At 44.4% G+C, this 140,017-nt stretch overlaps 2 protein-coding genes, 1 long non-coding RNA gene and 1 other non-coding gene across 17 annotated transcripts; 2 read left to right on the top strand and 2 right to left on the bottom strand.

Moving 5' to 3' along the window:
* Positions 1 to 23,704: 23,704 nt before the first annotated feature.
* LOC144333761 (uncharacterized) lies at positions 23,705 to 27,864 on the bottom strand. The gene is made up of 2 exons (XR_013402754.1): positions 27,615 to 27,864; positions 23,705 to 27,319 (listed from the first exon to the last, which is right to left on the bottom strand). It is a non-coding gene; the product is annotated as an uncharacterized LOC144333761 (long non-coding RNA).
* A 234-nt stretch (positions 27,865 to 28,098) lies between these two features.
* On the top strand, positions 28,099 to 58,270 carry CEP68 (centrosomal protein 68). 12 transcript variants are annotated; one of them, XM_077959496.1, is made up of 8 exons: positions 28,099 to 28,212; positions 40,922 to 41,075; positions 41,198 to 41,328; positions 42,984 to 44,506; positions 45,804 to 45,926; positions 49,408 to 49,504; positions 54,133 to 54,306; positions 55,241 to 58,270. In XM_077959496.1, the coding sequence occupies exons 2-7, from the start codon at positions 41,029 to 41,031 to the stop codon at positions 54,300 to 54,302; spliced, it is 2,091 nt and encodes a 696-aa protein (XP_077815622.1). In that variant the 5' UTR covers positions 28,099 to 28,212; positions 40,922 to 41,028; the 3' UTR covers positions 54,303 to 54,306; positions 55,241 to 58,270. The 12 variants fall into 12 exon arrangements, with proteins under 12 accessions (XP_077815622.1, XP_077815621.1, XP_077815625.1 ...); XM_077959495.1 differs by having other exon boundaries at positions 28,099 to 28,216; XM_077959499.1 differs by lacking the exon at positions 41,198 to 41,328 and having other exon boundaries at positions 42,980 to 44,506.
* RAB1A (RAB1A, member RAS oncogene family) lies at positions 58,113 to 105,295 on the bottom strand. 3 transcript variants are annotated; one of them, NM_001257272.1, is given in 6 exon segments: positions 58,586 to 59,953; positions 60,213 to 60,344; positions 62,570 to 62,665; positions 71,265 to 71,360; positions 78,056 to 78,128; positions 105,082 to 105,285. In NM_001257272.1, coding segments are annotated over 6 exon segments (618 nt in total). In that variant the 5' UTR covers positions 105,105 to 105,285; the 3' UTR covers positions 58,586 to 59,755.
* Positions 105,296 to 139,421: 34,126 nt separating this feature from the next.
* LOC114672008 (small nucleolar RNA SNORA74) lies at positions 139,422 to 139,618 on the top strand. The gene has a single exon (XR_003722211.1). It is a non-coding gene; the product is annotated as a small nucleolar RNA SNORA74 (small nucleolar RNA).
* Positions 139,619 to 140,017: the final 399 nt, after the last annotated feature.

The raw sequence follows: 140,017 nt of genomic DNA, 5'->3' as shown, positions 1-140,017 counted from the left end.
TTTCCCCCCAAACGCATCTGCAATTAATCTTTTCACCCAGAGAGGCAGAAAGGAACACCAGGCCAAAATCTGCCAAATTTCTCCTCAGAATGGCCAGTTGGCCTTCCAGGCTAGAATCATTAAGCCAAAGTGTATGCCTGGACCAGCATCACCTAGAAACCTGTTAGAAATGTAAATTTTTCTGGAGGTAAGGCCCAGCCATCTGAGTTTCAACAAGCCCTGCAGATGATTCTGATACTAGGTAAAGTCTGAGAACCACGGGTTTACACTAGTTGGTAAAAAAGCATCTCTCTGGGTGGGGCTAGCATATAGCTGGTACTAACTGTAATTGATTATAATTATTATAAAATTCATTCATTTAGCAACCATTGTATTCCATTCATACAAGAAATATTTATTTATTTATTTAATTTTTTTTTTTTTTTTTGAGACAGAGTTTTGCTCTTGTCACCTAGGCTAGAGTGCAATGGTGCGATCTTGGCTCACTGCAACCTCTGCCTCCCGAGTTCAAGCGATTCTCCTGCCTCAGCCTCCCGAGTAGCTGGGATTACAGGCACCAGCCACCATGCCCAGCCAATTTTTGTATTTTTAATAGAGACGGGGTTTCACCACGTTGACCAGGCTGGTCTCGAACTCCTAACCTCAGGTGATCCACCTGCTTCAACCTCCCAAAATGCTGGGATTACAGGCATGAGCCACCACACCCAGCCAAGAAATATTTCTTGTGTGTTTAAAGAGCAGAAAGAAGGCTTATGTGACGGGCAGAGTGGCTGAGGGGAGCATGCAGGAATAAGTCCTGAGAGGTAGCAAGGGCCAGAGGGCATGATGAGGACTTGGGTATCACAAGAGCCACTGGAAGATACTGAGCAGGAAGAGACGTGATGAGACTGTCTTCCTATAAACAGTTGCTCCAGCTACTGGATACAGAACAGTGATGGAAGCAGGAGATCAGATAAGAGGCTAACAAAAAGAGAGTGATGACTTGGATTGGGGCGTAGCAGTGGAAGTACGGAGATGGCTGCATTCTGGATGGATTTTGAAGGTAGAGCTAACAGGATTTACAGATGGACAAGATGTGAGATGAGGCCCAGAGGAACCCAGGATGACTCCAAGGTTTTGTGCCTGAGCAAAACTCTATTCAGTGAGAAATAATTAACTGCCTACTAAGGATGCACTTAAGATATATCTCATAGTTCAACTTCAGTAGTTTTTGTAACATAGTTAAAATGTGTAAGAAAGACCAATAAAATTAAGATTATGGGTCAATTTTGCTTCCACCCAATTTATCTGTTTCTGTGTTTTAGTTTAAATATGTTGCCTTCTTTTTTTTTTTTTTTTTTTTTTTTTTTTTTTTGAGACGGAGTCTCGCTCTGCCGCCCAGGCTGGAGTGCAGTGGCCGGATCTCAGCTCACTGCAAGCTCCGCCTCCCGGGTTCACGCCATTCTCCTGCCTCAGCCTCCCGAGTAGCTGGGACTACAGGCGCCCGCCACCTCGCCCGGCTAGTTTTTTTTTTTGTATATTTTAGTAGAGACGGGGTTTCACCATGTTAGCCAGGATGGTCTCGATCTCCTGACCTCGTGATCCGCCCGTCTCGGCCTCCCAAAGTGCTGGGATTACAGGCTTGAGCCACCGCGCCCGGCCATGTTGCCTTCTTTTATAAAAATGTGCTTGTAGTTCAGCAAGTAGCTTTGCATTTCATAGACAATCCCTTTTTTTTTTTTTTTTTTTTTTTTTTTTTTTTTTTTTTGGAATAGAGTCTTGCTGTCACCCAAGCTGGAGTACAGTGGCGCAGTCTCGGCTCACTGCAACCTCTGCCTCCCAGATTCAAGCAATTCTCCTACCTCAGCCTCCCAAGTAGCTGAGATTACAGGTGTGCACCACCATGCCTGGCTAGATTTTGTACTTTTAGTAGAGACGGGGTTTGCCATTGTTGGCCAGGCTGCTCTAAAACTCCTGACCTCAGGTGATGCACTCACGCCCCTCACCTCGGCCTCCCAAAGTGCTAGGATTACAGGTGTGGGCCACTGTACCTGGCCTCGACAATACTTTTATGTCCTGGTATACTACAGTGAAGGTAGGGGTTATACTTAAGATAATCAAGGGCTACTGTCTTTTAAATTGATATATAATAGTTGTACATGTATGGGGGGTACATAGTCTTCATTATAGAAGTAGAAATAGGTCTTCCTTATCAATTTGCTACTTTTATTCTTCCTGTGGTACAAATAAGCAGCAATTATGTGTGCCTTCAAAGACACATTTTCATGTATAATAGAGCCATACACCCCGCTTAATTCAGCAGCCAAGATCCCTGACAACCTCAACCATTTGGAACTCAGGTATGAATTCTCAAACTACACTCAGGAGCTTAAGGAATGTGTCTTAAAATTAAGGTTAATGAGTTAACAAGCTTAATTATTTTGTTTCCTCTGGCAAACTTCCAGTCTTCCTGGGTTTAACTCAATTGAAGAAACGGTTATTGAGTGCCTACTTGTACAGGCACCCTGTTAGGCTGTGAGACGGGTACAGGGAGAGCTGAGAACAGATTACAATTCCATGGGAAGGGAGGAAGCAGACATGCTGACCGCAGCAAAATGGGAGGAAACAGAATGATTGCCAGCTAGAAAAGAATAAAAGCCTCTAAGCTCTCGAATTAGCACTAACAACACCAGAAAATTAAATAGCCCCCAAGGCTGGAGTCCAGCCACGACAGTGCCTGGGGTTTCATAATAATGACTGAGTCGTAAAATTAAAAGAACAGAAAAAGTTAAGATGTAACTAACTCAATTTCCTATGGCACAGAATAAGATATTTTAGAAAAAAAGTCTAATCAAAACAATTAGAATTTAGTTTCAAGGGGTCATTTTAAATTGTCTGAATAATTAATTAAATCCAGACTATCCTTTTTTTTTTTTCTTTTTGAGACAAAGCCTCACTCTTGTCCCCAAGTCTGGAGTACAATGGCGCAATCTTGGCTCACTGAAACCTCTGCCTCCTGGGTTCAAGCGATTCTCCTGCCTCAGCCTCCTGAGTAGCTGGGATTACAGGTGCACACCACTACGCCCAGCTAATTTTTTGTATTTTAAGTAGAGACAGGGTTTTACCATGTTGGCCAGGCTGGTCTCGAACTCCTGACCTCAGGTGATGCGCCTGCCTCAGCCTCCCAAAGTGCTGGGATTACAGGCATGAGCCACAGCGCCTGGCCCAGACGATCTCATTTTTGTAGGAATTAATAGGATAGGCCGGGCGTGGTGGCTCATGACTGTAATCCCAGCACTTTGGGAGATTGAGGCGGGCGGATCAGGAGGTCAGGAGATCAAGACCATCTCGGCCAACATGGTGAAACCCTGCCTCTTCTAAAAAAAATACAAAAAATTAGCCGGTGTGGTGGCGCATTCCTGTAATCCCAGCTACTTGGGAGGCTGAGGCAGGGGAATCGCTTGAACCCAGGAGGAGAAGGTTGCAGTGAGCTGAGATCGCACCACTACACTTTAGCCTGGCGACACAGCAAGACTCCATCTCAAAAAAAAGAAAAAAGAAAAAAGGAATTAATAGGATGTTACTATAAAGGAAGAATTTGAAAATGGAATCTTGACTGACCAAATAGTCTAGCCTTTGGATGTTTTTACATTAATGGGCTGCCTTGGAGATGAGGGTTTGGGAATAGAGGGAATAATTGCTAGCTTTAACTTTATTTTATTTGCTCCCTAGAATTTTTTCTTCCTTTTTAAAAATCTTTATTAGAGAAATTTAAAAATGTAAAAGTAAGCAAATAGCATAAAGAACATTTTGTACAGTATTCATCACCCACTACTGAATCCCACTTCATCTAAACCCATCCAAATCCTCCTCCTGCATTATTTTGAAGCAAATCCTAGATATCATATAATTTTATGCATAAATATTTCACTGTGTATCTCTTAACAGTCAAGGGGTCTTTCTTTAAAATCCTCAAAATTCCATTATCCTAACCAAAAACATCAATGGTGATTATTTAATATAATCAAATATCTACTCCAAGTTCAAATTCCCAATTGCTTTATAAAGTTATACTTTTTTTTTTAAGAGACAAGGTCTCACTATGTTGCCCAGGTTGGTCTCCAACTCTTGGGTTCAAGTGATCCTCCTGTCTCAGCCTCCCAAGTAGCTGGGATTACAGATGCATGCCACCGCACTCAGCTAAAGTGATAACTTTTAAAGAGTTTATTTGAATTAGGATCTGCAACTGATTGATGTTATCTCTTAGTCTGTACGTTCCCCCAACCCCATTCAAAATTTTTTCATTGAAATTAATTTTTTGAGTCCAGCAGGACATTTGGCCTGGAGAGTTTCCCACGATCTGGTTTTGGCTGATTACAACTCTGTGGTGGCATCACTGAATGTGTTCCTCTGTCCTCCCCTTTGAGTTCCTATAAATTGGTTGTTGGAAAGAGAGGCTCATTTAGATTCGGGTTCCATGTTTTTGCAAGACTACTTCATGGGCAGTGATGTGCACTAGCAGAAGGCTCCTCATGTCTGTTTGTCTCTCTTTTTTTTTTTGTTTTATGACGACAACAATTCATGCATGATAGCTAGAGCCTTTACTACATTAAGGGTTGTCAAATGATGAGAGACTAATTCCACAGGTCCTTATATAGCAAGCTCCTTATACTTAAAAGAGAAAACACCCTTCATCTTCTATTTTGTTCCCCAGTGGTACAGTTCACACAGAAGAATAAGATAAACGCTTGAATTTTTTATTTACCAGTATTCAGAATGAGTTACTTTCCTAGCATCCTCCAACAGAAAAAAACACATTTCTTTTTAGCAATATTATTAACTCATAGCTTTAAATATATTTGATGTGTTTTAATCCCTTGCAGTTTTTATCCATGTTGATGTTGAAATCACCCCATCTTTGGTCAGTCAAGTCAGCTCCCGAATCCTTTTAGCATGACCTCAGTTTTCATTGAAAGCTTCGGAGTGCTTTGGTATGACAAGTTCTTCCAGGTTCACCTCAGATGTTTCCTGCCCAAGACCTGGACCCAGTGATTTCTCCAAATAGTCCTGGTTCCTTTTAGTGGGAAATGGTCATGTGAGACCACAGTCTAGAGGCTAGGGGTGCTCATTATTACAGGGTTGGTCACTGTTTCTAGGTCTTTTCCATGGACAATGTCAAGAAATACATTCTGAATTCATACTGATGGTTCCTATTCAAAATCGGGACAATTTCAGCTTTGTTACAGGTGTAAAGAAAAAAGTTAATAATAATAATATTAAAATCAGGATAACAGCATTTTTACTTAACCCCTTCTGTCTTACATCTACATGCCCTTTCTCCCACACTGAGAATTCTGGTATTCATTGACTCTGAGAATGACAGAATTATAAGGTCACACATTGTACTGCTTTATCATACCACAATAAATACTCAACAATCACTGAGTAACAATTCTGAGTAACAATTCTGCTGGCAAAAATATGATTGCTATAAATAGCTTGATACATCATTATTGTTTTAAAATATGTATGTGTGTTTTTATATCTTTTAAAAATATAGTTGCACATTCTATATACTTTTTTCTACCTTGTTTTTTGTGGGGTTTTTTTGAGACAAGGTCTCACTCTGTTGTCCAGGCTGGAGTACAATGGCGTGATCATGGCTCACTGCAGCCTCAACCTCCTAAGCTCAAGGGATCCTCCCACCTTAGCCTCCCTAGTAGCTGGGACCACAGGTGCCTGCCACCATGCCTGGCTAATTTTTTGATTTTTTAGAGATGGGGGGTCTCACTTTGTTTCCCAGGCTGGTCTCAAACTCCTGGGCTCAAGCAATCTTTGCCTCAGCCTCCAAGAGTGCTGGGATTACAGGGGTGAACAACTGCAACTTGCCCTACTTTGCTTTTTTCACTTCACACTGTATCTTGAAGATCACTCCTTGGTAGTATTCAGAGATCGTTTTCATGCTTGGTTTACCATGTGCCATGTACTGTGCTAAGTGGTTGTATTAGGCCATTCTTGCATTCCTATAAAAACCTGAAAGACTGGGTAATTTATAAAGAAAAGAGGTTTTGGCTGGGCACGGTGGCTCACACCTGTAATCCCAGCACTTTGGGAGTTCGAGGCGGGTGGATCACGAGGTCAGGAGATCAAGACCATCCTGGCCAACATGGTGAAACCCTGTCTCTACAAAAATTAGCTGGACATGGTGGTATGTGCCTGTAATCCCAGTTACTTGGGAGGCTGAGGCAGGAGAATCGCTTGAACCAGGGCAGTGAGCCAAGATCATGCCACAGCACTCCAGCCTGGCAACAGAGTAAGACTCAGTCTCAAAAAAAAAAAAAAAAGAGGTTGAATTGGCTTACAGTGCTGCAGCCTGTACGGGAAGCATGGCCCCAGTATCTGCTCTGGAGAGGCCTCAGGAAGGTTTTACTCATGGTGGATGGTGAAGCAGAGCAGGCACTTCACATGACGAAAGCAGGAGCAAGGTGGGTGGGGTGGGGAGAGGTGCCACGCACTTTTAAATGACCAGATCTTGCAAGGACTCACTATCATGAAGACAGCACCAAGCCATGAGGGATCCGCCCCCATGATCCACACACCTCCCACCAGGCCCCGCCTACACCATTGCGGATTACATTTCAACATGAGATTTCAGTGGAGACAAATATCTAAGCTATATCAGTGGTTTATACAGATTATCCCATTTAATCCTCAGAATGATCCAGTGAGGTTGGCACTGTTATAATTGCCATTTCATAAATGAAATTTGAGTTTCACTGGAAACTCAACATGAAACTCAATTTCATTTGAAACACGAGAAATTGAAAGTTAAGTAATTTGTCCAAGGTCATCAAGCTGAGAAGCAGTGAATAATCTTTAGCGAATAATCTTTTTCTTTTTGTTTTTTTTTGTTTTTTTTTTGTTTTGAGATGGAGTCTTACTCTGTCACCCAGGCTGCAGTGCAGTGTTGCAATCTTGGCTCACTGCATCCTCTGCCTCCCGGGTTCAAGTGATTCTCCTGCCTCAGCCTCCCGAGTAGCTGGGATTATAGGTACTCACCATCACACCTGGCTAATTTTTTTGTATTTTTAGTAGAGACGGGGTTTCACCATGTTGGCCAGGCTGGTCTCAAACTCCTGACCTCAAGTGATCCGCCCGCCTCAGCCTCCCAAAGTGCTGGGATTACAGGTATAAGCCACCATGCCCAGCCCAATGAATAATCTTTTAAGATAGACGGAGAAAACTGATAAATTTTATATATTCATTATTCATATATATATATATCTATATCTATAGTTAGCATAGAAGCAGATAAATAATTTACACCAGTAAACTAGTAGACATCAGTATCCCAGAATATTCACAGCCCTGTCTGGTTCATAAAAAAGGATTTGTGGAGAAATTTCCAAGGATGCAGAGGGCTTATCAAGTAGGCAAAAAACTTAAATACACATAAAGTAACTCTAATACCAAATTTTTTTTTTTTTTTTTTTTTGAGATGGAGTCTCTGTCACCCAGGCTGGAGTGCAGTGGTACGATCTCTGCTCACTCTAACCTCCTGGGTTCAAGTGATTCTCCTGCTTCAGCCTCCCAAGTAGCTGGGATTACAGGCACGTGCCACCATGCCCAGCTAATTTTTGTATTTGTAGTAGAGGTGGGGTTTTACCATGTTGGCCAGGCTGGTTTCGATCTCCTAACCTCAAATGATCCACCCACCTCAGCCTCCCAAAATGCTGGGATTACAAGCAAGAGCCACAGTACCCAGCCTTGAAAACCATTTTTAAAAGCTATCTAATACGTGGGAGGAGAAAACTGTATAGATTAACAACATAAATGATGAGATAACTTGGAATAAATGAGAAATCAAAGCAGGCATATCACAAAACTCATTTGGGGGCTATAAATTCTTTGGGCACAGAACCATACTCCATCTTTGCCCATTTGTTGCTGTTCTTTCTTTTATGTGTATGGTGTTTTATAGCAGAATCTCTTTCTGCCTGCCATCTACTGCGGCTGGTCCCTACCCTGGGGTGGGTGGAACAGGTTCTAGAGAAAGGGAAATGACTGGGGGGCTGGGATGGCACCCCAGAAGGCATCTGCCCCAGGCCTTATAATTCTTTGGATTCTAGTTATTCACATGCTTCTTTTCTCCTTTCTTGTAGGCTGCTAACAAGTTTAGGCAGGTCCTAGCACACTCATCCCTGTGTGCTCCCCCAACCTGAGCCTAGCTAATGAACCAGGTAAGCGTCTGACTCAAAGGAAGCCAATTAAACTCCTGTTGGAATTTGCCTTTTGGACTCAGAGATGCTGTGTGGCTTCTGGCCACTGACCTCCTGATTGCCATCCCTCCCCCATCACCACAACTCAATAATCAAACCAGCAACTGAGGAGTTACTCTACACTCTTCTCCTTTACCTCCCAACCACCCCGTTTCAGCCGCTAGTCATCACGCTGATTCCACCTGTAAAATACAGCTCGATTTGTTTGGTTTTCTCCGTCTCCACAACTGGCACTCTTTCCACATCTCTGCTATCTGTCACCTAGACAACACAGCACCTTCCAAATGAGTGCCCCTATTTCCAGAGTGACCTTAAAACAGAAATCAGATGTTCATCCCTGCTGAATATCCTTCAGGGACTGCTCTCAGAACCCAGCTGGAATCCAAACACTGGTCCAGGAAGCCCCGCCTGCCTCTCCTGCCTCATCCAGGTGGCTCTACCCTTTGCCCCCCTCGCTTAGCCACCGTGGCCTCATCTAAGTGCCTCCACATTTAGTATCTATTCATTCTCTAGCCAGTGTACCTCAGAATGCCTGGAATTCGGCCGGGCACGGTGGCCCACTCCTGTAATTCCAGCACTTTGTGAGGCCAAGGCAGGTGGATCACTTGAGGTCAGGAGTTCGAGACCAGCCTGGCCAACATGGTGAACCCCCGACTCTACCAAAAATACAAAAATTAACTGGCCATAGTGGTGTGTGCCTGTAATCCCAGCCACTCTGGAGGCCAAGGTAGGAGAATTGCTTGAACCCGGAGGTGGAGGTTGCAGTGAACCAAGACTGTGCCACTGCACTCCAGCCTGGGCAACACAGCAAGACAAATAAAAAGAATGCCTGGAATTCCTGTCCTTTCCCATCACTTGTCTCTTTCTCATCTTTCCAGCCTCAGCTTAAATGTCACCTCCTCAGGGAGCCTTCCCTGGTCACATGATCTGAAATAGGTCATCCATGTTTTTCTTCCCTCAGCACCTCACATTTGTTTCCTTCCTAGTACTTAATGTAATAGATCATTATTCTTTATTTTTGTATTTAATTGTCACCCTACAGTGGGTGCAGTGGCTCATGCCTGTAATCCCAGTACTTTGGGAGGCTGAGGCGGAAGGATCACTTGTGTCCAGGAGTTCAAGACCAGCCTGGGCAACATAGTGAGACCCCGTCTCTATAAAAAAATTAAAAATTAGCCAAGTGTCGTCGTGCAGACCTGTAGTCCCAGCTACTCGGGAGGCTAAGGTGGGAGGATCACTTGGGCCTGGGAGGTCGAGGCTAAAGTGAGCTGAGATGGTGCCACTGAACTTCAGCTTGGGTGACAGAGTAAGACCCTGTCTAAAAAAAAAAAAAAAAAGTTAAATTAAATAACTGTTTCCCCAACTACACTATAATCTCCATCTTGGGAACTACACCATCTTGTTGGCCATCATGTTGTATCGTCTTGGGGGAACAAAGACAAGCTTCAAAGAAGGAGATGGCACTTAGAAAGAATGTGCTGAATTTTCTCCTCCTTCCATTTAGCACTGCTGCATCTTTGATTCTGTTCTGGGAGAACAACGCTTTGTCTATTTCAGTCATGGGGTTTGGCTTGAAATGACCCAACCTTCGCACCAGGAAAGTCTCTTATTAGTTTAGGCAGATTACAACTGAGGCCAAAAATAATCAAGATGTTTGCTGGCGCCAGGGACAGTGGCTCACGTCTGTAATCCCAGCACTTTGGGAGGCAGAGGCGGGCAGATTACTTGAGGTCAGGAGTTCAAAACCAGCCTGGTCAACATGGTGAAACCCCGTCTCTACGAATAATAGAAAAAAATTAGCCAGGCATGGTGGCATGCACCCGTAATCCCAGCTACTGGGAGACTGAGGCAGGAGAATGGCTTGAACCTGGAGGGGGAGGTTGCAGAGAGCTGAGATCGCGCCACTACACTCCAGCCTGGATGACAGAGCAAGGCTCCGTCTCAAAAAATAAAAATAAAAAAGAATTAAAAATATGTTTGCCAGGCAAGAAGTTCACTCTCTCTCTTTCCTGTTAAAATGGCCAAAAGAGAACCTCTTTCTCCCACCTTTCTCCCACTGAGCAGTGTAGTGTGAAGATGTGTGATTGGGGATTGCTATATCAGTCAAGATCCCAGCAGGAAGCAGATGGCACACTCAAACTGGACAATTTGAGGAGCAATTAGTAAGTGGACTGTTGGTGGTGCACACCCGTAATCCCAGCTACTTAGGAGGCTGAGGCGGGAGAATCTCTTGAACCCAGGAGTTCAAGGCCACAGTGAGATATGATCTCCAGCCTGGGTGACAGAGTGAGACCCTATCTCTATTTTTTTAAAAAAAACAGGGACTGTTCGCAAAAGTGTGAGCATGCGTAGTGAAAACTTAAGGAATAATGAAGTATCTTAGGGCCATTACCACCCTACGCCTACAGAGGGTGGTTGCCGTAACACAGAGATATAGAGAGAGATGGAGACTGTCACCTCATAGATGAGGGATGAAGGCAGCCTGTGCTGTGCACCACGGAGGACAGAGACTTAATTAATACCCCAGCCATCCATGGAGCCCATGCTGGTGGTCCTCACTGGCCAAAACCAAGTGGAAGACAGAAGGCAGGGAAGCCCATGAATCTAAGCCAGATCATCCTCCAAGGGCACTGAGCAGGGGAGGAGAAGAATAAAGATGTGAAGAGGCAGAAGGAAGATACGGAGAACACATACCTGCTAGGGGAGGACTGAAAGAGTCACTGGGGGTTCTGAACGCAAGCCAACACGGCAAAAGGTAGAAGAGGAAAATGGAGTAAAACCAAGTCACCTGCGGTGCTGTCCAAGCTGCGGAACAGACGTCACCTGAAGCTAACTAAATACCTCGGTATTTCTCAGTATAGGAGCCAAGAGTTTCCCTCTATTGTCTGGGTGTTACTTGAAACATAAAGAGCCCTCACAGATGTAACGAGTTCTTCGAGTATGACTGAGGTTTCAGTAAGCAGAAATGGAGAAATAACTTTCCAGAAACAGGGAAAAGAATAAGCAAAGGCCAAGGTGAAAATGAGGGGCATGTTTGGGGATCCGTGAGTAGGCAGTTGACTGGAGCCTATGGGCCAAGTAGAAAAGTATTAGGAGAAGATTCCAGAAAGGTAAGTGGGGTCTCATAGACTGGAAGTCCTAGAACTGCCAGGTCAAGGAGTTGGGAACTCATGCAACTGGTAATGGAGAACCACCAAAAGGTGAACTGTTGTGATTGTAATTATTTTGTTCACGGTTTCTTTGGGGTCCTGGGAGTGTGTGGTGGCTGGTATGTGTAATTGTGATTAACTTTATATCATGAAAAGTCAGTCACCAAAAGGCAGAAGAGGCTAGATGGGACTCACCTGTAGAACTGGACGGAGGGTTCTGCGACTGCCACCGAATCTGCTCCAGGATCCTGCCGCGTCCCCTTCCACCCAGAGTAAACCATTTCCACTTACTACGGACTCCACCTTGTGGTCATGCTTGAGAACTGCACCACTGCCTCCGCGGTTCTACCCACAAGGGCAACAGGATCACCACCCTCTTTCCTTGTCCCTCTCATACCTTTAGGTCTCTTAAAAAAATGAAAGCAACAGTGTACAGAAAGAAGTATAAAGCAAAAATTATTTCAAAATTAAAATTTAAAGCAAAATTAAAATAAAAAACAAAAGTATACGAAGATAAAGTCTATTTTGTGAGATTTCATGCATCTTAAACAAATGGGTCTCAAACCAAATATATTCTTTAACCCTCTGTACATCCTCTTCTATTAGTGTTATCTGTTTTCATTAATTTCTTCAAAGCCCCAATGGGCCAGGCGGTTAAAGACATTTTCACACTTATGGCCGGGCACTGTGGGAGGCCAAGGGGGGAGGATCGCTTGAGGCCAGGAGTTGGAGACCAGCATGGTCAATATGGTGAAACCCCGTCTCTACTAAAAATTCAGAAAACATCTGGGCGTGGCGGTGCGTTCCTGTAGTGCCAGCTACTTGAGAGGCTGAGCTAAGTTGAGATTCAAGTGAGTAGGGGAATCACTTGAATCCGGGAGGTGGAGGCTGCAGTGAGCCGAAATCATGCAACTGCACTCCAGCCTAGGCGACAGAGTGAGACTGTCTCAAAAAAAAAAAAAAAAGTCACATTTAATCCTTACAGTAGTTTGGTAGGCATAAATGCTACTATCCTCATTTCACAAATAAGGAAATCTAGGCATATGGGCTCAGAGAGTTTTAACAACCTGCCCAAGGCCACACAGCTGATTAGTTGGGACAGTTGGAATTTGAATTTGGTCAGTTACCTCCAAAACACAGGCATTTCCCACCAAACCACATTGCCTCTTAGTTGATAGGATTTTCATCTACTCGATTTTCAACTGGAAATTAGTAAGGAGATCTTGATTGTTGCCTCTCCCTCACTTCTTCACCCATATGCAGATATGGGTTATTGATAGCACCTCCTGAATGATACGGGATGTTGTCCCTTTCTCTCTCCCCATGCCATAATCTCAGATAATCTCAGTCTGGCCCTTCCTCGCATTTCATACGAAATATTGCAATTGCTTCCTACGAGGTTTCCAGTGTTTCCCCCATCCCACCCTACTGAAGAGAGGGTTCTAGTTTTAAAATCCAAATCTGAAAAGCCTCAATCCATTTAGGCCACACATGTGGCATTTAAGCCACATGTATCAAGATGCTTAAAAATGTCTATATCCTTTCAATCAGTAATTCTACTTCTGTGAATCTATCTTTTAAAAAAATTCCTGTGTATAAAAAAGTTATATGTACAAAGATGGTCAGGCAGTATTATTGATGTAGTATACCTCTTCCTTACAAAATTTTTAAATTTCCTTTATGAGGCTGGGAATGGTGGCTCCCATCTGTAATCCCAGGGCTATGGGAGGCCAAGGAGGGAGGATTGCTTGAGGCCAGGAGTCTAAGATCAGCCTGGGCAACATAATAAGAACCCATATTTACAAAAAAAAATTTTAATTAAACTATAACAGCCAGGCATGGTGGCATGCACCTGTAGTCCTAAGCTAAGGCAGGAGGATCATTTGAGCCCAGGAATTTGAAGCTGCAGTGAGCTATCATCATGCCACTGCACTCCAGCCTGGGATAGAGCAAGACCCCCTCTCTAAACAAAACAAATAATAAGGCTGGGCATGGTGGTTCACGCCTGTAATCCCAGCACTTTGGGAGGCCGAGGCGGGTGGATCACGAGGTCAGGAGATTAAGACCATCCTGACTAACATGGTGAAACCCCGTCTCTACTAAAAACACAAAAAATTAACCAGGCATGGTGGCAGGTACCTGTAGTCCCAGCTACTCAGGAGGCTGAGGCAGGAGAAAGTCATGAACCCAGGAGGCGGAGCTTGCAGTGAGTGGAGATCACGCCACTGCACTCCAGCCTGGGCAACAGAGCGAGACTCCATCTCAAAAAAAAAAAGAATTAGCCGGGCATGGTAGCGCACACCTGTAATCCCAGCTACTCAGGAGGCTGATGCAGGAGAATTGCTTGAATCCAGGAGTGGGAGGCTGAAGTGAGCAGAGATCGTGCCACTGCACTCCAGCCTAGGCAACAGAGTAAGACTCTGTCTCAAAAAAAAAAAAAAAAAAAAAAAAGGAGGGGAAAGAAAAACAAATAATAATAATAATAATAATAATAAATTTAAACCAACTTAATTTCTACTCCAAACCCAATAGGATTTTCTACTTCAGGCCATCCTTCAAGGTCCTAGGAAGACCCTCTAGTTATAGATCATTACTGGTCACTGCCAAGGCCACCAGGGCCCAACTTATCTGGTTCCCTCAGTTCTAACAGCCCACTAGCTTTCACGCCACCCTTGGGACACATGGATATTTGGTGAGGCTGGGAGCCCTGTAACTGTTCCTCTCTGAGGTCTGGCCACTTCCCTGGGTGTTGTCAGAGGGCAGGGCACAAGTCCCAGCTGTTGCAGGACCCTGGACCCCTCCCCTGGCTTGGAGCAATCTTTTACCCTGGGGGAAATCCACCACTGTCTGCTCAGGTTTCCCTCAGAGCCACTTCCTGTCTCCTCTCCCTCCAGTACGCTGTACACTCAGACACTTCAGGGGGCTTAGGCTTTTGAAAACAAAGCCAGGAAAGGAAGTGTTTTGCAGGCAATTTCTGCCTTCATCCTGCCAGCCCCTGAGGAAAGTAAAACAAAGCCTGCCTGAGGAGGAAAAGCGGGGAAATACAAGGGGAAATTCCACATTTGTAGCTCAAAAAGTTATCCTACCTCAAGATGCTTAACGATGAGACAATGTCATAAGATGTAAATGTTGGACATGAAGTCTGTGGGTTGTACATAGATGTTGATGCAGCCTGAACCATACAGTTGGCAAAACTAATTCACTTCACCTACTCATTCCAGATGCAAATTTCCAAAGTTCTGGTGAAAATGGTTGAAGGAATAGTGTTACAGCAACTGCCCTTGGCTTTTCCAGCTTTACACTCTCTTCCATGCCTATGGAAATCTCTTCCCTGTCTGTAGCTTTAAGCATTACATCTATATGATCGACCATCCCATCTTCATCTCCATCCATGACTTCCTAACTTGAGCTCCGTGTCTCCAACAAAACAAAAGGCAGGGCGGGGTGTGGTGGCTCATGCCTGTAATCCCAGCACTTTGGGAGGCCACGGTGGGCAGATCACAAGGTCCGGAGATCGAGACCATCCTGGCTAACACAGTGAAATACAGTCTCTACTAAAAATACAAAAAATTAGCTGGGTGTGGTGGTGCTAGCCTGTAGTCTCAGCTACTCAGGAGGCTGAGGCAGGAGAATCGCTTGAAACCTGTAGGCAGAGGTTGCAGTGAGCCGAGATTGTGCCACTGCTCTCCAGCCTCGGCGACAGAGCAAGACTCCATCTCAAAACATTAAAAATTAAAAAAAAAAAAAAAGACAAAAGGCGGCACCACCTGGGAATCTCACTTTCACTTTCATGCCCCAAATCAACTCATTGTCTTTACCCCAAGTCAGCTTCCTCTACACATGTCTCATTCCATTAATGAAACAGGAGGGTAAGGTCTCAGCAAAGTTCTTTCCTCTACAGTGCTGTTAGAAACGCTTGTTCCCTGGTGCCACGAAGAAATAGCACTAGAACATAAATTTAATTTTCTCAGCAAGGCAATTTTTACTTCTATAGAAGGGTGCAACTAGCAAATGGAGTAATGGCAAGAGCACACCTGGACAGGGAAGGGGAAGGAGTTCTTATTCCTGAGGCAGGTAGCCCCTACTGCTGTGTTGTTCCCCTATTGGCTAGGGTTGGACCACACAGTCTAAGCTAATTCCAACTGGCTATTTTAAAGAGAGCAGGGGTATGAGCCAGAGTAGCAGGGTGAGTAGTGTGGCAGGACAGACGGTTAGGAACAGGTAATTGAAGGTGACTTAGGTCACAGCAGGTGACCAGGGGTGACTCAGGTCAAAGCAGGTGACTGGGAGGAGTCAGGGTGGAGCAGGTGACCAGGGGAACAGATGTGAACTACTGATTAGGACTGGTGGGAAAGTTGTTTACTGAAACCAGAAGCAAAGGGGTGAAGAGCACCAGGAAGTTAAACTTTAAAATGGAGAATCAAAGAATAAGAGAGCTGAACATACTGACATACTGATTCTTTGAAGAGAAACTTGGGGTTCACTATATTTAACAATCCCCCATCTTGAAATTTTACAGTTCTTTCTCTTCAAACTTCCTTAACATGTCTTGGCTTAGTTGTTCTGCTTGATTCTCTAAAAGAAAAAGCTTCTCTGAATAAGGTAGAGGAGAATTAAGGGAGGTTTTAGTAAGTGCTGCCTCTGTGAGTCTGTACACCAGCCCATGGATGCATAGTATGACACAACACCCAACAAGAAAGCATACACTGGCCAAGCGTGGTGGCTCACGCCTGTAATCCCAGCACTTTGGGAGGCCGAGGTGGGCAGATCACGAGGTCAGGAGATCAAGAGCATCCTGGCTAACACGGTGAAACCCCGTCTCTACTAAAAATACAAAAAATTAGCTGGGCGTGGTGGTGGGCACCTGTAGTCCCAGCCACTCGGGAGGCTGAGGCAGGAGAATGGTGTGAACCTGGGAAGTGGAGTTTGCAGTAAGCCGAGATCGCGCCACTACACTCCAGCCTGGGAGACAGCAAAAACTCCAATTCAGAAAAAAAAAAAAGAAAAGAAAGAAAGAAAGAAAGCGTATAGCTACTATGGCTGCAAGAGAAGTAAGAATTGAGGCTATGATTCCTTTCCATTTACCAAACCATTTTTCTAGCCACCTTGTAAAGGGGTCATTTACCCCTGGGTTTTTGGCTAACTCACTGGACAGAGAAGTTAGACCTTGCAATGCCTTTGTTATACTTCCATCAGGGGTGATGTTGTTTGGGATGAAGGTACAACCTTGAGTTTTAATCACGATGCAAACTCCTCCTCTCTCTGCTAATATCATGTCTAAGCCTATTCTATTTTCCCAAGCCATCTGGCTAGTAGCCCCTAATTGCTCAGCTATTCCTTTAACAGCATCTCTAATGTAGTTAATAAACCACTGTTGATTGTAATAAATGTAATTTATCTAATCTATGTTCTAATTAATTGTCACCCATCAAAATATTGACTTAAATCCTGCAGCTATTTGATCTTGGGCTTTAAATTCATCTGGTACTCCTCATGGAGCTCTAATAGCGTTTATATAAACATGGGGGTCAAAGGACCCATGTGAGGCACTTCTTCTTTTTAACGCTTTTCTTTTTTTTTTTCTCTGTGTTGACAGAATGCTAGGGTAAAAGGGATGACCAATTGGACTAGGGCACAAGTGCTGCTCTAATTACTTGGCAGAGCAGAGTACCCAGCAATAGTCCCATGCAATACCACCACACATCTGCTTGGAGATGAACCAGGGCAGACTGATTGGTAAGCTCTTCAAAAGGCTTGGTTTCACTGCACCCTGTTAAGTCTTCAAGGAATGCTAACTCTCCCCCGCTCCCACCCCGCCACCCGCCCCTTGGCAGTGAAAGGCACAAGGTGAAGGTGAAGTTAACATCAGGGGCCGCATGGCCCTTGGGGGCTGACTCACAGGGCTCTTAACCTCAGGGAACAGCAGTGAAAGAGTCTTGCATGACTCATCGCCCCAGGCTGTGGGGTTCTGGAAGAAGAGAGCTACCGTACAGTTCATGCTCGGTCCACGAGAGGACCACCCAACTGGAAAGGGGACAATCTGGGTCTCTGGTCTGCCTGTCGCACAAGCCTAACATCACTTTGTTTAATGTGTGAACAGAATATTTAATCCATTCCAGCCAAGCATTTGTGTCCTGATACCATTTCAATTGCTATAGTTTGTTTTAAATATTTAACCTCTACAACAACTACTTTGGTTTTATCATTGGGTAGATAACATGAAAAGGTTTGGTTAGCAGAGAAGTTAGGAGAGGGAGAAGGGGGTGCAGGAGGTGGCGAGGCAATGAACAGCATTTCAAAGCATCCTGAGACTTCTGCTCCTATGCCATGGAACTCTGGGGAGCAGAGATGGTAATCTGTCTCAATTACATTGGTCTACCTGACAATGGGCAGGGGTAACTCCTTTAGTCAAATGAATATATGGTTTTAAGAAACTGCAAGTACTAGTTGGGGCAGCCCATCCTTGTTCTTTAATATTTTATACAGTATTGGACCGACTTTGGCAGAGAAGATCTGCTCTAGGAGGACAAGATTTCCAGTTTACACTGGAATCTTCGTCAAACTCTTCTCAAATTAATTTATCCCAGTTAACAGATTTTTAGTCTGAAAAGAGCTAGGAAGGATAAAGCTACTTTTCTGAAGTGGAGAGTTGCCTCTGACTTGGCAAGTCTCCACAGGGTATAACAAGGCAAGCATCAAATGTAATAGTTTGAGGCAAAATCGACTTGGTTACATTAATAACTAGGTGGTCAGCAATACAGTGAGAAAAGAGGAAGGAGTAATCAAATAGATAAAAGAGAGTTAAATTTTTCTCAGCTTTAGTTTGGTAGGGTTTTCCCCCGGGACCATGGCCCATGACTCTGGAGGGAGTGGCACTTTCCTGACTCTGGTGTGATGGCTCCATTCTTTTTCTGCTGCCCAGACTGCAGTTTCAGTAGTTAGGAGCACTAGGTAAGGTCCTTCCCAGGCCGGTTCGAGTTTTTACTTCTCTCCAACTCTAGTGCTATTTCTTTGCAGCATTGGGGAACAAGCATTTCTAACACTGCCCCCTTATAAAAGCCTCAAAATGCCTGTACAAGTCCATGACTTAGGGGACTTAGGGGCTCCTTTGTGGAAGTTGCTCTGTTTGTTACCACCCTGCAGGCAAATAAATGGATTGGATGGAGACTGGTCCCAAGGGCATCTAAGCTATTGGTCAATCCAGACCTTCTGAAGTAGCCTGGAGTGAAAATCCAGATCAACAAGAACACCCTCTGTTAAACAGTGACCAGCCAAGCCATCAGATCATCTCTCTTGGGGCTTTAAAGAGACACAGACAGAGGGGGTTGTTACTGGCAGGAGAGTAAAAACGGAAACAGAAAGAGTCAGTAGCTGAGCTACCCTAATGAGCCTCCAAGCATGTAAACTAGATCATCAGGAACTCTGCTGATATGATTCTCTCCTACAGCAGGGGTGCACTCTGGGCAGTTGGGAGTAGAGGAGTAGAAGAAAGTATAGCAGATGTTTCTCTTCTTTTCACTTTCTCCTCCCTCTTTTCCTTCTTTTTCTTTTCTTATCCATCCCCGCCCCTTTTTGTTTTTGTTTTTTCCATCTACTCAGTGTCTGAATACTTCCCTATTTGAGAGACAGGGCCACAATTCTCACTATGGAAGCTGTGAGGGTCAGGTACTTTCTGACCTCACACCTTGGAAGCTGGAGCTTGGGTACATGATCCTGCTAGTGAACCAGAGACTCAGGGTCAGTTGAGAAATAACTTACTGCTGCAGCATCAAATGTTAGCCTGACAGCATGTAGTATGCAGTGGCTATGGTGCCAACAGCAGTGTGTTCACCTGTCAGCACATAAAACTGCAGATCTACAGAAAAGTTGAAAGATTACAATGGATATACCCTTTACCTAGTGAATTAGTTATCTGTTGCTGCAAAACAAGTTACTCTAAAACATAGCTTCCTGGGAAGAAACATTTATCACACCACAGCTGCCATGGGTCAGGAGTGCAGGCACTGCTTACCTGGCTCCTCTGGCTTGGGGTCTGTCACAAGGCTACAAATCAAAGTGTCAAATGGGCTGCAGTCTCACATGAAGGCTTCACTGGGGAAGGACCTGCTTCCAAGCTCATTCATATGGTTGTCAGCAGGTTTCAGTTCCTCACAGGCTGTTGAACTGAGGGTCTCAGTTCTTCACTGGCTGTTTTCTGGAGGCCTCCCTCAGTTGCTCACATGTGAGTCTCTTCCCCATGAGGCAGCTCACAACATGGCAGCCCATTTCCATCTGAGCAACTGAAGGAGAGAGAATTCAATTATGGAAGGAACCTCCCACATGCTATTTGCTAGAAGCCAGTCTCTAAATCCAGCCCCTACTCAAGGGAAAGGGATTACGCAAGGTGTGAATTCCAGGAGGGAAGGTCAGAATTCACCGAGTGCCACCTTAGAGTCTGTCAACCACAGATTCATCAATTACTAACATTTTATCACATTTGCATGTGCTCCCCTTTAGACAGATAGCTACAAATACAGATATACAGTTTTGTTTGTTAAACAACCAAAATTAAGTTAAAGATTGATATGGTTTGGCTGCGTCCCCACTCAAATCTCATCTTGAATTCCCACATGTTGTGGGAAGAACCTGGTGGGAGGTAATTGAATCATGGGGGCAGGTTTTTCCCATGCTGTTCTCGTGGTAGTGAATACGTCTCACAAGATCTGATGTTTTTAAAGAGGGGAGTTTCCCTGCACAAGTTCTCTCCTCTTGTCTGCCGCCATGTGAGACATGCCTTTCACCTTTCACCATGATCGTGAGGCCTCCCCAGCCATGTGGAACTGTAAGTCCATTAAACTTCTTTCTTTTGTAAATTGCCCAATCTTAGGTATGTCTTTATCAGCAGTGTGAAAACAGACTAATATAAAGACATTATAACAGTTCCCCTCTAATTACTTCAGCATGTATCTCCTAAGAATAAAAACATTTTTCTACGTAACCACAATGCCATCACCTCCCCCCAAATTTAACAATTGTGCTATATCATCATCTAATATCAGCCCAAATTCAACTCTCTCCAATTATTCCGCAAATACCTTTTATAGCTCTTTTTTTCCTGCTCCAGTATCCACTCAAGTTTCCTGTATTGTTTTTGGTTATTGTCTATTTAGTCTCTTTTAATCTAGAACCATTCTTTCCAATACATTTATTTCTGGGTATTGTTTTTCATACTGTTGACATTTTTGAAGAGTTCAGGCCAACTGTTTTGTATAACTGTTGCCCACACAACAGGTGGGCTAGGTCACTTGGTAAGTGACAACCCAATGGCCACAACCAAGCAGGATTTAACAAGGGGATTTTATTACTTACAACTAGTAAAGAGAACAATGGGTATAGATAGCTCCCAAAGCAATGCCTTCCCGAGCTCCGGGCTGTGTCAGATTTTATAAGCATAGGGTAATGAGGCATGATCTGACTGGATCTTGCAATGAGGTAATGCCAAGAGGCATGATCTCACTGGATCCTGCTAAGGAGTGATGCCAGAGCTCAATCTGATTGCATCATAGATCCAGCCATGCAGTGTCAGCTTCCTAATTCAGTCCCTGCTCCTCTGAGCACTTAGGTTCCGCCCTGTGGCTACACACTTGGTTAATCTGGGCCTGCTCAGGTTACATGACCTGAGGCTCCATTAGCAACTGAAAAACAACTCATAACTTTGTTACATAAAAGTTGAACCAAATTGGTCTGGTGCAGCTACATAATATCCCATATTCTGGAGATGATTACTTCCTAATGGTGTTCATCTTATACCAGTATCTACTGTATTTCCTGTAAGCAGGAAGTTAGGTTAAATATTTTTGGAAAGAATTCTACTTAGGCCGGGCGCGGTGGCTCACGCCTGTAATCCCAGCACTTTGGGAGGCCGAGGCGGGCGGATCACAAGGTCAGGAGATCGAGACCACGGTGAAACCCCGTCTCTACTAAAAATACAAAAAATTAGCCGGGCGCGGTTGTGGGCGCCTGTAGTCCCAGCTACTCGGGAGGCTGAGGCAGGAGAATGGCATGAACCCAGGAGGCGGAGCTTGCAGTGAGCCGAGATCGCGCCACTGCACTCCAGCCTGGGCGACAGAGCGAGACTCCGTCTCAAAAAAAAAAAAAAAAAAAAGAATTCTACTTAGGAGGCACATATCTAGTAGTCCCATTATTGGTGATGTTTGATCACTTGGTTATGGTGGTAACTGCTCAGTCTTTCCATTATAAATGCATAATTTCTCTTTTGTAATTAGTAAATAATCAGTGGGGCAATACTTGGGAGTCTGTGTGAATACCTTGTTCCCAGAAACTTTTTTCCCAATAGTTTTAGCATCCATTAGTAATCCTTATCTTGGTTAATTATTACATTTGAGTTTCCAAAAGGGTAATTGTCTAATCTAACATTCCTCTTACATCTATCACTCTGTAAAGACGAGCTTTTCTTTTTCTCTCCCTGTTTTCTTATGTTTTGTTTGAGATTGACTATGGACCATGATTTTCAAAAAATTATTATATTATAATCAATTATAATTATAGATTACAAATATTTATTTTACATTAACATTTAATACATTATATATTTATATGTTAAACATTACATAGTACTATATATTAATACTTATTAATAGATTATATAAACATTTTAAATATAATCATATATTAAGCATATATACTTAACTATATATCTACTAATTATATTGAAGTTAATTATACATTTCAGTATATAATTATCTTAAATATAAATACAATTATACTTAAAATATAATTAAATAATAATTAACATTAATTTTTATTTGCAGATTGTCCCAAATTCGGCCAATGAAAAAGTCCTTCAAGGCCGGATGTGGTAGCTCATGCCTGTAATCCCAGCATTTTGGGAGGCTGAGGCAGGTGGATCACTTGAGGTCAGGAGTTTGAGACCAGCCTGGTCAACATGGTAAAACCCTGTCTCTACTGAAAGAAAAAAAAAAAAAATTAGCCGGGTGTGGGGGCAAGCACCTATAATTCAGCAGGCTGAGGCAGGAGAATCACTTGAACCAGGGAGGCAGAGGTTGCAGTCAGGTGAGATCGTACCACTGCACTCCAGCCTGGGAGAAAGAGCAAGACTCTGTCTCAAAAAAAAGAAAAGAAAAAAAAAAGAAAAAGTCCTTCAAGTTGACTCCTATATCTTTTTTTAAAAAAACAGCTTTATTGAGATATAACTTCCCTACTATACAGTTCACCCATTTACAGTACACAGTTCCATGGTTTTAGTTTATTCACAGAGTTGTGCAAGCATCATCACAGTCAAGTTTAGAACCATCAAATTTAGTTCATTACCCCTAAAAGAAACTGTTACCCATTAGTGGTCACTTCCCATTCCCCTGAATTCCTGGAGCCCTAGGTAACTGCTAATCTACCATCTTCATAGATTTGCCTATTCTGGATGTGTCACACGAATGGAATCATCTATGTGGTCTTCTGTGACTGGCTTCTTTCACTTGGCATGTTTTCATGGTTCACCCACATTGTATAGCAAGTTTGTCTACATTCTGTAGCATTGATTTTACTGCCGGATAACATTCCATATTATGGATATCCTGTATTTTACTTACCCATTCATCAGTTAATGGGTATTTGGGTTGTTTCCACTTTTTGGCTCTTGTGAATAATGCTGCAATAACCAATCATGTACAAGTTTTTGTATGAACATATGTTTTAATTTATCTTGGATATGTACATAGGAGTGGAACTGCTGGGTCATATGGTAACTTTATGTTTAATTTTTGAGAAACTTCCAGACTGCTTTCCAAAGTGGCTGTATTATTTGACATACTTTTTTTTTTTCCTTTCTTTTGAGACAAGGTCTCGCCCTGTTGCTCAGGCTGGAGTGCAGTGGTACGATCACAGCTCACTGCAACCTTGACCTACTGGGCCCTAGCGATCCTACCACGTTAGCCTGGCAGAGTTGGAATTACAGGTATGAGCCACTGTGCCCAGCCTCCATTTGACAGTCTTACCAGCCAAGTATGAGTTCCAATTTCTCCACATCCTCATCAACACGTTGTTACATTTTTTATAGCCATCCTAGTGGCTATAATTGTGGTTTTGATTTGCATTTCACTGAGGCTAATGATACTGAGTCAGTTTTTCTCCAGGTACCTTTGGTCCCAAAAATTCATGTTTTATTTTATATCCAGAAAACTATCTCCAGTTATAGCTTTGTTTCACTGTCATGTTTCTCTTCTTTGGAGACTTCAGTGATGCATATGTTAACTTCTGTCTATCTTCTCTTTTTTTCTGATATTTTTCCTTCTTTTTCAAATTTGTTTTGAGTTCTCTTGGCTGTTTTAAATTTATGAATGTTCTTTCTTGAATTTTTAGGCTAACCTATTTTCCCGTGGACACAATGTAATTTAGTTTCCATATCTCAAGATTATTTTGGCTTTTTCTTCTACTTCTTTCCTGAATTTAGTCAGTTCTCATTTTATAGCTTTCTGCTTTGTGTCCACTTCTATTTTGAGTTTTTTAATGTCTGATTTTTGGTATTCTTTATAGCTGCAGCTGCTTACTAAATGATATTTACTTCATATGAAAAGTATTATGTTAGTTTTCCTCTGCTTTTTGGCTGTTGGATGGAATTGTGGTTGGTGGGAAGAATTTTCATTAGTTGAAACTTTTTTAATTTTGTTCTTATAGTTACTTTATACGGATGTTGGTAGCTCTTCTGTTTAGCTCAAAATAACTTGCATCTGACCAGGTGTGGTGGCTCACACCTGTAATCCCAGCAATTTGGGAGACCAAGGCAGGTGGATCACCTGAGGTCAGGAGTTCAAGACCAGCCTTACCAACATGATGAAACCGTCTCTTCTAAAAACACAAAAATTAGCCAGGCATGGTGGTGGGTGCCTGTAATCCCCGCTACTCGGGAGGATGAGGCAGGAGAATCCCCTGAACCTGGGAGGTGGAGGTTGCAGTAGGCCAAGATCGTGCTACTGCACTCCAGCTCCAGCTGGGTGACAGAGTGAGACACCATCTCAAAAAAACAAAACAAAAACAAAACAACCTTTCAGTATCACTGGGGAAAGGGTTTGTCAAACTCCAAGGCAACTTTCAGTGAGAATGACGCTGAGTTTCAGATTTCATGGCAATAGGAATGATGTCAGACTTCACATTCCCCGTGAAGAACCAGACAGCTAGAGCGTCACTACGTATTTTTAAAAGATGACTGAGGATGGAGACAAGTGAGTTGGCAGACAGTGGCAACCTCTGGAAGACGGAATCTTCTCTGTTGGTTCCCAGGCTGCTGTTTCGAAAGTCCCAAAACAAGCGACTGGCCTCTCCTGCATTCCCACCGGCTGCACCTTGCTCCTGCCTAGCATGGAATCTGGCTCCCGGCCACCAAGCAAGAAGCCACCAGCTGGCCAAAATTTTTAATTTAAAAAAAAAAAAAAAATTAGTTCAACTGCCTGCTGGGAGACAAAACTCTGAACCAATGACCAATAGTTTCTTCCACAGCAGAATATCACTGCTGGAAACAACGGGTGTGGCACTTCTCAAATCATACCTGATGATTTATCTTTGCTTTTCCTCAAACCAGCTGGTTTAGATATTTTAGTACAATGCTTTCACCAGAACTACAATAATGGTTCCTATTAACTGGAAACTGAAATTGATGTGGTCTCCTCATGCCACAGGTCACATGCTGTTTGGTGACTGATCTCGACGCTCAGGAGGAAGTGGGGTTGCTGTCACGCCACGGAGGCAAGAGGAGCAATACTAGAACCCAGGAGGTCTCCTGAGGCACCTCATCACTCTCATGCCAGGGCACAAGTTGATGGCAACATACTGCACCACCTACAGACAAACTACAACCTACCTACAGACAACCTCCTCAAGAACAAAAACTTGCTTAACCCAACCAGGCAAAGAATCCTGGCCAGCTGAGGGGTTGCGTGAAGGAAAGAGGGACCTGGAATAGGTAGCAGAGAAGGAAAATTGTAAATGACAATAAAGCTTCATTACCAGTTACAAAAATGAGGATTATAACCTCTAACAGTATTTCCCTTCTTGCTGTATTATATATAAATGAAGAGTTTTTAGCTATTGTCCTTTCCTTTCATTTCCTTTCTCTTCACAATTGTATCTAAAGTCTATCAGTGATGCTTAACTTTACAATTTAGTTTACACATTGCAACGATGGGATGGGATGATGATGAAACTGAAAGGAAGAATGGAACATCACTTAACAGAAGTTGGACTTCGGCCAAATACAATAAACGAGGAGATTTTGAGATGCCCTGCTTTGGGGAAGGGATAAGTAAATTCTGTTGTAGGAGAGATCCTCGCATTTTGTTGGATGGCAGCATTTTCATTTACCTTTGAAAGCACTTCTGTGAACGCTGGGCAGCCTAAGAGACGGCCTATAGTGGAGCAACTTTTGGCAACCCAGCATCTCATTCTTCTCATTTGAGGGGAGGCCCCCACACACTGAGTCTTGCTATGAGGCTAGGCCTCCCTGACTAGAAGCCACAGGAGAAACCAGAACTCTATTTGCCTATTAGCAATTGGAACGCAGGCACATAACCTAGACTAGGCCTAGTAAATGGTCCTTCCCAAAACTTGAATCTTGAGCGAGAAGAGTTGAAAAATAATTCATGTCACCACCAAAGGAGCTGGCATGCACCCTAATCAGAGTACCAAAGCAGGATGGCTTAGCTGGTTCCTAATATTTCCAGACCTGGTTCTCCAGCATTGCTGGTGCAAGGAGTATAACTACAGACAGCTCCAGGCCTATTTTTCCCATGCTCAGAAACACCAGAGGAAAGAGCCTCTTTCTCCCACCCTCATTCTCTAAAATCCCTGACAAGGGCTCAGATCATCTTAGGTTTGGTCATGTGCACATCCCTGGGGAAATCTGAGAACAAGAGGAGGGAGACTATAGTTGGCCAAGCCTGGGCTCCACACCTCCCCTTCTCCACACCCATCCTGCCTCGAGAGGCCAGAGAAGTGTGGTGCTAAAGAACCATCTGATCCAGGGGACTGCAGACAATTCCCCAAAGGAAAGTTTTCCCATCAGGCAAAAACAAAAGCTGCTCACAACACAAAATTACAGAACGTCAGAACCAAAAGGAACCTTGGGAATCCTTCATCCTATCCCCTCTCTTATAGATTGGGAAACCATAAGGATATGTATGCCTGTTTGGACTTTGTACAGTTCTCTGTTCAGCAGGGGTGACTTGGCTGTGGGATTAGGTGACTCCACTGGAGGTCTTCTGTGTATAGAAAAGATCTAGGGTCACAAACACCAATCCCTTCGGGTAGACAGCAAATGTGTGAAGGCTGGCGGTTACTTAATGGACCAGTGGTGTTGGTGGGATTCAAATTCTTATTAAAAAAACAAAAGCAAACAAACAAAGAAAACCTATGTGATGCCCAAATAAAACCATCTGTGGGCTAGATGCTGCTGTTGTCAAAAGTTTGTGACCCGTGGGTTAGACAAAACCTCTGAGCTGTCCTGACAGGTCTGGGAAAACCAAACAAGTCCTTGTCTCCTAAACTACCTGGGACTCAAGAGCTCTGCAGGAAAAAATTTGTACCCTGCACCCAGCTGGGGTTGACATTTACAGACACCTGTTTTATGAATTGAGGAGATATTCAGCAGAAGCCAGATTGTTGAAAGTGCTGCTGAGAGAAAACCATCAGAAGGGAGGACTCCTTCCCCACGCCAGCTAGGTGGTAGTTCCTCTATGCCTCCGGATTCTGCTGAGCAGTAAAAGCTAAAGGGCAGTGTCATTAAGCTCCTAGGGGACGGGATGGAGTGGCTCACGCCTGTAATTCCAGCACTCTGGGAGGCCGAGGCGGGAGGACAGTCTGAGTCCAGTTCAAGCCCAGCCTTGGCAACACAGCAAGATCCCATCTCTGCAAAATAGACAGATAGATAGTTAGAGATATATGAAAGCTCCTAGGTCTCATGCTGGCGGGTGACAGAGTGTGCACCCTGGCCTCCCACAAGCTGCCTCCCACTTCCCTCTGACTCCATCACCAATTTCCCATCAGAGCAGGCAGCTCGGAGTCGCTAAGCAGCTCCCAGTTCATTTTCCACACCCTTCCCATTCTCTGCGAGCCAGAGCTCCACCTCCCCCCGAAGCTGGCCTCAATCACCCGGCCTGGGGAGCTCCCCTCGGCACTGGCTCCCCGCCTCGCCCCACAGCACCTGTTCGGGCCTCGGTCGCGCCGCCGGGTCTCGCAGATGCGAATGTAAACAGAAACACAGCGAAAGGAGGTGGGACCACCTCGTGGCGCGGCGCGTAGAAACATCAGTACGTCCAGAGCAAAATGAACGAATGTACGCATGACTCCTGGCGCGACCTTCATGCGGGAAAGCGCGTCCCCCGGCACCCACCCTTAAGCGCCCCAGAATGACCCGCCCTTGCACAACCCGGCTCTCAGGCGAAGCTGAGGTCGGAGCTCCAAAAACGAGGGACGACAGCAGCTGAAGAAGTCCCGGCTTCCCATAGGCCAAGACGAAGTAGGGGGCGGGCTCATCTTGCAGAAGCGTCCACGTATTGGTCGAGCCCCGGCTGAGGGTTGAGATTGGCTGCGCAACACTGCCGAACGCTCTCTCGCGGAGGGAGAAGGGGCGGGAAGAAGGGTGTGCTCACCGCGTCCGAAGGGCGTGGTTGGCGCTCGGTCCCGCCCTTCGCGTTTCGGGCTGCGGTTGGAGGGCCGCGGTTGCAGTCAGGGCCCCCAGCTTGGGGCCACCGCATGGGGCTGCTGAGGCCGTTCCGGATGTGCGAAGCGTTCGCGGTGCGGTAGGTAGGCAGCGTCCCGCGCTCTGGTGCTGGTGTCCGGGGTGCCCGCGGCACTGGGGGCGGTGGCCGGGGCTAGATCCGCGCGCGCAGCCCGGCCCCCTCCGCCCCTTCCCTTCGGTGCCTGCGGGGCCCTTGCGGTGCGGGCCGTCTGGCCTCGCGTCCCCGCCGGCAAGGGCACAAAGGCTCCCTGGGGGCGGGGGCGCCTCGTGCCTTCGCCTCCATTTTGCGGGCGGAACAGCGTGTGTTGTGGCGGCCGAGGGGTCGGGGCCGAGGCGGGCGGCTGGGCTTGGGAGTGCCCGGGCGCGGCGAGGGAGCGCGCGAGTCCGCGCATCTGGTGGCGGAGCAGCTGCGCTGCTGGTGGTCCTGGGCCCCTGGGGAGGTCACTTTCCCTCAGGCCTCTGCCGAGCGTGGGCTGTTTACCCAGCTACCCAGTCGGGACTAGTGCAGCGCGGGCCTTTCCCTCTCGAAAGATGGAGACCAGTGATGTCTTCTTATCACCGTGGATGCTGCAGCGCCCAGATGCGGAGCGAAAAAATCTAGATGTCTCTTTTTTTTTTTGCCTCGGAGAGCTACCCTTTCTAACTGTCATCACTAGAACAGTTCTCAGCAGCCTGGGGACGAATGTCCAAAACCTGTTCCAGCCCTTGATGATTAGTAGTTTGGGTTTAGTGTATTGTTTGTAACAAAAATGAGCGGAAACCTGCCAGGGCAGATTGGACCTCCCTGGGAATTCATCAGGACCACGAAGGGAGGTAGCATTTGTAAATAATCTAACAGTCCTCAGATCTAGGGTATGGAGAATGTTGTGTTAAAGTGCGTGACAAAGGGTGTTGAGTCAGTTTGCTTTGGGTTTAGTTGAAAGATCTAGAAGTCACCACTTTTTACTTTGTTCACTCCATTCCCCTTTCCCACCCTCTGTTGAGTCAATTCTGGCCCACTTAGAAAACAAAACAACAACAACAAAAAAAAACAAGGAATTCAGTTTAAGCTCTTTTGCAAAGCTTTCGAAGGCACTTACTCACCCTGCGACTGATAACTCCTCCCTGTTCAGGGCTACCTTCTCCGACCTCTATTTTTACACATCACACTGTATTGCGGTTTCCCCAGCCCCTAGCACAATGCTTGGAACATAAAAGGCACTCAATGATGGAAGGAAGCCAAAAGGAAACAAAGTCAGCATGGTAGCCCAAAGGTGACACAACAGAAATATTTATTTAACTTCTTGAGCCAGTTATTCTTACAGGTTAGGAAGGCAGCTAAGCTCAGGCTTTCTAAGTCAAACAGACTTTAGCTCTGCCATGTTACTAACTCTGATTAAGTTTGTTTGTTTGTTTGTTTGTTTTAATGGTGATGGGGTTCTTGCCATGTTGTCCAGGCTGGTCTTAAACTCCTAGGCTCAAGCAATCCTCCTGCCTCTGCCTCCCAGAGTGCTGGGATTACAGGCATGTCATTAAGTTATTTAACTTCTCTGTGTCTTGGTTTCCTCATCCTGAAAATGGGAATAGTAATAGTACCTATGTGATGGGTTATGAGGATTAAATAAGATATTAATGTAAAGTGCCTACCATAGTTCCTGGCACAAAGAAAATGATCTGTAGCTGTTAGCTGTTAGCAGTTGTTAGGAGAAAAATAAATGGATACTTGAATACACTCACTAATATGAAATATCTGTATAGTACTTGACCTTTCAGGATCTCTCTGCTTTTTGGTCCTTATCCGATCCCTTTTTTTGAGACAGGGTCTGACTCCATCACCCAGGCTGGAGTGCAGTGTCATGATCTCAACTCACTGTGACCTCAGCCTCCTGGAGTCAAGAGTCCCTCTCACCTCAGCCTCCCAAGTAGCTGGGATCACAGGTGCACATCACCACGCCCAGCTAATTTTCTATTTTGTTGTAGAGATGATGTCTCTCTATATTGCCCAGGCTGGTTTGAACTCCTGGGCTCAAGCGATTACAGGCATGAGCCACGGTGCCTGGCCCGTTATCTGATGGCGGATTTTTTTCTTTTTTTGAGAGGGAGTTTCACTCTTCTTGGCCAGGCTAGAGTGCGGTGGCACAATCTCAGCTCACTGCAACCTCCTCCTCCCGAGTTCGAGCAGTTCTCCTGCCTCAGCCTGCCAAGTAGCTGGGGTTACAGGCGCCCACCACCATGTCCCGCTAATTTTTGTATTTTTTGTAGAGACAGGGTTTCGCCATGTTGACCAGCCTGGTCTTGAACCCCTGACCTCAGGTGATCCGCCCACCTCAGCCGCCCAAAGTGCTGGAATTACAGGCATGAGCCACCGTGCCCAGCCTGATGGCTGATTTTTAAACATCTCTTTAGCCTTTGCTGATTCTCTTTCCACAGTGAAAGTATTCCATAGAATATTATCTGTTTATGTGTCTGGAGTCTCACCACCAGCTAAAGATTGATTCGGTGCCAAATAGCAGTTTGGCCAAGAGTTACAGTTGTACCTGATACACTCTTAATGGGGTCTGGTACCTGAAATGGTCATGTAAAATCAGAGGAGCCAAATAGATTGGGGCCTCGTATGGCTGACAGAAAATCTTTACATGGTTGATCCATCCAGATAGAAGCAGAGCTTATGGAGGTGGACTCTCCTTATAACTTAAATTTGTTCTCATGAAGAAACTACTGTCTTTAATGTTGTTCACAAACATTGTGAAAAGCCCAAGAAGTGTTCCTGTTGGCTTTAGACCTGTCTGCCAGCTAGAGGTGTCAGATACAACCCTTGGGGGACACTGCGTCACTTCCAGGTTTTCCTGTACCACTTTCTGGTTACAGGAAACAGGTTAAGTTGCACATTTCCTTGTAGCTGTAAGCTCCCTTGGCATACCAGTTTATCTTAAATTATTTCCAGTTTCCAGAACAAATACCTTTCCCCTTCTCACCTGTAACTGGCACAGGAGAATTTCAGGTCTGTGATTCTGTTTTTAACATAGCCACCGTGAATCTCAAATTCTTTCTAGGGAATATTATTATTTCTGAGGACTCCCTTCCAGCTGTGGTATTCTATAATTAGCCATTAAAAACCTGCCACAAGGTGTAAGCCTTTTCTAATGTCCTTTTGCAGAGGCCTTGAAGACAAGGACCGTAAATTTTCTTGTGTGTAACTGGCATATAGGCACCCAAGGAATGGTTTTAAAGCTATTTTAGTTGTTCCTTCTCAGGGTGCTGAAACAGCCTTACTTACCAACCCAGTGCTTCTGAAACATTGTGCTTACCAAGTTATCTGGAGATACTGCTAAGCTGCAGGTTCTCATTCCAAGGTTCTGGGGTAGGACCTGAGAATCTGCATTCCCTACAAGCTCTGAGGTAATGCAGATGCTGTTGGTGCTGGATCACACTTTGATAGTGAAGTACTAACCCGAGTATCTACATTTGCTTTGTAGAAGTATTGGGTAAATGGGTTTTATTTTCTTATGGTATTGGAATAAAATCTTGGCTTTAGGAGCTTTTTTCTATTTTTTGTTTTAACAATTTATCTTGTTCAAAAAAAAACTATTCGAGGAATTGTTCCAAGATACTTTGATATAACAGGATTTTTAATAAAAGCAATTGAGGCACATGGAGTGAAAAAAAAAAAATAGGAGAAAGTCAAGGGAGAGATTAGCACAAAAAGGCAAGTACCTCTCTGTCCTGTGCATTTTACTCAAGTGAGATTGTGTATTTGGCCCTGAGCTTTGTAGCAGCCAAAGCAGAGGGAAATTTTTTTTTATCAGTTTTGCCAGTACTTACAAAGTGAAAATGTCTGCTGAGTGGAGACAGCTGTTTCTGTTATTGAGGCCAGAGAATTCTCCCATGGGTTCTCCAAAGAGAATGCTATGGTACAGTGAGTGGCATTCTAAATAGTATCTCTTGAGAGAATCGGTAAGATTCTTCTCAGTCTTCATACATGTAGCCTGATGACCTCACAAAAAAAGTGTCAGGACCGGGCACCGTGGCCCATGCCTGTTATCCCAGCACTTTGGGAGGCCAAGGAGGGAGAATGGCTTGAGTTCAGGAGTTTGAGACCAGCCTGGGCAGCATAGCGAGGCCTTGTCTCTTACAAAAATAATAAATGGAAAAATAAAAACTGTCAGTATAGTAAAAGCAGTGGTCTGTGGAAATGCACCCATGTGGTTCAGGTACAGCCTCTTCTGACAGTGATTTTTCTTATAAGGAAGGTGTTTTTCTGCTTTGCTCTTTGGTGGGAAAAAAGGTGCAGTTGATTGACATATTCAAACCTCGGCATCCTTGTACATTGAGCTTTGTTACACACAGACACTCTGCTGACTGCTGAGGAGGCCAGAGAACTTGGAGTTGAGGGGAGGAGTAACTGGGACTCAGTCAAGCTCCTTGTAGATGTGACTTACATTTCTTTAAAGGCTATCTAGGCTGGGCGCAGTGGCTCACGCCTGTAATCCCAACATTTTGGGAGGCCGAGGCAGGAGGATCACATGAGGTCAGGAGTTCGAGACCAGCCTGGCCAACATGGTGAAACCCTGTCTCTACTAAAAATACAAAAATTAGCCAGGCGTGGTGGTGGGTGCCTGTAATCCCAACTACTCAGGAGACTGAGGCAGGAGAATTGCTTGAACCTAGGAGGTAGAGGGTCCAGTGAGATAGCGCCACTGCACTCTAGCCTGGGCAACAAAGCAAGACTCCATCGCAAATTTAAAAAAAAAAAAAAAGCCATCTGAAGACTTTGCCCTGTAAGTGAGAAGACTGGCCTTGCTGGGAGGCTGTCTGGTGGCCCTGGTCAGTCAGCCAACAGATAAGTGAGTGAGAAGGTGAGGGAACAGACAGCCAAGCAGCCTGGCCCACAGCCCTCCCTACCACATTGATCTAGAGGGACCCACTGGCTCCTCCTAGGCCCTTGGGAGACTCCTTCTGTTCTTTTGACTCTAAGCAAAACTTCCAGAAGCAGCCCTGGGAAGAAAAGAACGGGCTCGTGGTGCCTGAGGATCCTGGGGATGGCCTCGGCCCATGGCCAAGCCACAGCACACACAGTTTACCCTCTGTAGCTTTGAGTCTTTTCTTCATTTTCACTTTACTTTGGTTTTATCTGCAGAGAAGGGGTACAAAGTGCTCAGAGTGACCTACCTCACAGTGGAAGACAAGGCTGGTATGGGGGACTGTGGGGCTCCAGGGGGACTTCTCGGCAGGGCAGGAGCAGGTGGAAATGGCAGTTGCTCTTTGCTGCTGGCCTCCCAGTCTCAGACCTCCAGCCACAGTTTTTCTGGCACCCACACCACCCTGAAGCAGGCCTCAGTCACCTCTTGTGACTGGCCCCTTTGTTGGCTTCCGCTACGTGTCTTTACCTCCTTTTCTGCTGCCTCCCACGCCACTTGGCCTCTGCCTTTAAGCTCCTTTATTCCATAAATCTAGTTCCCCTGGAGTTCTTCCAGCAACCTCTGCTGGGTCCTGCCTTCTGTTTCCTTGTGGACAGTTTCATGTTATTGGAGAAAGAGCAGCATGGATAGCCTCTTTGTCTAGTTCTGTGGGCAGGTTCTGCCACTGTGTGTTCATAGCAATTATCAATTATACCTGTGGCCTCCTGTGAAAACAAGTGTCGAGGTTTTGACCCTGAACTCATAGGGCTTGCTCAGTCTGACAACACCTGGCCTCTGTAGCTGGCACAGGTGACTGTGTGCTCAGGTACAGAGACAAGCCCTTGCCAGGACAGAGCTCCCAGGGCAAAGTTGGTATAATTAGATTGTTCTAAAAGGAGCTCACGACTTAAAAGAGTTCTGGCCATGCGTGGTAGCTCCCGCCTGTAATCCCAACACTGTGGGAGGCCAAGGCCGGCGGGTCATTTGAGGTGAGGAGTTCAAGACTAGCCTGGCCAACATGGTGAAACCCCGTATCTACTAAAAATAGAAAAATTAGCAGGGCATGGTGGCATGTGCCTGTAGTCCCAGCTGCTTGGGAGGCTAAGCCAGGAGAATTGCTTGAACCCACGAGGCAGAGGTTGCAGTGAGCCAAGGTCTCACTGCTGCACTCCAGCCTAGGCGACAGAGTGAGAGTCCATCTACAAAAAAAAAAAAAAGAGGCCAGGCATGGTGGCTCATATCTGTAAACCCAGCACCTTGGGAGGCCTAGGCGGGTGGATTGCCTGAGCTCAGGAGTTCGAGACGAGCCCTGGCAACATGTCGAAACCCTGTCCATACTAAAGATACAAAAAATGAGCCAGGCATGGTGGTGCATGCCTGTAATCCCAGCGATTCAGGAGGCTGAGGCACGAGAATCCCTTGAACCTGGGAGGCAGAGGTTGCAGTAAGCTGCAATTGTGCCATTGCACTACAGCCTGGGCGACAGAGCGAGACTCTATCTCAAAAAAAAAAAAAAAAAAAAAAAAAAGGTCCTGCCGGAGGTCTTTTTTTGTTCAAAGGCTTGCTCTCTAGTTGATCATTCATCTGTTTGAGGGGTTTAGTCAAGAGCAAGAGCAGAGCCTCGCCCCTCCCACAGTTCCCAGTCCTCCTCTCTCCATCCTGGACAGAAGTGAGTGGGAGGAAGCCCGGCAGCTGTGACAGGAGTGTCTTAGGGTGATGCAGCATATACCAAGAAGGGTCAGATGTCCAGGCTTAGAGTTTGTGTTACCACATGCATGATTTGTGGGCGTATTTTTACTGTAGGGTGAGAGTAAGCCAAGCCTACATCACTCCTAATTATATCTGGTGGATCATACAGCCTCTTCAGGTTTTGGAAACTAGAGTTTTAATAGCGAAGTCCAGATGGTCCCTAGAATATCCTGAAGCTTATGTGCCTTGTCTCTTGGTTTGGACAAAGGACAAGGCAGTTCTGGTGTGTACAGACCTTTCTCAGAGGAGAGGGTTGAGTTCATTGTGCTCTGATGCCTCCTGTCATTCAGTCCAACCTCCTGGCACTTTCTTCATTTGGGAGGAGACTGGGGCCTGTGCCCCATCATGGAGCTACTAGCCTCCAGAACACTGTAAAATGTGTGATCCGAGAACAGGAGGCCCCACATTAGGAGATTGTTTAAAGCTGATGACCTGGGAGACATTGTGGGTCCAACACAACAAGTGCTGTTCACCAGTCTGAGAAGGATAAGCTGTCTCTTATTAAAAGTTCCAAACCGGGCCGGGCGCGGTGGCTCAAGCCTGTAATCCCAGCACTTTGGGAGGCCGAGACGGGCGGATCACGAGGTCAGGAGATCGAGACCATCCTGGCTAACATGGTGAAACCCCGTCTCTACTAAAAAATACAAAAAAAAAACTAGCCAGGCGAGGTGGCGGGCGCCTGTAGTCCCGGCTACTCGGGAGGCTGAGGCAGGAGAATGGCGTAAACCCGGGAGGCGGAGCTTGCAGTGAGCTGAGATCCGGCCACTGCACTCCAGCCTGGGCGACAGAGCGAGACTCCGTCTCAAAAAAAAAAAAAAAAAAAAAAAGAGTTCCAAACCGAATCTGTCCCCTCCATCCCTACCCCAGAGGGTTAGAAGTAATGATATGTAAAATCTTGAATCTATGGAAATGAAGACCAGACCTTGCAGTGTTAACGGATGGCCACCTGGCAGATGCAGACAGAGTTGAGTCCTAGGAATCCAAAACTTGTGCGTTTATCATAGCCTGGGCCAGTGTTTTCTTCAGCATGATTGCTGTTTTAAAAGTGGTTTGTCTTCAGTCATTAATTCAGGAAGTTTTCCCCGATTATATTTATCCCAACTGATTTCTCCCTTTCGTTGCATTTTGGTAACATTTCATAGACAGTTTTGAATGCATTATAGATTAGTTTTCATTTTTTTTCACACGTGTCTGTCTTGGTTCTCATAATAAACTTGTATAGTACAGGGGGAAAAGCATGATTTGTCAGGCAGATTAATAAAATTAGGAAGGGACTGTTTATCCAGTCTGAGAGAGTAACTACCTTCATTCCGTCGTTATAGACGCACCATTTCCATGAGCATCATTGAATTTCAGACCTTCTTACCTGGTTGCTGAAGGGGCTTTGGCCACACCACTAACCTAGTTTAGGTTTGTGTGTATCCTTGTAAGTTACTTAGGGATGTCAAATGAATAGTTTGTAATAGCTCACCACTCCCCATCTCTCCAAGATAAATAGATACCTCCTTTTTTTTGAATAATGAGGTCCAGACAAGATAAATAAAAACTACATCATCAAAACAAAGGGATAATTTGTTTGCACCCCTCCTTTGCCCCACCATCATCTTCCAGCACCCTGTCTCAAGACCGCACCCTTTAGTGAGGGGTGTGGGGATCTCTGGCCATTGAGAGTTTTTAGAAATGGAGCAAGAAGTAGCATTTGGGAATTATGGGCTATACCCGGCCTTCACCCTGTTTTTTCCAGCTCAAGGGCTCAGCGTGTTCCCCTAGTTGTGAAAACACACCTTGCCTGTAAACATCTTCATGTGCAGTTTCTTAAAGAGCCACCAGGTGAGGATGTGGCTCCATAAGATCTCTGTCGCAGCAAGACTTGTCACTCTTCTCATTGTCCCTCCACCAGTCTTCTCCCTCTTCTGCTTTGTGGCTTAACTGTTTGATCACTTATTCCCCACTTGGTTCATAAACAGCTTAGGCTCTGGAGTTGGGCAGTCCTGGACTTGTCTTGCTCAGATCCTTCATTTCCCCATCTGTGACATGAGGATTAAAGACCCTGGGTCCCGTGGGAACTGGCCCTCACATGTGCTGGTGGAGTGTAGAGTGATACCACTCAGCAGAGGGCCACTCGGCAGTGTGTGCCAAAAGCATGCCCCTGGGCACCCTTCGCCTCAGCAGCTCTACTTCTGCAATTTGTGCTGAGGATGTGCCAGCACATATGTGTGTGCATAGTGACTCATCATAGCATTGTTTGGACTAGCAAAAAGGACTAGAAATAACCCAGATGTCCACTAATAAGGGACTGGTGAAATAAACTAGTGCGTCCTTGCACCAGAATACAGCGCTGGACAGTAATGAAAAGGAAAGAGGAAGCTCTCTGTGTACAATAAGTCCTCACTTGATGTCATCAGTAGGTTTTTGGAAACCGTGACTCTGCCACTTGAAAGGACATATGAAGAAACCAATTTTACCATAGTCTAATTGATATAAATAAGAGTTAAGCTCCTATGGCATATTTCTGGTTATGAAAGCATCATCAAACTTCTAAATAAACTGTAAAGCACTTCTAAATTAAATATTGAAATAAATGTGAGCTGTACATACATTTATGAAAGATGAATAAAAACAAGTAAGATGAGCCAGGCGTGGTGGCTCATGCCTGTAATCCCTGCACTTTGGGAGGCCAACTAGGGCGGATCATTTGAGGTCAGGAGTTCCAGATCAGCCTGGCCATCATGGTGAAACCCCATCTCTACTAAAAATACAAAAATTAGTCAGGCATGGTGGTGAGTGTCTGTAGTCCCAGCTACTCAGAAGGCTGAGGCAGGAGAATGGCTTGAAGCCAGGGGACAGAGGTTGCAGTGAGCCAAGATCGCGCCACTGCACTTCAGCCTGGGTGACAAACCAAGACTTCATCTTAAAAAAAAAAAAAAAAACAAGGTTATGATTTACCTGCTTACTCAAATGGGTTCAAGGTCGCAGGTGGCTGGAGCCTGTCCCAGCAGCTGAGGGTGTAAGGAGGGAACCAGTCATGGGCAGGACGTCATCCCATGGCAGGGCGCACTCACTCATATACCACCAACTCAGACCAGGACCATGTAGTCAGCCCCATTCACCTAAGTATATATTTTTGGGATGTGGAAGGAAACCTGAGTATCCAGATAAACTGGATATCATCCAAGCAGACATGGGGAGAATGTGTACACTCCATACAGACAATGACCTCAGCCAGGAATCAGGGTTTCTTCTCATCAGTGATATAATGAGAAGACATTGGACCGACTGGGCAGTGTGGCTTATGCCTGTAATCCCAGCACTTTGGGAGGCTGAGGCGGGTGGATCACAAGGTCAGAAGTTCAAGACCAGCCTGGCCAAGATGGTGAAACCCCATCTCTATTAAAAATACAAATATTGGCCAGGTGCAGTGGCTCACCCCTGTAATCCCAGCACTTTGGGAGACTGAGGCAGGTGGATCACAAGGTCAGAAGTTCAAGACCAGCCTGGCCAAGATGGTGAAACCCCATCTCTACTAAAAATAGAAAAATTAGCCAGGTGTGGTGGCGGGCGCCTGTAATCCCAGCTACTCGGGAGGCTGAGGCAAGAGAATTGCTTGAACCCAGGAGGCAGAGGTTGCAGTGAGCTGAGATTGCACCACTGCACACCAGCCTGGGAGACAGAGTGAGACTCGAGGTCTCAAAAAAAAGATATTGGACCAAGTGATGTTACTGAAGGACCTGCTGTATTGCTTAGGAATGATCCCCTAGACGTTTTTTGTAGAGAAAAGAAAAGCAACGTTCTGAATAGTATGACCCATACAGTTTGCTACTTTTATATTTTAAAAAAGTGAGGGAAGGATAAGCCTGGTGCAGTGGTTCATGCCTGTAATCCCAGCACTTTGGGAGGTGGGTGGATATCCCGAGGTCAGAAGTTCAAGACCAGCCTGGCTAACATGGTGAAACCCTGTCTCTGCTAAAAATACAAAAAAATTAGCCAGGCATGGTGGCACACGCCTGTAGTCCCAGCTACCGGGAGGCTGAGGTAGGAGAATCGCTTGAATCCGGGAGGTGGAGGTTGCAGTGAGCCAAGATCACGCCACTGAACTCTAGCCTGGGTGACAGAGCAAGACTCAGTCTCCAGGGAAAAAAAAAAAAAAGGGAGGGAAGGATGAAATAGTATTTGCATCAGGAAACAAGAGTCATACACAAAACTAGTGAGGCTGGTTCCCTGTTTTTGTGGGAGTATCTAGTAGTAAATATTTTGTTTGATTTATATTTAAAAATGTGCTGCTTTTTCTCCTGTTTGGCTCCTTTGTCCTTCCTTATAAGGTGGCCTGTTACACTGATTCTGTTGATGCCTCCCCATGACACTAATGACAATAGCCAACACTTAGTGTCCATACCATGCCAGGCACTGTCATAGATGCTCTGCCTGCCCTGGCTCATTTTAGCAAAGGAGTGGGGGACGAGGGCGGAGAGAGACTTATATCTATTGTGCATTTTACATTTGAGCTGTATATTACCACTCAAAAATAATTGTTTTTCTGATTAGTTCCTGCCCCACCTGGTGGTTGTGGGAATTAGACGAGAGTCCATGCGAAGGGCATGCTCTCCTCCATGGTCACCTCTGAATCAGGCTGGAGCCTGGCATTCTCCATCAGGCAGGGCAGGGAAGGGGCCTCTTGGATCCCAGTGCGATGAGGCCTCAGTGTGTGCAGTGCCCATCTAGGTGGTATTTCCCAGTGTGCGAGCTAAGTAGGATGAGCCCGCAGCCACAGCCACTCCCGCCTTTGCAGGCTGTCCACCAGCATCTCCTCTTACCATCTTTTTGCTTCCTGTCTGAGGAAACAAGGCCATTTCTGCCCACACTTAAGCTTTGAGATTGACCCAGTGCACTCCAGGTAGCTGCCGACATCCTGGGCATTCACGGTTCCGTCACCTCCCCTTCCACGTCCTCCCAGCGTTAGTCTTCCTCCTGTTGGCCTTTTGGCCCCCTGCCCCATCCCGCCAGGGCTCCCAGCACCAGCTCTTGCTGGCATGCTTAGGCTGAGGGTGGTGTCCCTCTGTTGTTCCTGAACCTCTTTGTATTGGAATGGTCCTGTTTGCAGATTCAGCTCCCAAATCATCATCCTTCCCTGAGTGCTCTGCCTATGCTCCCTCGCCTACTTGCCTGCCGCCTGGCTCTCACTCTCATGTACATACATGCCATGTTACACTTACCCTACCACTGTTAGCCACCAGCTTTCCACAGCTTCCCTCCGTCATCAGGTGCAGCATAACCCAGGCCAGCCTGAGGAGAGTTGCTGATCTTTCTCTTTGGTCACTGGCCATCCTTGGAACAAGAAGCCCTTACCTGTTCCACAGCCTGGATGTGGTTTCTGTGCTTTGAGAGGGTTGTAGCCTGGGCAACATGGTGAAACCCCGTCTCTACAAAAAATGCAAAAATTAGCCAGGCGTGGTGACCTGTGCCTTTAGTCCCAGCTACTCAGGAGGCTGAGGTGGGAGGATCATCTGAGCCCGGGGAGGTTGAGGCTGCAGTGAGCTGAGATCACACCACTGCACTCTAGCCTGGGTAACAGAGTAAGACCCTGTCTCGAAAAAAAGAAAAAAGAGGGTCCTGCCTCCTCTGCCAGGCAGAGCCAAGCATCTTGGGGGGCATTCTTCCAGTGCCCAGCTGAGGCCTGGGCATGGCCTGACTTGCTGTTCTCTAGGATAGAACAGTCAGAGCCAGGCTTGAGTTGCTTGCTGAGGGGACCGTTAGGACAACAGAACCACTGTGGGCCTGTGCACAGGAAGGGTCCCACCAGGACTCTTTTCCAGTGGGGTTGGGCTAAAAGGGCAAAAAGGTGACTTAGGCAGGACCCCAGCCTTGATTGGACTTTGGACCTGTGTTGACCCTCCTGGGTGTCTGCTGGTGGGGATGGCACCATCCACTATGAAAGCAGAGGGGAAAATGGTGTGCTTCTGTGTCCCCTTTGGAAAGGTCTGGGGCCAGGGAAAAGCCGGAACTCAGTGCTCCTCTGAGGAAGTAGTCATCATTTGTATCCTTTTTCCTTTGGCCAAAAATATGTTTGCCTTAATTGTTAAAAAACAAGGCTTCCTGAACACAGATGCAGAAGATTTATATTTTTCTCTCCCCTCCCCTGTTTTGTAGGAAGCTGAAGTCTTCAGCAGAACCCTGACCTAGGTAGGGAGTCTCAATGGCCCTGGGTGAAGAAAAGGCAGAAGCGGAAGCATCTGAAGACACAAAGGCCCAGTCTTATGGGAGAGGGAACTGCGGGGAGCGGGAACTGGACCCCCCAGGGCCTGTGAGTGGGGAGCAGCCCCCACACCTGGACGCTGAGGGAGGGCTCATCTCCCCTGTATGGGGGGCAGAAGGGATACCTGCCCCTGCTTGCTGGATTGGGACTGACCCTGGCGGCCTCTCTAGAGCCCACCAGCCACAGGCCAGTGACACCAGCAGAGAGCCCGTAGCTGAGAGGTCTGAGCCTGCACTCGGTGGCCTGCCTCCTACCACCATGGGGTCTGGAGACCTTCTGCTCTCTGGGGAAAGCCAGGTAGGTACTAAGGCAAGACTGTATGTGGACCCGTTGCTGTCCTTTGGGAGTTTGTTCTAGGATTTCCTCACCATCTCGCATCCTTTCCTGGCCACTGTGCAGGGTGAGGAATTAGAGGGGCCTGAGTATGATGATTTCTGTTTTGTGGGTTCAGCTGGAGAGCTGGGCCTCAGGACCAGCCGGGGGGGACTGTCCACGGTATCTCCTGTTCCTCAAGAGTGACTGGTGACTTTTTGAGGACCAGGGATTGTATGGCCAAGAGGCTGTGGACCAGAGGTGTAGGCCAGGGGAATTCTGGCAAGGGGAGCCCTGTACTGTTTCTGACTTGGTGATCTAAAGGCTTTAGGGGTACCCTGAAGAGACTTGGGAAAGGTGTGTCCAGGGCTTTGGGTTCCTGGGGCCTCTGAACTAAATCCTCTTCAGACCCAAGGGACATGTCAGAACCTTGGAGCCCTGTAGTAGGCAGCACTGTCCCTGGTGAAGGAGAATTCTTTGGGCTTCTCTGACTGCCAGGCAGCTTCTCCTAGTGGGAGTCACATGGGGCAGGGAATCCTACAGGTTCTGTGACTGCAGGCAAATCACCAGATCTTTTAGGCCCTCAGCATCATTGGGAGGTGACCTGAATGATCTGTTCTGCCCAGCTCTTACATTCTTTTCTGTTCTGCTTGCCAAGGCCTTTCCTGGGAATGGCTTTGATCTTCTCGGTGTCATTGTAGCCTTGGCTGCTGCACGGTCCCCTTGTGGAGCTGCATCCTGTGAGGAGGTTCTGAGAGGGACTGGGAGAGAACAGAGGCTGGGCCCCACCTGCCTGGGAGCAAGGGGCGGTGGGAGGCTCTGGCACCTGTGAGTCAGAGATTCAGTGAGGCAGGAAGCGAATAATAAACAGACACAGAAATGGCCTTTCACGAGGATGAGTCTGGTGCATATTATTAGAATTCCTGTTGTTTGTTAAGCTCTTATCATGTGCTTTGCGCACATGGGTGTATTTAATCCTTACCTTCTGAGGAGCTGGTGCCATGAGGGGAGGAGAGTGAGGCTCGAAGTCACACATTTGGAAGGTGGCAAAGTCAGGGGCTGGCCTCAGGTTTGTCTAGCTCCAAAACCCATGTTTGGAGCAACGCTGTGCTGTCCTGCTTCCCTCGGGGTTGAGTTCTTCATCAAGCAGATAAAAATCCAGTGAAGAAGCGGAGATGAACCAGTCATTCTGCTAGTGTTCAGTTACCACTGGCTTGTGAACTGAGCAGGGTGGGGCCTGGGGCGACCTCCTGGGTTTGGACGTGTCCTGTTAGCGACAGAATGGCTGAGGGTTTCGTCTGCCAGGAGATGCTTCTCAGAGGTACGGGACTGTATTCCAGCTTCAGCATGACAGAGCTGTCCGAGTTCTGCTCGCTAACACCCTGGATACCGGCGGAGGAAGAACCTTGGAGGGGACTGGAGATGGGAGTCAGGTCACCTTGCTTCCCAGGCAGCCAGGGTCTCAGTGCTCCTGCTGGCAGTGCACACTGCCTGGTTCTTGCCTCAGGCAGCAGACTTTTCATTTTAAGATCTTTCCTAAATACTGTCTAGACCCGCAAGGAAACTCCTGGGTTGTCATCTAAGAAAGAAATTGGGTTTGATTTTCACCCAAGTGCTTTTTGTCCCTTTGATCATTGCAGGTAGAGAAGACCAAGCTTTCTGCCTCCGAGGAGCTCCCTCAGACTTTGAGCCTTCCCAGAACAACTGTTTGCTCAGGACATGATGCTGACACCGAAGATGATCCATCCCTAGTGGATTTGCCCCAGGCACTGGACCTCAGCCAGCAGCCTCACAGCTCAGGTCTCTCTTGCCTGTCGCAGTGGAAGTCCGTGCTGAGTCCAGGTTCCGCAGCTCTTCAGCCTTCCGTCTGCAGCATCTCTGCTTCCTCCACAGGCAGCAGTCTCCAGGGTCACCAAGAGAAGGCGGAGCCTCGTGGTGGTCCTCTGGCCAAGGTCTCCTCCTCCCTGGAGCTGGTCGTCCCCCAGGAACCCTCCTCTGTGGTGGGGCTAGGACCTCGGCCCCAGTGGTCACCACAGCCTGTGTTCTCTGGGGGTGATGCTTCTGGGCTAGGCAGGAGACGCCTGTCCTTCCAGGCTGAATATTGGGCCTGTGTGCTGCCAGATTCCCTGCCTCCATCACCCGACCGCCACTCCCCTCTCTGGAACCCAAATAAAGAGTATGAAGATCTGCTTGACTATACTTACCCACTGAGGCCCAGGCCTCAGCTTCCAAAGCACCTTGATAGCCGTGTGCCGGCCGACCCTGTCCCGCAGGACTCGGGGGTAGACCTGGATAGCTTCTCTGTCTCTCCGGCAAGCACCCTCAAATCACCTACTAATGTCTCCCCCAACTGCCCAACAGCGGAGGCCACTGCCCTTCCATTTTCTGGGCCCAGAGAGCCAAGCCTTAAGCAGTGGCCCTCTGGAGTACCCCAGAAACAGGGTGGCATGGGCTTGGCATCTTGGAGCCAACTTGCATCTACCCCCAGAGCCCCAGGCAGTAGGGATGCTCCTTGGGAGCGCAGAGAGCCAGCCCTGAGGGGCGCGAAGGACCGGCTGGCTGCAGGCAAGCACCTTGATATGGGCTCTCCTCAGCTAAGGACACAGGACAGAGGGTGGCCCTTGCCCAGTCCAGAGAGGGAGAAGAGGACCAGCCAGAGTGCCCGGCGCCCTACCTGCACAGAGTCTAGGTGGAAATCAGAAGAGGAAGTGGAAAGTGACGACGAGTATCTTGCCCTGCCCGCTCGGCTAACACAGGTTTCTAGCCTGGTTTCGTATCTAGGATCCATTTCTACCTTGGTTACCCTGCCCACTGGGGATATTAAAGGGCAGAGCCCCCTGGAAGTGTCAGACAGTGATGGGCCAGCTTCCCTCCCTTCAAGCTCCAGCCAAAGCCAGCTGCCTCCTGGAGCTGCCCTCCGAGGATCTGGGGATCCTGAGGGCCAGAACCCCTGTTTCCTGCGCTCCTTCGTCCGTGCCCAGGACTCTGCAGGGGAAGGCAGTCTGGGGAGCAGCCAGGCCCTCGGGGTCTCCTCTGGACTGCTGAAAACACGCCCCTCCTTGCCAGCTAGATTGGAGCGGTGGCCATTCTCAGACCTAGATGCTGAAGGGCAGCTTCCCAGGAAAGGAGGAGAACAGGGAAAAGAATCACTGGTGCAATGTGTGAAGGTAATGACACTCAACATTAGGAGGCTTTGTGTACAGGTGTCTTGTCTCTTCCCCCAATCCACTAACATCATAATAAAACATGTTCATGTTGACCAGGCACTTTTTATGTGCCAGGCATTGTGCTGTACCTTATCTTATTCAGTCCTCACAACTTTTACCAGGTAAGCACTGTTCTCATTTTACCTTTTGGAGAAAAGAGCAGAGAGAGGTTAGGTAACCTGCCCACTTAACAATTAGCAAGGGCTTGAGCCAGGAATCAGACCCAGGTAGACTGTTTGTAGAGGCTGAGCTCTTACTACCCTTGGCTACTTCGTAACTCAGAGGTATTCTGAACAAAAAGGGTTCCGTGCATAGGGGCCTTTAGGAAACACCGGGCTAAACAAAGGTAAGTGGCTTTCTTGACTGCAGGACTTCTCAGAGCTTCATTTGCCAAAGTGGTGTAAGTGCAAAGTTAGGGGCATTGGATGTACTGTTTTCTAGACTTTGTGGCCACTGGACCGTCTTTTGTGGACCAACTATCTTAATATCTGGAGGTATAAGGAACACTGCGTGGAACAGGGTTATCGGTGTCAGGCATCTGAATTTGAAACATGGCACGGCTGTCTTTGGAATGTCGGCTCAGTCTCTCTGAGTTTGCTTGTTTGTAAAATGTGGAGCCCTGCCTTCTTGGGATGTTGTGTGCATTAAATAATTCATGTTGAGGGCTTTGGTGCATTCCCAGACCCGTGTTGAAGGTTCGGGAATGTGCCTGTCCAGGAACATGTCCTAGCGCTTGAGAAGGACTTTCACCTTCCAGGGAGGTGACGTGATTATTTTGTGAGGTAGGTAGGACATGTTATCATGGACCGTTCTTTACCAATAAAAGATTGAGATGCCATGAGGTGAAGTTGTTCTTGGGTGTAGCTTCAGGTTAGTCATGATTTTAGTCATTTATTTTGCATTCACTTTTCCAGAGAAACATGGACGTATCTGGCTCCAAGATGCTGATTCTAGTTAGTAATGGTGCTGATCCAATAATTGGTTTCCATGGCAGGCACACCTTTTCTGGGCTGCTCCATTCCCACCTGCAAGGCTGGGTTTTCTCATCCTGTCATTTTTGGTGTCACACCAGGCTGTGGTTTTCATTGCTCTGGCAGAGGGAGGTCTAGAGTCGTGGAGTGGGGACAGGTGAGCAAGGAGAAGAGAGGAGACTAAAGGTGCAGTCTGTCTCCAAGTCCTCCTGATATTTTTAGCCTTTTGATAACATGAATGGCTGTTCGATCAGTAACACCATATGTCCTTTTATTTGTCTCTGCAGACATTTTGCTGTCAACTGGAAGAGCTGATCCGCTGGCTGTATAATGTTGCAGATGTTACTGACCACGGGACTGCAGCCAGGTCCAATCTTACAAGTCTCAAGTCTTCTCTGCAACTTTACCGGGTAATATACGGTCCTGGCTCTGGCTTATTCCCTCACAAGAGTGGTGACTAAATTACTCGATTACAAAGTAAAATCTCAAATAACCAATGTCTGGTATGTTATAGCTCAGTTGACTATTATACCTGAAATCTAATTAGAGCTTCACATTCTTAAAGCGGAACGCTTTGTAAAATACATGAATTATTTCCCAGGCCAAATAGAGCTTGAAGATACAATATATTTATCTCAAATCAAAAATGCTTTAGGTATTGGGCTGGCAGGTGCAGTGGGACAAGTCTCTTATCCCAGCTACTCTGGAAGCTGAGGCAGGAAGATTGCTTGGGCCCAGGAGTTCAAGTAAAGCCTGAGCAACATAGCAAGACCCGCCCCCCCCATCTCAAAAAAAGTTTTTTCTTAATTAAAAGTAAAAACAAAAATACTTTAGGGTGATTTGCAATATAATTTTCCAAATGTCTCAGGGATTATAAGGACAGACTTGCACTATTATGACGCCTCTAGTTATGTGTGGCTATTGAAGTTAAAGACTCCGATTTTTTTATTTGCATTAGCCACATTCTGTGTGCTCAACCGTCACATTTGTCCAGTGGCTACCACGTTAAACAGTGCAGATATAGAATACTTCCATCATCACATAAAGTCCTGTTGGACTGCACCGCTATTTAAAGATCTGAGCTGAAATTGTACTGACTCCAGAATCTACAATAGGGCATTTTGATGGTATTTAAACAGAAATCTAGGCCAGGCACCTTGGCTTACACTGTTAATCCCAGCACTTTGGGATGCTGAGGCTGGAGGATCACTTGAGCCCAGGAGTTCCAGACCAGCCTGGGCAATATAGCGAGACCTCATCTCTACAAAAAAAAAAAAAAAAAAAAACACATATAAAAATTAGCTGAGTGTGGTGGCATGCACTAGCAGGAGGATGACTGGAACCCGGCAGGCAGAGGCTGCAGTGAGCCAAGGCCACACCACTGCACTGCAGCTTGGGCCACAGACTGAGACCGTCTCAAAAAACAAACAAAAACTCTGACTTCAGTTTGTGTGTGTGTGTATGTATTTGGGTTTGGTTTTAGTTTTGTTTCTTTATCATTAAGATTTTGTTATTTTGAAAATACTAATGTGGATTTCTGTTAACTTGGTCCTAGATTTAGGATGACTGCATCCCAGTTTGTGCCTGTTGTTCTGGCATAATAATAGGTGCCCTTTCAGTCTCAGAAGTGTCCTGAATTGGAGGATAAATTATATAGTTGTCATCCCTAAATCTAACGTTAACCTTGGCTGAACATCCTGCCTTCTAGCATATGTGGTTGGCTGCACCTTTCTAATCTCTTCATGAAGCAGCAGAGGGATATCCATGGTCTGAGCCTGAGGCTAGTCTGGAAGGAGTTTTCTAAAACAATTCTTTGAATTCCTACAACCTTATAACCTGACCATATCTTCAGCAGCAGAGGGCGTGATTTACATGTGCATGGGCCAGGGCTGAGCTGACTCTGGGCCTTCCTGGGACCCTACTCCAGCTAGAGGGAGGGAGCGGCTTTGTTTTCCAGCTTCGGGCCAACTAAAGTTTAGGGAGGAGCCTGGCTTGACCTGGGCAGGGTGGGCCAGCTGCTCCACCCTGGTGGGAATACTGTTTCCTGCAGTGTGGAGCGGTTGCTTTGAGTTCCTCACTTTGAGGAACTCCACAATGAGTTCCTCTCCACACTGCAGGAAATAGCATTCCCACTAGGGTGGAGTGAGCTTGAGGAAGGAGAGAAAGGCTGGCTCCAGGGGAGTCAGACTCCACGTGCAGACTCCACATGCATGCACACAGCTGTGCAGGGCCCAGGACCAGTACCACTACAGGGAGAGGAAGCTGCCTTGGTAGACCTAGGTTAGTGGCCTTTCCTGGCTTGTCAGAGCAGGGGCAAACAGAATAATTCCATCCCTCCATCTTATCCCTCTTCCCAGCCTTCTGTCCCTCAGCTTCCAAGCTAGACAGAAACAACCAGCTTGCTTTGTAGGTAGAGCTGAGATTTGAGCTGGGAGTCACTCCTGCAGGTCAGTGAGGCATAGGCCTCTTGTGTCACCCATACGGCTGTCACAAAGGGGGACTGTATTGCCAGCCCCTTCCCCGCACAGAATTGTGCATGGCTCATGCGTATGTATGTGCTACCTTGACTCCTGCTTGGATTAAGACCTAGTATAAGTGAGCGTGTGTGTGTGTGTGTGTGTGTGTGTTCACATATTTTAACTGTGACTCATTTTCTCATATACTTGTATTTCGTCTTAACACGGGGGTTGCAGCAGCACATAAACCACACTAGCAGAGAATAAAATAATAAGTATAGGTATCAGGGTAAAGGAAAACTAAAGACAGTAAAATAGTAAATCCAAGGGTAAAACTATCACTTCAAAATGGTAAAACGCCAAGTTCTGGCTGGGCGCGGTGGCTCATACCTGTAATCCCAGTACTTTGGGAGACTGAGGCAGGTGGATTGCTTGAGTTCAGGGGTTTGAGACCAGCCTGGGCAAAATAGTGAGACCCTGTCTCTATTTCTGTTAAAAATTTAAAAATTTATAAAAATCAGTCAGCAGGTTCTACACCCTGTACTAAAGGTGGTCATGGATTTGACTTTACTTTTTTTTTTTCTCTTTTTTTTTTTTTGAGACAGAGTCTCTCCCTTATTGCCCAGGCTGGAGTGCAATGGCATGATCTCGGCTCACCGCAACCTCCAAGTTCAAGCGATTCTCCTGCCTCAGCCTCCCGAGTAGCTGGGATTATAGGCATGCACCACCACACCCGGCTAATTTTTGTATTTTTAGTAGAGACGAGGTTTCTCTATGTTGGTCAGGGTGGTCTTGAACTCCCGACCTCAGGTGATCCGCCCGCCTTGGCCTCCCAGAGTGCTGGGATTACAGGTGTGAGTCACTGCACCTGGCCAACTTTACACTTCTTAACTGCTAAAGGAACATCAAGAACACCAGCTTGGTAGCCAAGAGGGGAAATCAAATGAGTTGCTTGGGAAACTCACAGCTTCCCAGATGTTGAGGTAGTTACCCTTGTGGTGTGCATAGAGCGAGAACATGGAGGGAGGACCAGAGGTAGAGGCAGTGGCTCTCTGCAGTCAGTTTAATGGCAGATCTCTTGTGGTCCATTAGAATGAAATAAATTCTGAGACTCCCATAGCCCTGAATTAAAAGAGAACCCCATGAGGTGAGGGCGTTGGAAGAAGACCCTAACTCCAAGCTGTGAGCCAGCCTCTGTCAGGGAAGACGCTTCTGAAGTCAAACTAAACAGGAAAAACTACTGACTCTATTTACCTGGGTTCAAAGAAGCTGAAGTTAAACTGTTGCACTGTTACTTGGGGAATTCTGCAGACCTAGTGGGGTGACTCTTCCACATTAGAGGGGAATAAGGCTACCCTGCATGCTGTGCTTTTCAAATAACTTTTACAAAACAATAGTAACGATGCTTCTTCCTTTTCTTCTGGTACGCCTTAAGCAATTTAAGAAAGATATCGATGAACATCAGTCTCTGACGGAGAGTGTCTTACAGAAGGGGGAGATTCTTCTTCAGTGCCTGCTGGAGAACACCCCAGGTGAGATGCTTAAGGTTTTGGATTTAGCCAGAGCTTAATCCTTGTCAGCAGCAGGCCGAGGGACCGCACTATCCCTGGTAAGGAGCCGGTACCGCAAGAGTCCCTGCCCACACCCAACTGCCTGAGATGCCCCATGCCCCACCGTCTGCCAGCTCCACGCGTCGCTGCCCATCACTGCCCCTGCACACCTGCTTAGAGGCAGTCATGGTCATAAAACCAAACTAATTAGAAATTAGGTATTGAGCCTGCAAGAATGACGCTGTCTTTTGCTTCTCTTTTTGTATTTTTCTGGTGGTAGTCTGGGTAGGAATCCTAGTTTTAATCCACCAGCCCTTAGTTTGTGGCCAGGGTATTCAGTGGGTATCCCTCCGGTTCCCCACCTTACCTAGCCCAGGTTGAATTCCTCTCTGACTATCTGCTTTGTGTCCTACTTTGGGGAAATGTTTGTTTCAGAAAAGGATTGTATTGCTCAAAAGTATCTGAGGACAGTCAGTCTGTCCTCAGGGAACAGACTGAATAAAGAACTGATGAGAGGGGACAGGGTGGCAGTAGTGTGCAAACCAAGCTTTTTTTGTTTTGTTTTGTTTTGCTTTTGAGATGGAGTTTCGCTCTTGTTTCACAGGCTGGAGTGCACTGGTGCCATCTTGGCTCATGGCAACCTCCGCCTCCCGGATTCAAGTGATTCTCCTGCCTCAGCCTCCTGAGTAGCTGGAATTATAGGCATGCGCCACCACGCCCGGCTAATTTTGTATTTTTAGTAGAGACGGGGTTTCTCCATGTTGGTCAGGCTGGGCTCGAACTCCCGATCTCAGGTGATTTGCCTCCCTCAGCTTCTTAAAGTGCTGGGATTACAGGTGTGAGCCACTGCACCCGGCCCATTTTGTAGGATGGGTTCCCCATTTAGGAAAGTGAAAATCACAGACCTCAGGCATATATCTAAGCATGCTGGTGCCAAGGATATACAGTTCTTATTGTCTTTACAGGACGAGGGCATGGGGGATGGGGATGTGATAGGGAGGATGAGCTAAGAGAATGGTAGGGTAAAGCCTTGAACTGATGGCAGCCCCTAATTTCCTGCAAGAGTGTAAATCAAATGCTGACAGAGCCTGCCTATATTATGCCTCATTTTATGTTTTTTGAGTGAGATGGGATTTATACTGGAATCCAACCGCAGAAGCAAAGCTGGGCAGGTCCCACGGACTTGAGAGGCAGTGAGGAGGCGCTTTCCTGACCAGCATGGTGGGCAGGTACATACCATGGAGAAGCATATACAGCAGGATTTCTCAGTCTTGGTGCTTTTGCCATATTGGCCGCGTGATTTTGTGGGGGGTTGTCTTATGCATTGCAGGATGTTTAGCAGCACCCCGGCCCCACTAGATACCAGTAAATCCATTTCCCCCACAGTTGTGAAGACCCAAAATGTTTCTACACATTGCTAAGTGTACCCTGGGAAGAAAAATCTCTAGGGTTAACAGGCATCAGTGGACAAGGACCACTGAACGGTTTTCAGCAGGTAATTGATTCTCTAATGTGAATTATGTGAGCTCTTTGCAATCCCCTGCCCTTTTAAGGCCTTTATTTTGAGTCTTCTGGCATTTTCACTAGGGTTCTTAGATTTTTTGGGGGGCAGAAATTCCATGTGCAAGGCTCCTTTGCTGCATGTAAATTTACACCAGCATTTTACTGAAGCAGTTGGCACATCAGTGTTCTCCATTTAATCGCAGCCCTGTGAGGTGGACAGAGTTGTAGATTTGCCTCAGGCCACAGAAGAAGTGGCAGCCTGGCAGAGCCCCTGGGCACTGGCTTTCTGCAGCTTCCCAGCGTCTGGAGGTGCAGAGGCCTGAGCATCTCCTCTCTTCACGAAGGCCACGTGTAAAAGTAGGCCTCTAGACCGGGCGTGGTGGCTCACACCTCTAATCCCAGCACTTTGGGAGGCTGAGGTGGGCGGATCACCTGAGATCGGGAGTTCAAGACCAGCCTGACCAACATGGAGAAACCCCGTCTCTACTAAAAATACAAAATTAGCTGGGCGTGGTGGCACATGTCTGTAATCCCAGTTACTTGGGAGGCCGAGGAAGGTGAATCGCTAGAACCCGGGAGGTGGAGGTTACAGTAAGCCGAGATTGCGCCGCTGCACTCCAGCCTGGGCAACGAGCTAAACTTTTCAAAAAAAAAAAAAAAAAAAAGTAGGCCTCTTAAAAGCTTCAGGTTTTTTGACCTTCACTTTAAAATCCATTTAATAATACTTTTCTGTGCTTAGTCCCACTTTGCTCTTCTCTCAAAGAGATCTAGAGGTTTTTTTACTGGCTTTGGGGTTTTCTTTGGTTTTCAGATATGTATCCAGACTCTTTCAGATTGACACATAGCCCTTCCCCATCCATCTGCTTGAAATAATCAGGAATGTGGCTCTTTCCCCCTTGAGACTTCAGTGTCTCTCTCCAGCAGGTGCAAAACTTTTCTTCCACCAGGAGCACGCTGTCAAAGTCCACAGAGCCAGCAGACAAACATGTTTATTCCAGTCCTTCCCAACTTCTTTTATTTGGCCCCAACCAAACATTCTAACAGTCTAAATAAAAGTTCAAAAGCATCCGTGCGCGGTGGCTCACCCCTGTAATCTCAACACTTTGGGAGGCCAAAGTGGGCAGATCACCTGAGGTCAGGAGTTTGAGACCAGCCTGGCCAACATGGCGAAACCCCATCTCTACTAAAAGTACAAAAATTAGCCAGGCATGGTGACGGGCACCTGTAATCCCAGCTACTCAGGAGGCTGAGGCAGGAGAATCGCTTAAACCCGGGAAGCAGAGGTTGCAGTGAGCTGAGATCATGTCACTGTATTCCAGCCTGGGTGACAAGAGTAAGACTCCATCTCAAAATAAATAAATAAATAAAAGTTAAAAAACAAAGGTCCCTGAACCAATAGAGGTTTCTGTGACATCGCACAAGAAGACTGGGCAAAGGTCTCATGAGACTGGAGGGGTTAGCCAGCTGCGGTGGCTCATGCCTGTAATCCCAGCACTTTGGGAGGCCAAGGTGAGTGGATCACCTGAGGTCAGGAGTTTGAGACCAGGCTGGCCAACATGACAAAACCCCGTCTCTACTAAAAATACAAAAATTAGCCAGACGTGGTGGTGGATGCCAGTAATTCCAACTACTCAGGAAATGAGGCAAGAGAATCGCTTGAACCTGGGAGGCAGAGGTTGTAGTGAGCCAAGATCGCGCCACTGCATCCAGCCTGGGTGACAGAGTGAGACTCCGTCTCAAAAAAAAAACAAAAAAAAAAAAAAGAGGGGTAGAACCCAGCCCAGCCACCCTTACAGCCAAGCTTTACCGTGCGCTCTGACTGCAGTCCTCTGCCACACTTCGCCAACTCTTTTTGTGGACAGCACTTTGCCCTGATGACACCGCATCGATGTGGCTTCACTAGGCAAAGATCTTGATACAGCCAGCCTGTGTTCCTTCTCCTTCCACCCGTCCAGTCAGCATTGTCTGCAGATAGGCAGCTTCCCCTTTCCTTTCCTCTACTGACAGATGTTACAGCTGTGGCAGGAAACTAGGGAGAGTATTAGCACAGCTGATAAAGGCGCAGGAAACTACGACAGCCTTTGTGCTTAACAAAAATAAATTTTTGAAAAGAGAAAAAAGCCTGCTGTGTGTGATACACTCTGACCCTAGCCCATCCCTTCCTCACATGAACAATTCTGACACTGTGGGAATGAATCTTCCTTAGCCTGGTCTCAGGTCATTTTTTTGTTTTGTTTTGTTTTGTTTTGTTTTTGAGACAGAGTTTCACCCTTGTTGCCCAGGCTGGAGTACAATGGCACAATCTTGGCTCACTGCAACCTCTGCCTCCTGGGTTCAAGCGATTCTCCTGACTCAGCCTCCCGAGTAGCTGGGATTACAGGCATGCGCCACCACGCCTGGCTAATTTTGTATTTTTAGGAGAGACGGGGTTTTTTCTATGTTGGTCAGGCTGGTCTCAAACTCCCGACCTCAGGCGATCCACCCACCTTGGCCTCCCAAAGTGTTGGGATTACAGGCATGAGCCACCACGCCTGGCCAGGTCATTTTCTTTTTCAGTCTGTTCACTGGGGCCCTACAAAAAAGGGGTCTCAAGCACTCCCAAATCTATTACCAGACCACCCACGTGAAGTAACATTCCTCCCAGCCAATAGAAACTGATAGACCTGGTAGCAGGGGTAAGCATCTGAACCTTGGCATGTCGCTTTATTTCATTTAAGCCTTATGCCCAACAGGATCTGGATGTGCCCTTATAGAGATACCTGTCTTACCTCTAAAGTCAGGTAATACCAGCCATCAGAGAACCATGTCTCTGTGCCCCTCTGTAAATTATGCAATTTCAAAGTGAAGTCAGTGAATTCTTTTCTCAGCTTTAATCAGAAGTTAACAACATAGGTTCTCCAGTGCAACAGAAGTCCCTGGAGAATCCCTGTTGTAGGAATTATGTTGTAGGAATCCTTGTTGTAGGCCTTTAAAAAGGCCATTCAGAAACTACTGCCAGGTCCTACTTCGTGCAAAATACTATACCCTGTATGTTCTTTTGAAAATGCTAAGGACAACACTTGCGTGGGTTTTGTTTCTAGTTTAATTTCTTTGAACCTCATTGTTAGTTTTAGAGGATGTCCTTGGGAGGATCGCAAAGCAGTCTGGTGAGCTGGAGAGCCACGCAGATCGCCTGTATGACTCTATCTTGGCCTCGGTGGACACGCTTGCTGGCTGCACCCTTATCCCTGACAAAAAGCGCATGGCGGCAATGGAGCACCCATGTGAAGGGGTTTAACCTGGTGAGTAGAGGAACTCAAGAAGAAAATTTGCCCACCAACCCTGCTATAACAGTTGGCCACTACTTAGAAGCTTGTTAAGCCAAGAACTATTATTGAAACAAATGAGATACTGGAAGAAGAAAGCCAATGTTACTAAAAAAGGAGTTGCTGGTTTTCCTATGTAATGGTAGGCTCACTGTGGTACGTTCCATTACTGTTCACCCCTGCTGCCTGCTGAGGATGAGGGTGCCTCTGTGCTGCCATTTCTGTGGCACTTTCTTCACCGTCAACCCTGCCATCCCAAGACAAGAGCAGCAAAACTTAGCTATATACCTACTTTATTTCTGCACAGGTACACTTTTCCAGTATGGGGCCATGACCTGGCCGCCCCTGTTCTGCAGGATCTTCTCCCCAGCTCATTTGGTACTCCAAGCATCTCTGACAGCACCAAGTGCCCAGAGAAACCCAGGGTTACTCATAACTTTGCATCACCACTCCCCTGCCCTGCACAAAGGGTCTCCATATATCTCCCATACCACTCCCTTCCAAGAAGGCTAGGGGGATGAAGGGGTTAAGACACCTTGGAGACTTAACAGGTAGTACACCTTTCTTTTGCTCCCTTGAGAAAGTCAAACAGAATGACAGAAAAGGAGCTAGGAGAGCACGGGTGGGTGTGTCCACCAGAGTTGCTACTGCCAGTGCTTTTCATAATTCCGCAATTGGACTGTACTTTCTCTGAAACATCCTCTCCTACAACAAAATGTGTGTGGTGTTTAACTCGTAGATTCTCTAGGTGAGCATTATAGGTATGTTAAGAGCAGGGAGTCCCTGTATTTTTTAGCAGAGCAACTGTGAGAAGTCATCTTGATTCTAAAATGAATGCAGGGGACTGCTGTTGTTGTTTCTTCCTCTACAACATTATGTCTGTTAACAAATGCTGCCTTTTCTCTTTCAGGCATTTTCTCAGGCAGAGATGCAACCTGCCGGCCAAACACTGGTTGGTGAGGAAAAAAACCTTCAAGAAGTCCTTGCCAGAGCCATTCAACACCGAAGTCAAGGGGGAAACCTTCAATACGCTAGCTTTAAAATGCCTTTCTCCTCCCTGAATGGAGGGCTGAGTTACTATTTTCATTTACAATGAATCCTTCCAAACTAAGGTTTTCCTTTTGGTGCTTCTCCACAAAGAGTGTGTAGCTTTGCAATTTTTGATAAAACAAGACGTGTTGCCTTCCCCTCTATCCCATTAAAAAAGAGCAGATAAAGCTCAAACTATTCCACCTGGTAAGGTCATTTACCAAGGGCTGGTAGGAGTTTCCGAATACTCGATACTCTCAGGCATGCAAGAGGACCTAAGAGACTGAAAACAGTGAATGGTTGGCCAGAAACCTTGGGTCTTCTCATAAAAGGAAATTTGAGCTTGTCAATCCCTCTTTGAAGATTTAGGTAGAAGAGATTTTTAACCCTTTGTCTGCAAAAGAAAAAGGGTTAAATGAAGCACCTCTACAGATTACTTTGGGAGATTACGACACCTTTTGCCATCTTCAGGGCTTACGTCTTTACTTTCTTGGCTAACCAGTTTCTTAGAAGAAAATGTGTCAGGGACTTGGGGATCTGCAGTCGTGCTTTAGCATGGCTGTGGAGCTAATTATCAAGCTTAAAGGGTACCTTTGGGGGGACTCCTCCCTTCACACCTAGTCTCCCTTGGAAGAGCAGTCCAGGCTCAGGGAAGGGAGTGGATGGGATGACACAGTAAGTACAGAAACTGAAGCTGTCAATAGTGAAAGAAAAAGGGGAATTCCTTGTTGCTTTGGCATTGACACATAAGTACTTTGATAGAAGAAAAAAAAACACTATGGATCAACCATTCGAAGCATCAATTCTATAGTTTTTTGAAGCAAGATGATCAGTTATTGCTGGTAACTGCAGATTCTACAGAAAAGCACTTTTAAAGTTCTGTTGGGCAATGAATGAACCTGGAAGGAGGAAAGCACAGTAACAATGGAAACTAAAGTCCTATTATTAATGTGACTTTTCTGCTTCAGAATCTCTGAGACTTTATAGTCACTGGAAAATAGCCATTAAATTCTTTAAAGATTAGCTCTTCAACAGTAGCTACATATAAAATGCAGTATTTCAAGTGCCTGATGCTGCTGTGGTATGCTTTATCATAATGCTTAAGGGCATGATCAAAATTAAAATGTCTTCTGAGTTTGCCATATTAATCTTAGTTCCATACACAGTGAGACTTTAAAAGAGAAAAATCACTCTAGCAAATAATTGTCAATTATAAACCTGTATGTAAAAATTCTTGAAAACCTAGAATTGGCTAAAAAGGTAGAGATGTCTGACGGCCTCTTAAATTGATATATTTTACCTTCTCTTAGATGTATATTTATAAGTAGGAACATGCCCTTCCATTGAGTATGTTACTGAATAGCCCTTAGGAAATTAAACCCATTTATTTACTAATATTTGACAGGCACGGAAGTGTATTAGCATAAAAATTGGAGATGAAAACCCTACAGAAACAAACTGGCCAATATTATACTAATTGAATGCAGAATGTGGCATTCTGTTCCCATTCAACCAATAATCAGCTTCAACTGACCAGACGTTTCACAGAATGTTACACAATACCCTGTTTCCCAAGAAAGTGCTACCTTACCTAGAGATGATCTAAGATATTTTTGTTCATCCTCTGAATAAGGTGTGACTAAGCGGTGCTAACTCCCTGGACCTGGCTGTGAATGCTGCTGAAGAGTATCAACACAACTGTTAATTATACCGCCCTGCTTTAAGTTTAAGACTTCCCTTAAAACTCAAGCTGAAATTGTTTCAGCCTAGTAAGATGCTGCCAGCAGCATTTCTATGAGCAAACATGGCCAAGTTAGAGTCAAGTAGCTGAGCTTGCTAATTGCACTGTGGTGCCACACTGGAATGTAGTCCCTTAAAATTAATGGAAGTTGAATCCACAGGGAAGTGATGATACTCAAAGCTGGATCAGCAGTTTCAAGATCTGGGTTCTTGGAGATCGATGGGTAAGCTCAGCAAATGGAAGACGATGTCAATACAGGGCTATTGTGAAGCTCAGGTGGGAATGGAACACAAAGGTTTGATGTAAGATACGCTGGAAAGGCAAGATATAGGCTAAGGGAAATTCAATCCAGGGTGAAAGAATAGGAAATTACTGCTCGGACCACAATGACTGTCATTCTGAAAGGATTTCACAGTGTGCAGCTGCTTAGATTTAAGAACACTCTTCACTATGTAATTTACAGCAGCACCTTATATTTAGAACAAGTGATAATTCCCTTTACTAAGTGAACAGATTATTAAAGCCCATAGCAGCCTTGAACCGTTTGTACTTGAAAATGTGGGTATAAAGGGGAATATATTTTTTCCAGAACCGCATTTATTGGCATACACATAGAAGCAGATCTTGCGGCATGCTGAAATTTGTTGTAAATCCCAATCTTTACTGCCATGGGAAAAGCTGGAATTTTCTAAACTTAAGTCTGTAAATATGCTCATCTTAAGTTCATGTAATGTTTCCGCTAACTCACCAAGAATAAGCTGACGATTTAAACAACTTTTACTGTATAAAACTGAAGTGCACGGCATGGCATCACAATATCTTGACATTTGTTTTGTGTCATTTTGCTACTTTAGAAAATAGTTTCTGAACTCCTTCCCCCTTTATACTGTATTAAGGCAGAAACAAAACTTTTGAAGCATTAAAGATCTTCACCAAAATAACTATTGGTAACTTCAGGAATTTGTCGGTTGCCTTACGTGAGGATGAATAGATCCACCAAGCACGCCTATAATACAAAGTAAACTATGATTTTTATTGTGAAATTTTCATAGATGGAAAATTGAATATTTATTCTGTCCATTTCATTTTACAGTTATCTTACCACTTATTTTTGTACCATGTATTTCAATTGCCTGTTTAGTGAAAAATAAAAATTAAAAAACCTATTAATTTTTGGCTTGTGTTTAGCTTAAATTTTATCATTAAATTAAGAAGCCCACAACAAAATATGTTGCCAGCAGCCATATCCCAAGCCCCTGTGTGAAGAATGTTTTGGCTGCTATTTCAACCTAAGGAAACAACCTTTGACCTCAGTCACCTTAAAATGCCAGTGTGGGCAGATTTTTTATTCCTCACAATTAAAAAACAAACAAAAAAAGACCCCTAGGATCTTGAAGGTCCTATTTCAGAAAATCTTCACACATGCAAAATGTCACCAAAATAAATACATTTCCCTCAATTATCATTACCACCCAGTATTCATGTTTTAATTTTTAGGGATATAATTTCTAAAATTAGATAAATCAAATTTCCTGCTTCCTATTTTAATGCTTAAACCCTCCTCCAACACCAAGTTAAGCAACTGTGGAGGATAAAATAGTTGAATCTGACTGAAAGCATGGAAGAAAAACATTAGCACACATTAGTCTGATCATTTGCCAATTAGGAAAGGTGCTGCTTTCTACCTCTACCACAGATGCATTTGTGAAATGTTGATCAATGAAGCCATTTCAAATGGTTTTAGAGAAGGATCAGAGATAATGGGCTAGATAGCATATATTCTAAACTTGTTTTCCATATAGTTTGAGCTCCCTGAACCACTGAAGTTGGTTAAATCCCTACACAGCACAGAAGCCTCTCTAGGTCATGTTATTGGGCATATTATCTAGAAAGCAAATACTGGATGCTGCTCTAAGATAGGTCTAGAATACCTTAGTTTGCATTGTGCACACACAAATGGCTGTGTTGAATATAATGCAAGGCTCTATTTCCCTTTAACCATAAGAATTAAAACAATACTTATCACCATACAGTTTGATATTACTTCCAATAAGTACAATATTTATTAAACATATCTTCAGTTGTTTTGTTACATAGTGTGCAACAAATTACAATATTCTGCAGCCACAAATTATATGCAGAGTATGAAGAAACTATTAATCAGATAGTGTAATCTTTCCATTTATAACTCTACAAGGAAGAACTAGCAAATCAGATCTTACATATAACATCTCACTAAACTTTATGCATGGAAAGTGACAGACACTGCTTGTGCTGTTTGATACAAAATGGCTGAACTTCATCTTCAGAAGACTAAACCTGACATCTAAACATGCCAATATAAACATCAAAACAAAATATATTCTAACCAACCACGGGAAACAGTCTGGTATCAGGAAAGCAACAAGGATTACACACATTATTTTATAAACCAGCACACAAAGGTTTAAAACAGTTCTGAAAATGAAGTTAGCTGTCTTGAGTCAAGGGAATAAAAAAAAAGTCAGTATTGACCATTTACAATCTCTGACCTTTGTGGAGACGGTAAGAATCTGTTGTAGTGCAGCTACATACAGTACAATTCAGGCAATTTTGTTTTTTCACTTGGGTTCAGATTGCAAATTCATTGCTGTGAGAAAAGGACGGAGGCAAATTTTAGCAGCAACCTCCACCTGACTGCTTGACCGGAGTGCTCTGAATTTTAACATTGGACTTCTCAGCACCACCAGCTGTTGCTCCGGGACCCATTCGCTTTTTAATCTCAGCTGCCATCGTCATGAAAGACTGTTCTACATTCGTTGCATTCTTAGCACTGGTTTCCAAAAACGGAATTCCAAGGGAATCAGCAAATTCCTAAGAGAATAATGAGGCACAATTAACACTGAAAAATCTTTTTCACTACTACTTAGTGCATTTCTACCATCCATAATGGAGCATGAGGAACTAATAAGTTCATTGGATCCAAACAGATGTTACACGAATTGTCACTGTCACAGTATTCTAGTGCACATATTTTTAAAAGTTAAGGTGGCTGTGGCCTTAGTATTACTGCAGAGCCCATACATAATTCAACACCTTCAAATTCAGTATGAAAATTAAACTTTAAACATACCTTTGCTGTTGTGTAGTCTACTACTTTCTTTGTGGTCAGATCACATTTGTTCCCTACCAACAATTTGTTGACATTTTCACTGGCATAACGATCTATTTCCTGCAGCCACTGTTTAACATTATTGAAGGACTCCTAAAAAGACATTTGAAAGTTTGATAATATGGTTCTGGAATAAATGGAAACAACCTTCCTGACCTAACAGACAAATAACAAAGAGCTAGTGAGACAACTCTAGGTACAAAATAACCACTGCTAAGGAGTGAAGGGGATTTTTTTTTTTTTTTTTTGAGACAGGGTCTTGCTGTGTTACCTAGGCCAGGGCGCAGTGGCACAATCACAGCTCACTGCACCCTCGACCTCCCAAGCTCAAGCCATCCTCCCGCTTCAGCCTCCGGGATAGCTGGGACTACAGGCACATGCCACCACACCTGGCTATTTTTTTTTTTTGGACTTCTTGTATAGATGGGGTTTCACTATGTTGCCCAGGCTGGTCTCAAACTCCTGAGCTCAAACAATCGGCCCACCTTGGCCTCAAAAATGCTGAGTTTACAGGTGTTAGCCACTGTGGCTGGCCGTAAACAGATATATTAAAATGACTATAAATATCTAAATGATGACAAACTAGAATTTACAGGCTTAATGATGAAAATACCTTATTTGAAAGGGACAGCTTAATATTAAACTGCAACTCAGGCAAACCCAACTGCTTTGGAATATGCAATTTAAATGTACTACAAAACCTGGTTTTGAAATTTGATAATTTTTTTTTTTGGGGGGGGGGGGGAGACAAAGTCTTGTTCTGTCATCCAGGCTGGAGTGCAATGGCACGATCTCGGCTCACTGCAACCTCTGCCTCCTGGGCTCAAGTGATTCTCCTGTCTCAGCCTCCCAAGTGACTGCTAGGATTACAGGCACGCGCCCCCACACCTGGCTAATTTTTGTCACGCCTGGCTAATTTTTGGTTTGTTTTTTTGTTTTTTCTTTTGGAGACAGAGTCTGGCTCTGTCACCCAGGCTGGAGTGCAGTGGCCGGATCTCAGCTCACTGCAAGCTCCGCCTCCCGGGTTTCCGCCATTCTCCTGCCTCAGCCTCCTCCCGGGTTTACGCCATTCTCCTGCCACCTCGCCCGGCTAGTTCTTTGTATTTTTTAGTAGAGACGGGGTTTCACCGTGTTAGCCAGGATGGTCTCGATCTCCTGACCTCGTGATCCGCCCGTCTCGGCCTCCCAAAGTGCTGGGATTACAGGCTTGAGCCACCGCGCCCGGCCTAATTTTTGTACTTTTAGTAGAGATGGGGTTTTGTCATGTTAGCCAGCCTGGTCTCTAACTCCTGGCCTCAGGTGATCCACCCGGCTCGGCCTCCCAAAGTGTGGGGATTACAGGCGTGAGCCACTGCACCCGGCTTGAAATTTGATAAAATTTTGGTTTATGAATAAGATGACCTACTGTTACTACTAGACATGTCAAAATGTTATTAAATATACTTATTTTCTTATCCACAGTCATATTTACAGGAGGAAAGTTTTCATTTAAAAGTATTTCACGGCAATATGACTAGAGATTTTTTTAAACTAGCATCATTTTTTTCTCTTGCAGATATCACCCACCCAGCACTTCTAATGGCACTGAATCAAAATGTTTACATGTAAGTTATCTCCTAATTAGCTATGATTTCATATTAGAGGTGAGATTTAACATTTGCCAAAAGAAAAATAAATTCCAATTTTGAATGTTTCTCTTCTGTCCTTTGATAGAAAGGACATCGAAATCTAAGTTTCTGATTAAAAATAATAATAACAAAAAAACAGTTATGGCCCCTGGAGTACATGCTTCACTGTCCCAGATTGTTCCCTCCATCACCCTGCCCTCTCTCACAGCTAATCTTCAGATACTCATTCTCATACTAAGATCCTCCTACAGCTTATCCTATTCAAATCCTTTTTTTCTGAACCACATCCTCCACAGGCAGAGACCCGCAAATCCCTCTTTTAGCAATTCTGATTACCAGGCCATATTCCTGTTAACAACACCAAGAATACAATATAAGTCAAGCAACTCACGATTCCCTACAAACTCTTGCCTATATGTTAGAGTCTTGGCTATTTGATCAGTTATTTAGTTCATAATAAATACAACCAGAATCCCTTGAAAGCAAATGTAAAACTTATTACTAATGTTCTATTTATTACAGGAAAAAAAATGTCTTTTAAGTGATTCACATTTATATTTGAGTGGACAAAGTTTTCTGCCATAAAGTTAATACTGATGGCTTATATGCGAAGTAGTAAATGAATCTTACATTAATCGAATAATGACTTCCTACTTGGTCACTGTAACACAATCTCCTCTTGGAACTTACCTGATCTGTCACATCATACACAACTATGATGCCATGGGCTCCTCTGTAATAACTGGAGGTGATTGTTCGAAATCTTTCCTGGCCTGCTGTGTCCCACTATTACAAAACAATCAAGAAATCCAAACAATTCCATTAAAATAAAGTTGGGGAAAAGTGTAGGAGGGAGGGGAAATAGTTTAGTTTTCATAACTGTGGAGATTATCAGGATGTGATATAGAAACATTAGTCCTCAACTCATACCACTATATTGCACAGTAATAAGTACCTGGAAGTCCAGAAAAGAAGGTAGTACCTACAACTGAGCTTACGATAATACTAAAATTACAAGCTGTTGAGAGCAGGAAGTATGTCATACTTTTCACATTCCCTACCGCCTTTAGCACCATGTTGAGGAATGTCACTGGCCTAAAGCCCTTGAACACAGAACTCTTCCATGTAAGACAAACTCACTTGCTTGCACATTCTACCATGATTAAATTAGCATTGGAGGGACCTGATTCAAATAACTACCAGTCAAGACAGAACTTTAATTATCCCAAGCAGGTGTCTTTTTCTTCCCCCCTTCAAGCAGGGTCTCAGATCTGTCATCCAGGCTGAGTGCAGTGGCATGATCATGGCTCACTGCAGCTTCAACCTCCCCAGCTCAAGCAATCCTCCCACCTGAGCCTCCTGAGGAGCTGGGACTATAGGTACATGCCACCACACTCAGCTAATTTTTTCTTTTTTGTAGAGACGGAGTTTTGCTATATTGCCCAGGCTGGTCTCAAATTCCTGGACTCAAGCAATTCTCCCAAAGTGCTGGCATTACTGGCATGAGCCACCATGCCTGGCCAGGTGTTGTCTTCATCCTAGAGAAAACAATGTAAGGAAGATGATTCCAAACACTTTTATAAAATGTATTTTAAGAGCAACTTAACTGCCTTTCAACTAGTTAGGCTCAAATTCCAAAAACAAATGCTAACATTATTGCATTATAGTTCTGGGTTTAAAAAAACTGTTGGGGCCGAGCGCGGTGGCTCAAGCCTGTAATCCCAGCACTTCAAGAGGCCGAGACAGGTGAATCACGAGGTCAGGAGATTGAGACCATCCCGGCTAACACGGAGAAACCCCGTCTCTACTAAAAAACACAAAAAACTAGCCAGGCGAGGTGGCGGGTCCCAGCTACTCAAGGGGCTGAGGCAGGAGAACGGTGCAAACCTGGGAGGTGGAGCTTGCAGTGAACTGAGATCCGGCCACTGCATTCCAGCCTGGGCAACAGAGCGAGACTCTGTCTCAAAAAAAAAAAAAAAAAAAAAAAAACTGTTGGGACTGGGCACGGTGGCTCACGCCTGTAATCCCAACACTTTGGGAGGCTAAGGCAGTCAGATCACGAGGTCAGGAGTTCGAGACCAGCCTGACCAACATGCTAAAACCCCATCTCCACTAAAATTACAAAAATTAGCCATGCATGGTGCGCGCCTGTACTCTCCCAGCTACTCGGGTGACTGAGGCAGAAGAAAAGCTTGAACCCGGGAGGCGGAGGTTGCAGTGAGCCGAGATCGCACCATTACACTTCAGTTTGGGGGACAGAACGAGACTCCATCTCAAAAAAAAAGAGAAAACTGTTAGCCAGGTGCAGTGGCTCATGCCTGTAATCCCAGCACTTTGGGAGGCCAAAGCAGGAGGATCGCTTGAGGGCAGAAGTTGGAAACCAACCTACGCAACACAGCAAGACCCTGTCTCAACTAAATTAAAAAAATTAGTTGCGCAAGGTGGTGCACACCTGTAGTTGCAGCTATTTAGGAGGACTGCTTACGCCCAGGAGTTTGTAGTTACAGTGAGCTATTATTTTGCCACTGTGCTCCAGCCTAGGGGACAGAGGGAGACCCTATCTCTTAAAAAACAAAACAAAAAAAGTTAAAACTATCTAGACGCAAACTCAATTTTTAGATGTAAAAAGCTTTGGTTTGGTTTTTTTGTTGTTTTTGTTTTCGTTTTTTTTGAGACAGAGTCTTGCTCTGTCTCCCAGGCTAGAGTGCAATGGCGTGATCTTGGCTCACTACAACATCCGCCTCCCAGGTTTAAGTGATTCTCCTGCCTCAGCCTCCCGAACAGCTGGGATTACAGACACCCACCACTACACCAGGCTAATTTTTGTATTTTTAGTAGAGACGGGGTTTCCCCATGTTGGCCAGGCTGGTCTCGAACTCCAGACCTCATGTGATCCACCTGCCTTGACCTCCCAAAGTGTTGGGATTACAGGCGTGAGCCACCCTGCCCAGACAAAGCCTTGGTTTTAACAAGGGGAATGATCGTGGACTGAGCCTCACTAAGATTTTAAATGACAAAACTTAAAAAAAAACAGATGTTCAGTAGTATTCAGTGAAATCGCTTTCTTTTCCTGACCCAGCCAACATAGAGCTAAAAACAAGTTGCAATTTTGGGTAAACTGGAAGATGAGCTGGGTATTAAGGAATTAATGTCAGTTCTATTTGATGTGGTAACAAAATAGAGATGCATACTGAAGCATTTTGGAGTAAAATATCAAATGTCTATAATTTAATATACTCTACTACTAGAATAAGACAAATAATGTAAAATGTCAATAATTGTTAATCTAAAAAAGCAAATAAACAAAAATACAAATCACCACAGCTTTATTTCCTTTTCTGTCCAAATTACTAAGCCTGGGAGCTCAGAAGACTAGTTAGACAGTAATCAATAAAGAGGCTCAAGGCCAGGCGCGGTGGCTCACACCTGTAATCTCAGCACTTCGGGAGGCCAAGGCAGGCAGATCACTTGAGCTCAGGAGTTTGAGACCAGTCTGGGCATTGCTGGTCTCATGACATGGCGAAACCTCGTCTTTTACTAGAAAACCCAAAAATTAGCTAGGTATGCCAGGTATGGTGGTGTGTGCCTGTGGTCACAGCTACTTGGGAGGCTGAGGCAGGAGAATCACTTGAGCCCAGGAGGCAGAGGTTGCAGTGAGCTGAGATCATGCCACTGCACCCTGGGCAACAGAGCCAGATGCTGTCTCAATAAAAGAAGAAAAAAAGAGGCTCAAAGTCTTTCAGTGTATCTTTGGAGGGAGCATGAACTCTAGAATCAAGCCACCCTGACTTCAAAACATCAAATCTAGGTTCCTGGTTATTTAATATTAGGGAGAATCACCTAACAGTTTCTTCATCTGTAAATGCTAGATAGTATTCACCTTGTACAACAGCTAAAGGGGTTTAAAATGAACTAATGTTTGTAAAATGCGCCTGACTATAGAAACTGCTCAATAAAATAATTTCCTTTTCTTCCTTGCTCACCAACCCCTTTCACAAAGATAGAAGGAAAAATTGTTTTTTGACTAAAAAGTCAACAAGAAGTTATAGCTGACTAAAGTAAGCAATAGCATCCAAAAAGTAAAATTTCCTTTTTTTTTTTTTTTTTTTTTTTAATGGAGGTATTGCTATGTTGCCCAGGCGGATCTTGAACTCCTGGGCTCGAGTGTTCCTCCTGCCTCAGCCTCCCAAGTAACTGGGACTACAGGCACTGATACGGTTTGGCTCCGTGTCCCCACCCAAATCTCATCTCAAGTTATAATCCCCACTTGTTGACTGAAGGAAGTGATTGGATTATGGCGACGGTTTCCCCCATTCGAGTGACAGTGAATGAATTCTCACAAGATCTGAGCGCCCTTCGCTTCCTTCACACACTCTCCCGCCCGCTGCCATGTAAGACGTGCCTGCTTCCCTTTCTGCCATGGTAAGTTTCCTGAGGCCTCCCCAGCCATGCAGAGCTGAGTCAATTAAACCTTTTTTTAATAAATCACCGAGTTTTGGTCAGTTCCTTGTGGCAGTGTGAGAACAGAATAATACATGCACCATGCCTGGCAGAAAGAGTAAAATTTCTGACGTTTCCTTGCTACTCTGAAAACTTTCCTGACTCTAAATCCTAACAGTACTAACAGTACTTTCCTTTGTATGTAATTCTCATTACCCCTCATAATCAGAGTAACTTTTTCCCATGTTCGTCTCTCCCACTGTCTGCCTCTTAATGGGCTATGTTTTATTCATCTCTGTAACCTCCAAGTGCCTGGTGTAATATAGACATTTTCATAAAGCCTCTTGAATGAACAATCACAGAAAGAGGCTTTCCATGGTATACAACTGGACTCAGTACCTGCCCTACCTTGCTGAATGTTTTGTAATCTAACAAAACTCAGATAAAGACCCAGATGTCACACCTGAACAGGAAAAGCGGAAAGGAAAAGATAATTAAAATATAAATCAACAGAATCAAGATTTTGAAAAGATCTAGAAAACTTGAAGGATTACTGAAGCCAAGCAAGAGGAAAAGATAGGATTAAAAGTAAAATCTTGTGCTTAGATTTTTGGTTGTTTTTTTTTTTTTTTGAGATGGAGTCTCACTCTGTCGCCAGGCTGGAGTGCAATGGCGCAATCTTGGCTCACTGCAATCTCTGCCTCTCGGGTTCAAGCGATTCCCCTGCCATAGCCTCCTGAGTAGCTGAGATTACAGGCACGAACCACCATGCCCAGCTAATTTTTTTGTACTTTTAGTAGAGATGGGGCTTCACTATGCTGGCCAGGCGGGTAATGAACTCCTGACCTCGTGATCTGCGCGCCTCCTCCTCCCAAAGTGCTGGGATTATAGGCATGAGCCACCGCGCCTGGCCTGTTTAGATTTTTAGAACACCAGTCATAGAAGTGTAAAGTAAGACCTTTTTTTTTTTTTGAAACAGGGTCTCGCTCTGTTGCCCAGGCTAGAGTGCAAATGGCATGATCTTGGCTCACTGCAACCTCCATTTCCAGGCTCAAGCAATCCTCCCACCTTAGCCTCTTGAGTACCTTGGACTACAGGGACACACCACCATGCCTGGCTGAATTTTGTGTTTTTGGTAGAGACAGGGTTTCGCCATGTTGCCCATACTGGTCTTGAACTCATGAACTCAAGTGATCTGTCTGCCTGAGCCTCTCAAAGTACTGGGATTACAGGGGTGAGCAACTGCATGCGGCCAAGACCCCTCTTTTAATTAAAAACAAACAAATCAAAAACCTTAAGACCCAAACCAGAAATGATATGGCTACTGAAACAACAAATGGTTATGTCTTTGATTAATAATAATAAAGGGCCATGAGCCTTTGAACTTCAAGAGAGAAATTCATTCAGGCTCCAAATCAAGACAGGATTTACCTCATACTTGATTTAAGAAATCAAATTTAATAAAAGGCATTTATAAAATGTAAGAATAACCCAAACTGCACAAGGTTCTGAAAATATCATTACAGGAAAGAATGAGGAACTTCAGAGGTAGAAGAAAGGTGGTGATAAGATCAATCTGAAGGGCAGGCTTGCCAATAAAAGAGGAATTAATCTGATTCAGGCAGCTCCACAAGGCAGAGGAATAAGAAGAGACAGAAGTAAAAGGAAACAGGCTTAAGCTCAATATAAAGAATTAACATGTCTCTAAAAGATTCATGCAGGGCCGGGCGCGGTGGCTCAAGCCTGTAATCCCAGCACTTTGGGAGGCCGAGACGGGCGGATCACGAGGTCAGAAGATCGAGACAATCCTGACTAACACGGTGAAACCCCATCTCTACTAAAAATACAAAAAAAAAAACTAGCCGGGCGAGGTGGCGGGCACCTGTAGTCGCAGTTACTCGGGAGGCTGAGGCAGGAGAATGGCGTAAACCCGGGAGGCGGAGCTTGCAGCGAGCCGAGATCGCGCCACTGCACTCCAGCCTGGGCGACAGAGTGAGACCCTGCCTTTAAAAAAAAAAAAAAAAAAAAAAAAAGAATCATGCAGTGAGCTGAGATAGTGCCACTGCACTCCAGCCTGGGAGACAAAGTGAGATTTTGTCTCAAAAAAAAAAAAAAAAAAGAAAAAAAAAAAGGAATCACTAGGAATAAATAAATAAAAATAACTGGCAACTAGAGGTTTTGTGTTTTTTGTGTTTTTTTTCTGTATATTTTGCAGAGATTAGGTTTCACCATGTTGCTCAGGCTGGTCTTAGACCTCCTGAGCTCAGGCAATCTGCCGACCTTGGCCTCCCAAAGTGCTAGGACTATAAGCGTGAACCACGACGCCTGGACAGCCACTGCACCCAGCCTTATTTTGTTTTTGAGACAGGGTCTCACTCTGTCCCCAAAGCTGGGGTGCAATGGTGCAATCTTGCCTCACTGCAGTCTTCTGGGCTCAAACGTTCCTCCCACCTCAGTCTCCTGGGGAGTTAGGACTACAGGCATGACAGGCATGGACCACCACACCTGGCTTTTTTTTTTTTTGGTAGAGATGGAGTCTCTATGTTGATCAGGTTGGTCACAGGAGCTATGTTTATTCCTGGCCTCAAGTGACTCTCTGACCTAGCCCTCCCAAAGTGCTGGGATTACAGGTGTGAGCCAACATGCCTGGCCGAAGTTATATATAAAATGGAACTAGCTACTTTGAAAAAATGGTAAGCCTCTTAAAAATGTTCAAAAAGCCAGGCGTGGTGGTTCACGCCTGTAATCCCAGCACTTTGGGCGGCCAAGATGGGTGGATCACTTGAGGTAAGGAGTTTGAGACCAGCCTGGCCAACATGGCGAAACCCCATCTCTATGAAAAATACAAAACTTATCCGAAGGCCGGGCACGGTGGCTCATGCCTGTAATTCCAGCACTTTGAGAAGCTGAGGCAGGCAGATCATGAGGTCAGGAGTTCAAAACCAGCCTAACCAACATGGTGAAACCCTGTCTCTACTAAAAATACAAAAAATTAGCAGGGCGTGGTGGCACATGCCTATAATCCCAGCTACTCAGGAGGCTGAGGCAAGAGAAGCACTTGAACCTGGGAGAAGGAGGTTGCAGTGAGCTGAGATCACACCACTACACTCCAGCCTGGGCGACACAGCAAGGCTCTGTCTCAAAAAAAAAAAAAAAAAATTGTCCGGGCATGGTGGTACACACATGTAATCCCAGCTATTAGGGAGGCTGAGGCAGGAGAATCACTTGAACCCAGGAGGCAGAGGTTGCAGTGAGCTGAAATCGCGCCACTGCACTCCAGCCTGGGAGACAGAGCAATACTGTATCTCAAAAAATAAAAAACACAAACAAAATGTTCAAAATGAGGCCTTCAGGCATGGAAAAGAAATTCCTATTAAAGATGAAAGACAAAGAGTGTCCATAAGATCCCCTCCAGCCACAGGAAAGTAACAAAATATGAATGTTTCACATACAAATACACACCCAAATCTTATGAAAGCCAATGATCACACACACATAATACAATTATTCCATACCAGTACTTTAAAGTACAGTTTTGGGTAGATCTTTATGTACTCTTTATGCTGCCAAATAAAAAGTTGATAATGTACTTATATAGCGGGAAAAAATATGGATGGTAATTTGTTCACTGATTGAAAGTATTTCAAGCTATTTCTGAAAACTAAATCCTTGCAAGTCCTAATTTGACACATCAAGTGTATTTACTTATATCAATACCCACATCCACCTATCTTTTGTAACATACCTTCTTTTCCTCATCAGAATCATATAAGGGAGCAACTTAACCTATCAAACACCCATTTATCTGGGCATGTCATATCATAAGTAGTATCTATATACTGCCCAAAAGTTTACAAAGGGCTTTCACGTGTATTGTCACATACATAAAGCTATTAGATTTGGTTCTCACAACTACCTTATAAATTAGTAAATCAGGTGTCATCACACTCACTTTAGAAACGAAACTGGGTCTCAGGGTTACTTCGGCCTTTTCCCCCAAGACACAAACCCATGATTCTCTAACAAGTAAACACGAGATCCAAGACAACAAATCTAAGTCTTCTGACTCCTAATACAGGACTCCTTCCAGTTCCACGTGTCATCAGTTCCATGAAAAGGGGCAGTCACTGGTTTCCTGTGTTTATAGCCTACTTCTTGCTAATAGCCTACTCTGAAAACTACTGAGAGATTTATTTTTTAAAAGACCACAGATATGTCCACACTGACAGGACTCAGACCCATACTGAAGAGGCACAACTGAACTATTATACCTGCCTATATTTAATTGGGGGCTGGGGGTATAAAGATGGGTAAGGGGGATAGGATGGCACAGACACACAAAATATTGAAGACAGAGCTTCGGTCACTTGGTTCTACCAGTAACTGTAGGCAAGTCATTAAATCTTTCAGCATTCATTTTTTTTGAGCAGTAAAATGAACATGTTACAAAAACTAAGTTCCTTTCCAACAAAATTCCGTGTTTCTACAGAGTTGGTGCACACTATCTAATAAAAATACTTAAAACAGAACTACATAAGTACTTTTCTTCAACTGAGCCACATATGAACAATCTCTTCCTAGGGTTCCTTTAATGTTCCATGCATTTAGCACAGTAAAAGACAAACAAAAATGGTCTGTAACATTTGCACTGTAGGACAAGGTAAACTTGAACTTAGATTTCCCCCGATAAAAGAAAAAGATGAGGACCAAGTTTGACTTAAAACATGAGTTTCTCTGCTTCATAAACAGAAAATTCAGTGAGGCTTAAGTAATCTTGAAAACATATTTTTAATCTAAATAATTCTTATTCTACTATTCTATCTTAAGTACATGATTCTTAAGACATTTTACATTCAATTGTTCGCATATTAAATATATACAAAATAATACATTACAAATTTGCCAAAATAAATTCCAAAAAAATTACTAGCCAAAAGTCACTTACTATTTGAAGCTTGATTGTTTTCCCGTCTAACTCTATAGTTCTTATTTTGAAATCCACACCAATTGTGCTGATGTAGCTTTCTGTATATGTATCATCCTGAAGGGGGAAATAATTAACAATTAAATGTGTTGTTCAGTGGAGCAGATGCAAATCTAAGTGAAAAAAAAAAACTGCTGTTCAAGAGTAAATTAAAAAAATCATGTTTACTTTTATCTACAGTCCAAGTTTATGAATGAAATGTATAAAGTATAACATGCTGACAACAGTCACTCCATCCACTTTCAGTACTTTCTTTATATTCTGATTCGAAAGCACTACTTAACTGTAGTTTCTTCTTTCCTTAAGATCTCTACAATAGCCATTCTTTATTTTTTCCAAACATCATCTCTTGCCACATTCTTTACATACATTATATAGAAAAATATTTTATATTTTCAATGATTATGAATAATTTTTCTAATCACTAATCAGCAAAACTCTTGTGACCCACCTACCCAATTTATTCACCACAAAACAACAATCATTTCACTCCACTATTATGAACTTTTTCTCAGAAGTCAATCTTGCTTCCTAATGATTTTTTTTTTTTTTTTAGATATAATGCACATAACATAAAAGTCACCCTTTTGAAGTGGACAATTCAGTGGTTCTTATACATTCACAAGGTTGCAAACTACAACCACGAATTCCAGGATATTTTCATCACTCCAGAAAGAACCCTGTACCCGTTCCAGAAAGAACCCGTCTTCACACCCTGGCAACCACTGATCTACTTTCTGTCTCTTTAGATTTGCCAATTTTGGACATTTCGTATAAATGGAATCACAAAATATCTGGCCCTCTGTGTCTGCCTTTATTTAGCAGAACATTTCCAAGGTTCATCCATGTTATACCATGCAACACAACTTCATTACTTCATTCTTTTTTTTTTTTTTTTTTGAGGCAGGGTGTTGCTCTGTTGCCCAGGCTGGAGTGCACTGTCATGATCTCAGTTCACTGCAACTTCTGTCTCCTAGGTTCAAGCGATCCTCATGACTCAGCCACCTGAGTAGTTGGGACTACAGGCATGCATCACCACACCTGCCTAATTTATGTATGTTTAGTAGAGATGGGGTTTGTGATGATGGTCAGGCTAGTCTCAAACTCCTGGCCTCAAGTGATCCCCTTGCCTCAGCCTCTCAAAGTGTTGGGATTACAGGTGTGAGCCACCATGCCTGGCCCATTTTATTGGCTGAATAATACTACATGTACAAATATACCACATTTTATCTATTCATAAATTGATTTGGGTTGTTTCCACTTTTTGGCTATTACGAATAATGCAGCTATGAACATTTGTGCACAAGCTTTCCTGTGAATGTATGTTTCCTGTTAATTTTTTAACCCAATGTTAAACTTTTAAAATTATAACTGCTCGGTGGCTCAAGCCTGTAATCCCAGCACTTTGGGAGGCCAAGACGGGCGGATCACGAGGTCAGGAGATCGAGACCATCCTGGCTAACACAGTGAAACCCCGTCTCTACTAAAAAATACAAAAAACTAGCCGGGCGAGGTGGCGGGCGCCTGTAGTCCCAGCTACTCGGGAGGCTGAGGCAGGAGAATGGCGTGAACCCAGGAGGCGGAGCTTGCAGTGAGCTGAGATCCGGCCACTGCACTCCAGCCTGGGCGGCAGAGCGAGACTCCGTCTCAAAAAAAAAAAAAAAAAATTATAACTGCTTCTCGCAAGTACCTGCCACGAAATTTTATTAAGAATGGAATAAAAATATTTCTTGTGAAAAGATATATGAATGAACAGACCAGGCTATCATTATGTGAACCACAAAGCACCACCTAATAAGTATTCTGTCAACAAAGATGGACCTTAATCGAATCAAGTCTAATGAGAACAGCACTGCCAAACAGAACTTTCTGTGACAGTGGAAAGGTTCTATAAGCTGTGCTAGCCAATATGGCAGCCATTAGCCCTATGCGGCTTGTGAAACAAGAAACTAAATTTTTTATTGTTTTTCTATTATTTTTCCCCCTTAATGGGACAGGGTCTCGATGTCTCCCAAGCTAGAGTACAATCACAGCTCACTGAAGCCTTGAACTCCTGCACTCAAGCAATCCTCCCACCTTGGCCTCCCAAAGTGCTGGATTACAGGTGTGAGCCACCAAACTTTTTCAGTTTTAATTAATCTAAATTTAAATAGCTACAAAGAGCTAGTAGCCACTCTAAGGATAGTGTAGTTCTAGATCTTCTAATTACAGAAAGAGGGATAAACAAATAAGCATAAGGGCATCGCAAGGAAGCAAAATAACAAATAAAAAATACTAGACAATCTACAGGACAAATGCTCCAGTTTCTGAAAAAAGTCAATGGCATAAAAAAATATATAAATAAAGGCCAGGCGCGGTGCCTCACACCTGTAATCCCAGCACTTTGGGAGACCAAGGCGGGCGGATCACAAGGTCAGGAGATCGAGACCATCCTGGCTAACACAGTGAAACTCCGTCTCTACTAAAAATACAAAAAATTAGCCGGGTGTGGTGACAGGCGCCTACAGGTCCAGCTACTCGGGAGGCTGAGGCAGGAGAATGGCATGAACCCGGGAGGCGGAGCTTGCAGTGAGCCAAAATCACGCCACTGCACTCCAGCCTGGGTGACAGAGCGAGACTTCGTCTCCAAAAAATACATATATATATATATGTGTGTGTGTGTGTGTATATATATATATGGTAAGTTATAAAACTCTAGATTAAAAGACTAAGCAACAAAACAACCAATGGAAAACGTATTTTGTAGGCTGATAATGGCAATGTCATTTTATAGAAAACATTTTTAGAAACATGGGCGGGGCATGGTGGCTCACGCCTGTAATACCAGCACTTTCGGAGGCTGAGGTGAGTGGATCACAAGGACAGGAGTTCGAGATCAGCCTGGCCAGGATGGTGAAACCCCATCTCTACTAAAAATACAAAAAAATTAGCTGGGTGTGGTGGCGGGTGCCTGTAATCCCAGCTACTCAGGAGGCTGAGGCAGGAGAATCACTTGAACCCAGGAGGTGGAGGTTGCAGTGAGCCGAGATCGTGCCACTGTACTCCAGCCTGGACGACAGAACTAGACTCCATCTCAAAAATAAAAAAGAAAGAAATACTGAATTCTTATAAATCCCTAAATGACCTTAACTCCCACGCCTCTGAGCTGTTACTATTCCTTCTGCCCAAAAGCCTCAGTTATCTCTTTCTGCATAACCCTATTTACTCCCCAGCCCCAAGGTCATATGGCATTTATTCATCTGATTTTAAGCTCAGGCAATACTGAGTGCCCAATTTCTTCAACTCCTCAGCCAACAGATTCTTCCCTCTGTGCCCCCAAAACTTATTGCACATTTCTTTATTATAGTCCTCATCACAACTGTCTCTATTAATATTTTGAGGATATAGGGATCAGCATTTTAAAAATACTTTCCAGGTATCCTACTATGTAGGCAGCACTGGAAAACCTCTGACTTCAAGCAATGGGCATCCCAGAGAGGGTTTTCCTTGAAGCACAAACACCTCAGGCTACAGCTAGATTCTTCCCACCTACTGAGTGTTGCTTAAGAATTATTCTTAATTTTAATATTTGCCAATTTAATAAAAATTAAATGATACCTAATTTTAACTTAAAGGCGTTTAATTACAAACAAAGTTGAGCTTTTTTTTCATGTTTATTGGCAATTTGTATTGCTTTTTTTTTTTTTGAGACAGAGTTTTGCTCTTGTTGCCCAGGTTGGAGTGCAAAGGTGCAATCTCAGCTCACCACAACCTCCGCCTCCCAGGTTCAAGCGATTCTCCTGCCTCAGCCTCCAGAGTAGCTGGGATTTACAGGCATACGCCACCACACCCAACTAATTTTGTATTTTTAGTAGACACGGGGTTTCTCCATGTTGGTCAGGCTGGTCTCAAACTCCTGATCTCAGGTGATCCGCCAGCCTCAGCCTCCCAAAATGCTGGGATTACAGGCATGAGCCACTGCACTCAACTGGCAATTTGTATTACTTCTTTTTTCAACTGACTGCTGATGTATTTGCCACTACTTCCATTAGGACAAACATTCTTTTCTTATTGATGTGCAAATGTACTTTACATATTGAGAATACCAATCCTCATATATATTTATTTGCTAGTGCCATTAGTTTTCTAACATTTTTGTGCCCGTGACAAATTAATTTTAATACAATCAAATGTAGCAGTGATTTCTTTCTTTGATTTTTTCTTATTTTAGAAAATATCTTCATACACCAAGATTAAAGAGCCACCTATGTTTTATTCTAGTACTTCATGGTTTTATTTTTAACTGTTATATAAAAAGAATTATACAATATTTCACATTTTTTAAATAACCTTCATTAATATTGGCACTCATCAGAAAAGTCGTATGTATTTAGGATACTGTCAAGCAGTAAACTGTAAGTTTTTTCAAATTCTAATTTTCCATTGTAAACTTAAATTTTATTTCAGCCAACAAATGCTTGCAGCTACTTCCCTTGAAATGACTATCACAGTTCATCTGAGAAAATATGTCAAATAGCCAATTCTGTACAATTCTAATCTAATTTGTCTGTTAGCTGTTGCTTTCAAGTTAAAAAAAAAAAAAAAAAGGCCGGGCGTGGTGGCTCACGCCTGTAATCCCAGCACTTTGGGAGGCTGAGGCAGGCGGATCACCTGAGGCCAGGAGTTCGAGATCAGCCTGGCCAACATGGTAAAACCCCATCTCTACTAAAAATACAAAAACTAGCTGGCCTTGCTGCCTATAATCCCAGCTGCTTGGGAGGCTGAGGCAGAAGAATTGCTTGAACCCAGAAGGTGGAGGTTGCCGTTAGCCAAGATCGCACCATTGCACTCCAGCCTGGGAAACAGAGCAATATTCCATCTCAAAAAATAAAATAAAATAAAATGGTATTCCATGGAAAAAAATAAAGCAGTTAGCTCAGCTTACAACTCAAAAAACTATAAATGCTTTTCTTTTTTCCAAAATAACCAACACACTAGCCAGTATGCAGTCAGAAGTGCTTTCTCCAGCACTTTGGGAGACTGAGACATGTGGATCACTTGAGCTCAGAAGTTCGAGACCAGCCTCAGCAACAAAGTGAGACTCTTGTCGCTACAAAAAATACAAAAATTAGCCAGGCATGATGACGCATGCCTGTGGTCCCAGCCACTTGGGAGGCTGAGGTGGGAGAATGGTTTGAGCCTGGGAGCCAGAGACCATGCCGCTGTACTCTCGCCTTGGCGACAGAGTCAGACTCTGTCTCAAAAAAAAAAAAAAAGTTTTATGTGAACTTCCCATTTCTTCACAAATATTTTTAAAGGAATACTCATGGATCAACATTTTTCAAAAATTAATAATTTTAACTGTTTTGTCAAGGACATTCTTCAATAAAAATGGCAGGGTTTGTTGTTGTTCCTGTGAGTACACAGAGGTAAAGAATGCCATCACTATGAGTACAATCTGGAGCTTAGCACTGCCTTGATGTGTACCAAGCCACCAGCAATTTTACCCACATTGCTTTTGTACTACCAGAGCCAATGTCATCACTGAAAAAGGCAAACATCTTTTATTTTAGTATTATTACCAAATAAATATTTCCTTACAAATACTAATGTCTTAGTATTATTAGGATATTCTGACCTCATGGGCTACCGGAGAGGGTCTTGGTAACCCCCAGGAGTCTTTGGTCCCTGCTCTGAGAAACAATGATCTAGACAGTAAGAAGGGAAACACGCTAATTTATATATATATATACACACACACACACACACACACACACACACACACACACACACACACACACACACACACACACACACACACACATATTTTTTTTTTGAGAGACAGTCTTGCTCTGTTGCCAGGCTGGAGTGCAGCGGCGCAATCTCAGCTCACTGCAACCTCCGCCTCCTGGGTTCAAGTGATTCTCCTGCCTCAGCCTCCCAAATAGTTGGGACTACAGGCATGTGCTACCACGCCCAGCTAATTTTTTGTATTTTTAGTAGAGACAGGGTTTCACACCATGTTGGCCAGGATGGTCTCGATCTTTTGACCTTGTGATCCACCCATCTCGGCCTCCCAAAGTGCTGGGATTATAGGCATGAGCCACCACGCCTGGCCAGGAAACATGCTAAATGTAAAGGTAGTTGATAAAGACTATGAAGGACACTGTGGATTCTGCTGTCTGAAGTCTCTCTGTCAGCTTCAGCATTTAGAACTATGCCACTGGCCAACAAAGTTTGTCCAGGACTCTACTTTTTCTTTAATTAATTAATTTTTTTTTTTTTTTCCCCCAGAGACAGAGTCATGCTATGTTGCCCAGGTTGGTCTCAAACTCCTGGCCTCAAGTGATCCTTCCACCCCCAGCATCCTGAGTAGCTGAGATTGCAGGCATGGGCCACTGCACCACATGGCTCTGCTTTTTCTTTTTATTCTACCAAAGTTTAACTTTAAGGTTTATTTTCATCAAGTCACTTTCAACACAGGCCAACAACTACCCCTTTAACTTGGTGCCTATATTGGAACTGCTGTTTGACTCTGACCAAAAATATTAGACATTCTGACTTTAAAACCATACTTCACTGAATTTAAGAGCAGCAATATTTTTTAACAGTCCAAGATACCACTGGGGATGCATATTTGGAGTCCTTAAATATATAAATTCTGGAATAATTAACTTATTCTGAATAAAACTTTAATTTTTTTTGTCTACCTAGAAAACATACATGGCATTAAGTATACCATTAATTGTAAAGGCATTTCAATTTCAACTTACTGCAAACCTAAGAAGAAGGCAAGACTTTCCAACCCCAGAGTCGCCAATCAGAAGTAACTTGAATAAATAATCACTGCAAAAAGAAAAAGAAAATGATGTTAATAAAAAGCATACTGCATTATTGTAAGCTATAAACAACAAAAACACAGCTACAAATAACAACTCACTGTGAAGACTACATCTCCTATAAAGCCCATGCATGGCTTAAGCCAAAACTGGGAACAGCTGCAGCCCTTCTGACAGATCACTAAACATGACAGAATATGTAAAAAGTAGGCAATGCCACCTATGATCTCTAACATCAGTGAACTTCCACTTAAAAGGAAAGAAGGAAAAGAAAAATAAGTGATATGCACTCTTGGACTGCCCAAGATACTTTAAACATTCTAAATAAATCCCACTCCTCTACAGTATTAGATTACAGAAAGCTAACTTTTCATTGTTTTTACCCATGAAATATTAGTCTCTCCTTCAAATTCTAAGATCAGGCCAGGCGCAGTGGCTCACACCTGTAATCCCAACACTTTGGGAAGCCAAGGCAGGCAGTTCACTTGAGGTCAGGAGTTCCAGACCAGCCTGACCAACACAGTGAAACCCCGTCTCTATTAAAAATACAAAAATTAGCCAGGCATGGTAGTGGGTGCCTGTAATCCCAGCTACTCAGGAGGCTGAGGCAGAAGAACTGCTTGAACCCAGGAGGCAAAGGTTGCAGTAAGCCGAGACGCTGCACTCCAGCTCCAGCCTGGGCAATAAGAATGAAACTGTCTCAAAATGAGGAAAAAAAAAAAATTCCAAGATCAAATAATTTCACAGCACTCCTCCAATGAAGGGGTTTTCATGATCCTTCTCTAGCATCCAGCTTGAATTCTGCCCTCAAAACAATGTTCATTTAACTTCTGAAAGCCCTTATTATATTTTAAACTAGAAATGTGGTAAATTCACAGGCTGTTTAAGTGCAAAACTTGACCAACATTCTACACTTGTATTAAAGCATTTTTCAGAACCATTGAAAACCAGGCTCTTTTTTTTTTTTTTTTTTTGAGATGGAGTCTTGCTCTTGTCACCAGGCTGGAGTACAGTGGCGCGATCTCGGCTCACCGCAACCTCTGCCTCCCTGGTTCAAGTGATTCTTCTACCTCAGCCTCCCAAGTAGCTGGGAATACAGGCATGCACCACCATGCACAGCTAATTTTTGTATTTTTAGTAGAGACGGGATTTCACCATGTTGGCCACGACGGTCTCAATCTCCTGACCTCATGATCTGCCCGCCTCAGTCTCCCAAGGTGCTGGGATTACAGGTGTAAGCCACCGCGCCCAGCAATAAAACGAGGCTCGCTTTATGTATCTCTAACATTGCCAGGCCTAACTCAAAAACTATCCCCAGAGATTACTTCATGGAACTAAGACAACATATTATTCATCCATGGTCTCCAAGGAAATCCCTCATAGATCCTTTCCAACTCAGACCAGTTCTATGCATTCTTTTAAGCAATTTCAAAAGGACAAAAACCTTAGAATTTACATATCGGTTTTGTAGAAGATACACGTGATTTTGTATTTGTCTTTTTTGATTTACTTTCCAAAAAATGCTAAAGTGAAAACCACATCACAATTTAGATTAAAATTATGTACATATAAACAAAATATAAAACTTTTTATTTTTTTCATTTTAATTGCACTGCCAAAAAAGAGAGGATATAAAACTTCCATTAAGTGATTATCTTTGTGAATATTTAACTATTATGTAGGTTTACATAATGATATGCATTACTTAAAACATTGTTTTGGTTTTAGCAAACTACCATATTACACTTATTGTTATACTTATTGTCCTTAATTATCAGCAGCAAAACAGAAGTCAGAGAAGAAAACAAAAAGTTTTTTTTTTTTTTTTTTTGAGACGGAGTCTTGCTCTGTCACCCAGGCTGGAGTGCAGTGGCTGGATCTCAGCTCACTGCAAGCTCCGCCTCCCGGGTTTACGCCATTCTCCTGCCTCAGCCTCCCGAGTAGCTGGGACTACAGGCGCCCACCACCGCGCCTGGCTAGTTTTTTGTATTTTTTAGTAGAGACGGGGTTTTACCATGTTAGCCAGGATGGTCTCGATCTCCTGACCTCGTGATCCGCCCGTCTCGGCCTCCCAAAGTGCTGGGATTACAGGCTTGAGCCACCACGCCCGGCCAACAAAAAGCTTTTAAACAAGTAAATCAGAAGAGGGGACTGAAGCACAGAATGAACTAGACATCCTTTCCAGTTTGAGATTTTAAAATTTTTAAAAAGATTGCTATTGTAGAATATTATCCTTAATAAATGATACCTAATATCAACAATTTGTATGTGGCAATTCAGCTGGCTGACTGACTTTACTACTATTAATAAGGTTCCTTCTTAATTAAACCAAATATTCTTTTTTTTTTTTTTTTGAGACAGAGTCTTGCTCTGTTGCTCAGGCTAATTTTTGCGTTTTTAGTAAACACAGGGTTTCACCATGTTGGTCAGGCTGGTCTCCAACTCCTGACCTCAAGCGATCTACCCGCCTTGGCCTCCCAAAGTGCTGGGATTACAGGTGTGAGCCATCGTGCCCGGCCCCAAATATTCTTTTGTTGTTTGTTTGTTTTGAGACAAGAGTCTCGCTCTGTCGCCCAGGCTGGAGTGCACTGAAGCAATCTCAGGTCACTGCAGCCTCCACCTCCCAGGTTCAAGCAATTCTCCTGCATCATCCTCCAAAGTAGCTAGGATTACAGGCATGTGCCACCACGCCCAGCTAATCTTTGTGTTTCTAGTAAAGACAGGAATTTCACCATGTTGGCCAGGCTGGTCTCAAACTCCTGACCTCAGGTAATCCGCCTGCCTCAGCCTCCCAAAATGCTGGGATTACAGGCGTGAGCCACAGCGCCCAGCGCCAAACATTCTTAAGAATACTAAACACCGAACATTAACAATGAGTATATGTTAAGAATTTACATGTATTAAGATAGCAAGACTATCACAGCATTGATACTACCATAGTAGGTTGGTTTTTTGGGGGGATGTTGTTGTTGTTATTACAGAGTCTCACTCTGTCGCCCAGACTGGAGTGCAGTGGCTCAATCTCGACTCACTGCAACCTCTGCCTCCAGGGTTCAAGTGATTCTCAGGCCTCAGCCTCCTGAGTAGCTGGGATTTAATAGGGAGGTTTTTAAACAAGTTTCAACACAACTGGACTTAACGTACCAATCTCCCTGAGCACCATGCCAGGCATCCAGTAAACACTCAAAAACATTCTCTGAATTCGCCTTACTGGACCCAGTTACAGTAAAGGACTGTACAGGGCCTCAGATGTTGTCTAAAGTATCACCTTAAAGATCAACAACTCAGGCCAGGCGTAGTGGCTCACGCCTGAGGTCAGAAGTTCCAGACCAGCCTGGCCAACATGGTGAAACCCTGTCTCTACTAAAAATACTAAAATTAGCCAGGTGTGGTGATGGGCAGCTTTAATCCCAGCTACTCGGGAGGCTGACCCATGAGAATTGCTTGAACTCAGGAGGTGGAGGTTGCAGTGAGCTCAGCCTGGGCAAAAGAGGAGTTTCAAAAAAAAAAAAACAAAATCAACAACTCTATTTCAGAGCAACCATCAAGCTTTAAAAAACATGAATGGGCCCCCTGAGGTCAGGTGATTAGCTGGGTGTGGTGGCGGGCACCTGTAATCCCAGCTACTCGGGAGGCTGAGGCAGGAGAATCACTTGAACCTGGGAGGCGGAGGTTGCAGTGAGCTGAAATCATGCACTCCAGCCTGGGCAACAAGAGCAAAACTCCATCTCAAAAAAAAAAAAAAAAGAAAGAAAGAAACATGAAGCCTTTCTAATTGCATTACAAGTTACATTATGGATTCAAGAAATTAATAGTCAATTTTTTTTAATTACCTTTTTCAACCATTACATTCTTTTTAAGTTTTACAAATACCACACTGTTATTTTTAAACATTATGGCTGGGCGCAGTGGCTCAGTGAGCCTGTAATCCCAGCACTTTGGGAGGCTGAAGCAGGTGGATCACCTGAGGTTGGGAGTTCCAGACCAGCCTGGCCAACGTGGTGCAACCCCATCTCTACTAAAAATACAAAATTAGCCAGGCATGGTGGCACATGCCTGTAATCCCAGCTACTCAGGAGGCAGAGACAGGAGAATCGTTTGAACCCAGAAGGCGGAGGTTGCAGTGAGCCAAGATCACACCATTGTACTCCAGCCTGGACAGTAAGAGCGAAACTCAAAAAAACAAACCAAAAAAAAACATTATTTATGAGTTTCTAATAATTTAAGGTTTAAATTAAGGCCACTATAAATAATATGAAGAGTTGAGTGCTCTGTATAAGACAATCTTTGCAAAAGACTACTGGTTCTCTCGCAAACCATTTGTTTACTAGCATAACAGTCACATGAGAAAGGCAAATAAAATCAAACCCACAAACTTCCCCACCTCCCCTTATCAAAGACATACACCGAAATAGTGTGATCAGTGACATGTTAACTTGCATTGGGACATTTTAAATCACCTACTACAGAAGCAGTTTCTCAACTGTAAATATACTGAATATTCGTGAGAATTCATTGCTCTGAGTTTGCTTTAAAATGTTTCTATAATTTACAAAACACCACACAGTAAAAATGTTGATAGAAAACATGCAAATATAAAATTAGAGAGCACAAGGACAGAAGTTTGGCACAAAGAGCCAAGACAAATTTAGCAAATGGTTAGACTTTAAATGTATTTATTCTTCATTCCTCATGAATTTGGATCAAGTTTTCATCCTACAATAATATAATTTTGACTTAAGTGAAAAAAACTAAATTATGCTAGTTTAGAAACCTATAAAGATTTGGCTGGGTGCGGTGGCTCACACCTGTAATCCCAGCACTTTGGGAGGCCGAGGTGGGTGGATCACCTGAGGTCAGGAGTCCAAGACCAGCCTGACCAACATGGTGAAACCCCGTCTCTACTAAAAAAAAAAAAAATACAAAAATTAGCTCAGTATGGTGCCAGATGTCTGTAATCCTAGCTACTTGGGTGGCTGAGGCAGGAGAATCACTTGGACTCAGGAGGCGGAGGTTGCAGTGAGCCGAGAATGCATCATTGCACTCCAGCCTGGGCAACAGAGCAAGACTCCATCTCAAAAAAAAAAAAAGAAGAAAAAGAAACCTTTGAAGATTTACAATTGTCACCCTCCTAAATTATTCTAGTAAATCCCATCCACTGTTTCCAATTCAGAACTTCCTCTAGCTTTTTGTACTTCTAATCTACTATAACTTCATTATTTTCTACCCTCGAGAAGTTTGAAGTCTGTGTTTCTCCACCCTTATGTTTGACATAGCTATCTGTGGGTGTGGAAGGTAAGCTGGCTTATGCATCTATGTATACAAGGATCTAGCACTGTGCCTTTTACAAAGCATGTGCTAAGAGATCAGGGAACATTTTAGTTTTACATTTTTAATCAGGCCTCTTTCATCATGAGATACAGCTACAGAAAATTTGTGCCATCCATGATTAACATTTTTGGCCAAAATACTAGGTGGAAAAAACGATGAGGGCATGGCATGTTAAAAGGATACAGGAACCGTCCGGGCGTGATGGCTCACGCCTGTAATCCCAGCACTTTGGGAGGCTGAGGCGGGCGGATCATGAGGTCAGGAGATGAGACCATTCTGGCTAACAGGGTGAAACCCCATCTCTACTAAAAATACAAAAAATTAGTCAGGCATGGTGGCAGGCGCCTGTAGAGCCAGCTACTCAGGAGGCTGAGGCAGGAGAATTGCTTGAATCCAGGAGGTGGAGGTTGCAGTGAGCAGAGATGGCACCACTGCACTCCAGCCTGGGCAGCAGAGGAAGACTCCATCTCAAAAAAACAACAAAAACAACAACAAAAAAAGCCAAGCCAGAACAATTTGAGGCACAAAGTAAATAACTATGTATCAGATTATAACTCACAAAATAAATACCCATGAATTCATTACCAGTATAAATGATTAAATAAATAAATGGGAGAGAAGAGACAAGTCTTCCTTATAGGACTTCAATAATACATGCTGAAGAAATGAGAAAAACAGAAAATGACCAGTAGCACTACATTAATAATTGCTGCAATGCTGGGTGTGGTGGCTCACACCTGTAACTCCCACCTACTTGTAAGGCTGAGGTAAAAGGATCACATGAGGCCAGAAGTTCAAGACCAGCCTGAGCAACACAGCAAGACCCCCATCTCTAAAAATACTTTTTTCATCAGTTGGGTGTGGTGGTCTATGCCTGTAGTCCCAGCTACTTGAGAGGCTGAGGCAGAAGAATCACTTGAGCCCAGGAGTTTGAGTGAGCCATGAACTCACTACAGCATTCCAACTTGGGCAACACAGTGAGATCCATCCCTTAAAAAAAAAAAAAAAAATTAAGGAAAAAAGAAAGAAAAAATAATTGCTGCAAGGAAGATTTACTAGATAAATGCTAAGTTAATGGGTAAAACTAAGGGGAAACAGGATATTTGCATGACCTCATCAAAGTATATCCCTCAAAATATTGGCCGGGCATGGTGGCTCACACCTGTAATCCTAGTGCTTTGGGAGGCCAACACGGGTGGATTGCCTGAGCTCAGGAGTTCAAGACCGGCCTGGGCAACACGGTGAAACCCCTTCTCTACTAAAATACAAAAAATTAGCCAGGCTAATGAAACATGCCTATAGTTTCAGCTACTTGGGACACTGAGGCAGGAGAATCACTTGAACCTGGGAAGTGGTGGCTGCAGTGAGCCAAGATCACACCACTTCACTCCAGCCTAGGCAACAGAGCGTGAGGCCGTCTCACAAAAAAAAAAAAGAAAAGAAAAAACATCAGACAAATGCAAACTGACAGACAACTGACTGACATTCTACAAAATACCTATCAGCACTCTTCAAATGTGTCAAGATCACGAAAAAGAAGGAAAGACTGAGAAACTGTCACAGACTGAAGGTGGCTAACATGGCCTAGAACTAAATACAATATGGTATACTGAATTAGATCCTAGAATAGAAAAAGAACATTAGTGAAAAAATTAGAGAAACCAGATTAAGTCTATAGTTTAGTTAACACTGTACCAATATTTATTTCTTAATTTGGATAAAAGTACCATGTATGTAAGATGTTACTATTAGAAGTGGAGTGAAGGGTATACAAGAACTCTACAATTATTTCACAATTTCAGTAAATCTAAATTTAGTTCAAAATAAAAAGGGTTTTAGAAAAGGTTTTAAAAGGTTTTTATAAAGGTTAAAAAATTATGAGGAGGCCGGGCGAGGCTCAGGCCTGTAATCCCAGCACTTTGGGAGGCTCAGGCAGACGGATCACCTGAGGTACGGAGTTCGAGACCAGCCTGGCCAACATAGTGAAACCCTGCCTCTACTAAAAATACAAAATTCGCCAGGTGTGGTGGCAAGCACCTATAGTCTCAGCTACCTCACGAGGCTGAGGCAGGAGAATCACTTGAACCTGGGAGGCAGAGGTTGCAGTGAGCTGAGATCGCACCACTGCACTTTAGCCTGGGCAACAGAACGAGACTCCATCTCAAAAAACAAAACAAAACGAAAAACGACAATCACTTCAAAAAGCTAGCTCATGATATAGATATAATTTTTTTTTCTTTTTGACGGAGTTTTGCTCTTGTTGCCCAGGCTGGAGTACAATAGCAGGATCTCAACTCACTGCAACCCCCGCCCCCCGGGTTCAAGCGATTCTCCTGCCTCAGCCTCCTAGGTAACTGGCATTACAGGCATGTGCCACTACACCCAGCTAATTTTGTATTTTTAGTAGAGATGGGGTTTCTTCATGTTGGTCAGGCTGGTCTCAAACTCTGACCTCAGGTGATCCACTTGCCTCGGCCTCCCAAAGTGCTGGGATTACAGGCATGAGCCACCATGCCCGGTCTTTTTTTTTTTTTTTGAGACGGAGTCTCGCTCTGTCACCCAGGCTGGAGTGCAGTGGCCGGATCTCAGCTCACTGCAAGCTCCGCCTCCCGGGTTCACGCCATTCTCCTGCCTCAGCCTCCCGAGTAGCTGGGACTACAGGCGCCCGCCACCTTGCCCGGCTAGTTTTTTGTATTTTTTAGTAGAGACGGGTTTTCACCGTGTTAACCAGGATGGTCTCGATCTCCTGACCTCGTGATCCGCCCGTCTCGGCCTCCCAAAGTGCTGGGATTACAGGCTTGAGCCACCGCGCCCGGCCCTTTTTTTTTTTTTTTTTTGAGACAGAGTCTTGCTCTGTCGCCTAGGCTGGAATGCAATGGCATGATTTCGGCTCACTGCAACCTCCACCACCCGGGTTCAAGCACTTCTCCTGCCTCAGTCTCCCAAGTAGCTGGGATTACAGGTGTGTGCCACCACGCCTGGCTAATTTTTGTATTTCAGTAGAGATGGGGTTTCACCATGTTGGCCTGGCTGGTCTCAAACTCCTGACCTCAAGTGATCCACCTGCCTCAGCCTCCCAAAGTGCTGGGATTATAGGCATGAGCCACCACGCCCAGCAACTTACAATATTTTTAAACAATATGAGAGACATTTCACATTTTCTCAAGTTAAATCTAATCACAAATTGGGCTGTGTTTGTAAAATAAAGCTGCTTTTGAGGTACAAGTATTTCTATTATCAGTGAAATTCTGCTGAACTGCTTGAATTTTATAATACTATGAGCAGATATTATATTTTAATTTTAAAAGTTCACTCTATGAGAAAGCTAAAAACAGTTAAGGCAAGAATGGCATAGAATAAGCGTGGACAGAAAGAAGTAGGCAGAGAGAAATTAACAGTAGGCTTTAACAACTAGATGGTGGGCATCAAATACAGCAACAAGAGAAAAATTATTTTTGCTATCAGTTTTTCCTATAAATCAACTTTTGGTCTACTGAGATTCCAACAATAAAACAAAAGCAATAAGGTACAGTAAGGATGAGTTTTATTCTATTCAGTTTGCATGAAGTTAAATGACTGATGACAGGTGCAGGCACGGTAGCTTGGGCCTGTTAATTCCAGCACTTAGGGAGGCTGAAGTTGGAGGATCACTTGAGCCCAAGAGTTCGAGACCAGCCGGGGCAACACAGTGAGAAGCTCCAGCTCTTAAAAAAATTTAAGGAAAAAATGATCAATGACAGGATAAGTGAGTTTTTGCTAACATTAGAATCGTCTTTTGCTTAACAGATGGGAAAAAAATTGAACTATATATTCAATTACAAATCAGTAAGAGGGCTCACCCCAGAACCCTTGTTTCAAATTTCAGTTTAGAGTTCTATTTCCATTATTTGTTGGCGTGCAAAAATGGCACTGGTACATATATGTACATTTATGATCTGAATATAGTCTTGATGTCTGCTGATGTATGTACCTATGCCATTTTTGTATGCAAGCACTACCATTTCCTATACCTTTTTAAAAAAAGCCTGGTGCAGTGGTGCACACCTGTAGCCCCAGCTACTTAGGAAGCTGAGAGAGGAGGGTAACTTGAGCCCAGGAATTCCGGGTTGCAGTGAGCTAGGATAGAACCACTGCACTTGCTCTAGCTTAGGCAACAGAGTGAGACCCCATCTCTAAATTAAAAATATAAAAATTAAAAGTCACTATTGTGAAAGCATGGAACAATATTTTTTAAATAAAAAGTTAGAAAAACAGATTTTTGGTTCAAAATTCTATTTAGGTAAAATTCTTTTCTTGCCTACAGTACAAAGTAGAAGATGAATCAGCTTGTTTCCGAATCTAACATGCTACTGGAAATTCTAAAACCTCCAAAATAACACTGTTATGTGAAAGGATTACGGAATTTTTTTTTTTAAGTATAACCTCATTTTTGTTTTTTAAAAAGTCTTTAGAGGAGCTAGGCATGGCTAGCTCATCTCAGCACTCAGAGGCTGGAGCAGGAAGTCTAAACTGCAAGATTATAATGGATTGATGGTTTCTTCTTTATACCTTTTTAACAACCTGCAATAAGCTTGTATGACTTTTATAACCAGGAGAAAAAAAAATGTTATTTGAAAGGAGAAGAAAAGCATTTTATTCAATGACTTAACACCCTTACAAATGTGTTCAGCATATGTCAGCATAGCACACCGATCATAACACAAATTACTTCTAAGTAGGTAGAGTAGGTCAAGGTTGTAAACAGATAGCAATGGCATACTCCCAATACAGCCACAAGTACATGAAGTTAAATTTTGGGTTAAATGAGAATATACTGTTTTCTTCTTTCATGAAATAAAATCTAGATTCTCAGACAAGGTTCACATGTCAATGAACACTTTACAAAAGAAAGCTGTTTGACATTAACCCAACTTTCAATATTCCACCCTTTGGAAACATGCTAAGGAAGAAAAAAAGTCTAACAGCAGAGAACTATAGTGTATAGTTGTATTTGTACAAACAGAAATACAAATTTAAATTTATACAAACAGAAATATAAACTTTATAATATCAGCTGTAAGTACCTTAGAAAAGGCCTATTCTAAAAAGCGCAATGGAAACTATATTTATTCTCTTTCATCTAGAATGGATTCATTTGCATGACAGGAATTCTTATGGTTTGAATGTATCCTCCGAAGTTCCTGTGTTAGACACTTAATCCCCAATACAACAGTGTAAGGATGCAGAGCCTAATGAGAGGTGATTAGGTCACGAGGGCTCCGCCCTCATGAATGGATTAATGCATTCTCTCAAAAGTGGGTTAGCTTTCTCCTGAGTCACTCTGTTATAAAAGTGAGTTCAAGCCCCTTCGTGCTCTCTGTCTTGACATACTCACTTGCCTTTCTACCTTCCACCATATGATAACAGCACAAAGGTCAGAACCATGCTCTTGAAGTTCCCAGCTTCCAGAACCACAGACCAAATACACTTCTACTGTTTATACCCAGTCTGTGCTATTCTGTTACAGCAGCAGAAAACAGACTAAGACAGGAATGTTATTTTATCTTCTTCTAAATGTCTTCTTTGAAAATAGCATAAGACTAAGCTCACATATCAAATTTAAAACAAAATCCTGATACACTGGCCAAATAAAGTTTAAGGGAAAACTATCAAGACAACTAAACTACATACTATTTTAATAACCTTGGGGTATAAAATAATAAAAACTTCAGCTGTAATGATGATGTTTGACATATATGTTTCTTCTTCACTCACTTTAAGTACACTCCACAGAACACAATTCAAAACCGACCTTCAGGTTGAAACACTCCTTGCTGGAGACAAGAGGTAAGAACTTTTAGTTAGTTCATATGCTTCTGTACTGTGAATTTTACAGTGAGCACATATTACTTTTATAATTAAAAAAAAATTAAACAAACATTCGGCTATGGACAAGCAGCCTGTCAGTCAATATAAATGGTCAATATGATCAATTACCAGGAATCTGAGAGGGCAATGGTCTTTCTCCAAATTTAAGGAAATAGTCAAGCAATTAAAAAAAAAGTTTCCATTCAGATGAACCATCTTAAAAAAAATTGTTCCCATAATCAACCACTAAAATTACATGTTTTTATTTGATATTTAGAGACAATAGATTAATTTTCCAGGTTCCAATACAGTTATGTTTAGAACAGTATTCTAAAAATTCAAAGCTGGCCAGGTGCAGTGAGTCACGCCTGTAATCCCAGCATTTTGGGAGGCCGAAGTGGGTGGATCACTTGAGGCCAAGAGTTCAAAACCAGTCTGGCCAACATGGTAAAACCCCATCTCTGCTAAAAATACAAAAATTAGTCGGACGTGGTAGTGGGCGCCTCTAGTCCCAGCTACTAAGGAGGCTGAGGCAGGGAGAACTGCTTGAACCTGTGAGGCGAGGTTGCAGTGAGCCGATATCATGCCACTGCACTCCAACCTGGGCAACAGAGCGAGACTCCGTCTCAAAAAAATAAATAAATAAAATAAAAATAAAAATTCAAAGGTGAAATTCTGAAAGAAATTTTGGTAGTGCCAAAGGAAGCAGCAAGTGACACAAGATGACAAAAGGGTAGACAGTCTTTAATCTGCATACAACAAGTATTTGCTGAAAAACACACCAAGAAGGGTGTGTTCAATGTTCTCTACCTCCTTACCTCTCAAAGTCTGCATGCGTTTGGACCTGAAAGACCTGTACTTAAATTCAGGCTCTACTGCATACTAGCTATAGGATCTTGGTGCAAGTTACTCACTTACCACCATGAGCCTCAATTTCCTCATCTATAAGGTTCAATTAGCACCCACTACCACCCAATTAGGCTTCTTGTCAGGATTATAAATCACGTTTCTGAAACATCTAGCACATACTGTCTGGCACATACAGAAGCACAATAAGTGGCCATGGTTATTTCTCCTTCCTCCTACCAAAACCATGAGGTAACAATACAAATTTCAGAGGTTCAGACAAAAACTTTGAAGCTATTTATCCAAAGCTTCTGTTCAGATTATCGGTGACAAAGGAACACAGGAGTTTACATATATAATCTAAAGTTAAAGTTTAAAAATTGCCTAACAGTTATAAGTACTATGATCATACAAGTCACAACTCCCAAAGCCTAGTAATGCATAAAACAGTAACATGCTCTGAAAGTGTGCCCTGTACTGCAAGAGAAGGCAGCTCTCTGCTTCATTTGCTTTTCATAGAAAGACATCCATGACAGGCCGGGCGCAGTGGCTCACGCCTGTAATCCCAGCACTTTGGGAGGCCGAGGCGGGCGGATCACAAGGTCAGGAGATCGAGACCACAGTGAAACCCCGTCTCTATTAAAAATACAAAAAATTAGCTGGGCGCGGTGGCGGCTGCCTGTAGTCCCAGCTACTCGGGAGGCTGAGGCAGGAGAATGGCATGAACCCAGGAGGCGGAGCTTGCAGTGAGCCGAGATTGCGCCACTGCACTCCAGCCTGGGGCACAGAGCAAGACTCTGTCTCAAAAAAAAAAAAAAAAAAAAAAGAAAGACATCCATGACTTCTAAGGCTCCAAGTTTAAATATATAACAAGACAGAAAAACTGAGAATGGATACAATTAATTTCAACCCAAGATGTGAAGGGTAAAGTTAAAAGCCCATTTATGGCCGGGCGCGGTGGCTCAAGCCTGTAATCCCAGCACTTTGGGAGGCCGAGACGGGCGGATCACGAGTTCAGGAGATCGAGACCATCCTGGCTAACACGGTGAAACCCCGTCTCTACTAAAATACAAAAAAAATTAGCCGGGCGAGGTGGCGGGCGCCTGTACTCCCAGCTACTCGGGAGGCTGAGGCAGGAGAATGGCGTGAACCCGGGAGGCGGGGCTTGCAGTGAGCTGAGATCCGGCCACTGCACTCCAGCCTGGGCAACAGAGCCAGACTCCATCTCAAAAAAAAAAAAAAAAAAAAGCCCATTTATAAATAATACATACCTCACAAACCCTTCTTAAATCCTTCCCCCACCCCCACCCACCACCACCACAAAGACACAGTTTTGCTATGTCACCAAGGCTGAAGTGCAGTGGCGCAATCACAGCCCACGGCAGCCTCCAACTTCTGGGCTCAAGCAACCCTCTTGCCTCGGCCTCTCGAGTAGCTGGGACCACAAGTACACTGACCACACCTGGCTATTTTTTTAGTTTTTTAGTTTTTTTTTGAGACAGGGTCTTCATATGTTGCCCAGGTCTCAAAATCCTGGCCTCAGGCAATCTTCCCACCTCAGACTCCCGAGTGGCTGGGACTACAGGTGCACACCACCACACCTAGCTAATTTTTTAATTTTTTGTAGAGAGGGGATCTTACTAGGTTGCCCAGGCTGATTTGAACTCCTGGCCTCAAGCAATCCTCCTGCCTCAGCCTCCCAAAGTGCTAGGATTACAGGCATGACCCACCACACCAGGCCTCCAATCATGAATTCTTAAAGTAACTGACCACAAAATGTTAGTGCCTAATTACTTGACTAAAATTTTTTTTTTCTTTTTTTTTTTTTGAGATAGGCTGTCACTATGTCACCTAGGCTAGAGCGCAATGGTGCAATCTCGGCTCACTGCAACCTCCACCTCCCAGGCTCAAGCAATCCTCCTATTTCAGCCTCCCAAGTAGCTGGGACCATAGGCGCATGCCACCATGCCCAGCTAGTTTTTTTTTCTTTTTGGTAGAGACGAGGTTTTACCATGTTGCCCAGGTTGGTCTCAAACTCCTGAGCTCAAGCGATTTACCCACCTCAACCTCTGAAAGTGCTAAGATTACAGGAGTGAGCCACCACAACCAGTCTAAAATGTTAAATTCTTAGAAGTAACCACACGTGGTAAAGCAGAAAGAGCCTACTTGTACTGTGACATCCAAGCCTTTGAGTTAAAATTCCAATTCAGCTGCTTACTTTGAATGCCATTGGGCAAGTCATTTAACTCTTCTCTGCCTCTGTTTCCTTGTTTGTAAAACTAGGACATTTTCTTCACAGGATTATTGTGACGGTTAAGGGAAATAATGTACACATAAACTTTCCAGCTGGTTTTGTAAAACTAGGACATTTTCTTCACAGGATTATTGTGATGGTTAAGGGAAATAATGTACACACATAAACTTTCTGGCTGATGGGAACCCAGTTCTGCTGACCCCACTCAGACAAACATCTAGTGTTCTGGAGTCCTTTGGGAGCTCTGTTCCTCTCCAGTTGAATCAACATAACTAAAACTTTCTGTTAACAGAAATTATAGGCCCCTTCCCCAAATCTTTCACACTATTTTGCCACGCTGTTTCGTAAACATATCACAATATTTAACTTGTATTAATCGTTATATTGATTATGTTTGTTTGAACATGAGTCATTTTCTTAACTAATTTGTAAGCCCCTGGAGCACAGTCCACGTTTTATTTTTTTTTTGGAGACGGAGTCTTGCTCTGTCACCCAGGCTGGAGTGCAGTGGCACGATCTTGGCTCACTACAAGCTCCGCCTCCCAGGTTCTCGCCATTCTCCTGCCTCAGCCTCCCGAGTAGCTGGGACTACAGGTGCCTGCCACCATGCCTGGCTAATTTTTTGTATTTTTTAGTAGAGACGGGGTTTCACTGTGTTAGCCAGGATGGTCTGGATCTCCTAACCTCGTGATCCGCCCACCTTGGCCTCCCAAAGTGCTGGGATTACAGGCCCGGCCACAGTCCATGTTTTGTAATTTAAAACAAGCAACAACAAAAGTTTTTAAAAAACAGGAAAAAAAAAACTCAACTCTTAGTATACTCTGATGATAGAAAAGGGCTATTTTCCTTTTTTGTTTGTTTTTTTTTTTGAGACGGTTTTTTGCTCTGTCGCCTAGGCTGGAGTGCAGTGGCACAATCTCGGCTCACTGCAACCCTTGCCTTCAGGGTTCAAGCAATTCTCCTGCCTCAGCCTCCTGAGTAGGTGGGACTACAGGCACGTGCCGCCACACCCAGCTGATGTTTTGTATTCTAGTACAGACAGGGTTTCACCGTGTTTCCCAGGATGGTCTCGAACTCCTGAGCTCAGGTGATCCATCCGCCTCGGCCTCCCAAAGTGCTGGGACTAGAGGCGTGAGCCCCCCGCCCAGCCAAAAGGGCTATATTCTTTACCAAGTCTTCCTCCAAGATAAAATTCTCCATGTGTGTACCTTTGTATGTATGTATAGACAACCACAACTTTTGAGACGGAGTCTCGCCCAGGCTGGAGTGCAGTGGCGCAATCTCGGCTCGCTGCAAGCTCTGCCTCCCAGGTTCATGCTACTCTCCTGCCTCAGCCTCCCAAGCAGCTGGGACTATAGGCGCCCGCCACCACGCCCAGCTAATTTTTTGTATTTTTAGTAGAGATGGGGTTTCACCATGTTGGCCAGGATGGTCTCGATCTCCTGACCTCATGATCCGCCCGCCTCGGCCTCCCAGAGTGCTGGGATTACAGGCGTGAGCCACCGCGCCCGGCCTGGGTTTGTTTTTTAATAACAAATTTTTAATGTAGAAAAGGCCAGGTACAGTGGCTCATGCCTGTAATCCCAGCATGTTGGAAGGTCAAAGAGGGAAGATCGCTTGAGCTCAGGAATTCAAAACCAGCCTGATCAACATGTGAAACTCAGTCTCTACAAAAAGAAAAAGAAAAAAAACAAAAAACAAAAACTGCCAGGTATGGGCATGTGCCTGTAGTCCTAATTACTCCAGAGGCTGAGATGGGAGGATCACCAGAGCCTGGGAAGTTGAGGCTGCAGTAAGCCGTGATCTCACCACTGTACTCCAGCCTAGGTGACAGGGTTAGACCCTGTCTCAAAAATAAAAAGTTCTTGACGTCTTGTGTGGTGGCTCACACCTATAATCCCAGCACTTTGAGAGGCCGAGGCAGGCAGATCACCTGAGGTCAGGAGCTAGAGACCAGCGTGGTCAACTGGCGAAACCCCATCTCTACTAAAAATACACAAAATTAGCCGGACATGGTGGTAGGCGCCTGTAATCCCAGCTACTCAGGAGGCTGAGGCAGGAGAAACACTTGAACCTGGGAGGCAGAGGTTACAATGATCCGAAATCGAGCCCCACTACACTCCAGCCTGGGTGACAGAGCTAGATTCTGTCTCAAAAAAACAAAAACAAAAACAAAAAGCCTATCAGAATGAATCAAATCATATACAAACTAGCACCCAGAACCTGACCAAATACAAAGAAAAGTGTGATTCACTGCTTAAATTAAATTAGAACACTTGTGTTAGTAGAGAATAAGGTCAACCTGGCACAGTGGTTCACAACTGTAATCTCAGCACTTTGGGAGGCTAAGGTAGGAGGATTGCTTGAGCCGAGACAAGCCTGGGTAACATGGAGAGAGCCTGTCTCTCTAAAAAAAAAAAAAAATTAGTTAATTAAAAAATAAAAATAAAAGAGTAAGTTAGCTCAGCTCAAAAGAGCCTGGTGAAAATGCCTAATTTGGAGTTCAGATTTCACTAGCTTTAGCAAGTAATGAATCCAACTGCTCTTCATCAGGATAGATGCTAACCACCAATCTACACATAAAGCACTACATAATTATCCACATTATATATTTCACAAAATTGTTTCAAATGGCCTTTTATAAATGTAGCTATTTGACTATTTTTATAAATTTCATCTAACCCACTTTAAGACTAACATCTTTTTTTTTTTGAGACGGAGTCTCGCTCTGTCGCCCAGGTTGGAGTGCAGTGGCCGGATCTCAGCTCACGGCAAGCTCCGCCTCCGGGGTTTACGCCATTTTCCTGCTTCAGCCTCCCGAGTAGCTGGGACTACAGGCGCCCGCCACCACGCCTGGCCAGTTTTTTTGTATTTTTTTAGTAGAGACAGGGTTTCACCATGTTAGCCAGGATGGTCTCGATCTCCTGACCTCATGATCCCCCCGTCTCAGCCTCCCAAAGTGCTGGGATTACAGGCTTGAGCCACCGCGCCCGGCCAAGACTAACATCTTAAACTCCACATTTTAAAACTCAAATTAGGCCGGGAACAGTGGCTCATGCCTGTAATCCCAGAACTTTGGGAGGCCGACGTGGAAGGATCACGAGGTCAGAAGTTTGAGACCAGCCTGACCAACAAGGTGAAACTCCATCTTTACTGTAAATACAAAAATTAGCTGGGCGTGGTGGCGCAGCCTGTAATCCCAGCTACTTTGGAGGCTGAGGCAGGAGAATCGCTTGAACCTGGGAGGTGGAGGTTGCAGTGAGCCAAGATCGCGCCACTGCACTCCAGCCTGGGCAACAAAGCGAGACCTTGTCTCAAAAAAAAAAAAAAAAAAACTCAAATTAGTTTGGGATACCAGATTTAAAGCTAAGCTTTGTCACTCTCACATTTTCACATTTTAATACTGATAATGACAGTTAACATTCTCTTTTCTGTTTTCAATCTCCTAAATCAAGTATTCTTAATCTGAGGTTCATGAACAGACTTGGTGTGAACCGCCTATAACTTTATGCAAAATGTTATGAGTATACAGACACAAAGGGAGCAGATGCATTAAATGTAATGTGGGTATGGCTACACGGCCATAAATGGTTTAAATATAACTGTCCCAAATCAAGATACTAGAAAATATCTATACACAGAGTAGAAAGGACAAAGAGTAATTCCACTTAAGTACTATTGTTATACAAAGGAAATACATTCAGAGAAATTAAATTCATCATTGTTCTTGGAAAACATGAATTAAATAATTCATTGAGTTTCACTGTTGAAGATCACTAGTTCGAGGTGCAGACTGTACAAAATGCCCTATGTAAAGACCACAGATGGCCGAGTGAGGCAGGTCACACCTGTAATCCCAACACTTTGAGAGGCGCAGGTGGGAGGATCACTTGAGTCCAGGTGTTCGAGACCAGGATAGGCAACATACTGACATATCATCGCTTAAAAAAAAATTAGACAGGCATGGTGCCAGCTACTCAGGAGGCTGGCAGAGAAGGATCACTAGAGTCCAGGAGGTTGAGACTGCAGTGAGCCATGACTGTGCTACCACACTCCAGTCTGGGAGACAGAGATAGACCCTGTCTCGGGGGGAAAAAAAAAATAGCCAAGTGGATGGCACGGAGAGTAAGTGCTAAATAGTACCCAGTATTATTAAAAAGTGATGTTTCCAAAAGAATGGTCCCTCTTGTGAATAAAGGCATGCATATGTAACACTACTTGTCCTAATTAGATAATCTACAAGCATAGAACACAGTAAACTTAACTGCAACCTATCACAACCTTGGATTTAATAAAGCAGTGTAGGATGTTCCAGTCAGCTGAGCCAACCTGTCACAAAAGGACCAAGGAAAACTTTATTTCCTACTTCTTGCGTACCCTATTTCTCACATGTTTCAGTCAGTCAACAAACTAACAACAGTTCTCTGGCTCCTCAGGACCATTTTTTCCCCCTAATATCATTCCACCATTACCCTATTTATAATCTGCAACACTCCCAGGGTGGTTCCAAAGAAAGGCCAAGACCTAAATTTTCTTCCCTAAATTACATTCCAGATATCAAAGCAGTAATCTCAGCTCCACCTTCTATAGGGAAACAAAGGAATAATCTAATTGCTCCCCTCTCCCTCTAAAGGGAGGGGGGAGTCTGGGCATTTTGCCTAATTCTCAAAGGAAAATTCCAAAATGTAGTGCCGACAAAGTGGTAAAAAGCTGATAAGCAGCTGAACATAGTGGCTCACGCCTGTAATCCTAGAACTTTGGGGGACCAAGGCAGGCAGATCACCTGAGGTCAGGAGTTGGAGACCAGCCTGGCCAACATGGTGAAACCTCATCTCTACTAATACAAAAATTAGGTGGCCGCGGTAGTGGGTGCCTGTAGTCCCGGCTACTCAGGAGGCTGAAGCAGGAGAAATGCTTGAACCTGGGAGGTAGAGGTTGCAAATGAGCCAAGATCATGCCACCTGCACTCCAGCCTGGGTGACACAGCGAGACTGTCTCAAAAAAAAAAAAAAGCTGGTAAGCTACGCATTTAAAATACCTCATGCACTGGCACACTACACCCATTTTCAGTTTTTCTTCATCTTAAGACACTCAGCCAAGCATGGGGCTCATGTCTATAATCCCAGCATTTTGGGCAGCTGAGGCAGGTGGATCTCTTGAGACCAGGAATTTGAGACCAGCCTGGGACAACATACTGAAATCCCGTCTCTACAAAAAAAAAAAAAATAGCCAGGTGTGGTGGCATGCGCTTGTAGTCTCAGCTACTCAGGAGGCTGAGGTGGGAGGATCACTGAAACCTGGCTAGGAGTTGGAGGCTGTAGTAAGCTATATGCATCACTGCACTGTAGCCTGGGTGACAAAGTCAGACCCTGTATCTCAAAAAACAGACACTCAGGCCAGGCGCGGTGGCTCACGCCTGGAATCTCAGCACTTTGGGAGGCCGAGGTGGGCAGATCACGAGGTTAGGAGATTGAGACCATCCTGGCTAACACGGTGAAACCCTGTCTCTAGCAAAAAATGCAAAACTTTAGTCAGGCGTGGCGGCAGGCACCTGTAGTCCCAGCTAATCGGGAGGCTGAGGCAGGAGAATGTTGTAAACCCAGGAGGCAGAGTTGCAATGAGCCAAGGCCGTGCCACTGCACTCCAGCCTGGGCAACAGAACAAGACTCCGTCTCAAAAAAAAAAAAAAAAGAAAGCTATTCTTTACTATCCAAAATAAAACTTAACTATTGCAACTACAAACAGTGAAACCATCACATAGGTATAGTCAAAACTATCCAGGAGAGAAAACACACACACATACACAACACACAGTCAACAGATTGCTATGGAATGTGAATACAGCAGGAGGTTAGCACATACGTAAATTATTAAGATTGCTTCCAGAATTAAAAAGACCAAGATATCTGAGAAATAAAATTACTCAGAAAGCAAAATTCCCTTTAAAAGCCAAGTAGCAGCCGGGCGCGTGGCTCACACCAGTAATCCCAGTACTTTGGCTGAGGTGGGCGGGTCACGAGGTCAGAAGTTTGAGACCAGCCTGGCCAACATAGTGAAATCCCGTCTCTACTAAAACTACAAAAATTAGCCAGGTGTGGTGGCACGCACCTGTACTCCCAGCTATTCGGGAGGCTGAGGCGGGAGAATCACTTAAACCTGGAGGGCGGAGGTTGCAGTGAGCCGAGATCGTGCCAACAGACTCCAGCGACAAAGTGAGACTCTGTCTCAAAAAGAAAAAAAAAGAAGCCAAGTAGAGAACTGGCAAGGGAAGATTTGATTTTGAAGCACTTCCATCTTTAAGACAACGTAAAAAATAAAATAAAATAAAATATTTGATGGTTAAAAACTGTCCAACATCCCTTAATTTGATGAAAACGGGAAATGTTTATCTTTTATTTTTTATTTTTTTGAGACAGAATCTCACTCTGTCACCCAGGCTGGAGTGCAGTGGCCAATCTCGGCTCACGGCAACCTCCTCCTACCGGATTCAAGCGATTCTCTTGTCTCAGCCTCCCGAGTAGCTTGGGACTACAAGCGCACACCACCGCGCCTAGCTAATTTGGTGTTTTTAGTAGAGGCAGGGTTTCACCACGTTGGCCAGGCTGGTCTAGAACTGACCTCAAGTGATCCGCCTGCCTCGGCCTCCCAAAGTGCTATTACAGGTGTGAGCCACCTCACCCAGCCGAAAGGGGGAAATTTTTAAATGCAAAATTTCAGGCTGGGCATGGTGACCCACCCAGTGCTTCGGAAGGATCGCTTGAGGCCAGGAGTTTGAGACCAGCCTGCACAACATAGGAGGCCCAGTCGCTACAAAAAAATTTTTAACATGAAATTTCAGTTCTTATCTTCATTTATTTTATTTTATTTTGAGACAGAGTCTTGCTCTGTTGCCCAGGCTAGAGTGCAGTGGCGTGATCTCAGCTCACTGCAACCTCCGCCTCCAGGGTTCAAGAGATTCTCCTGCCTCAGCTTCCCAAGCAGCTGGGACTACACGAAGGCACAACCACACCCAGCTAATTTTTCTATGTTTAGTAGAGACGGGGTTTTGCCATGTTGGCCAGGCTGGTCTCAAACTCTTGACTTCAGATTTTGCCATGTTGGCCAGGTAGGTCTCAAACTCCTGACCTCAGGTGATCCACCGCCTGGGCCTCCCAAAGTACTGTGATTATAGGCATGAGCCACTGTGCCGGGCCTCAGTTCTTATCTTTAAATGATCCTACAAGATCATCTCATCATCTTATTCACACAAAATTCTCAATATATATATTTTTAAAGGTTCTATACAACTACTGAAAAATTACCGAAGAATTACAGATGTTGATATTCTACAGACATTAAAAAATCATATTCTGGACAATAAGAATACTAGTTATCTTTCTTCTATAAACTTTTCTGAGTTTTTCAAACCACCACCAAAAGTCACAAAGGCAACCTGATTTCACTTTCAAACACTTAAGTTTTTAAAAACATTATTTGAAACACAATGCAAGAAAAAAAAAAGGTCAAATGTTTCTTGAGTCTAACATGAAAGGAGAGCAAAGTCTGAAAGACTGATAACATTTTGAGATTCTGGAGCCATGATATACTTAAGGGGATGGGGACTAAAAATAAAGTAATCGAACTTTTTCTGCATTAAAGAATTATAGTTGATCCAAGGAGACTACTATATTTCTTCCTACTATAGTTAGCTGGTATACTGAAGACAGGTACACACGCTTTATTCTTAACACATTCCTTAAAGACGAAGCAATCAAAATTATTTTCTTGACACCAAAAAAATCCACTAAAAGCCAGTGGATTATGGAAAATGTTATAAGAATAATCATGGGAATAATGTTAAGTATTTCTTTCTTTTTTTTTTTTTTTTTTTTTTTTTTGAGAAGGAATCTCACTCTGTCTCCCAGGCTGGAGTGCAGTGGCATGATCTCAACTCACTGCAGCCTCCACCTCCCAGGTTCAAGCGATTCTCCTGCCTCAGGTTCCCGAGTAGCTGGGATTACAGGCGTGCACCACCACACCAGGTTAACTTTTTTATTTTTAATAGAGGCAGTGTCTCACCATGACCAGGCTGGTCATGAACTCCTGACCTCAAATGATCCACCCACCTCGGCCTCCCAAAGTGCTGAGATTACAGGTGTGAGCCACTGCTCCTGGCCATGTTAAGCATTTCTTAATGTGCTGAAATAATCACTGCCTGCTTCAAAACGTAGCTCAAAAAAAATCCCTATTTTTCTTCAGATCCTCAAAAAAAAAAGCTTTGACGGCCCTTTCTATCTACTTTTTTAACTGTTCAGATTATACTTTCAATTGCTTTTTTTTTTTTTTGAGACAAGTCTTGCTCTGTTGCTCAGGCTGGAGTGCAATGGTGTAATCTCGGCTCACAGGAACCTCTACCTCCCAGGTTCAAGAGATTCTCCTGCCTCAGCCTCCCAAGTAGCTGGGATTACAGGCACCCGCCGCCACACCCAAATAATTTTTTGTATTTTTAGTAGAGATGGGGTTTTGCCATATTGGCCAGGCTGGTCTTGAACTCCTGACCTCAGGTGATCCACCTGCCTCGGCCTAACCAACATCTCTTTAGTAGAGATGGCTAGGTACTCTATACAAAAATTAACTGGTTATGGTGGCACATGCCTGTAATCCCAGCTAATCGGGAGACCAAGGCAGGAGAATCGCTTAAACCCGGGAGGCAGAGATTGCAGTGAGCCGAGATTGCACCATTGCACTCCAGCCTGGGCAACAGAGTGAGACTCCATCTCAAAACAAACAAAAAGAAAAGAAAACAGAAAAAACAAACAAAAAAAAAGGCCAGGCGCAGTGGCTCAGGCCTGTAATCCCAAAACTTTGGGAGGCCAAGGCCTGGACAACAGAGCAAGACTCCATCTCAAAAAAAAAAAAAAAAAAAGTAATACAGCTACCAACCCTTATGTAAACCAATATAAATCTAAAAATTCTGTTGCTTCAGAATCTTTGTCAAGATTCCATTTTCACTACCAAATTTAGCAGTACCCATAACACAGATTATAAATTTCTAAAAGAAACAATATAAATTAGTAATGATAAACCAAAGTAAGTTAAGGAACATCTGGAGTAGATTTGTAAACATTAGCTAATATACTATTGTTAAGTTACTAAGATAACATACTGGAAGCAGGAAAAGCATCCACCCATTAAAGTTTTAATTGAAGAGAAAGCCTAAGACTTTGGAGTTTGGAACAAGATGTTAAAAACGAATGAACTTGTACTTTAGTGATAAACAAAGAAAGAACTTTTCTTTCTTTCCTTTATTTTCCAGATTTTCTCTAATTACTTTTACAAAGATAACAAGCTCCATTAAAACAAAAAGCAACCGCTAAAGTCAGATAGCTGAAAATCTGATTGCTCACTGCCCTTGTGACCTCCCCTAATAAAATATCCCTCACTTCCTCTCACCCTCCTAAGTAATTTTCACTAACACTTTTGCAAAGGTTTTCCCAAATTCCTGTATTATTTTACTAGACAGTCTAGAATACAAAGATAGTAGGCCAGATACTCATGTATTTGATTCCAGAAAAAAATATAAAAACTGTTTCTGGGTTTGATCCCGTTGAGGTCAGTCTTCAAAAGAAAGGATGATTTGACACCGTATTTACTTATTAATTACTGTCATTGCCATTTATGAGCCATTCCTCCTCCTCCTCCTCCTTGAAAATTCCTCCTCACTCCCTCTGTTCCTCCAAATCTAATTGCTGACAATTCCCTTTCAGGTCTCTTTTCTTTTTTTTTTTTTTTTTGGAGACGGAGTCTCGCTCTGTCGCCCAGGCCGGAGTGCAGTGGCCAGATCGCAGCTCACTGCAAGCTCCGCCTCCCGGGTTCACGCCATTCTCCTGCCTCAGCCTCCCGAGTAGCTGGGACCACAGGCGCCGCCACCTCGCCCGGCTAATTTTTTGTGTTTTTAGTAGAGACGGGGTTTCGCCGTGTTAGCCAGGATGGTCTCGATCTCCTGACCTTGTGATCCGCCCGTCTCAGCCTCCCAAAGTGCTGGGATTACAGGCTTGAGCCACCGCGCCCGGCCATCTCTTTTCTATAAAGTCTTTCAAAACCCAGATAGCCAATCACAACCCACCATCCCCCTGAAATCCTGCTGCTCTCATCCATGCCATACATCTGGAATTTGCTATATCTACTGGTATTCGACATGTATAAAACCTATTTCTGCCGGGCGCGGTGGCTCACGCCTGTAATCCCAACACTTTGGGAAGCTGAGGCGGGCGGATCACCTCGGGAGTTTGAGACCAGCCTGACCAACATGGAGAAACCCCGTCTCTACTAAAAATACAAAATTTGCCGGGCGTGGTGGCACATGCCTGTAATCCCAGCTACTCAGGAAGCTGAGGCAGGAGAATCACTTGAACCCAGGAGGCGGAGGTGCCGATGAGACAAGATTTGCGCCATTGCACTCCAGCCTGGGCAACAAGATTGAAACTCCCTCTCAAAAAAAAAAAATTATTTTTTTTTTCTTTTTTTTTTCTTTGAGACGGAGTCTTGCTCTGTCGCCCAGGCTGGAGTGCAGTGGCCCGATCTTGGCCCACTGCAAGCTCCGCCTTCTGGGTTCACGCCATTCTCCTGCCTCAGACTGAGTAGCTGGAGCTACAGGCGCCCACCACCACGCCCGGCTAATTTTTTTGTATTTTTAGTAGAGGCGGGGTTTCACCGTGTTAGCCAGGATGGTCTCGATCTCCTGACCTCGGGATCCGCCCGCCTTGGCCTCCCAAAGTGCTGGGATTACTGACCTAAGCCACGGCGCCCGGCCTATATCTAAACTTCTTAAATGCAAGGATTATATTTCTAAATCCTAGTACTAATAGAATGCCTTTCATGAAAATGATGCATACAACCTGAAGAATGCTCATACAGTTTTCCAAATTCTTTTATATACATTTGAATTTCACCACTACCCTGACAGGAATAATGACTCCAATTATCCTATTTTACAAAAAGGGAAAAAAATTCAGAGGCTAAGTAACTTGTCAAAGTTCTCAACTAATCTTGAAGATTTATTTATAGTAATAAACATACATATATATAGCAAATTCAGAAAATTTCCTGAACAGTAGAGGTCTATAAACCTCGATAAAGCAGTAAATCCATGTTCTTTATTGTTACCAAGAAAACTACTAAATGAAGAACCTCAAGTTCAACTCCATTCAACTGTGCAAAACCAACTTTGTCCTTGGAGCCCTTGAAAAAAAAAATTTGTTTTAAACTGTCAACACAGCAAATGTCACTACAACAACACTATCCTTAACTTCTAAAGCATGAAATTCTAATAAAATACTATGGTTTCTGTATAGTGCAAGAGATTTCAGCATCAAGCCACAGTATTACAAAACTTGAAGAAAGCATTTTGCAAGAGCCATGTGACACACATATGACAGTCAGCTAAACTGGTGAGTGGACCTTTTAGGGGGAAATGTTTAGCAGTAATTGACCAAAGCAGCAAATAAACTCAACTTTTACAACAAATACTGATTTTCCCCCATCCCTCAAAGGCCTTTGACACTGAAAAGGAATACCAATTCGGTCTCTTACAATTATTTATTACTTTACATACATGTAAACTGTAGAGGAAATTTTTAAATGGCCACTGAGGAGAGTCCAACAAACTCTACCCAAAGGAAGTGAACACCAGTTCCCAGGAAAGGTGCCAGGTGTGTCACATCTGCTGTGGTGACTTCTTGAGTAAGCAAGAAAAAGAAATGCATTAACTTTTCATGACACGTCATGGAACCTCATTCCCTATCTGCAAGCATCCAAGCAGGTAATCTAAAACTACATACAGATCTATCATAGGTCCCATTCGTTTCTCTTTCAACTTGACAGCAAGCTTCCTTTAATCTGCGAGTATCAGAAACACACTCCTTGGCTTTAGTTGTTTTTTTGGGTTTTTTTTCCCTTGACCTACAGAAGACAAAATGACTTAGGTGTCCTCTTTAAAAAAAAAAAAAAAAAAAAAAAAAAAAAAAAAAAAACTCACAAATGCCCAGGTTTTTAGGAGGGCAATGGACCCGGCGAGCTCTTAAAGAACTCGTTCAAGGCACAACTCAAAAAGAGAACTAAAAAATGTTCAGTTGCTTCTCCCTATCTACTCATTCCCCTCAATCCCACGCAGTCCCGAAAAGCATCCATATTACCTGAAACCTGGCGGGGAGGATGGAAGAAGAGAGAGCCAACAAGCTCAGGATTTACAAGTAAAGCTGGTTTCCACCCCGAGGATCCTGACAGCTCCGCAGAGTGCGGGCGCAGGGTCTGCCAGTGCCCTCTAGAAGGGTTCTCCCACCCCATCCCCTCCTCTTAGAAACAAGTCCTCCTTCAAAAGTCACTGCCTCCGAGACAAGCTACCTCTTCACACCGCCTCAGGCCCCTGGGCAGACTTCCTAAGCACCCGCCCCGCAGTCAGGCCCTCCAACCGGACCCGGTCCAGGCCCGGGCGGCTCACCCCTCCGACCCGACCCCTCCCCCGCCCGGCCGCCCCTCCGCGTCAGACAATGGGGCCCGACTCCCGGCCGCCAGCCTCTCCTGACCCATCACCCTCGCCTCACCCCAGCCGATGCCCCGACTTCCGCCCCAACCCTCCTCGCCCCCTTTAAAATCCCCCAAGCTGGCCCACGGACCCAGCCGACCGGTGCTCTCCTGAACTCACTATTCGGGATTCATGCTGGACATGTCACTGCAGCTGCCGCCGCCGCCACCGCCGCCCTTGCTGCCGCAGCCGCTGCCTTGACTCTCCGCGCCACGGGTAATCGAAAGAAAGGAATGAGATAGGCTGTTCCGGGAGAGCAAACGTCTTCCCCTACTCTGTCCCCTAGAACACAATCAGCAGCCGCCGCCACTCAGCTATCGCTTCCACCCAAAATGGCCGCCGGCGAACCAGGAAATAGGGAAGCCTTAGACCGAGGGGCCTTTACACAGCCCAGAGGGCGGCCGCACCGCCTGGCATGCCGGGAAAGGGAGTCGCGAGTGCAGCTACGCGAGCTGAGGATAGACAGTGAGGCGCTGAGGCCAGGACTCAGCTTCCCGCCAAGCGCCGCGCCTCTGGGGCATGCGTACTTGAAGGGTTGTCGTCCGCCCCATTCCCCACTCCCTCACCTCCCCACCCTCCGCCCCTCCCTGTTCCCCTCCCCTCTGACTCGCTGGCTAGGACTTCGCTCGGACTCCCCCTGGCGGATTGGCTAAGACCGAGCGGCCCTGGTGATGTCATCAGTGAGACGTGGCAGCCGGGCGAGTCAGCGCCCCACGGAGGAGGGGGCGGAGAGGGGCGGAGGGTGGTGCAGGCGGCCGACGGAGGCTGGGGGTCGCGGGAGGCAAAGGACCGGAGGGAGTGGTCAAACTGAGGGACTGCCGGCGTGCGGGAGCGGAGAGGGGGTCGGGGGACACGCGTGTCGGCTCCTGCCTCCCATGCGACTTTTGCTGACCTGACCAGCTTGAGGCTTGCGCCACCCTGGTGGCGCTGGTTGGAGGCTGGTCGGAGGACGTCCGCTCTAAGGACAGAAGGGAAGTCAAGGGGCTCCCTGGACAGCACGGAGCAGTTCTTTACTTCTCGTCACTCACCCAGACCCACCTCTATTCGGTCATCGTCCATTGTTGGCCCCGCGCACTACCATTTTCTTATTGGATTTCTTCCCATTCTTACTGTGCCCCGCTCTCGTCAGCCTGGCTATTGCAGTAGTCTCCAGATGGACTCTACCTCTCTCTCTCTCCTCCGCCCCAGCCCATTTGCACACACAGTCGAATGTATCTTTCTGAGACAGCAACTCCATCGTGACCCCACAACCTTCAATGGCTCCACATCCCATGGATGGGAGAGGCACAGCCCAGAGCCAGCCTAAAATTCAAGTCCTCCTCCCTTCGTCCCAGCCTTCAGGTTGAATTGTAATGTATTATTTGTAGTTGCTGCTAATCCTGAGCCTTTCTGCAAGACTGGAAAATAATAAGCAATAAAAACATGCAATTCATCACTATATAGTGCCTACAATTTCTGGGAGTAATATTAACTCATTTTTTAAAAACATGTGGTCTTAACAGCTCTCTTTAATCAGCTCAGTAATTTAAATCTCCACTAAACTTTAACACATTATCTTGAGTTATTTAATTACAAAGGGCATAGTGTAATACGTTGTCCAAAGTTTATCTTCCAACTTCTAAGAACTAAGAAAATTGTCTACTGAGACTTATCGCAGAATTACTTTAGATTCCTACAACGCCAAAATATAGAAAGAAAGCACTTATTTCTACCCATACACTAATTACACCTCTTAACCCTCAAATTCTGCCATGGGCCTTAGTTGATGAACTTATCAAAAGTTACCCGAGTTTCTTCACATGTTGGCTTCTGAAATGAACACCGTCACCACCCTAGGAATACCCTGAATGGTTCAGTAATAGGCACCAAAAAGTGTTCGTTAACCTGGACTCTAAAGCCCATGACCCTTCTTGCTTATTGTGATTTCAAATAAAAACTCAGAAAACTGGCCAGGCGCGGTGGCTCAAGCCTGTAATCCCAGGACTTTGGGAGGCCAAGGAGGACGGATCACGAGGTCAGGAATTCAAGACCAGCCGGGCCAACATGGTGAAACACCGTCTCTACTAAAAACACAAAAATTAGCCGGGCATGGTGGCACGTGCCTGTAATCCCAGCTACTCGGGAGGCTGAGGCAGGAGAATTGCTTGAACCTGGGAGGCGGAAGTTACAGTGAACTGAGAGGCCACTGCACTCCAGCCTGGGCGACAAAGCAAGACTCCATCTTGGGGGGTAAAAAATCTCAGAAAACTGTGACCTGTGTCACTAGTAAAGGCACACACACACACACACACACACACACCCCTCAGAAAACTGTCCAGAACTCGTCCTCAGCCAAAAATACAGTCTGTCCTTCCCTGGGAAGTATACTCCTAAACTTCCTTTAATGAACTATTTTCTTTCCCAACGAAGAATTACCTCCGACCGGGCGCGGTGGCTCACGCCTGTAATCCCAGCACTTTGGGAGGCCCAGGCGGGCGAATCACAAAGTCAGGAAATCGATACCATCCTGGCTAACACGGTGAAACCCTGGCTCTACTAAAAATACCAAAAATTAGCCGGGCGTGGTGGTGGGCGCCTGTACTCCCAGCTACTCTGGAGGCTGAGGCAGGAGAATGGTGTAAACCCGGGAGGCGAAGATTGCAGTGAGCCAAGATCACGCCACTGCACTTCAGCCTGGGCCACAGAGCAAGACTCCGTCTCCAAAAAATACAAAAATTAGCTGGGCGTGATGGCGCGTGAGATTACAGAATCTCAGCTACTCCAGAAGCTGAGGCAGGAGAATCGCTTGAACAGGGAGTCGGAGGTTGCAGTGAACCGAGATAGCGCCACTGCACTCCAGCCTGGCGACAGAGCTAGACTCTGTGAAATCCCATGTCTACCAAAAATATAATACAAAAATTAGCCTGGCGTGGTGACACACATCTGTGTTCCCAGCTACCTGGGAGACTGAGGCAGGAGTGTCACTTGAGCCCAGGAGGCAGAGGTTGCAGTAAGCTGAGATTGCATCACTGCACTCCAGCCTGGGCGACAGTGAGAATCCATCTTTAAAAAAATGAAAGTGGAAGTACAGAGGAAAGAAACAATTCCAACTCAAACAATTGGGAACAGTTTCATGAAGGAGGTAGTATTTGAGTGAGGCCTTAAAAAGAGGATACAATTTTGATCATTGGCAGAAATGGGAGTGAGGAGGCCATTTATCTCAGAATGACAAGAGGATGTAAGCAGAATCACAAATGTGTGAAAATGCACATGTGTTTGAGGAATAGTGATCACAGGTTCCATGGGAGATGAGGTGGGAGAAATTTAGGCTAAGGTCAGATCATGGGGAGCCCTGATGCCTGCTAAAGGATTTAGACTCTATTCAGTAGGCAGTGGAGAGCAAGAAGAGTAATAAGAAGGAAGGGATGTGAGGTCATCAGTTCAGTGTTTATTTTATTTTATTTTATTTTATTTTATTTTATTTTTTGAGACAGAGTCTGGCTCTGTCGCCCAGGCTAGAGTCCAATGGCACGATTTTGGCTCACTGCAACCTCTGCCTCCTGGGTTCAAGCAATTCTCCTGCCTCAGCCTCCTTAGTAGCTGGGATTACAGATGCATGCCTCCACGCCTGGCTAATTTTTGCATTTTAGTAGAGGCAGGGTTTCAGTATGTTGGCCAGACTGGTCTCGAACTCCTGACCTCGTGATCTGCCTCCCTTGGCCTCCCAAAGTGCTGGGATTACAGGCGTGAGCCACCATGCCTGGCCCAGTTCAGTGTTCTAGAAGGAACTCTTGGGAGCTCTGTGGAAACTGGAGGTAGGAAAATTAGTTAAAAGGTAATTAAAGCTGGGCGTGGTGTCTCAGCCTTGTAATCCCAGCACTTTGGGAGGCTAAGGTAGGAAGATTGCTTGAGCCCAGGAGTTTGGGGGATGTCGTGTGCCACTGCATTCCAGCATGTGTAACACAGCAATACCCCATCTCTAAAAAAAAAAAAAAATTATATATCTGAAAGCACTTTACACAGTGCCGAGGATGTTTTAAGCCCTGAGGAAATGTTTAGTATGTGAAGTTTCTAGATAAACCCAATAAAAAAGCAAGTCACAGTCCTCTGGTCACTTGTATTCTAATATGTATGTAACAATGAGAGGCTTGTATCAACCAAACCATTGTTTGATAAATCTCAATAATGGCTCTCTTATGACAGATTGCTGCTGCTGTGGCACCACCTGTGGGTGTGGCACCATAGCCTTCCTCACTGGTTACTCAATGTCGGCTGACACTCTTCTGTCAGTCAAGCCATAACAACATGCTATGTGCTACAAAGAACCCATCTTCATTCCCTTGTCATTGACAATCCTGTGGACAACTTTTATTTCATCTAATGGTGATACCACATAACTAGGCTGGGCAAATCAGAACCCTGAACCAGCAGATAAGCAGCTACATGACAATATGAGTTCACACCAGAGCTCCATGTAAAATGTTATATATTGAGCGATATTCTCTGGAATTGGGTTAGAGTGGAAGGGTAAGAAAGTGCAGTTATCTTTTCCTACTCACTTTGCCACAAGAGGGTCAGCCAGGAAGTCTTATCAGTAAGAGTTGCCTTTGCATACTCCATGAAATCCATTCTGTATTGATCTTTCATCTACTCATTGATCCACTCATTCACTCAATTATGTATTAATTACCTATTCTGTTCTGATATGGAGATATACCAGTGATCAAAACTCACCAAGTCTAGACACTCATGGAGAATGTAAATTCTCATGAGAGGCTGGGCGTGGTGGCTCACGCCGGTAATCCTAGCACTTTGGGAGGCTGAGGCGGGTGGATCACTTGAGGTCAGGAGTTCAAGACCAGCCTGGCCAATATGATGAAATCTTACTTCTACTAAGATACAAAAATTACCTGGGCATAGTGGCATGCACCTATAATCCCAGCTACTTGGGAGGCTAAGGCAGAAGAATCACTTGAACCCAGGAAGCAGAGAGTGCAGTGAGCCGAAATCGCACCATTGCACTCCAGCCTGAGCAACACACTGAGACTCTGTCTCAAAAACAAAAACAAAATCTCATGAGAGACATCTATTGATCGATTACTGTATTTCCTCAAATCTGAGGCACCATTGATTGCCACAATGGGTTTCATAACAGCTTTTCAGGAAAGAAAAAAAAAGTGTTACCACATTAAATATACACATTGATTAGATATTAGTATCACAAATGCCTTCCCCAAAATATCACCAAAGCAACGTCACTGAGACAAAATTTAGTTTATTGCTTATTGTGGTACGGCAGAGCACTTTCTAGACAGTCTTTGTAGCATCTCAGAGGAGAGTAAGGGCAAGATTGGGCTATTTATTGAGCTGTACAAGTTTGGTTTAAGGAGAATCTTTTAATGAGGGAAAAGGGAAGTTTTGGTTGGCCCAAGATAAGAGTCATGATACAATAATTTAGGATTGGTAAGCACAGCAATTTGAGGCAAGGGGTTCAGAGAATCTTGGGATACAGTTTGTCATTTGATGCCTTATTTTAAAGAATTGACAGGTCTTTCTGGAAGTCCCTGAAATCAATAATAAAATTATTTTCAACTTTTATCTTCATTAGTCAGCGTTTCCTGGAATAGTAAAGTTACGTTGAAGATGGCAGTACAATAGTAAGCCATGTTAATGTTTAGGGTAAGCTATGTCATAAACGTCAAAAATGTGCACCTTTGGAGAAATAAAGTAATTACACAATTAAGGATATGTAGTTACAGTTACAAAACATGCTGTGGAGAAATACAGGGTGCAATAGGAACATGTAACTGGGGCACCCTACCAGTTCTGCAGAGGTCAAAAAAGCATCTTTGAGAAACTCATCTTTGAACTAATGCAAAATGCTGAGTTTGGCTTGATGAAGTGGAAAGGTGGATGTGGCAGGATGAGATAGCATGTGCAAAGGTCCTGCAGCAGGAAGGAACATGATGTATTTAAGGACTTGCAAAATCAGCAAGGCTGGAGCACAGGAAGTGACAGGGTAGAGGCACAGTATGAAGGCTGATGGAGGGGGTGGAGAGCATTCTGTTGTAGAGGCCAAGGGAAACTTCCCCTTTGCCCTCTGAAGAGTTGCTAAAAAAAAATCAACTCACTGGCCATGCACAGTGGCTCACACCTGCAATCCCCGCACTTTGGGAGGCTGAGGCGGGCAGATCATGAGGTAAGGAGATTGAGACCATCCTGGCTAACACGGTGAAACCCTGTCTCTACTAAAAACACAAAAACTTAGCTGGGCGTGGTGGCACGCACCTGTAGTCCCAGCTACTCGGGAGGCTGAGGCAGGAGAATCGCTTGAACCAGGGAGGCGGAGGTTGTAGTGAGCCAAGATTGCGCCATTGCACTCCAACCTGGGCAACAAAGCAAGACTCCATCTCAAAAAAAAAAAAAAAATTCAACTCACCAAAGGCAGATGAATAGGGGAAAAGGCATACAAAGGGTTCAAGTGATTCTCCTGCCTCAGTCTCCTAAGTAGCTGGGATTACAAGCATATGCCACCACGCCTGGCTAATTTTTGTATTTTTAGTAGAAGCAGGGCTTCACCATGTTGGTCAGGCTGGTCTTGAACTCCTGACCTCGTGATTCGCCTGCCTTGGCTTCCCAAAGTGTTGGGATTACAGGCGTGAGCCACCGCACCCAGCTCGGGTATAGTTACATTCTTAGGAGAAAAACAATTATTCCTTTTGGTGGTTCCAGATCTTAGGCAGATAAGGGACTTTACTGTGCTTTGGGAGAGATGGTGGGTGGGGGTCAGGGAGAAGATTAGAGAGGCCTGGAAGCTGCTGGTTCAGGTAAGCATGTCAAAGCACCATATTTGAGGGTATTGGCTTCTGAACCCCAACACTGTCCACTGCTATGTTTCCCAATGACTATTTTTTGAGACAAAAACACTTTATGCTCTGATATCTGAAGATTGTATTTCCAGAATTATGATCAACACTCTCAAGCCCTTCAAAACATTGGTGAATGAGCCTCCATGCTGAGCTACCACAATAACATCAGATTCAAATTGTTGCCCAACCAGAGCAGAACCAGTTCCAGAATATCCTCCTACATGAGCCCAAACTTGTGGTCAAACAGGTTGTCTGGATTCTGGGCTGGAGATCTGGCCATGCCCAAGAGGAAGCAAAAAGAAACCAGATAAATTTAAATTAAGGAAGAAGAGCTATTTCTAAGTGCTTGGTTTGAAAGCAAACAATTTTTATTTTTATTTTTTGTCCTTGAGATGGAGTTTTGCTTTGTCTCCCAGACTGGAGTGCAATGGCATAATCTCCGCTCACTGCAACCTCCACCTCCCGGGTTCAGGCAATTCTCCTGCCTCAGCCTCCTGAGTACCTGGAATTTTTTATAGGCATGTGCCACCATGCCCAACTAATTTTGTATTTTTAGTAGAGACAGGGTTTCACCATGTTGGCCAGGTACGTCTTGAACTCCTGACCTCGGGTGATCCACCCTCCTTGGCCTCCCGAAGTGCTGGGATTACAGGCATGAGCCACCATGCTCTGCCAACTGCAGTAAGCTATGATTGTGCCATTATACTCTAGCCTGGGTGACAGAGGAAGACTCTGTCTCTTAAAAAAAAAAAAAAAAAAAAGGGCCGGGAGCAGTGGCTTATGCCTGTAATCCCAGCACTTTGGAAGGCCAAGGCGGATGAATCATGAGGTCAGGAGTTCGAGATGAGCCTGACCAACATGGAGAAACCCCATCTCTACTAAAAATACAAAAATTAGTGGGCATGGTGGTGTGTGCCTGTAGCTACTCAGGAGACTGATGCAGGAGAATCGCTTGAACCCGGAGGCGGAGGTTGCAGTGAGCCGAGATCGCGCCACTGCACTCCAGTGTGGGCAACAGAAGGAGACTCTGTCTCAAACAAAACAAAACAAAAACAAACAAAATGGTTTTGGGTTGAAGATACATCATTTATAGTGATTTTAGTTTTGTAGACGTTTATTAATTCATAAAAATGCTTAAATAATGTCTACTAAGTACAAGCTGACATGCTGGGTCATGAGTAAAACTTGCTTCCTGCCTTTAAGGATGTAAGGATGGGTTTAAAACTACATGCTCAAGTGAAATTCTTTATTCAGGGGCCTCTTTGTTCCCGTTATCTATGGTGTGCAACAGGCTACTCCAAAACAATGTCACTTAAAATAACACTTTGTTATGTTTTTTGGAGTTGGTTGGGTTTAGTTTAGCAGTTCTTGCTCGGTGTCTTTCTTGCAGTTACAGTCATATGCCAACTGGAACTGCAGTCATCTGAAGACTCAACTAGATTAGACATCTAAGATGGCTCTTTCACCTATCTGGTAGTTGATGCTGACTGTTGGTTAAGAGCACAGCTGAGGCTGCCACCCAGAGCACCCACCTACTTGTGGCTTCCCTGTGTGGCCTGGGCTTCTCACAACATGAAGGTTGAATTCTCAGAGGAAGCAGCCCAGAAACTAAAGGTTCCAAGAGGCAGGAGCAAAAAGCTGCCAGGCCAGTAAAGGACTATGCCTGAACTTCTCCAGTGTTACTTTTGCCATATTCTATTTGTCAGAGCAGTCACAGGGCCTTTGCAGATTCAAGGGGATAAAAAAATAGACTCCACCTCTTGGAAAGGGAACGACATGGTTGCATTGCACAAAAGCGTGTGGAGTGGGAAATATCACTGCTGCCGTCTTGGGAAAGCACAATCCACCTTATTGACATAGTGATTATACTTGGGCAGAAGCATATAGGAAGTATGAGGAGAATGCAAAGGAATAAAATATGCGACTCTTGCTTTTGGGGTGGTTGTGGCATTGCTAAGCTTATGCCTGAGAAGATGAGTTAAGTTACTTCCGGAACAACATACCAGTAAGTATGAACAAATACACAGGTTTCTACCACTCAATAGCAGAGAAACTCTTTTGAAAAGCAGAAACTTTTCTGTGTGGTGTGAAAACTCAAATGGGGAGGCTATTTTGTATTATTATTATTTCCTTTTCTTTCTTTCTTTTTTTTTTTGAGACGGAGTCTCGCTGTGTTGCCCAGACTGGAGTGCAGTGGCATGACCTTGGCTCACTGCAACCTCTGCCTCCTGGGTTCCAGCAATTCTCCCACCTCAGCCTCCCGAGTAGCTGGGATTACAGGCATGCGCCACCATGCCTGACTTTTTTTGGTATTTTTATTAGAGACGGGGTTTCACCATGTTGGCCAGGCTGGTCTCAAATTCCTGACCTTGGGAGATCTGCCCACTTCAGTATTTTGTATTATTTAAAGAGGAAAATGTGTAATCGGTTACATATTAACCCAAAACTTTCGATGTCGTAAATAAAACACCATAGAGTACCTATATATAAGTGACAACTAATTATATCAAGGTATAAAATGCTTAAAATATTTCCTTCCAGATCACCAAATAATTAATGTGATTTTTTTTTTTTTTTTTTTTTTGAGACAGAGTCTTGCTCTGTCACCCAGGCTGGAGTGCAGTGGCTCCATCACAGCTCACTGCAGCCTCAAGTTCTCAGGCTCAAGCAATCTTCCCACCTTAGCCTCCTGAGTAGCTGGGACCATAAGTGCACACCACCATGCTTGGCTAATAATTCTTGTATTTTTTTTTTATAGACATGGGGTCTCCCTATGTTGCCGAGGCTGGTCTCAAACTCCTGGGCTCAAGGGATCCTCTGCCTAGGCCTCCCACAGTGTTGAAATTATAGGCATGAGCCACCGTGCCCAGTCTCCAAGAATGTTAATAAATAGCTGCTTTGTGTCAATAACTGTGAAGGGCTTGAGATTTTATTCTACTTGCAAATAGCTAGTAGCTGCAAATAGCTGCAAATGGTCTGCCAATTTTGTGGATAGTGACCAACGACAAATCTGTGTCAAAGGATAGTTTATTACTCACAGCAATAGTTGTAGCCAAAGAATCGTCATTTTCTTGCATTCGTTCCTCAACACCCAATTCCTCCTATAGGTGATACAATGAGGTCCAGGTGATGCCTGCACACCCGGTGGGTTGCATTATAGGAAAGAAACCCCTAGTTTAGAAAACCCTAGTTTTGTATAGGGGGCTGCAAGCAAACACATTGCCCAACCTTCACCTAAGAGGGAAACACTCTTAATTATACTGGACAGCAAGCAAACCTACATTCTGCTCTGGTGGAAGGTGCTGTCTCCATCTTCCGAGGCATTCTTATTGTTGAAAAGCTAGTACAAGGCCAGGTACAGTGGCTCACACCTGTAATCCCAGCACTTTGGGTGGCCAAGGTGGGCGGATCACCTGAGGTCAGGAGTTCAAGACCAGCCTGGCCAACGTGGTGAAGCCTTGTCTCTACAAGAATACAAAAATTAGCTAGGTGTGGTGGCACACACCTGTAGTCCCAGCTACTCAGGAGGCTGAGGCAGGAGAATCACTTGAACCTGGGAGGTTGCAGTAAGCCAAGACTGTGCCATTGCACTCCAGCCTGGGAGACAGAGCAAGACTCCACCTCAAAAAAAAAAGAGAGAGAGAAGGATGGAAGGAGGGAAGGAGGGAGGGAGGGAAGGAAGGAAGGAAGGAAGGAAGGAAGGAAGGAAGGAAGGAAGGAAGGGAGGGAGGGAGGGAGGGAGGGAGGGAGGGAGGGAGGGAGGGAGGAAGGAAGGAAGGAAGGAAGGAAGGAAGGAAGGAAGGAAGGAAGGAAGGAAGGAAGGAAGGGACTGTCAGTGCCTCTGGTTAGGATACATGCAAAAATGTGAGAGACCCCTGGAGAATTGTTTCCCATGCTACATGATGTAGCATGTGTGAACGAAAAGAGTCAAACTCCATAAAATATTTGAAGATATTTATTCCGAGCCAAATATGAGGGGCCATGGTCTATGACACAGCCCCAGGAGATCCTGAGAACATGTGCCCAAGGTAATAGTGTTCCAGGAAAGGGGTTCCAGTACAGACCCCAAGAGAGGGTTCTTGGATCTTACGCAAGAAAGAATTCAGCGTGAGTCCACAGTGCAAAGTAAAAGCAAATTTATTAAGAAAGTAAAGGGGTGAAAAAACAGCTACTCCACAGAGAGAGTAGGATGTTCCCGAAAGTAAGAGGAGCAATGCATCCACCCTGGGTACAATGCTTGTATATATGGGGAGATGTGCTCTGCTACAATGGTTTCTGATAAAGGATTAATTTTCTTAATTACTGTATTTTGCAAGAATTGATATTATCTTTAAAGCAAAATTAGGAATGCCTTTGTCCTCCAGATATCGGGATATCTGGACACTCCCAACTCTGGGTCTGTTTTAGTAAACATTATTAATTTGTTCCCTTAACCGTAAACATCTAGAGGCTAGGAATACCTGACTTTCTGGGACTGCAGCCTAGCAAGTCTCAGCCTCATTTTCCTAGCCCTCACTCAAAATAGAGTCACTCTTGTTTGAACACCTCTGACAGTAGGGCTACAGCTTTGTTTTATACATTTTAGGGAGACATAAGACATTATTCAATACATGTAAGATGTACATTGCTTCAGTCCAGAGAGGTGGGACAACTCAAAGGGGTGGGCGGAGTGGCTTCTAGGTCATAGGTAGATTCAAAGATTTTTTTGATTGGTAATTGGTAGAAAGAGTTCATCTTAAAAGACCTGGAATCCATAAAAGTGGAGTAAGTATCCATAAAGTGGATAAGGTGTTGTGGAGGCCAAGGTTCTTATTATGCAGATGAAGCTTCCTGGTAGCAGGCTCAGAGAGAATAGAATTGTAAATCTTTCTTAGACTTAGAAAGATGTCAGACTCTTAGATAATTCTTTCCTGGATCAGGAAACAACTAGAAAGGGAAGAGGATTCTCTAGAGAATGGAGATTTTCCCCACAAGGGACAGTTTTGCAGGGTCATTTCAAAGTATGTCAAATAAATGTATTTTGGGGTAAAACACTTTCGTTTCTTTTTGGGTCTGCTTTCTGTCATGTTGGTATCTTCGTCAGGCCTCTGAGCCCAAGCTAAGCCATCATATCCCCAGCGACCTGCACATATACATCCAGATGGCCTGAAGCAACTGAAGATCCACAGAAGTGAAAATAGCTTAACTGATGACATTCCACCATTGTGATTTGTTTCTCCCCACCCTAACAGATGGATGTACTTTGTAATCTCCCCCACCCTTAAGAAGGTTCTTTATAATCTCCCCCACCCTTAAGAAGTTTCTTTGTAATTCTCCCCACCCTTAAGAATGTACTTGGTGAGCTTCACCCCCTGCCCCCAAAACATTGCTCTTAACTTCACCACCTATCCCAAAACCTGTAAGAACCAATGATAATCCCACCACCCTTTGCTGACTCCTTTTTCGGACTCAACCCACCTGCACCCAGGTGAAATAAACAGCCATGTTGCTCACACAAAGCCTGTTTGGGGGTCTCTTCACACGGACACGTGAAACAATCTTATTGCTACAAAGAGTGTTTTGTCAGTCTTAAGGTCTCCTTTTTTTTTTTTTCCTGAGATGGAGTCTCGCTCTGTCACCCAGGCTGGAGTGCAGTGGCGCGATCTCAGTTCACTGCAACCTCCGCCTCCCCGGTTCAAGCAATTCTCCTGCCTTAGCCTCACAAGGAGCTGAGATTACACCCAACTAATTTTTGTATTTTTAGTAGAGATGGGGATTTACCACGTTGGCAGGCTGGTCTCGAACTCCTGACCTCGTGATCTGCCGACCTCAACCTCCCAAAGTGCTAGGATTACAGGCGTGAGCCACTGCGCCCGGCCAGAATAGGTTAATCTATAGAAACAGAAGTTTAATAGTTGCTCCAGGCTTGGAGTGGTGGGAAGATGTGGAGGGAAAAAAGGCATGATAGCTATTGTAAAAGTTACTGGATTTCTTTGTGAAGTGGTGAAAATGATCTAAAATTAACTGTGGTGTGGGTGCATATATCTGTAAACACACTAAGTGCACCATTGCATTGTATACCCTAAATTGATGAATTACATGGTTTGTGAATTATATCTCAATAAAACTGGTATTTTTTGTTTGTTTATTTGTTTTTGTTTTTGTTTTGAGATGGAGTCTCGCTCTGTCACCCAGGCTGGATTGCAGTGGCACAATCTCAGCTCACTGTAGCCTCCGCCTCCTGGGTTCAAGTGATCCTCCTTCGTCAGCCTCCTGAGTAGCTGGGATTACAGGTGCCTGCCACTGCTCCTGACTAGTTTTTGTATTTTTGGTAGAGATGGGGTTTCACCATGTTGGCCAAGCTGATCTTGAACTCCTGACCTCAAGTGATCCACCTGCCTGGGCCTCCCAGTGTGCTGGGATTACAGGCATGAGCCAGTCACCATGCTCTGCCAAAGTTGCTTTTTAAAAAAGAATGGCAAGGTGATATGGTTTGGCTGTGTCCCCACGCAAATCTCGGCTTGAATTGTAGCTCCCATAATTCCCACGTGTTGTGGGTGGGACCCGGTGGGAGATAATTGAATCATGGGAGCAGTTTCCCCCGTACTGTTCTCGTGGTAGTGAATAAGTCTCACGACATCCGATGGTTTTATAAGGGTTTCTCCTTTTGCTTGGCTCTCATTCTTTCTTGCCTTCCCCCATGTAAGATGGGCCTTCCGCCTTCCGCCATGATTGTGAGGCCTCCCCAGCCATGTGGAACTGTGAGTCCATTAAATTTCTTTTCCTTTATAAATTACCCAGTCTCGGGTATTTTTTTATTAGCAGTGTGGAAGAGACTAATACACACAGTTAATAGTGTCAAATGGTCAGAGAAATCAAATAGGAAAAGAACGGGGAAGTGAGAGGTGAAGGAGAGACAAGTTAGATGACGTTTTCAGGAAGTTTGGCTGTGAAAGAAGGGCCAGGGAGGTATTTAAGGTAGATGTAGTATCAATAATTATTTTTAAAATAGAAGATCACAGAATATGTCTAAAGGCCTCAGTAGAGAGGGAGAACTTGGAGAGAACAGAAGAGTGAGAATTATTGCTAGATGGGTCCCTGAGATGGTGGCAGTAGGGAAAATTCAGGACACAGGTGAAGAGTGTAACCTGTGACAGCATGGGGAGGGCCTCTTCTGGTGAAGTGCTAATGGCTGGAGAAAGGCAGGCAGGTGAGGAAACAAATAGGTTTGCAGTTTGGGTCATAAAAAGTTGGGGAATTCCCCTGATGGTGAATGTTCTTGCTGGGAATTAGATCTGGCCCCTTGAGGAAGTGAGGAGAAATGTGGTAGACTCTGCGGATTGAGACAGGGGGAAAGTTTGAAATGATTGTTTTTGAGATTGGGGGAGTAGGCTTCAGTGTTGCAGGAAAGACTGTAGTTAGACCAACCTTATCGGATTCTCACTCAGAAGATCCAAAAAAGTTTAATTTATTAATATATCTCCAATATAAACAGGAGAATGGCCAGGCATAGTGGCTCACACCTGTAATCCCAGTACTTTTGGAGGCCAAGGCAGGCAGATCACCTGAGGTCAGGAGCTCGAGATCAGCCTGGCCAACATGGCGAAATCCCATTAGCTGGGCATGGTGGCATGTGCCTATAATCCCAGCTACGAGGGAGGCTGAGGCAGGAGAATCGCTTGAACTCAGGAGGTGGAGTTTGCAGTGAGCCGATATTGCGCCACTGCACTCCAGCCTGGGCAAAAGAGCAAGACTCTGTCTCAAAATAAATAAGTGAATTAAATTAAATAAACAAACAGGAGAAAAATGGATACCAGGAATGGGGCAGACTGCTGGAGACACGTAGGAAAAAGTATCATTGGTTTGGAGACCTGGATTCTAGTTCCAGATTAATGAATACAATAAACCATTGTATTCATTGTGTGATCCTGAGCAATCAACTCACCTCTTTGTATTTCAGTATTTTTTTCATTGCAATCGTATTTTTCAAACTTTTATTTTGGCATAATTTTAAATGTATAGAAAAATTGCAAAGATAGATGCAGAGGAAGTTTCATACATCTATACAATGGAATACTACAGAGCAATGAAAGTGAAAAACTAGTATTATATGTGTCAATATGAATAAATCTCACAAACATAATGTTGAGCAAAGTTGCAGAAGGATACATATAGTATGATTTAATTTATGTGACTATATAAATACATGGAAAGGATAAATATTTTTATTTTGTTCCTATAAGTACATGAGAATAATAAATACAAAATTTGGCATATGGCCGAGTGTGGTGGCTCATGCCTGTAATCCCAGCACTTTGGGGGGCCAAGTCGGGCGGATAATGACATTAGGAGTTCAAGACCAGCCTGACCAACGTGGTGAAACCCTGTATCTACTAAAAATACAAAAATTAGCCAGGCATGGGGGCAGGCGCCTGTAATCCAGCTACTTGGGAACCTGAGGCAGGAGAATCGCTTGAACCCGTAAGGCAGAGGTTGTGGTGAGCCAAGATCGCACCACTGCACTCCAGCCTGGGTGACAGAATGAGACTGTGCCTCAAAAAAAAAAAAAAAAAAGTTGGCATAGTGGGGCTTTCTGGAGGAAGGAAGGGGGATGGAATGGTGTATTCCTCTGTTCTTGCATTGCTATAAAGAACTACCTGAGGCTGAGTAATTTATAAAGAAAAGAGGTTTCATTGACTCACAATTTTGCAGGCTATATAGGACAAATGGCTGAAGAAGCCTCAGGAAACTGACAATCGTGGCAGAAGGTGAAGGGGAAGCAGACATGTCTTACATGGCTGGAGAAGGAGGAAGGGCGGGGGCAGGTGCCAAACACTTTTAAACAACCAGATCTCATGAGAACTCACTCACTATCCTGAGAACAGCAAGGGGAGACCTGCCCCCATGATCCAATCATATCCCACCAGGCCCCTCCTCCAACATTGGGGATTACAATTCAACACGAGATTTGGACGGGGACACAGAGCCAAATCATATCAAATGGGAAGGGCACACAGAAGCTTACAGCTGATGGGCATGGTTTTATTTCAGTCAGGTGGAGCATACCCAGGTGTTTCTGACATTAATTACAATCTACAAATAAATAAAATGTGGATCCATTATTTATGGATTTTTGTTTTGTTTTGTTTTTGAGATGGTGTCTCGCTCTGTCACCCAGGCTGGAGTGCAGTGGCGCGATCTCAGCTCACTGCAAGCTCCACCTCCTGGGTTTACGCCATTCTCCTAAACTCAGCCTCCTGAGTACCTGGGACTACAGCCACCCACCGCCACGCCCGGCTAACTTTTTTGTATTTTGAGTAGAGATGGGGTTTCACCATGTTAGCTGGATGGTCTCGATCTCCTGACCTCGTGATCTGCCCACCTCGGCCTCCCAAAGTGCTGGGATTACAGGAGTGAGCCACCGCGCCCGGCCCCCATTATTTACGTATTGAAAGCCTCAAAATTGATTATGTCTTTTCATCTGATAATTCCTCTTGAGTTTTTCCTAAGGAAACAATAAAAATATACACACATTTCTATCAATCTACCCTTGAATCAAAGAAAAAATTATATATATATGTATATACACACAAATATTTGTATGTAGTGATAGTTGTGGTGGCTTTATTTATAATAGTGAAAAAAAGTATAGACAACCTAAAAGTTCAAGTTTTAGGGTTTAGTTAAATGTTTATGTTCTATTCACATGAAAAATAGATGAATACAACATAGCCACTAAAAATTTTGTGTCGGGAGAATATTTGGTGGCATGGGAAAGTGCTGACACTGTAGGTTTTTTCAAGGATAAATGTACTGTATGATTTGTTTTTTTTTTTTTTTTTTTTAGATGGGATCTCACTCTGTTGCCCAAGCTCTGCTCATTGCAACCTCCACCTCCACAGCAAAAGCAATCCTCCCACGTCACCCTCTTGAGTAGCTGGGACTATAGGGGCATACCACCACACCTGGTTACTCTTTTTTGTAGAGATGGGGTTTCACCATTTTGCCCTGGTGGTCTCAAACTCCTGGCCTCAAGGTATTCACCCGACTCTGCCTCCCAAAGTGCTAGGATTACAGTCATGAGCCCCCGCACCCGTTTATGATTTCATTTACAAATGAAGATGGGGCTGGGTGAGATGGCTCACACCTGTAATCCCAGCAGTTTGGGAGGCCGAGGTGGGTGGATCACGAAGTCAGGAGTTTGAGACCAGCCGGGCCAGCCTGGTGAAACCCCCATCTCTACTAAAGATACGAAAAATTAGCCAGGCATGGTAGCGCATGCCTGTAGTCCCAGCTACTTGGGAGGCTGAGGCAAGAGAATTGCTTGAATCCAGGAGGCAGAGGTTGCAGTGAGCCGAAATCCTGCCACTGCACTCCATCCTGGGTGACAGAGTGAGACTGCATCTCAAAAAAAAAAAAAAGAAGATGATATATGGACATGGGGAATAAACACACGGTATACTGTGGTATATTCCTACAAACGAATGCAAAAATCATACAATACAACTGTGAATACAATACAAAGCAGAAATTAGAATCAATGAATTTGGTCTGCAATCCCAGCACTTTGGAAGGCCAACTTGGGTCGATTGCTTGAGGCCAGGAGTTGAGACCAGCCTGGCCAACATGGCAAAACCCCATCTCTACTGAAATACAAAGTTAGCCGAGTGTGGTGTTGCATGACCGTAATCCCAGCTACTCAGGAGGCACAAGAATCACTTGAACCTGGGAAGTTGCAGTGAGCAAGATTGTGCCACTGCACTCCAGCCTGGGAAATGGAGCTAGACCCTGTCTCCAAAAAAAGAAAAAGAAAGAAAGAAAAAAGAGAAAGAAATGAATTTGCCCTCATGTATCATCAGCTTGCTAGAGCTTAAAACTAGAAGTTGAACAAAAAGTGCTACAAAATAATACATTCCACATAAAGCCATTTATGTAAAAATTAAAAACATACAAAATAGTACCACATCTTGATTATGGATATGCAAAACATTTAGTACCTAGCACTATTCTGTATTTTCCAAGATTGCCATGGTAGGATTTTTCATTGTACATCATCTTCTTACAATGGGACATTTATATTTATCTCACCAAGAAATGGGGGCTGTCATTTTTGGACCAGAGAAAGAAAGAAAGAAAAAAAGAAAGAAAGAAAGAAAGAGAGAAGAAGGGGAGTTTGAATCGGGGTGGGCCTATGATTATGGTGGAAATTATGCTATGTGGCTTCCAAAGTTAGGTCATAAAAGGCAATACAACTTCCACCTACTCCTCTTGGAATATTCCCTCCTAGAATCTAGCGACCATGCTGTGAAAAAGCCCAGGCCACATGAAGGGCCTACATGTGGGTATTCTAGCTGACAGCCGCAGATGAAGTCTTAGCCAACAGCCAGCATCACACACCACGAATGAAGAAGCGTTCAAGGTAACTACAACCCCTGCCGCCATCTGAATGCATGCTTATGAGACAACCTTCTAGCTGAGCCCAGCCAACTCAGAGAATTGTGAGAGATAATAATACAATTAATTGTTATTTTAAGCCAATAAGTTTTGGAGTGATTTGTAATTCAGCAATAAAGTGATATTGTGCTCTGTAAGTTTTTGTTCAAATAAATAAATAAAATAGTGAAAGTATAAAAACAGAGACAGGAAGTGTGCCTGCCAACCTCATGAAAGTAAATGCATCTGGGAAGAGAGGGGGAAAGTTTAAGACCAGAGAGGACTTAATATGTTGTTCTTTTTCACTCCCTTTTTTTCTGAGACAGGGTCTCACTCTGTTACTAGATCTCAGCTTCCTGCAACCTCCACCTCCCAGGCCCAAGCTGTCCTCCCACCTCAGCCTCCCTAGTAGCTGGGACCGCAGATGAGCACCACCATGTCTGGCTAATTTTTGTATTTTTTGTGGAGATGGGGTTTCACCATGTTCCCCTGGCTGGTCTTGAACTCCTGGGCTCAAGTAATCCTCACACCTTGACCTCCCAAAATCCTGGGATTAAAGGCATGAGCCACCACACCCGGCCCAAACTCATCTCTGATGCAAGAATGATAAAAACATACCATCTCCTGGAACAGAAGGGAGGAATATGAAGGCTCCAGAGAGAAAAGATACTCCTTAGCACCTCTCTAAACAGAGGGCCAAGCCAGAGTATCACACACCCCTTACACAGGGCATGACTTGTTGTTGTTGTGTGTTTGTTTGTTTGAGTCAGGATCTTGCTCTGTCATCCAGGCTGGAGTGCAGTGGCATGATGATAGCTCACTGTAAACTTGAATTCCTGGGCTCAAGCGATCCTCCCACCTCAGCCTCCTGAGTAGCTAGGACTAAAGATGCGTGCACAGCACCCAGCTAATTTAAAAAAATTTTTTTTGTAGAGACAGGATCTCATTATGTTGCCCAGGCTGGTCTTGAATTCCTGGCCTCAAGTGATCCTTCTGCCTCTGGCCACCCAGAGCACTGGAATTACAGGCTGAGCCACCAGGCCCAGCCATGGGCTTTTTTTTTTTTTTTTTTTGTATGGCATAAGATCTGGAAGAAAATTAGTCTTATTTGGAATTGAATTAAGGAGACTAGAAGGACAGAAGGAATAGAAATCGGTTCTCTGTCAGAGGAGCTGCTATTTGCAGGTGAAAACTCTGGTTGTTGTGTGTCTTCACACTTTGAAGCAGAACAATTAAGAACAGAACAGCATAATTCTGGTGCCTGAAAACATGTACGAGGACAGTGCTACTTGGAGAAGATGGCATAGTGCTGAAAGAAGTCCCCACAACAGCACCCACAACAACACTCTCTCGGAGAAGGATCGGCTTCTTAAATTTCCAGTCCAACATGAACCAACACTTTTGCCAAATGAAATGAAAATAAAGTACTAGAAAAAGAATCACATACTTAGATTGCTATAAATCTACCTAGATATTAAGTTACTCTCAATTTCTGTGTTTATATTATCATGGACAAGTAGCAAACCATTTGCAGACTGGTACTAGTCAGTAGATCCCAGTTTGACTAGCACTGTCCTATGCTGCTGTCTTAGGAAGGCAAACTTCATATTGTCCAACTTTACTATAAATAGATCTTTTGTAAAGTGGCCAGTATAAAAAGGTGGGGGCTGGACGCCGTGGCTCACACCTGTAATCCCAGCACTTTGAGAGGCCGTGGTGGGCGGATCACATGAGGTCAGGAGTTCGAGACCAAAATGGCAAAACCCCGTCTCTACTAAAAATACAAAAATTAGCCAGGCATGGTGGCAGGTGCCTGTAATCCCAGCTACTCAGGAAGCTGAGGCAGGAGAATCGCTTGAACCCGGGAGGCAGAGGTTGCAGTGAGCTGAGATAGCACTACTACACTCCAGTATGGGCAACAGAGAGTGAGACTCTGTCAAAAAAAAAAAAAAAAAAACTAAATTAAATTAAATTTAAAAAATAAAACAGATGTGAATTCCTTATTACATTCTTTATTATTAAAAGACAATCTAGGGCTAGGCACGGTGGCTCACGTCTATAATCCCAGCACTTTGGGAGGCCAAGGCGGGCAGATCATGAGGTCAAGAGATCAAGACCATCCTGGCCAACGTGGTTAAACCCCGTCTCTACTAAAAATACAAAAATTAGCTGGGCGTGGTGGCACGCGCCTGTAGTCCCAGCTACTCATGAGGCAGAGGCAAGAGAATCGCTTGAACCCGGGAGGCAGAAGTTGCTGTGAGCCAAGATTGTGCCACTGCACTCCAGCCTGGTGACAGAGTGAGACTCCATCTCAAAAAAAAGAAAAAAAGAAAAAGAAAAAGAAAAATCTACTTCTATGACTTGTTTACTTATTTATTTATTTATTTACTTTTGGAGTGCAGTGGCACAATTTCGGCTCACTGCAACCTCTGTCTCCGGGGTTCAAGTGATTCTCCTGCCTCAGCCTCCCAAGTAGCTAGAAGTACAGACACATGACACCACACCCGGCTAATTTTTTTGTGTTTTTAGTAGGGACGGGGTTTTACCATGTTGGCCAGGCTGTTCCTGAACTCCTGACCTCAGGTGATCCGCCCGCCTTGGCGTCCCAAAGTGTTGGGATTACAGGCGTGAGCCACCTCACCCAGCCAATGGTTTATTTTACATTGCTGCATAAAAAAAAAAAAAAAAAAAAAAAAAAAAAAAAAAAAAAAAAAAAAAGTTGGCTCAAGGTAAATACATTTTAAATGGTTTTGTTAGAAGAAATTAGGACAGGCTTGCGTTTTGTAAAACTCCATCTCAAGTCTTAAATGTAGCGTAAGACAGATTGCCCCAAGTCTCAGGAGGCAAGCTACTTTTCCTATCCAGTAATTTTTATTAATTTTAATTGACCCTCCAGTTAAGGTGGGAGTTAAACGAGAGAAGTCTAGATAGTTAATGTAGTGCATGGGTTGTCAAAACTGATGAGCATATAAATTCACTGCTCTTGAGACATCTGGCACCTGGCTAATATGGAGCCAGGCGCACCTGTTTCCCAAGACGGAACTCCACAGACAATGCATCTAGTCAGGCTGGCAAGAACAGGAATGCGTTTCACGCAAGAACATGCATTTGGGGCTTAATGAGGCACACAGGATTATTATTTATAACAATCAACATACGCAATTTATGAAGTGATTAAATCTTGTCCCAGAAGAGCTCACATGGATCCAAGCCATGACGACCCAATTATTTAGGAGGTTGTTTTTTTTTTTCTTTTCTGTTATAATTTACTCTCCTGGGACCAAAGAGGGATTTGAATAACTCTGAGATAAAATTCAAGGCCATAATGGCCTTTGTTTTCCTTCAAATTAAATGGCCGCAAAAAGTAAAAACTCAGTTAAAAAAAAAAAAAACAACAACTTAAAAATAACCTCACCCTAAGTCCCCAGATGGAACCATGCAGATTTTGGTCTTTGGGTTGTCATCTTTAGTATTTTCCAATCCCTCCCTTCCTCAGGACCTCACATTTTATAGTTGTTATGCTTTTGAAAGTATTTTTTTTTTGAGACGGAGTGTCGCTGTCCCCCAAGCTGGAGTGCAGTGGCTGGATCTCAGCTCACTGCAAGCTCCGCCTCCCGGGTTTACGCCATTCTCCTGCCTCAGCCTCCCGAGTAGCTGGGACTACAGGCACCCGCCACCTCGCCTGGCTAGTTTTTTGTATTTTTTAGTAGAGACGGGGTTTCACCGTGTTAGCCAGGATGGTCTCGATCTCCTGACCTCGTGATCTGCCCGTTTCGGCCTCCCAAAGTGCTGGGATTACAGGCTTGAGCCACCGCGCCCGACCAAAAGTATTTTCAGTTACTGTACAAGATTTTTCCAAATCCTTTGAGGTGGGCAATGTAGTTATTATATCTACTTTTTGTGGTGATAATAAAGACATTGGGCTTGGGCACCCCGCCAGTCTAAATGAGACGTGAACCAATTAGAAGTGATGGCAGCAGTGAACTCTTCATAAAGCCAGAGCAGAGCCTGCAGTGAAAACTGGCCCTGGCCATTTGTGAAAGGAGGAAATGGATGGTCAGGAAAGCTATGCCTGTGGTCACATGGTCAATATTTTCTACTTCAACGTAGTAGGACTGTCAGGCTGCCTGACTTCCAATCTGAAACCCCTCTACCCATCATACTTTCCACCAACACTTAATTTTTTCTTTTTCTTTTTCTTTTTCTTTTTTTTTGAGACGGAGTCTTGCTCTGTCGCCCAGGCTGGAGTGCAGTGGTGTAATCTCGCCTCCTGGGTTCACGCCATTCTCCTGCCTCAGCCTCCTGAGTAGCTGGGACTACAGGCGCCCGCCACCACGCCCGGCTAAGTTTTTTTATTTTTAGTAGAGACGGGGTTTCAATGTGTTAGCCAGGATGGTCTCGATTTCCTGACCTTGTGGTTCGCCTGCCTCGGCCTCCCAAAGTGCTGGGATTACAGGGGTGAGCCACCGCGCCGGGCCAATATTTTCTTTTTTTTGAGATGGAGTCTCACTCTAACACCCAGGCTGGAGTGCGGTGGCGTGATCTTGGTTCACTGCAACCTCCGCCTCCTGGGTTCAAGTGATTCTCCCACCTCAGCCTCCCAAGTAGTTGGGATTATTACAGGCACCCACGACCACACCCAACTAATTTTTATATTTTTAGTAGAGACGAGGTTTCAACCATGTTGGCCAGGCTGGTCTTGAACTCCTGACTTCAGGTGATCTGCCCTCCCCAGCCTCCCAAAGTGCTGGGATTACAGGTGTGAGCCACTGCATCCAGCCCCTACCACTTTAAAATTAATGGTAGAACTCCAAAATGAGTAGTGCAGATGGTATATGTGCCCCTCATATCACTACACCAGAAAGAAAGGGAGGAAAAAAATAAGGAAAGAAGAAAAAAGGAGGGAAGGAAGTAAAGAAGGAAGGGAGGGAGGAAGGAAGGAAGGAAGGAAAGAAGGAAGGAAGGAACTATTGGAGCCCTATTACCAGCTGAACTGAACACCTCTATGAGAACTGGAAATTTAGCTTCATTTTGATCAACTCTTTTCTTTCTTTCTCTTTCTCTTTCTCTCTTTCTTCCTTTCTTCCTTTCTTTTTTCCTTTCTTTTTGACAGGCTGTCACCCATACTGGAGTGCAGTTATGTATAATAACTCTGCATTTTTGTTTTGGTTTGGTTTGGTTTGGTTTGATTTGGTTTTGAGACAGTGTCTCACTCTGTCGCCCAGCAGGCTGGATGCTTGGTTCACTGAAACCTTGATCTCCTGAGCTCAAGCCATCCTCTTGCCTCAGTCTCCTGAGTAGTTGGGACTACAGGCACGGGTCACCATGCCCAGCTTTTATTTTATTTTATTTTATTTATTTTATTTTTGAAACAGAGTTTCTCTCTTGTTGCCCAGGCTGAAATGCAATGGCATGATCTCGGCTCACTGTAACCTCCACCTCCTGGGTTCAAGTGATTCTCCTGTCTCAGCCTTCCGAGTAATTGGGATTACAGGCATGCGCCACTACACCCAGCTAATTTTGTATTTTTAGTAGAGACGGGGTTTATCCCTGTTGGTCAGGCTGGTCTTGAACTCCCAACCTCAGGTGATCCGCCCACCTTGGCCTCCCAAAGTGCTGGGATTACAGGCATGAGCCACCATGCCTGGCCTATTTTTTTATTTTTTATTTTTAGTAGAGACAAGGTCTCACTATGTTGCCCAGGCTGGTCTTGAACGTTTGAGCTCAAGCAGTCCTCCCACTTTGTCCCAAAGTGCTGGGATTACAGCCTTGAGCTGCCATACCCAGCTATCATCTTTTTTCAAATACCAATTCTTTCTGGGTTAATTATACGTGTTTGATACTGTTCATTTAATTAGGGTTTCTCAACAGTGCCACCACTAACATTTTGGGCTGAATAATTCTTTCCTGTGGGGGCTGTTCTGTGCATTGTAGGATGTTTAGCAGTATCTTGGCCTCTATTCACTAGATGCTAGTCACACTCCCCTAGTTGTGACAACCAAAACTGTCTCTAGACATTGCCAAATGCCTCAGACAGTTCTCCAGTTGAAAAACACTGTTTTAGTGAGTTTGTTCTAAACATATTTCCAAACTCAATTCAGTTTTTATCTGAAGGTCAAAAGCTACAGCTCAGAACTGGAATTAATATAGAAAGGAAAAGACAAGATTTTTTCATTAAGGGAACACTGTAATTTTTTTTTTTTTTTTTTTTTTAATTTTTAGTAGAGATGGCAGGGGCATCTCACTATGTTGCTCAGGTTGGTCTCGAACTCCTGCGCTCAAGTGATCCTCCCCCTTTAGCTTCCCAAAGTGCTTGGATTACAGGCATGGGATTACATCATATGCCTGGCCTGGGAACACTACAATTTGATCAAAATTGTCCCTCTTGCCCATGTTCTGGCCACATTGAAATGCAAATAGAATTATTAAATCAGGCAGGCAGCCAAGAGCAATCTTTGAACTGTATGATGCATAGACCTAATAACAGGTTTGCATTCTTCTACTCACTTATGATATATAGAATGCTATTTCTTCATATTTTCCTAACATGTTCAATAATTTCTGTTTCTTTTAGATTTATAATATCTTTAATGTTTTCTTAATTATAAAAACTCCACATTATCTTGGGAAATTTACTTGAATTCTTTTTAATTTCCTCATACAGAAGTTATTTTCGGCCGGGCGCGGTGGCTCAAGCCTGTAATCCCAGCACTTTGGGAGGCTGAGGCGGGTGGATCACGAGGTCAGGAGATCGAGACCATCCCTGGCTAACATGGTGAAACCCCATCTCTACTAAAAATACAAAAAACTAGCCGGGCGTGGTGGCGGGCGCCTGTAGTCCCAGCTACTCGGAGGCTGAGGCAGGAGGATGGCGTGAACCCAGGAGGCGGAACTTGCAGTGAGCCGAGATCTCGCCACTGCACCCCAGCCTGGGCGACACAGCGAGACTCCGTCTCAAAAAAAAAAAAAAAAAAAAAGAAAGTTATTTTCAAGGTTGGGTGTGGTGACTCACGCCTATAATCCCAGCACTTTGGGAGGCCAAGGCAGGTGGATCACCTGAGGTCAGGAGTTCTAGACCAGCCTGGCCAACATGGTGAAATCCCCTTTCTACAAAAATACAAAAAAAAAAAAAAAAAAAATTAGATTGTAGGTGCCTGTAATCTCAGCTACTCGGGAGGCTGACGGGGGGAGAATCACTTGAACTTGGGAGGTGGAGGTTGCAGTGAGCAGAGATCGCCCCATTGCACTCCAGCCTGGGTGACAGAGTGAGACTCCGTGTAAAAAAAAGAAAAAAAAAAAGGTATTTTCAAAGTACTTCGAGATAACTGAAAAGTTCTCCATGAGTCAAAAATGTACCTTTCAGCACTATTCACAGTAGGCAAAAGGTGAGCTCGACCTAAATGTCTATCAATGAATGAATGGGTAAAGAAAATGTGGTACATATAAATACAATGGAATATTATTCAACCTTAAAAAGGAATGAAATTGTGATAGATGCTGCAACATGGATGAACCCTGCAGATATTATGCTAAGTGAGGTAAGCCAGTCACAATAGAACAAATATTGTATGATTCCACTTACATGAGGTACCAGGTTAGTCAAATTCATAGAAACTAAAGTAGAATGGTCATTACCAGGGCCTAGAGGGAGGAGGGAATGAGGAGTTATCTTTGTTGTTGCTGTTGTTTGATACGGAGTCCTGCTCTGTGGCCCAGGCTGGGGTGCAGTGGCTCAATCTCGGCTCACTGCAAACTCCACCTCCCAGGTTCAAGCGGTTTTCCTGCCTCAGCCTCCCAAGTAGCTGGGATAACAGGCACCCGCCACCACGCTTGGCTAATTTTTGTATTTTTAGTACAGACGGGGTTTCACCATGTTGGCCAGGCTGGTCTCAAACTCCTGGCCTCAAGTGATCCGCCCACCTCGGCCTCCCAAAGTGCTAGGATTACAGGCATGAGCCACCGTGCCCAGTCTTGGGGAGTTATCTTTTAATGGGTATAGAGTTTCTCTTTGGGATGATGGAAAAGTTCTAGCAATGGATAGTAGTGATGGTTTGTACAACAATGGGAATGTACTTAATGCCACAGAACTGTATACTTACTAGTTAAAATGATAAATTTACATTGTATATATCTTGCCACAATAAAAAAATCAAATCAAACATTCAGCAATATACACTCTACATTAAACATGCAACCTTAATATTTCATTCACCAAAAGCTCTTTTCTGTGTGATATGCATGGACACGCTCACTGTTCCTTGGAATTTGGTCTAATATGTTTCCAAATGCCCTGTTGGACTGCACTATAGTCAATCCAGTGATTTCTGTCCAATTGCTTAGGTAAGTCATTCCCACGGGAACTCACTGAGCTCATTCTGACACTCAGAAGAAATTGGCCTTCTTTATTCTTTTTTTCTGAGTCCCAGCCTTGAATTTAGTTCATTAACCTCAAAAATCATTCAGATCATTAGGAGCTGAGAATTAATATTGTTTCTCTCATCGACTGGGAAGCAAAATACAAGCAGCACCCCATTTCTTTCCTTTGCACAAAATCTTATTAATAAACATTTGACACTACGTCTGCGAAATTGATTTGTTCTGTTGGTAACATAAAAAATTGAGTGTGTCTCTAGTAGAGTGCATTGTGCACAAAATTATTCTCTATACTACTCAAAGTCGCAAAAGAGTTGTCACACGAGTCATGTGGGATGAAGTGCAGTCAATATTTAAACGCATATAAGTCAGGGCATTTGTTGTCTGATTGCTATAGACAGCATAGACACCCTTCTTCTACCATGAACCCCTACACCCAAATCAGTATCATGGATTCATACGTAAGGGAGTTTTTATTTTGAAATTGAGAATGTGGAGAGAAAGTCATTCCCACAGGAACTCACTGAGCTCGTTCAGAGAAGGGGAGAAGCTGAAGTTAAGGAAACGGAGAATGGAAGGAGAGCAAAAGGATCCTACCTCCTTCCTTGGACTGGTTTTGAGTTCACTTGTGAGGGTTAGAGGCAGACGTTGATGGAATTATTCAAGAGGGTCTTTGAGAGACCAGTCAATAACAGAGAAGGAAGAGGAAGAGGCCCTTTTCTCCCACTTCTGTTTGTCGCAGCACTGTTCTTGGACTCTGAGACCTGGAAGCATTAAGCGTACCCAGAGACCACAGCTTGGGGGCAGGGAATCAAAGTGTAGCACCATGAGGCCACAGACAGCAACTGTGGATGAAGAGGATCCAAATCTGGAGAAGATGCAGGTGGGCGGCAGGGGCAGGCACTAGGAAGCACCCCTTTGGCTATTCCAAATAGTAATGCAGGGTCACTGTGGAGGGAAGGGGGAGAGAATCTCTTATTTTTTACGTTTTTAACCTTTTATTTTAAAAAAATTTTGTAGACAGGATCTTGGTATGTTGACCAGCCTGGTCTCAAACTCCTGGCCTCAACTGATCCTCCTGCCTCAGCCTCCCAAAGTATTTGGATTACAGACATGAACCACAGCGCCCAGTCTGAGAGTCTCTTTATGAGTACAGCAATTCATAAAAGCCAGTAGATACTGAATTACACACAGATTGTTTTATTTAACCCTTATAATAATATCCTGTGAAGGTGGTATCATTATTATTATTATTATTTCCACTTTACAGATGAGGAAAATGAGCCTCAGAAAGGTTAAGTAACTTTCCCTTGGACACGTGGCTCCCAAGAGGCAGGGCTGAGATTAGAACCAAAGTATATTTGACACAAGGACCTACGTTCTTAACTGCTGTACTTTACTGCTTCCTAATGTAGAAAACGAGGACAGGACAGGCGCCGTGGCTCACACCTGTAACCCCAGCACTTTAGGAGGCCGAGGTGGGCAGATGACTTGAGGTCAGGAGTTCAAGACCAGCCTGACCAACATGGTAAAACCCCATCTCTACTGAAAATACAAAAATTAGCCAGGCATAGTGACGTATGCCTATAATCCCAGCTACACAGGAGGCTGAGGCAGGAGAATCATTTGAACCCGGGAGACAGAGGTTGCAGTGAGCCGAGATTGCACCATTGCACTCCAGCCTGGGTGACAGAGCAAGATTCCATCTCAAAAAAAAAAAAAAAAAAGGAAAACAAGGACAGGTTTGGAATGTCAGAATTCCAAATGCTTTTAGTTGCTCCATTTTATGCATTAACTCTTACTTTATAAAACACTACTAAGAAAGCTGCAGGTCTTAAAATATGTGCATGGTTTTGTCATCTTCCTACTAAATGCCATAGACAAAGACTTGTAGTCTTTCTTATAAGTTCATACATTCAATATAAGTATGTGACTTTCTTTTGTATCCTACAATAGAACTTTAAAAATGCTCAGCATTGGCTGGGCACGGTGGCTCATACCTGTAATCCCAGCACTTTGGGAGGCTGAGGCGGGTGGATCACGAGGTCAGGAGGTTGAGACCACCCTGGCTAACACGGTGAAACCCCATCTCTACTAAAAATACAAAAAAATTAGCTGGGCGTGGTGACAGGCACCTGTAGTCCCAGCTACTCAGGAGGCTGACGCAGGATAATGGCGTGAACCCGGGAGGTGGAGCTTGCAGTGAGCTCAGATCGCACCACTGCACTCCAACCTGAGCGACAGAGCAAGACCCCATCTCAAAACAAAACAAAACAAAACAAAACTGCTCAGCATTAAAGTGGGAACCAACAACTTATCCCACGCCATTTTCAGATAATGTTGTTTAAAGATAAATGCCCTCTAAAGCAGCAGGCCCCAACATTCTTGGCACCAGGGACCAGTTTCATGGAAGGCAATTTTTTCATGGACCAGAATGGGGGGGGGGTGGATTGTTTTGGGATGATTCGAGTACATTACATGTATTCTGCACTTTATTTCTACTATTATTAATATTACATTGTAATGCATAATGAATAATCATACAATTCACCATAACATAGAATCAGTGGGAGCCCTGAGCTTGTTTTCCTGCAACTAGACAGTCCCATTTGGAGGTAACGGGAGACAGTGACAGATCATCAGGCATTAGATTCTCATAAAGAACATGCAGTCTAGATCCCTTGCGTGCACAGTTCACAATAGGGTTCGTGCTCCTGTGAGAATCTAATACCACCACTAATCTGACGGGAGGCAGAGCTCAGGTGGTAATGCCAGTCATGGGGAGGGACTGTAAATACAGAGGAAGCTTTGCTTGCTCGCCCGCCACTCATCGCCTGCTGTGCAGGCCAGTTCTTAACGGGCCACACGGACCAGTACCAGTCCATAACCCGAGGGTTGGTGACCCCTGCTCTAAAGTATAATTGTGAAAAAATTCAAGAGTATTTTCATTCGCCTCTCACTTTCTTTATCACTTGGAAGTGTATATAATTCACACACCAGTTTGTCTAAAAAGTCTGAATGCAAACTTCCTGAGATGAGGGGCCTATTTTACTCTCCGTTGTATCTCTGGAGCCCAGAACTGTGCCTTCAGTAGAGTAGATGCTCAATACATACTTGCTGAAGGAAGAAATGAGTGAGTGAATGTATCCAGACTACGTGAGGAAAAGGGGAGGGAGTGTTTTGGACACACACAATGAATGGAACTATTAAGCCTATCTGGCCCCTGGGGAGTTATGGTCACTACTTCTGGTGCCTGGCCTGTGCTTTCGTGCAAATTCCTGGTCCAGGTGGCCCAGCTAATTGTTATAGCTGCCTTAGGCCCCGGCATCTTGTATTTTGAAGCCTAGCCTGTGGAAGAGTTCTCCTTGAGTCAGAAGCCCACTGTGGGGCCAATAAATATACTCCCCTCTCTACTCCTCACAGAAGTCCTGAATGGAGGACCATGGAGGAGGATGATCAGTTTCAGCTATGAGGAGTTATCAAGTAAGGCAGATACCATGGCCCACATGCCCTCTACTTTACTCATTAAACTGAGGTCCCTGGACCAGCAGCATCACTTGGGAGCTTATTAGAAATGCAGACTCTCAGGCCTACCCAAGACCTGTTGAATCAGAATCTGCATACTAACACAATCCCCAGATGATTTCTAGGAACATGAAAGTTTGTGAAGCCCTGTTATACAATAACAATAACACTCTTGCAACATTTCTGCCAGACACCAGGTAGCTTTTTGGTATTCCTTTTACCTTGGTAGTATATTTTTAGGCTCTTATTTTGCCTCTTTTTTAATTCTTATTTTTATTATTTATTCGTTTTTGTTTTGGAGACAGAATCTCACTCTGTCGTCCAGGCAGGAGTGCAGTGGCACAATCTCAGCTAACTGCAACCTCTGCTTCCTGGAGTCTTGCTCTGTTGCCCAGGCTGGAGTATGGTGGCACAATCTCAGCTCGCAGCAACCTCCACCTCCCCAGTTCAAGCAATTCTCCTGCCTCAGCTTCCCGAGTAGCTAGGATTACAGGTGCCTGCCACCATGCCTGGTTAATTTTTGTATTTTTAGTAGAGACGGGGTTTCACCATGTTGGCCAGACTGGTGTCGAACTCCTAACCTCAGGTGATCCACCTGCCTTGGCCTCCCAAAGTGTTAGAATTGCAGGCGTGACCCACTGTGCCTGGCCCATAATCCATTTTTTTTTGGGAGGGGGGACAGAGTTTCATTCTTGTTGCCCAGGCTGGAGTGCAATGGTGCGATCTTGGCTCACTGCAACCTCCACCTCCCGAGTTCAAGTGATTCTCCTGCTTCAGCTTCCCAAGTAGCTGGGATTATAGGCGCCTACCACCACACCCAGCTAATTTTTTGTATTTTTAGTAGAGACGGGGTTTCTCCATGTTGGCCAGGCTGGTCTGGAACTCCTAACCTCAGGTGATCCACCTGCCTCAGCCTCCCAAAGTGCTGGAATTACAGGCATGAGCCACCACGCCCAGCCCCCATAATTCTTTAATACTACCAATATCCATAAAATGTCAGCATTTTTATTCAGTGGGGTTTCTCTTTTCCTGGTACAGGTTGAAAATAATAGACAGGGTCTACCCTTTCCCTATCTACTATTTGAGAGACAGGGTCTTACTCTGTCACCCAGGCTGGAGTGCAGTGGGCAATCAGCGCTCACCATAACCTCAAATTTCTGGCCTCAAGCGATATTCCTGCCTCAGTCTCCCAAAACACTGGGATTACAGGCCTGAGCCACCACACCCAGACCAAATTCTGTGTTTTTTGTTTATTTGTTTGTTTGTTTGGTTTTTTTTTTGAGACGAAGTCTCACTCTTGTCCCTCAGGCTGGAGTGCAATGGCGCAGTCTCGACTCACTGCAACCTCCGCCTCTCTGGTTCAAGAGATTCTCCCGCCTCAGCCTCCCGAGTAGCTGGGATTACAGGCACCTGCCACCGTGCCCAGCTAATTTTTGTATTTTTAGTAGAGACAGGGTTTCACCATGTTGGCCAGGCTGGTCTCAAACTCCTGACCTCAGGTGATCCACCTGCCTTGGCCTCCCAAAGTGCTGGAATTGCAGGCGTGAGCCACCGCGCCCGGCCCAAATTCTGTGTTTTAATTGCTGTCTTTAGACTATTTATTTTCAATAATAAGATAGGGTTTACACCTGCCATTTTATTTTTGGTTTTCTATTTGTCCCCTCTGAAGAAACACATTTTAGGTTCTCCAAGGTATCCTCTTGGCATTGTTCTACAAGTGTGGGATTAAGAAGGTGGCATTCCAGCTCTCCTCCCTCAGGGACTGGGCTCTCTCCCCTTTCTATAGCCTTGATAGAACTGAGGAGTCTAAGAATTGTAAAATAGGTTTTTTCCCATTCCCTTCGAAAATTCCTCCTAGGCAGAGAGGACTGTTAGCTTCAGCTGACTTTGTTAAACTGATTATCTGTTCACTGGTGCCACAGTGGATGCTGAAACGAAGGATCCCCACTTCATAATCTTGAGACATTTATTTACATGTCTCTCTCTCCTTCTAGATTGTGAATAATATGTGGACAAGATCTGTACATCATTCGTCATTGTATCCCCAGCAGCTACCAGATGTGGATGCCTTATTTACTAATACTTAGCCCAAAAAGATCAGACATGTTTTTAACTCTTTATTTTTAAGTAATTCAAACTTACAGAAAAGCTACAAGAATTCTACAAAAGCTCTCTGATACCTGTTGCCCAATTCACCAATTGCTCATATTTTGGCACATTAGCTCTATCATTCTCTCTTTCAGGAATCAGTCTTTTTTTTTTTTTTTTTTTTTTTTTTTTTTTTTTTTTGAGACGGAGTCTCACGCTGTTGCCCAGGCTGGAGTGCAGTGGCGCAATCTCGGCTCACTGCAAGCTCCGCCTCCCGGGTTCCCGCCATTCTCCTGCCTCAGCCTCCTGAGTAGCTGGGACTACAGGCGCCCGCCACCGCGCCCGGCTAATTTTTTTTGTATTTTTAGTAGAGACGGGGTTTCACCGTGGTCTCGATCTCCTGACCTTGTGATCCGCCCGCCTCGGTCTCCCAAAGTGCTGGGATTACAGGCTTGAGCCACCGCGCCCGGCCTTTTTTTTTTTTAATCCTTTGTTCAACTTACTTTCATTTCCATTTAGTGCCTTATATTAGTTGTCTTTTCTCTCTGAATTTACCAATTTTCATACACCAACAAAAGGGAGGAGAGGGAGTAAAAAGGATCAGATGAACTTATGAACCATTGGCTTTTCATCCATTGAAAGCTACGAGATTGGCCAGGTATGGTGGCTCATGCCTGTAATCCCAGCTCTTTGGGAAGTGGGTGGATTGCTTGAGGCCAGGATTTCAACATCAGCCTGGGCAACATGGCAAAACTCTGTTTCTACAAAAAATACAAAAATTAGCCAGGTGTGGTGGTGGCAGGAAGGCTGAAGTGGGAGGACCGCTTGAACCCAGGAAGTAAAGACTGCAGTGAACTGTGACCGCAGCACTGCACTCCAGCTTGGGTGACAGAGTAAGTCCCTGTCTCAAAAATAAATAAATAAATACAACTATAAGATTTTTTTTTTTTTTTGAGACAGAGTCTCGCTCTGTCCCCCAGGCTGGAGTGCAGTGGCACGATCTCGGCTCACTGCAAGCTCCATCTCCTGGGTTCAGGCCATTCTCCTGCCTCAGCCTCCCGAGTAGCTGGGACTATAGGCGCCCGCCATCGCACCTGGCTAATTTTTTGTATTTTTAGTAGAGACGGGGTTTCACCGTGGTCTCGATCTCCTGACCTTGTGATCCGCCCGCCTCGGCCCCCCAAAGTGCTGGGATTACAGGCGTGAGCCACCGCGCCTGGCCAACTATAAGATTTATTAATGAGACACTAAGAAAGGCATTTAACATGTCTATAAATACGGTCAAGCTAGAAAAAAAGAGGAGCTACCTTCTAGAATAGGCTATTTTTACCAGCAGAATTGCTATAGAAAATAATTATGTTGCATTACATAAATAGCTTTTCCTGGGAGCATAATGATAACTCTGCTTCTGCTTTTTAAGAAGTCAGCCAAGAAAGGTTGGGAGAAATCTACTATATTGTCAAAAAGTAATTTTTCATACTAGTCTGAGGGGCTAACAACATTTAGGAAGAACCTGGCTTGCCATGGAACGTAGAGGATGTGGGTGAGTGTTAATGACAGTGGGTTTCATGGCCGGGAACCGTGACTCACTCCTGTAATCCTAGCACTTTGGGAGGTTGAGGAAGGCAGATCATTTGAGGTCAAGAGTTCAAGACCAGCCTGGCCAACATGGTGAAACCCTGTCTCTACTAAAAATACAAAAATTAGCCAGGCGTGCTGGCGTGTGCCTGTAATCACAGCTACTTGGGAGGCTGAGGCACAAGAATTGCTTAAACCCAAGAAGCAGAGGTTGCAGTGAGCTGAGATCCCACCACTGCACTCCAGCCTAGGTGACAGAGTGAGACTCTGTCTCAAAAAAAAAAAAAAAAAAAAAGTGGATGTCAAAGATACGTCTTCATATCCCATAGGACACTTGTTTAAATTTTGCCAGGTCAAAGGGAGATTATTCTTATTCTGATTTTAACCCACACTGATTCTAATATATTGAGTTGTGTCATTTTCCTTTAAGGAAGTACAAAGTTTCAATGAAACAGCTGAATTGACAGGAGTTCCAAGAATTGCAACAAACAGAATAAAAAGAACAATGAAATCATTCACAAAAGAGGCCATTCACAGACAGCTTGGTACCACTGTAGTAAAAAAAAAAAAAAAAAATTAGAACAAACTGGAGTGAAAGGAAAGTATAGTTCAGGATTCTGGATTTTAAAAGTTTTATCCAGCAGTCGTTAGCTCTCCTGGCTAGTGTGATGCCTGTGATGGTGTTTCACTGTTGGAACAGTAAGCACTGTCTTCATTGAGGCTTGGCTGCAGCTGCTGTTTTGGTGTGGGGCCAAGTACCTTTGGGCAGTGTTTCGCACCTCTGAGAGTGAAATGACTCCTGTGGATTAAGTCCTAATCTGAGTGCAAACAATCTTTTCTGTTAAAAAAAAATAGTTTTGAGGCCAGGCGTGGTGGCTCCTGCCTGTAATCCCAGCACTTTGGGAGGCTGAGGCGGGCGGATCACTTGAGGTCAGGAGTTTGAGACTAGCATGGCCAACATGGTGAAACCCCGTCTCTACTAAAAATACAAAAATTTAGCTGGGCCTGATGGCATGCACCTGTAGTCCCACGTACTCAGGAGGCTGAGGTAGGAGGATCGCTTGAACCCAGGAGGTATAGGTTACAGTAAGGCAAAATTGCACCACTGTCCTCCAGCCTGGGAGACAGAGCAAGATTCTGTTTCAAAAAAAAAAAGTTTTGGGTTAAGTTTAATTTCTTTTCTTTCAAAAAAAAAAAAAAAAAAAAATATATATATATATATATATATATAT

The sequence above is a fragment of the Macaca mulatta genome, chromosome 13, assembly GCF_049350105.2.
Source record: "Macaca mulatta isolate MMU2019108-1 chromosome 13, T2T-MMU8v2.0, whole genome shotgun sequence".
In the NCBI taxonomy this organism is placed as follows: domain Eukaryota; kingdom Metazoa; phylum Chordata; class Mammalia; order Primates; family Cercopithecidae; genus Macaca; species Macaca mulatta.
Note: the sequence above shows the minus strand (reverse complement) of the source record. Positions and strands in the feature narration are given on the sequence as shown.

Coding starts and splice junctions, on each gene's coding strand:
- RAB1A (XM_077958309.1), bottom strand. CDS start 105,104: ATGTCCAGCATGAATCCCGAATA. Junction 78,129..105,081: donor TCCAGCATGAATCCCGAATA/GTGAGTTCAGGA, acceptor TTCTTTTTGCAG/TGATTATTTATTCAAGTTAC. Junction 59,954..60,212: donor TAGACTACACAACAGCAAAG/GTATGTTTAAAG, acceptor TTATTCTCTTAG/GAATTTGCTGATTCCCTTGG.
- CEP68 (XM_077959489.1), top strand. CDS start 40,968: ATGGCCCTGGGTGAAGAAAAGGCAGAAGCGGAAGCATCTGAAGACACA. Junction 44,507..45,803: donor CACTGGTGCAATGTGTGAAG/GTAATGACACTC, acceptor TTGTCTCTGCAG/ACATTTTGCTGTCAACTGGA. Junction 45,927..48,577: donor CTTCTCTGCAACTTTACCGG/GTAATATACGGT, acceptor TTTTTGAGACAG/AGTCTCTCCCTTATTGCCCA.